This window comes from Ctenocephalides felis, unplaced genomic scaffold, assembly GCF_003426905.1.
Source record: "Ctenocephalides felis isolate EL2017-DRISC unplaced genomic scaffold, ASM342690v1 CF-g0.4_SCAFFOLD_01886, whole genome shotgun sequence".
NCBI lineage: Eukaryota > Metazoa > Arthropoda > Insecta > Siphonaptera > Pulicidae > Ctenocephalides > Ctenocephalides felis.
In genome coordinates this window covers 143,904,807-144,039,272 of record NW_020538040.1, presented here as the reverse complement: position 1 = coordinate 144,039,272, position 134,466 = coordinate 143,904,807, and the positions used below count along the sequence as shown (strand labels likewise).

Below are 134,466 nucleotides of genomic sequence, written 5' to 3'. Positions count from 1 at the left end.
TTTGTTTTTTATATATTCATTAAACATTAAACTTTAATATGATTATATATACCTAATATAATAAATTATAATTTATGTATTTATTATATGAAAAAAAGTAGACAATCAGCAACTCCTCATAAAGTTATCCAAAAACAGAATTAGTACAAATTACATTTAAAATTGTAGTTTACAAAATTTTTGTTATACTTAATTAGAAAACAGTATGATTTTCAAAGTCTAAATACATAAAAGTATTTTTCACGTGTATATATAATAATATAATATATGCTGCAAATGTCGTCGATATATAAAATTCTTTTTTCAGAATTGTTGAAAATATATGAAAGCGCACTGAGGAAAAGTTTTAAATCTAATAATACATACATTCTATAAAATTTCTCTTGTACATCGTAAATATATGGAAAACTTCCAGAACGATATTGAATTGTGTAATATGATTAAGGGCAAAATCCATTCTTCAATATGCAAAGAGAAAATTAATTTATCGTTGATTTTAAGTAAAAGTTCGCTTGGAATAATCATAACACAAAAAATTCCATGCAGATGAAATTCGTGAAGGAAAAAAATATTTAAGAAGGGATACCGATGTTGATAATCAATAAAATAAATCTTATTATTCTAATCCAATTTAATAATTATATTAATTTATTAGATTTGCGTTTTTAAAAAGTTTGTCTATGCGAACTCCTATTTCTTCTTTAAACAATGAATTGAGTAAAATATAGTTGGTTAGACTTTAATTATAATTTAATTTTTAAGTTAAAAATAAAAATACCAATTTACTATTTTTTCAATTGATGGGAACAAGAGAGTATCTATTATTAAGTCTATGTTTTTAATCAAATATGAATTTAAAACCGTCTACTTTAGAACATTCAACAAATACTTAGTTAATTTACAGGTTAATAGCCATTTCATTAATATGACATGTTAAAAAAGCAACTTAATAATTATAATTTAGCGAATATAAAATAAAACTGAAGTGCCCCAGAAAAAATAATCTTGGCCAGATGGGGGGCGAATTGTGGCGCAATATTTGAATCTTGGGCTTTTATTACCAATATTGCGCTTATATTGACTGGAGCTCATTTTTAGATGGATCGGGCAATATTTATTTTCAAAATAATGAAAAATGTTGGAAATTAATGAAAAAAGTAAAATTTAGTTTTAAATGGTTTGTTACAAACATCTTGGTGCGTGATCCTGCACCAGTGGGCCTCCGCGCTCCTTTCACTTGTATTTTGAAATAAAAAGATCTATACTATAATAATAATACGTGTTAAATAGAGTATCCGGCGTTAGTTGCCGTCCGGCGTTACGGGACTTCTCCCTACTTTTCTAACATTATTTACACGAATTATGTATGACTTTAATGTGGGCGTCATTGTGGTATTTGTTAGACCGATCACCATTCATTTTTCAAAAATCATTAAACTTGGAAAATAAGTGGTATTTGCGAGGGCAAAATAAAATCAACTTTTTTTAAAAGTCATATACTCGATCGGAATTAATAGTTCGATATAAATTTCATTTAAATTTAATATAATTTGTTGATGTGGGCATTTGTTTGACCGACCAACTTTGTTAAAAAATATTGTTAATTATTTATTATATTAATAATAAAATAAATTTGTTGCAAATCTAGTTCACATTAGAATCAATGTTAACTTATGTCCAGTGGTAATTTTTTTTCAAGTGGCGATCAAGCTTGTGCTTCACGTAATATTATTTATTTTATCTTAGTTATGAAATATTGAGAAAAACATTGCAATTTAAAACCCATTATATACAAGGAAAACATCAAGGCTAAATAGCAAATTCTAAGAAATATTGAATAAGGTATTATTTCTTTCTTTACAGTTCTTCACACAAGCACCATCTTCAATATTCTCAGAATAAAGTAAAATTATATAACCGGCAAAAATGTAATATTTAAAAAATGTGTTCATTCACTGGAAAGCACGTTTCAAATCGAACAACTATCGTTATAAAACATTGCATTTATATCACTTTGAATATATATGCTGGAATATTAATCGAAAAAACAACAAAGGAATCGAGAAATAACGATCGCATCACGTGTATAATAAATAATAGAGCAACCACTTTTATTCGCTCGTTGCAAAGGAGCTGCTGATGTGTTCAGAGATTCTTTTTGATATACGGAAAATTGGATTGATAATCTGAATGGAAAATGTGAATGCAATGTTTTTAAAATACTGAGAATATTTTATCTGTTATTTATGTATACATACATATTTTAGTACGTTTGCCTATACACGCTCTCTCTTTCTCTCCCTCACGCATACACTATATATATGTATATATAAAATTTTTTTAAAGTATACGTTTTGGCACGGATTGTGTGTCATCATTCAGCAATTTTGTTAACAGTATTTAAAAAAAAATTACAAAGTTTTTTTTAAAAAAATAAACTTAATTTTATATTTAAAATAATTAAAAAAATATACATAACGATATATACAATATAGAAACTAACAATATTAATTAAAACATGTTTTTCTTTTGATTTTTAAAACTGAACTTTATGTAATGTAGTTTTGTACGCAACGACTGCAACGCCAACAAGAACCACGTGATGCACTATATATATATATATATATATATATATATATATATATATATATATAATATAAGGGGAGCTAAGGGTTAGTTGTAACACTTTTTTTTATTGTTATATCTTGGGATCCACTGATCATTTTTCTAAGAAATAAAGATGAATGGTTTGTGTAACTATTACTCTACCGAATCAAATAAAACTAATTCCACAACTGATGTTTATTATTTTACAATTAATAATTATTTAGGAAATTACCGTAATACAACTTACCCTTGTTTGGGGTTGGTAATACATTCTACTGAGGCAAGTAGTAACAACAAAAAACGACCTCTGATATTTTTTTTTTACTTATTTTTAAGACAAATGACTTAATTTTAATTCACGTAATTTTATGAATCAACGCAAACTATAATTAATACAATTAAAATATTTAATGTTTTCTATAATAATTTTTTTTATTGTAAATTAACGTAAAATACAATTATAGAGTGCCGACACCTTAGAAATTATACATTTCTCCAATTTCTTTCACTTGAATCTGTATATAATTTTTATATGTTACAAGTAGCAAGGTTTTGTTTGAAATAACCCCAGATATGATTATTTTGAATTAAGGAAGATAGGTAACTATTTGAACAATGTAGCAGTTACAAAAAAATATTACACGTGATCAAACTGAAATTTTATAATAGTGCAATTTTATATTACACATCTGTTTACTGCATTAGCCTATGTATATATATATATATATATATATATATATATATATATATAATATTATTTGTGTAATATTGTGTGCATATCTATCTATATTCTGCATAGATGTACAATCCTGTGATGTCATTAGTAACATAAAGCAATTTATAAAGCGTGAAACAATTACATTGTCGAGAACCGAGTTTTAATTTGTAGCAAATTTTTCATGGTGAGTGGATAACGATGTACAAAGATGGATTAAAATGTACTCCATAGTATTACATTTCACAAATATTTTTATACAAACATTCCTCGTCTCATTTATCCTATTATAATAATTTATATTGAATTATTGATGAAACGTACGCAGTAGTATGAATTAATGGGGATAACAATTAGTATAATATAATAATCGGGATTTAGTAATTAACGTGCTTGTGGAATTTAAAACAGAAAATTCCAAACGATCACTAAATACTCTTTTTTCACAATTCATTAATATGTACATTCGTATTAATTCAAAATTATTATATAGTTACAAAAAACATTATAAGTTAACATAATAAGTAGAATACTGTTAGTAGTAAATCAAGTATTAATTATGTCTATAATTTTTGTTTTTTTCTTATATAAATGTCTTGAAAAAAAAAATAAAAAAAAATATCTCACGTTGTTTGAAAATTATGAGCTTTTAGGTACAACCTAGTGCTTTGGTGTAGTTGTGACCCTTTTTCGATGCACTTTGGAACCGTAACCGTGAATAACATTTTTAATACTACAATGAAAAATCGTAATACAAGTACCTAAAGTTTTCAAGAGTTAAGACTTTTAAGAGTTTTGCTAAACTATGAACTTAAAATTTAAAAATCGGTCGACTTTCAGAGGACTTCTCCTTTAAAAAAATTTACTAAAGTGTGTTGGCAAATTTCTTCAGAAGTTGGCGCGTTTAATCAGAATTATAAAATGGTGAAGTACTTGATAATTTTATAATAAAAAAACGAGTAAAAAATAAAAACGGAAGAAAGTCCCATAATTGCTAACACACTCATTTTTTGTGGTACGGCTTCACGTTGAGTTTTTGGACACCCAGTATGTATGTATGTATATATAAATAACTGAATCTATAATGTGTTGTAAAATTTATTTCCAATAATACTATTTAAAATCAATAATGCACAGTAATCGGCTTAATGATATTGAGTAATGTACCACAGAGAACTTTTATATAAATTTATTCCAAAAGAGGTAAATATTCAGCATCATGATTTAAAAATAACAATCAAATTCCCAGACAGATAAAAAGACGGACGATCGGATAGATCGAGAAAATAATTTTCAAATGTTAATATATTCATCAAAGTTTATTTCCACTCTGCGTGGTGTAGGAAAATAATGAAAATATCCCTTCGTGTTAGTTTCAAAGTTTCATATTTCATTTATCCTCTCAATGTATTTAAAATGCGGTGCTTCATATGAGTAAAATAAACATTATTCTGTTTTATCATGCATAAAGCATGCGTTGTTCGATGTATTTATTTAAGCGAGCACAAAAAACAAACTAATTATTTTTACTGTTAATATTATTATTGAATTTAAATTGTGATAAAAACAGTTTTGTGTACTTGAATTACTCATTGACAGTTTATTCGAGTAGAGAAACTACAATTTACGTTGTCTTTTCCTTGCTTTGTAAATAATAACTTTTTAATATTTGAAGTGAACGTTGCGAACAACTGTTTGCATGTTTCTTTAGACTTGCTTTGATTTAATTAGGAACAGTATTTTGTGAAAATTTTATTTTTTACTTTGTCATTGTTTTTTTTTTAATAAAACGAATTAAGATAACGTTCATTGCAAACAATGCGAAACACAAAATAACATACAGTCAACTCTCCAATAACGCGGTGCATGCGTACCGTGTAATATGGAAACCGCGTTATAGAAACTAGAATTTAAAGTATAAAAACATATGCGTTTAACATACAAATGAGGCTAATTCGTAGCGCGTTTTATAGAAGTGGAACCTGAAAATGTTTAGGCTTACGGCTTCTCGAGAAAAATAGTTCTAATATAATAATCTACTGATGTTAGTCATATATGTGTGACATGAAAAATTGAGTTTTTCCAGGAGTTTTGTCAAAAAAAAATTGTCTTCGATACATTAAATTTTCAAGATATATTTTTAACTGAATTATCTAATGAAGTTACCATGGTCCATGTGAAAAATGTTCTCATTATCGTGGCAATCAACGTGTTTATTACGCACTGTATAGCTTTTATTCATTTTCTAGGGTACGTAGGTAAAAAGACATAATTTTTTACACTTGTATATAGTAGATGATTATTTATTTAAATTGAAAAAAAACATTCAAACGTATTACATTTTCAGTCTATTTATTTTCGTGGTAGTTTGCAGATTAGTATCCGAAACAGTACTTTTCATCGAAGTTTCAGACCGATAGAAAGAACTAAGGTATTACTTTGTCAATAGTTGGACAGGTTGATGTTACGGCGTAAATCCTTGCAAACAAATCCAGATTCTGTACTGTCAATTTACTCTCACATTACTTAAGAAAGAATTCGTATTGACTGCAGAAAAATAAATGTGATTGTATAATACGTTGTTCCTTGCAAACGAACGTTGATAGTAATATAGTTCAGCGGTTTCCAACCTGTGGGGCGCGCCCCCTCAGTGGGGCGCCAGGCTGTCCTAAGGGGGGCGCGTACAACCAGAATCCAGAATACTATTATCGAAAATAACCCAACATTTATGGAACGTTATTAAAAAATAAACAAAAAATATTTAGTTTTTATGAATATTTTTACATAATATAAAAGGGGGGGGAGTAGCAATTTTTTTTGTATTTGCAGGGGGGCGCGATGCAAAAAAGGTTGGAAACCGCTGATATAGTTTATGATAGGTTTTGACAATAATTGTTTTCTTTTTAATACTAATTATAATAGCACATATGTTTAGTGACTACCTCCATAATTTCAAAAAAAAAAAAAAACAATACTTAAATTTTTCAACGATATTATTTTGAAGTAGGGTCAGAAAAAAGACCATATTTTTGAGCTCCTTTAATTAGTTTATGATACTTAAAAATAATTTTTAGGAATGCATTATTTAATTGTTGTATAAGATGTATTCATATTTTTAAGTTAGATTCAACTGTTTTTTATATATAACTCCTATAAAAACTTACATGCGGTTGGGGCATGGGGTTGAGAACTGAACATTTACTTTGGAAAGGGTGTAAACAATAAGAACATAGTAAATTGAGTTAAATATTACAAAAGATAAATTAAATTAATACTTATTCCATATTTTTTACGAAATACCAGATAAAGGTTATATATTGTGTGATCTTTGTGAAAAATTCGGCTCATGAAATTTGTATTTGGCATTGATTGACTAATGAATCTATTATGTCGTAAAATTCTTTTGAAATTGAAAATAAAACATTAGATCTTTTTGACCCCTTGCGGTGCATTTTTACCCCACTCATGGTAAAAAGAGACCGATGACTAATTTTAGAATGAAAGAAAAAAAAAATCTGTAATTAGGAATTAACATAAAATGTTGCAGTTGTATATATATTTATAAATTAATCAGATCCGGCAACTCTAATTGCAAAATTGAATGTTCAAAAATTACAAGCCTAATAAATCTAGACATTTCGGTCTACATCGAATCCATCATTTAGTGGAAAAAATACACTTGTATAATTAAAATCGTAGTGCTATGGTTATATCTAAGGAATTAGTACTTCGAATATTAAAACAAAATTAAACATATACATATACACAAATTCCCACAATAGTTTTTCACACAAATGCAACTGTGAAAATAATATAAATAAATTTTCAAGAAATTTTATCTTGTATCTAACACAAATTATAATTTTAATCTAATACTTTGCGATTTTCATTCTACTATGGAGTCACAGATGGCAAACTAAATAGAAGGATCATTTTATTGGGTACATTTCATAATTAATTAGCACTAATTATAACTGCAAACAGTGATTATAACAATCAGAGCTATTCATGTTCTATGAGATGTGATGTATTTATTTCTTTATCCTATTTGTCAATAGATATTTCTAATAGTGATATAATGCATGTATTTCAAGAATGGCCGAAAAAGCTCTTTTCATTATAAATCATACTGTTTAGATATATATTTAAAACAAAAACTTATAGCACTATCACTTATACTAGGTTGTCCGAGGTCAATATTGGACCACCAACAATGCAATTGCATTTGTCTCATTATAGTCTTTGTTTTCACAAATCCTAAGTTAGTACAAAACAATACAAAATTGGAGAGGCAATAGGCATTCAAGTGATTTATTTAAAATAAAGGTAGACCATTGAATTTCATCTTAAAAAGTGCGTTGTGTAGGACAGGTTTATTACAACTGTCAAGTTCTGATTCTGACAAAAAATACCAAGTTGATATATTTATTGAGTGCACGTACCCACGTTCATATTTCTCATACCTCAGATGTCGCGTCACTATAAATCCAATATCTGTGTCCGAAAGTCATCTCGTGTTCCAAAATAAGAATTTCCGAAATCTGATATCCGGTCGTAAAATGACCGGTTGGAATCCGGTCAAATGGTGAGATGTCACAGTCGCATGACAATATCTGCCATATGGACAACAACAACAAAAAATCGTCGCCCGAGTTGAATGGATTGATGTCGATAAGCTATTGAATGAGCGAATTCTAGCCGGAACCTGTGCTAGATCGGGGACGACCAATTTAAACTGTATGCAATCAAGCAATATTTATACTAGTGATGGGGTATTTAGGTTGTTAAATCATTTACTAACTGAAGTCCATCAAAATTTTATCTAAACGGGTCTTTCGTTTTTTTTTTGCTCTTCTAATAGCTTTTATGTTTTTTTTAGAATTTCAAGCAGAACTCATTCAGTAATCAAAAATTTAACTTACAATAAGGTATTCAATTGTCGAGTGTCGCCTCTGGACAACATCCACATAACGTGCTGCGTGTACGGATGTAGACCCTGGACGACATATTGTGTTTGCCTTCAAAATTTATCACTATGAGCTGAAGTATTGAAAATTTTAGTCTTATTGTAATTTCTAATTCAATAGAAGCGTAATTATAACTTATCAACACATTTTATTGATAATAATATATTGTTGTGTGTTGTTCCTATACAGCAGTGACACTATTGCGAAAAGAACTCCCAATGTGATTTCATATTAAATTAATGTGTCTACTGCAACTGTTTATCAGTTAGGTAATTCTGATCACAAATATTACGTATTATACTAGAGTACTAGAGTGCCCTAAACCCTCACCAAATCAGAAATATTTAAACTTGTGCTAGGTTAACTTATATACTCTAACATAAGTTCAGGTCTTTATACTCTGGCACAAGTTCAAATAGTCCTGATCAGGTTCAGGGTGCAAATAATATATAAAGGTTAACAAAAATCAGTAAATATCCCAAAATGGGCCAAAATTCGATAGATTGTAGTTGGTTAATAAACAATTGTTTGTTTCATTTATTTACCGAATGCAATTGATTTAGTTATATTTCTAATATGAGCTACTGAATTTTAATTAATTTTGTCTAATAATTTTTATATTACTAGAATTGTACTCTCTTCTATCTTCCTATCAATCTTTGATAGATCAAGAACTTATGCTAGGGTATTTAGGTCATTTGCTAAATTAATTTACCAACTAAAGTTTTCAATGTAGATGAAGTAGAACAGTGGATGAAACTATGGAGAATAAAAATGAATAACTCTAAATTAGTTTACGTTACTTTTACCTTACGGCAAGGTTCATGCCCCCCAGTTAGATTGAATGGTGATTTGTTTCTATATCCAATGTAGTTAAATATTTGGGAATACATTTAGATAGAAGACTAATCTGACATGAACATATTCTAAAGAAGCGCCAGCAGCTTGAATTAACACGTAGGCAACTTAATTGGTTAATGGGCTGGAAATCACAAGTCACAATAGAAAATAAACTTCTAATATACAAGACAATTATTAAACCAATATGGTCCTACGGCCTACAGCTATGGCGTGCGGCCAGTAAATCGTACATAACTATTCTACAAAGGTTCCAAAATAAAATTTTGAAAGAAATCGTAAACGCTCCAAAATACGTTCCCAATTGCTTGATACATCAAGATCTCAGAATTTGAACTATAGAAGAAGAAATTAGTCTTTACTGCTCCAGATATAAAGCTCGTCTAAGTCGTCATCCAAACGAATTAGCGTTGGATCTGCTCAAGCCTTTACCACCAAAGCATCTCAAAAACAGAATCTGCAATGATTTACTACAAAATATCACATAACATCTAAGAAGGTGCTATCGCTGGATAGCGATCCTTCTCACGCAGTCAAATAATATATAACTCTAATATAATATAGCTGAATGTACTTTGTATAGTTAGCTACGATAAATAAATAAAAAAAAAAAAGTTGATTGAATTTTGTATTTACTTGAACTATTGTTTTTCCTAATTATTTATCTTTTATATGTTAGGATAATCGTACTCACAATATTCAATACTTATTCAATTAATTAATATAATTCAATTATTTGCATATTGCATATAAAATTTCCTCATGTTTGATATATAGCATGTAAGCCATTTGTTAAACTAATTTACCATCAGCGATAGATAAAATTTTGACTCAATCTGTAATTTAACCCAATCTGGTTTACCATTTTTTTATCGTTTTAATCACTAATATATAGTATTAGTAAATTTGTGCATTGAACCTTTGTTTAGTCAGAGATAAATAACTTACATATTGAATTCATAATAGTTAAATTTTTAATGCATTATTTATTAAAAATTACTCAAAAATGTACACAGATTTAATGTTTCAAGTCTTTTTAAATAGCCTCCCAATATAGTAAAAACAATCCTATGATGCTCAAAACTATTTTATTTTGATGTGATACGTAATGGGTCACATCAAATCTTGAGAAAAAAGAAATAATTTTTAATCGATCAAGTCCAAGAGTTTAACAATAAGAAACGATGGCATTTTTTATGAATGACAAAAATTTCTACTATCGGTTTCTAAAAATGCATTAACTAAATCTATATTATCCCATAAAAATCTGTAGGAAATTCGTTCACGAAATAAACAAGCGAAACCGTTCGACAAAAAACGTTCAGTTTTCCAGGGCGCTCAACTTGCGCTCTTCTTCCTCCTGAATCATCATTTATCAAAGTCATGTTTCTTTATATAACACATTATATACCATTATACAGCAAAACATCACGCTTGGGGTATTAATGTAAAGTAGTTCCGCAATTTATTTGATCATACTGTAAAAATTCTATTACTCACAAGTATAGATCGGTATTCTCTAGTGAAACTTTAAGCTGCGCTCTTGCTGGAATGCCATCGTTTATTTTTAGAACACTTGTTTTCAATTGATTGATATTGAAACAGAGATGGTAGACAAGATTATGTTTGAGTTTGCACTATTATATTATAGACACGTTTTCAAAGATGGATGATAGTAAGCTTTATTTTTGCCATATGTTAATTTTTTGCTATATAAATGGTAAAAGTACTGTCCAAGGCAGAAAACTATTGACCGATATAGATATCAAGTCATGCTGGATACTGCAAATGGAAATTTTTCATAGTCCGATTTTGATAAATTTTATTTTATCTTTAGCGTTGAATGCGCGAATTATACAAGAAATTATACTGTTGAGCAGAGCTATATAAAATACACAGCTATTTATAATTTTGAAGAGTCATCATGAATTTCACGTTATTCAAGTTAATTAATCATAATATCTTAATTGCTATATTTTACTTCTACAAAGTCGAAGTTTATTATATTAACTCTGATCAGTCTTATCTACCTATACTTGACAATTGGCGAACAGCAAATTTTATAGTTAGAACGTTAGAATTTTTATAAGTAAAGTTTCAACATATTTCTCAAATTTTTATTCATACTAGAGAATAAATTTGATGAGTATTATTGAATGATAAATATTCAAGATTTTTTACTTTTCGATTCTTCTTACAAACTGGCACATGCTACCCACCTTCTCAAACTGAAATAACTAAATATTACTAGATGTTGCTAGATTTCCAAAAATTTACAAATACTTTCGTAGATTTTAGGAACATAATGTGTTTGTTCTTTCTAATAAACAGAGAGCAAATTACTTTGAGGTTAATTTTGTTTTTAATAATGGTTTTATTATTACACTTTTCTTATTATATATTTACAGCAGATTTTATCCATGAAAAATAAGTGAAGCAATGCAGCACAAAGAGTTCTGTTTAGTTAACGTATTATATAATTACTATAAATAATTACACATAACTTTACCATCAGTTTTATTTCGCAGCAAATGTTGTTAAAGTTTGTGAAGTACTCAAACAAAGTAAAAGGAGAATAATGAAAATAACGAAGGCATATTCTAACAAGTGCACTCATTCGTTATGCTCAAAAAATAATTGGTTCTTATTAAAAGTTGTCCGTGCAAGATTATTACGATAGAGCCGATCTTCAAGTAGTGAGCAAGTAGTGAATATATTTTTGAAACTAATTGGGAATGAAATATGTAATTTTTAATTTTATGAGTATGTAGGCAAAATTGTTTTAGTGTTTTATATAAAACATACGACTTATTTTCTACATCGTTGAATATTCAGCGTAAGATGCAATTTAGTCATTCACGTGTGTTTAGTGTTCTGTAAAAACACTAACTTAATCATTAAAAAAAATATTATAATAATTTATACTGTATTATATAATTAACATATTTTGTAAAATATTAACAATGGTAACATTGCATTAAAATACAATTTTTACAAATCAAATAAATAACTTCTTTTTGAAATAATTTCACTTCACATATTTTATGGGCACCTTTTTTTGTTAAAGATCGCACTGGATACAATAATATAGAACTTTGTCGGAAGAATTCATCATTAAAGTTCAAATTACTATTGATTTATCTTCTGTAAAATAGCTATTTCAACTTATTAACAATGAAAATTTTTATATAGCTTTACGTTTCAGGGGTTTCCGAATATTTTGGCATACCTTAGAAAAAATATATGTATGTGTGTGTATGTGTGTGTGCGCGTGTACGTATGTGTGTGCGGATACAAATTTTCGTTGACGATTTCGGAAAAACGGATGAAGCAATTTGAATAATTCAAAAAACATTCGATTCGTATTGATAAGGAGACGTGCTGACTAGTTTTTGGCGGAGGCAGGTCTAGCCGTTTCGAAGATATGGGGCAAAAAGTGCCAAAAACGGTACCTTAGTTTTTAAGAGAACGGAGCGTCCGATTTTAATAATTCAAAAAAATTTCACTTGTATGACAAGATGAAGAGTTGATCAATGTTTCATAAGGGTAGGTCTAGCGGTTTCGGAAATTTACGAAAGAAGTAAAAAAAATGCCATTTGGCGGTCAAAAATGATCATTAGACATATGCACATCAACATTTTTTTACCAATAAGTATTTTTGTTTACATTCCTATGGGTTCCGTACCACTGTTTATCCGTTAGACAGCGACGCGGCACTTACGCGCTTTATATTTTGTCTCTATGCAGTAAAAGCAGTACGATTGCTTTGAAAAGAAGTTAAGATCTTCCAAAATATGTCAAAATAAAGAAAACATTTTTTTTTTTTCAAAAAAAAGTAATTTTTTGTCCAGTTTATAGTTTCTCAAAAATCTTATTTTTTTATATATATTATTATTATAAATAATAATTTTTCGCACGGGAAGTTCCAGCAATTTGCCTTGAGGCACGATGCCTTAATTGCCTTGAGACAGAATTCCACTTACAACTAGTTTATATTATTATTTACTAGTTGTTTATTGTTTACACCTTGCCAGTATGAAGGTTGAGTTGTTTTGTTTTACCCCAATTACGTGTAAGTTCTATAAAAAACTGTTGCATATAAAAATACTAATTCAAATTAGATTTTCAATGTATTCTCTATTTGAAATAATGCATATTATAAAGTAAATAATTTAGATTATCATTAGTTAGTAACATTTTTGACTTATTGAAATATGTGAGCAAATCAATCAAACACGAAATATATTTATCCAAATATTTTACAATTATTATTTCTTAGAATAATATGCCTGAAATTGTTTTTTTGTAACTGAAGCAATTCAAATAATATTTTTGTTTGTTGTTCTGTTAAAATCTTCACATTTATCTGTCCAAATATTTTTATGTCTCCATTGTCAGAAAACACATTATATCCTCGCACATAAATATGGCTAAAGTTTGTAAATCAAAACAATACTTTCACCAATATTTTTATCTTTCCATTCTCCAGTATATTTGTAATAATTTTCTGTTCAAGTTCATAAATCAAAACAATATTTTCACCAATTTTCTTCTCTTTCCATTTTCCAGGCGGCGAGCAGCATGAGTGCGATCAACCCGTCGACAAGAACGCAGCCAACGCAGCGAAGCAGTCGTCGCAGCAGGCGCACCGCACGCAGCAACAACATCATCAGCAGCAGCAGCAGCCGAAGACCCAGAAGCAACAGAAAGAGGAGCAGAAACAACACCGCAAGCGAGCAGCGGCCGCTTTTGACCCACAATACTCGCTGACGCTCGGTGCATGGCAGCAGGTAATTTATAATAGATTAATATTTTTATGTAATTTTTAATATTAATTTAATATAATTTTCTTTTCTGAAATTTGCATATTTTGGTATAACTTTTTATCTCCAGCAAAGTTGAATTTTGAAAAATAAATTGAATTGGATTAGATATTCATTATCAATCAATTTTTAATTTTTAATATACAATATATAAATTAAGATAAAAAATACAAATAATAAATAAATATATAGGGTGTTACAGAACTCAGTCATAAAAAAATTGTTTTTTTTTATTCTATGTAGTTTGAAAATTGTGAGCTTTTAACTGCAACCTAGAGCTTTGATGAAACTGCGACCATTTTTCTGTTATTGTGGTTAATCTTTATTAATTTTGTTGATTTAAACTTTGGATTCGTAACCGTTAATAACATTTTCTGGACCAAAGTCAAAAATAATGACATAATTGCCCTAAGTTTTTAATAATCAAGACATTTTGTTAAACTATGCATTTATAGTTTTCAAAATTGGTCTACTTTAAAGTAAAAAATGTGAAATACTTGAAAGTCTTATAATAAAAAAAATTAGAATAAAAAATAAAACCTAAACCTAGCTTAAATGAACAAAATTATAAACTAGTTTTGCGTGGCATCGTGCCTTAAGGCAAATTGCTGGAACTTCCCGTACCGTACGAAATATTCGAGAAATATTAAATGTTTTCATATAGATTATTATAAATACTGTAACATTGTCTATTTATATTTATAAGAGTTATTTAAACTGAATTACAAAGTTAAAATTATTTATTTGAAGTATATAAGTGAGCTTTAGAACTTTAGCCAGAATTAAAATTAAAATCTGAATTATTTTCGATATTTTGAAATATTTTTTTTCCAAAAGCAATTATTTTGTCAAAACCAGCAGAAAGTTTTTTAAATCAATAAAATCGAATGCTTAGTTCTCTCAAAAACTGCCATTTTTTGCACATTCAGCTCGGTATCTCGAAAACCTGCCTTTGCCAAAATCTAATCACCACTTCTCCCCATCATTACGAATTGAATGTTTTTTAGTTCATTCAAATCGGAAGCTCCTTTCTCTCAAAAACTCGATTTCTATTTTTTGCACTCTTTGCTCCTTATCTCTGAAACTATCAAAAGGAATCGAATGTTTTTTTAACCATTCAAATCGGTTGATCCGTGCGCCCGAAAACGTGGACGAAAAATTGTATACATACATACATACACACACACAAATGCACATCCATTTTTTCTGAGGCATGCCAAAATGTTCAGAAACCTTCAAAACGTGATGAAATGTAAAAATTTTCAATTTTGATTTTTGGACGATTACAATAACTTACCCTACGCAAGTTAAAAATTAACCGCATTAACTGAAGAATGGTCACAATTTGACCAAAGCTCTAGATTGCACTAAGCTCATTTCAAACTATACATAATAATTTAAAAAAAAAATCGCTATGAGTTTTTTTCCAACGGCAAAAATATTCTTTGTGGGCAGGAACATATGGTAATCGCTTGGTGGCAAGTAAAAACTTCCCATTCAGAAGCTCCCGGAACTTCTGCAGAATCCCTATCTATGTGTGTAGCCTGGCGTTGTCCTGATAGTACATAATTTCTCTCCTATTGGCCAATGCTAGCCACTTCTGGGCGATTGATTCTCTCAGACCATTCAATTATTGACCGATCAGCTCACAGTAGATAATTCCCCGTCAATCCCAGTCATTAGTATCCAGCGTTATTTAAATGGTGCCAAATGATTTTTTGTGAAATCTATAACTTTTGGGCAACCGAAATCGACTGACATGACGGTTGGACTCCCTGATTTTGTCGACATTTTCGATAATTGGTCATACAGTGCGCGTGCGACTTCGACATCAGAATTACTCGAATGAATCGACGAAATCAAAATTGCGCATAATTAGCTGTTACAGTATCAGGACCAAAAACATTATTCACCCGCACATTTTTACAAAAAAAAATTTCTTACGATTCGCTATCTTTATACTACATCCAATACCTCACATGTCTTTTATCTTTTCAGGCGACTGCGATTAGCGTGATGAGCAGCACGGCCGCTCCCGTTGCGACGACGGAGGGCGGTGGCGGTGCGGCGACCGGTGCCAAGTCGACGGGCGCGGGTGTCGCCGCATCGGCTGCCGGCGGCAACGCGAATGCCGCGAACAACGCGGCGGCCAACGCGGCGGCGGCGAAACGGCCCGTGCGCAGGACCGGAAAACCGCCGCCCGATAGACCGCTGAGGGCGCTCTTCTGCCTGCCGCTCAAGAACCCGCTGCGAAAGATGTGCATCGATATTGTAGAATGGAAGTATCCTTTTTAGATAATTTTCTTTAAAAAAGTTATTAGCGGCGCCAGTGGTAAGTCATAGATTTTAATATTTGAAATTTAAGTTTTATTTAGACGAATTTTTTTAGAGTGAAAATTATATTTTTTCGTATAAAGCAATTGAAATAGTATTTGAAGAATGTGGTGAGTGGAATGTAAAAATATGAAACAAAGACCTTAAAATTCTAATATTTAAGCTAATAAAACAATATATATTTATTTTTTAAACTTTCTTTAATAATACAAATCAAAATCGGCATAGTAGAAAAATTAATTAATAAATAAAATAAAAAATTTCTACGAGATGAATTGATAAAATCTAATCTTATTCATAATTAATTATTATTAATAACATATATTAAAAATAATAAATTTTAAATAAAAAGTTTTAAAATTTAATGATTAAAATTTGGTGGCATTTTAAATTTGTTAAATTATCGTTAACAAAACACATTAGAAGTTTTTTTTTAAAACTTATTTAGGGAAACTTGGGGACTCTTGTAACAGGGGCAAATGGTAACATACGATATTAAATTTTTTTTTGTCTACAGTGGACATGTAAACCGTTCTGCAAATATTATTATAACTACAGTCCCGCGGGCGACGCAGTATACAGAACTGTGCAGGTCCGTCATTTATTACATGTAATATAAAATTTGTATTTAATACTCCGTTTCAAGTTTATCAACAATTTAATGTGTGACAATTTTAGTAATTTCTAAATTATGTGAATGGTCTTGATTTGATATTGACTTGATATCTTGATTAATATAAAAAATCACATCTGGCATTAGTTGAAATAAAACATTGGGGCTAGTTGTAACATACAAGAATTATATACTGGCTCAATTGAATAGGATTGGATGGAATGTATAGTTTGTAAGATATAGGCACATACAAATTCACTTTTCACTATAACTATATATTTTATTTGTATTATGAAAATAATTGCAGTTTTCCTTGATTTATGATAAAATTGTTTATTACTTTAATTATAACGGGTGGTCCAGGATGGTGCATCTAGCGGTCCTAGTGATCTAGTGATCTTACGGTTTAGATATTTCTGTAAAGAAAACATATAAAGTATTATACACTGTTAGCAAGGTCTCAAAATTCTTAGTTTTTTTCCACAGACCGCAACTCCAAATTCTGCACGGTGTGGCCTACAGGCAAGTTGCTATCGATAAATTCCAATTTTTAAATGGGCCACCCTAGACCACCCTGGGCCACCCTATAGATTGCGTCGATTTATAAAAAGAATTACGTACAAATTATTTATTTTTCAAAAAAATAAGTAAAGAATGAATTATCAGAGTTACTGTCATTTTTTTGTCGTTAGTCCTTAGATCCGGTAGATGTTTAAACTAACCCCAAACACGTAAGTTGTAATACAGCACCTTTTTCGAGAATGATTAATTAATTTATTTAATTATTTTTATTTGATTTGGCAGGGAAATAGTTAAAGCATATATCTAGCTGTATTTTGTGGAAATATAATCAGTAAAATCAGTATAATATAATTATCTCAAGATATATTAATTTATAAAAAAACTATTTCAACAAATACCTACCAGTTCTATTTGTAATATTTAAAATGATTCAGCATAATATATATTAAATTTTTTGTTTATTTAGGTTTTTTCAAGTATATAGAGTTTTATTTGTTACTAAGTTTTGTTATAACTCATAAAACGATAGAGCGAAGAAAGTGGTGGAAGAGTTTCTTGTGTACATCTCCCTCAATTTATTGTTATTTTTTAAATTGCCAATTAGGTCAATTTTAGTTATTTTTGTATCCTTTAAATTATTATTTAAATATTTAATTTCAGATATTAAATATATAAATTAAATGTATAAATATTTAGATATTTTTTGTATTATCTATTACAATAAAAATCAATTAAGAAACACAGTCCAGCTACAAAATATATATTTATTGAAATTCATACGTGTATGAACACGTATTTCAAAAGAGTATTTAAGTAATCCATTTAATCGTACTACATTTAATCGTACTACATTTAATTATCATTTCCGTTTAGTAAACAAGTTTTCATTCAGCATTTTAGTCAACCTTGAAAATACCAGTAATTTAGTCTTTTTATTCTTATTGGCTTGCAAAGATGCATAAAATCAGATATATTTGCGGCATTACATTCTATTTCTACGTGAAAGCTTTATATTATACTTTATTTTTACAATGTTGCAATTTATAACATACGGTTCGATCCGATTGCTCGTGATCTGGCATCGCGTGTTGCATATCGAAAATTCTCAAAGAATGAATTTAACAAAGAAACACCTTTTCTGTAATAACATAACAGGCACGTGTCGATGCGTACAGCAAGTGTATCGTATAGGTTTCCCGTTTTGTCTGCAATTTCTTTTTTATCGGAAACTCAGTAGTCACAGACTTGGTGATACAAATCTTTTTCATAACAAAACACATAGAGATGGGCAATTTAACGGAAAAGGATCTGAAATATGATCTCCTTATTGTTAGATTTATTTCAGCGAGCGTATTGAACGTTCCTTAGAACTAAATTGATTTATTTTTTCAGATATTATTAAATTCTTAACTCAATTGAACGCTAATTAAGAAGAGGCCTTATGTAATAATTATTTTTGTTTTACAATCTGTTATTAACATCCTGTAGGCTAAGTTATAGTAATCGCAAATAAATCGAAAATGAAAATTTTTGTATATCTTTACGTTTCAAAGGTTTCTGAATATTTTGGCATACCTGAGAAAAAAGGGATGTATGTGTGTGTATGTTTTTGTGTGTGGATACAAATTTTTGTCGTCGATTTCGGGAACACCGATCACCCGATTTGATTTCAAAAAACATTCGATTCGTATCAATATGGAGACGTGCGGAGTTTTTGGCGAAGGCAGGTCTAGCCGTTCCGAAGATACGGGGCAGAAAGTGCCAAAAACGGTAACTCAGTTTTTAAGAGAACGGTGAGCCCGATATCAATAATTCAAAAAACATTTTACTTGTATTAACAAGATGAAGAACTGATTAAATTTTTGGGAAGTCAGGTCAAGCGGTTATGGACTCGCAATAAAAATAAGTTAAAAAAATGCAATTTGTCGGTCAAAAATGTATATTGAACATATGTACATCGAATTATCAAAAATTTTATAGAGATTTTAATAATGTGTACACATTTTGTGTAATTTTTTTTGGGTTTTGTACCAAGATATTTAATTTTAAAATGGTTCAAACAAAACAACGTATATGGTCCTCGACATTTTCAACAGTATTGAATAACCGATTTGAATAATTTAAAATATAATAAGAAGACGTGCTGATTAGTTTTTAGCGAAGGTAGGCTAGCCGTTCCGAAGATACGTGGCAAACAGGGCCAAAAATGGTAATTCAGTTTTTGAGAGAACGAAGCGTCTGATTTCTGTAATTCAAAACACATTTTATTTGTATTGACTAAATGAAAAGCTGTTTAAATTTTTTGAAAGGCAGGTCCAGCGGTTGTGGACTCTCAATAAAAATAAGTTGAAAAAAGCCATTTGACGGTCAAAAATGTTCAATGGACATATGTACATCAAATTATTAGATATTTTATAGAGACAGCTGTTCTTTACTATATTTTATTTCGTTTTATAGCTATCGCAAAACTTGTACATATTTTTTTTATTTATAACCCTTATGCAATATTATGTCAAGATGCTTTATATGATACATTTTTAACTTTTCGCAGGGTAAGTTACAGTAATCGCAAAAGAATCGAAAATGAAAATTTGTAAATATCTTTACATTTCAAAGTTCATCAACATTTTGGCATACCTTAGAATAAAATCGATGTATGTGTGTGTGTGTGTGTTGGATACAAATTTTCGGCAACGATTTCGGGAACACGGATCTACCGATTTAAATGATTCAAAGAGCATAGTTACTGAGTGCCAAAAATGGTAATGCATTTTATAAGAGAACGGTGCGTCCGATTTGAATGACTCAATAAAATTTTTTATGTATTGACAAAATGAAGTTTTGATGAAATTTTTGGGAGATCAGTCTAGCGGTTTTGGCGATCCAATTAAAAAAAATGCCATTTGGCAGACAAAAATAATGAAATTAGACGTATGTACATCAAATTATCAGATATTTTATAAATTTTGTTTTCATTTCTATGGATTCCAATACCATTGTTTAGCCTTTAGACTGCTTTTTAGCTTTAGACTCACGCGTCTACGCAGCTAACGCAAGCTGAAAAAATTCAATTTCTTTAAAATGGTCTATTACTTTAATCTTTTTTTAAAAAAATATTTTTTGGTACGGGAATTTTCAGCAATTTGCCTTATGGCACGATTCCATGCACCTCTAGTATTATTATTTTATTGGGTGCTTTTTTGAAGGATACATGTTGTATCATTCCAGCCTCGTGTCTATGTATCCTTTGTTCTTGCGTGCGATCATCTGCAGAAACTCGGTCGTAACATGATACCGTTTGAAAAGCATCTTCTTTTCTTTAACATCAACACACTCGCATTACGGTATAAAATATAAGTTTACTTCTAGAAAATGCTTTTATTTTACGATCTGTGTCAATGATGTGTAAAAATCTTATAACGAGAAGGAATAAAATGTATCTCCCCTAAAGCAAACGAAATCACGCACGTAACATTTGTGTGGATTTAACGATAGATTACAAATTGGAAGAACTGAGATATAAATGCGGACTACTCACTGAACAGTAACTGAAGGTTTTTGTTTTCGTATATGTGTAGATTTAAGTATTATGAAAATGTTTTATTGCATATGAATTCAATTTCTATATATTACGGCTAATAAATATCTATATCTTACACATATAAAGCTTTTTATGGCAGTGTACATTATACGTAACAGGGCGGTTACTATAAAAATTGAATCGAGATACGTCGAAAATGAATAATATTTTCATTTTGCAATAAATGAGTAAAACATGTTCTGACACCCTTTCATTTTTTTTAAATTATACTTATCACAATTTAACTTATCACAATATTTGTCGACCAAAAATATCCTTTATTCCTGTATTTGATTTATTTTGATATTCTCATAAATATTTGCTTATGTGAAGTTTGAATTGCAAAGCAAATCGCACATTTTTGTTCTTAATTGTAAATTCAATATTTTTCTTTTTTCCACAAGTATACGCAATACAAGCTTTTACATATTCAATAACATAGTAAGACTCAGATATTGTAAAGTAAAATTATAGAGTATTAATTTTTTTTAAATTATACTTATCACAATTTAACTTATACATATTTCTCGACGGAAAATCCATCATGTATTCATGATTTGATTTATTTTGATATTCTCATAAATAGTTGCCCCTTTAAAATTTGAATTACAAAGTAAACCGCCTTTGATTTATATTGCAAATTCAATATTTTAATCTAGATATATGTATTATAGAACCGCATTATATTCATCATCATTTTCTAAAATATAAGAGATTCACTATTATATGAATGGCAAAAATGAGAAACCAATTGACTCATAATGTAAAACTTTTAATATTACAAAAAGAAACAAAAATTGTTATTCATATAGATGCTCGAGTTAAGTAAATCATGATGCACTTTAATTTGACCTTATGATGCACTTTTTAATTTATCTTATTTTTTCTCATAATTTCTTGTTGATGTAATGTGTGAATTTTAAAGTAAACTACTTTAAACGGAAAACGAAAAAAATAACGAACTAGTTGACTAATTTTTTATTATGCGTTTTATCTATCATAATAAAAACATTATTTAATTGTTTAAAAAGAGAAGTTGTTATTATTCTGAAAACTTCATTTAAGTAAATTGTGATGCACTCACCTCTAACTTTTTTGAAACTTAATATATTTAACTAATTATTTCAATCAAATCAAATTTCAAAGTTTTTATGTACAATCGAGATATTTTCCAGTCCTCATATAACATTAAATTGCTACGGTTTGAATCACTTCAGAATATTCACCATCATTTTCTTTAACATTTGGATTATTGATTGTATTGACTTAATTTGTGCTATATATCACAAAATAAAATTTATTATATAATAAAAAACTGATAACTAGTTGTGCATGACTTTATGCCTTACGGCAAATTCCTGGAACTGCTCGAATCGCTCTTAAATATTTTCTCAAAAACTGAATTGCAATATTTTGCACTTTTTGTCCTATATCTTTGAAACGGCTAGACTTGTCTACGCCTAAAATCACCTCTTCCGATCAAAAAGAATCAAATGTTTTTTGAATCACTCAAATGGGTTAATCCGTGTTCCGCAAATGTTTGCTTCCGCACATACATACATACTAGACACATACATACACACACATATACATCCATTTATTCTAAGGTATGCCAAAATGTTCAGAAAGTTTTGAATCGTAAAGATATGCATAAATTTTCATTTTCTATTTTTTTGCGATTAATATAACTTACTCTACGGGAAGTTAAATAGGACTGGCTGTTTGTATATTTGAGTTAATAAATCCATGAGCTACTTTCATTCGAAATACTTTTACACAATTTACACTACTCATATTTTTGGATTTTCTATTGATCGTGATATTTTTAATTTCCTATCCAACATGAAATTTCTATGAATTCGAATAACTTCCAGCTTCACCTGTAGTTTCATGTCACAACTGAATGTAACACATATGTGTAATCTTCCCATTGGCATATCTGGCGGCTCTGGTGCATGAAATTGATATATTCAATCGATTACATAAACTATATTAATTCTAGTATTCAAATTCATTATTAATTTATGCCAAGTAAATGCACGGTTTGACGGCTTATTGACGGCAATATGCTCTACAATAAATGCCAATCCCAGAATTCTGTACATATTTAGTTCCAATAACATTTATTACTATAAACATTAAAGCCTTTTATCTATAGTAATATGAATTAATATTCCAATTAATAATGTTTGAATATGAATGTATATAGACTACAAATTATATTGAGAATCATCATGTAAACCATCATGTAAAGGTAATTAGTAGAATTTGATCTACATTCATGATAACGCTATAATTGGTAGAAAAAATTCTTGTATATGCTATTCATTATTTATTCTTAGAAGTTATATAAATATGCTAAATAAAAAATAGTTCAGTCACTATATGTAATCAATTAATTAGTAATAAGTAATTTTTGTCAATATATGTAATCATTAATACACTATTTATTAATACACACATACATATCGGTTTTCCCGAAATCGTCCACGAAAATTTGTATTGACACACACACTCACAAGCAAATTGCCTTTTTTACTGATAATATGAGCTTACAAAGAGTATATTAACGAGGGAATAAATGTTCTCTTTTTTTAATATACATAATATACACTTTCACTTATACAGTTCTAAAGGTCACATAGTAAGGCATAGATATTGTAAAGTAAAATATAGTAGAGTAGATGTCAATTTATAAAGATTTATATCGAAAGAAAATTATTTACATTTTTGATAGTTCCTGGAGCTTTAAGCTTATTCTCAAAGCCCTTACGCTTTGCTTATAGTAACATCAAACATTTATATGGATTTGATATTAAGTCAAATATAATCAAATTTAATCAATTATTAAATAATTTGCTTGTTACGAATTTTAAGCTATATGTCTCATAGTTTGTTAAAATTTGCGCTTATACAGAACACATTAAAAATAGCAGAGGCTATTAGGAGCTACTTGTAACCGTTTTATTTGAATGGATATATCTTCAGATCTACTGACTATACGACTATATGTATTTGTACGAAATAAAGAACTTTGCGAATGTTTGAAAAAAATAGATTTTTGAGAAATTTTTGAAAAAATTTGACTTTAAAAATTAGATTTTTTTATGTTTCGATCTATTTTGTATTTTGATTTTTTTTTGAAAATTATGAACATTTTTTTAAGCAATCGCGCTGCATTGCTGATTTGAAGTCGAAATATCGAAGCGCGTAAGCACAGCGTAGTTGTCTAACACGTAAACATTGGTACAGAACCTATAAAAATGCATACAAAATTTGTACTTATTATTATAATTTTTATAGAATATGTGATATAACGATTTACATATGTCTAATTTTCAGTTTTGATGGCTAGACTGCTGCCTTTGCCAAAAACTAATTAGCACGTCTCCTTACCAGAAGATATCGAATGTTTTTTGAATTATTGAAATTAGTTGATCCGTATTTGCAAAATCGTCGACAGAAATATGTATCCGCACACACATACATCCAATTGCCAAAATGTTCAGAAACCTTTGAAACGTAAATTTGTAGAAAAATTTTCATTTTTGATTTTTTTACTATTACTTTAACCTATCCTACAGGAAGTAAATAATTTCACAACTATTGTTCATTATTTTACTATGTATTATTTTCTAGAAAATGTGCTACAACTAACTTCGTGTTAGAGGCTAGTTGTAACGTCTACCAAATAAAGTATAAACGATAAAAAAATGACAAAAATACTAGTAAACCGATAATTTATGCTTTACTTATTGTTAAAAAAATCTGACTTGTTTATAAGTTTTTTTTTTTCATAAATCAAAGCAAACTAAATGCAAAATGCAAATAAAATATGTGATGTCTCTTATAATATAAATTACGGGCCTGGTGCTTCTTGGCAAAACAATGATTCAGCACAGAGTAAAGCTCAAATATGTGCAGTTAATGAATATCAAAAGTTCAATATAAATTTTTAATATAAATCAACGTAAAATGCAATAAAATAAACAAAAGATATATGGACCTATTCTACAGTAAAATAGACCAATGTTATGGCAAGGCTATGTTACGTAGCGTTTCTCATATAAAGTGATGCTAAAAACTGATGAAATGCTATGTGGTTGCTGTGCAGTTAGGCGTTTCAGATTGAAGACCTAACCTAGTAACGCATAAACGTCAAAAAAGAATTTTATCATGAGTGCATCTTTGTGATATGACATAATAACATACGAGTGAACTTACATATTACTTTTAAAACGCCTGATTGCATCTCATAGTTAGTTAAAATTTGCGCTTATACAGAACACTTAAAAATAGCAGAGGCTATTAGGGAGCTACTTGTAACAGTTTTATTTGAATGGATATATCTTCAGATCTACTGACTATACGACTATATGTATTTGTACGAAATAAAGAACTTTGCGAATGTTTGAAAAAAAATAGATTTTTGAGAAATTTTGAAAAAAATTTGACTTGAAAAATTAGATTTTTTTATGTTTCGATCTATTTTGTATTTTGATTTTTTTTGAAAATTATGAACATTTTTTTAAGCAATCGCGCTGCATTGCTGATTTGAAGTCGAAATATCGAAGCGCGTAAGCACAGCGTAGTTGTCTAACACGTAAACATTGGTACAGAACCTATAAAAATGCATACAAAATTTGTACTTATTATTATAATTTTTATAGAATATGTGATATAACGATTTACATATGTCTAATTTTCAGTTTTGATGGCTAGACTGCTGCCTTTGCCAAAAACTAATTAGCACGTCTCCTTACCAGAAGATATCGAATGTTTTTTGAATTATTGAAATTAGTTGATCCGTATTTGCAAAATCGTCGACAGAAATATGTATCCGCACACACACACACATACATCCAATTGCCAAAATGTTCAGAAACCTTTGAAACGTAAATTTGTATAAAAATTTTCATTTTTGATTTTTTTACTATTACTTTAATCTATCCTACAGGAAGTAAACAATTTCACAACTATCATTCATTATTTTACTATGTATTATTTTCTAGAAAATGTGCTACAACTAACTTCGTGTTAGAGGCTAGTTGTAACGTCTACCAAATAAAGTATTAACGATAAAAAAATGACAAAAATACTAGTAAACCGATAATTTATGCTTTACTCATTGTTAAAAAAATCTGACTTGTTTATAAGTTTTTTTTTCATAAATCAAAGCAAACTAAATGCAAAATGCAAATAAAATATGTGATGTCTCTTATAATATAAATTTTTATGGGCCTGGTGCTTCTTGGCAAAACAATGATTCAGCACAGAGTAAAGCTCAAATATGTGCAGTTAATGAATATCAAAAGTTCAATATAAATTTTCAATATAAATCAACGTAAAATGCAATAAAATAAACAAAAGATATATGGACCTATTCTACAGTAAAATAGACCAATGTTATGGCAAGGCTATGTTACGTAGCGTTTCTCATATAAAGTGATGCTAAAAACTGATGAAATGCTCTGTGGTTGCTGTGCAGTTAGGCGTTTCAGATTGAAGACCTAACCTAGTAAACGCATAAACGTCAAAAAAGAATTTTATCATAAGTGCATCTTTGTGATATGACATAATAATATACGAGTGAACTTACATATTACTTTTAAAACGCCTGATTGCACGGCAAATACATAGCATTTTGACAGGTTTCAGTGTCATTTTAAGCAAGATGCTACGTAACAAAGCCTTACCATAACATTGGTCTATTTTACAGCTGAATCGGCTTTATAGTGTCTTTTGTAACACTATATACATGTGCCTACATTATACAAACTATAAATTCTACCCGATCCCTTTCACTTGAATCTGTATATAATTCTTGTATGTTCCAACTAGCCCCAACTTTTAAGCTCAACTAACCCCAGGTGTGTTTTACATTAATTTACATTGATCAAGATAACTATTTAAAGCAATCACAAAAAAAAAATTGTACACATTATCAAATATTGATAAATTCGAAAAGAAATAAGATATAGAAAATTTGAAATTAATCGATTCGAATAACGCAAACCGAAATTTTATTATAGATCAATTTTATATTACCGTTCAAAAAATGACGCACCTGCACAGTTCTGTTTACTGCATCGACGTGCGGGACAGTAGCTCTGATTATGCAGAACGGTTTACATGTCCAATCGAGACAAAAAAATATTTTGACATCGTTTAAGATCCCATTGAAAAGTGACTGCAGATTATATTTTGTGTATAAATTATTTGTTATTAATAACTTATAAACATACAATATAAAACAGCATAGTATGCCAACTCTAATTAAAATAACTAGCATCTTCTTATTAAAATAAATAGCACATTTAAACCTGTTACTTCCTGAATCAACTTTAAATCATTATAAAATGTTTTTGTTTAAATTCATTAGTTTTTATAAGTTATAACTAAAGAAATATAAGCTAATATATTAAACTAATTCAAATAACTGACATCACCAAATTAAAATAAATTGCTAATCTCTATATATTACTTCATGGGCCAACTTTAAACAGTTTTATAATATTAGTAGCCGACACTGCAGTAAAAGATGCAAAACTTTGCAACCGTTAGAATTTATTTCTCTATTTTGTAGTTCAATATTAAGTTTAGCAAATATTAATAAATTACCCCGGCGCCGCTACCATACTATGAGCTGCGCTCCATCTAGCAGCTACAGCCCGTGGCTACGTAGCACTAGCAGCGTTTGTCGTGTGTTCGCTGCAATTTCACCCTTGGCTCGATGGAAGTGCATTTACTTGTTGTTAGTTCCCACTAATTAAGCTTGATTGTTATTGAACACTAATTACATTACCGGTGCCAATATTTCTTTTCAGTCCGGTAGATTGAATTTTGCTGTATGGGCACGCTTGTTCGCTCTCAAAGATATTCATACATGCATACACACGGGTATAGATTTATGTATATATACAGAGTGTTTCAGAAATCAACCTCAAGCAAAACAGGGTGTTTTAATTGACTGTAATTGCCCTGAAAAAAAAACTAAACAAGTGATGTATCGTGCATCGTGCCTTAAGGCAATTTGCTGAAACTTTCTGTATCATAATGAAATAATTCCGTACCATAATATTCGAGGAATATTACATGTTTTCAAATAAATGATCATAAATACTGTAAATTTCGTTATTCATTGTTCATAGTAAAAATATAAGAGCTTATGAAGTAAACAACAAAGTTTATAAATGTTTACAAAATGTAAATATACAAAACTTAATCAATCGGATTTAAAATGGAAGACATTGTCTAATATTTATAAGAATTATATAAACTGAATTGCAAAATTATAATTATTTATTAGAAGTATACAAGTGAGCTTTAGGACTTTAGCTAGAATTAAAATTAAAATCCGAATGATTTTCGATATTCCAAAAAAAATTGAAATTGAATTTTCGTTTCGTCAACAGAAATTTTTTTGAATCAATTAAATCGAATCTCTCAAGTTCTCTCTCAGTTTTCTCAAAAACTGTTGTTTCTTGCACCTTCATCTTTATATCTCCGAAACGGCTGGACCTATCTTTTGCCAAAAACTAACCAGCACATCTCCCTATCAATAAGAATAGAATATTTTTTGAACACACACGCATACATGTTCATTTTTATAAGGTATGCCAAAATGTTCAGTAACTTTCAAAACGTGAAGATATGCAAAACTTTTCAATTTCGATTTTTAGACTATTACAATAACTTACCCGACGGGAAGTTAAAACAATATCTCGCGTTGTTTGGTAATTATGAGCTTTTGAGTGCAACCCAGAGCTTTTGGTAAAATTGTAATCATTTTTTGGTTATAATGGTTAAATTTTATTGAATTTGTTTATTTAAATTATCGATCCGTAAATCTGAATGATATTTCTAGGATCACTATCAAAAATAATGACACAGTTGCTCTAAGTTTTCAAGAATTAAGACGTTTTGTTGAACTATGAATTTAAAATTTTTAAAATCGCTTGACTTTGAGAGGCTTCTCTTTAAAAAAAAGTACTCAAGCGTGATTGCAAGTTTCATCAAAGATGTAATCAAGATTGTAAAATGGTAAAATACTTTTTATTTTCATAATAAAAGGAAAATCGATTAAATAAATATTAAAAAGCAACGTTTCAAAAGCTTTTATTTTCTTCGTTCAGCAGTTTTTGAAATTAACACAAAACAAACCTATTTATATTATATTTACATATATAAATGTTTAGTTTTTCATAATAATTTTGATGTTGTGTCCCAAATTCTTCTGGCTAGTACATCTAATAAAAATAGTAGATATTGTACAGTATCTTTATTTTTTGTCGAACATTTAGCAAATTTCTTGTGTCATCTTCAATGGTAAAAATATGATTTTGTAACATTCCAGCAAGATTCATTAAACAATAATTTTGGATTGGAGTGCGGACAATCTCAAAGTTAATATTAAGAGCTAAAACTTTCAGAAAAATACTTTTTATCATTTGAGAAGCATTTCAGCCCCTGAGAGCAAAAAAATTTGAAGACATTATTATCATTGTTATTATATCCATATTATACGTAATCATACTAAAATCGAACAGAGATTATGTACTGATAAAATGTCACCAAATTCATAATAAATATACACTCCTGGATTATTTATGATTTTTTATAATGTTTTCAAACTATATGTTTGATTGATTTTCAATGAATATTATATGCAATTATCTAAATATGACTGCACAACATAAACTTTTAAAACTACGTCAAATAGTATGTGCGGTGAAGATAACTTAGCTTATTGTTAAAGAAAAGTAACGATTTAAATAAAATTAACTTTTTAATCATTTTAAATTTATTTTGTATTTGTATAGAGCAATATAAAACACTGATTTATAATCACATGTTACAGACAATTAAAAACAATGTGAATATGAATTAAAATAAGCTTTAGCTTTAATAAATGAACCTTAGATATTAAGAATATGTAATCCATTTAATTTGCATAAAATTTATATATATATATATATATATATATATATATATATATATTACTTTCAACAATATTTTCCTTAACAGTTTTATTACAGACCATTTGAATATTTAATTTTATTAACAATTTTTGCGAACTGCGTGGCTTTGGCTGTCTACACTCCTTATCCTAATAGCGATTCGAATATTACGAATACATATTTGGTAAGTACTAATATAGTAAATTATAATTATTTTAATTGTATATATGAGTAAATCATTAAAATCATTATGTCATAGTTTTGAAAAATAATATCATAATTACGGCCTTTGAATGAATTATCGGTGCAACTAATGAGTTCGCAAATATTATGACTTCACAAACGTCATGAAAGCGATCAAATCACAAACGATTTTCCGTGACAGTGGAATAATAACGAAGCTGATTAAATTCTCTATTTAATTAAAGTTCATTCACATTCGCTGTTTGGAAAGCTATATAACTAATTGACATCCAATCATAGTTGCCATTAAAATCTATAGAAATCATCTTGAATAGAATTTGTATATACATTATGTTATATCATTGCGTGTATATATATATATATATATATATATATATATATATATATATGCCTATATGCACATGTTTTTCTGGATAAATATTATTTGGTTTTACTTTTCTCAATTACAAACCTCCTTTCAACTAAAAAAATATTCATTTCCTTTTTCATTTATGAATGAATCTATAAACTTATATATTCATGATATTTGTATAATTTAAATTTGTATTTATTTGTATTTGTATTTTATTTTGATTATCAATTAAATTAAAATTAAATTCATAACAAAAGTATTTTCTTTCGTCGTTAGTTTTTTTGGTTGTGAACACTGTGATTTACGAGAACTTCGTATAATTTTCAAGTATACGTTATATAACCTCATTAAAAACTCGTTTTTGGGGTAAAAAGGACGAACTATTCCTTTGCCCTAGCAAATAAAAAATAATAAAGTGAATTAAGTTGAAAAAAGCAGTATTACAAGAGATGAATTAAATCAATAATTATTCCAAATCTGCTTATAAACATTTCTGACAAAATACCAAATCAAAATTATATACTGTGTTATCTCTGTAAAAATGTACACTTATAACATTTGCATTGATTAAAAAATGTAACTAATATTTCGTAAAATCCTTTTAGAATTGAAAATGAGATATTGGACCTATTTGGCCCCCAGCCATCGCATTTTACCTCGTCTATAGAGAAAAAGTATATTTTAATTTGTAGTGAGTATTAATTAAAATTTGTTAAAATTCAACACTTTAAAATTCCTGATGAGAGAGATATCACATATGCCCAAAACGTAGAAATCATTTATGAGTTAAGAATGAAATAAATATTTTTTTGTTAAAAATGGAAGCAGTTCAAAAAAAAGAAATCAGAGATAATTTTACTACACAGACTTTATTTGTAGGAAAGAGTAGTACTTACTTTATATCTCTAAAACATTTAGAACATATAAATAAATTTCGGTATAAATATATTTATACTTTCACACATATATACACAGATATATATATATATATACACATATATATATATATGTATATGTATATGTATATATATATATATATATATATATATATATATACATATATATAAATACAATGCATACAAATAATACAATACAAATATTCATAATATAATATACTTTCCTAACTTATAAAACAAAATTGTACGAATTAAAAAAACTCCTTGAAAATTATTTACTTTCATAGTTATTTATGAATAATTGTTGATATGAAACTCATTTTTCCTTTCAAAAGTTTCTCGTAAAGCTCACTTACTAAGCAAGAAATACTCACTAATTAGTCAAAAATAATTTCTATATTAAGTGAAAAAAAAAATATTTTAACTAACACTCTTTTAGGTGCAATATCTTTTCTCTTCTATAAAATTTGTGATTATCTCTGTGGCTTGCTTAATGTCTGATAAAGGTTGTTTTTTTTTTTGTTGTCTTTATTTATACATTGACAAATGACATGAGACTTAAGTTTTGTGATATATAAAAGTTTTGAATAAGTTGTGCTCATATTAAAAATGTGTATTAGATATGCCAACTATCTTTTTTATATATTTCTATACTTTAACAAGATTATATTTTTAAAAAGTTATATAATTCACTTATTTCAATAACATTCTTATTTGATGATAAATTTGTGAAACGTTACTTTTACATTCAATGAATATATTATAACATATGTATTGTATAATATATATTGTAATGTATGTATTCTCTGCATCGTATAAAATGTTCATTGTTTTGGGAAAACGTATTAAACCAGACTAAGTAAGAAATTTCCGTAGTGCTGCAAACTCATTGTGTGTGAAAATTGTTTGATATATGAATATTTAGTTAGTTTCAACTGCAAATGTATAGTGCAACTTAATAACAAACATGCAAGTATGCCGGTTAAACTTTTGATTTAATTTATTAATAATAATGTGGATTACTATACACACGTTTTCAATGAATGCAGTAAAATTAATTCAGAACTTGATTGTGAATTACTTTTTAGTTCAACTTGATATCAACGATTTTTTTATACAAGGATTTCTTTCGAAGTGATTACCATTATTAATTTAGTAGTCTACTTAACTTGTAAAAAATTGAATATGATAATTCTTAATTAATCAATGTAATATACATTGCATATATGATAAAAATACTTTATTTATATATATATATATATATATATATTAACAAAGTTTAATAATCGGGCATAACATCAATAAAAAACATAAATTTCTTTCAAAAATTTATTTTACATTCATGCGTTGCTATAATCCTAGTTACAACAATACAAAAATAATTTTAAAACTCCCAGACAATTTAAAACTATGCTTGCGGACCACATTAATGCTTCAAAACACAATACAGACTTTTTTAATCCGACTGTACTACAATTCGAACAAAATTTATTTAAACAAAGAATTATAGGAGGATCATTTTTGACTATTCATAACGATAGAACAATAAATAAACTCAATGAACTCAACACGCTGTGCGACTTAAATCTCTTTTATTTAGACAGTATTACGAAATTTCTCGCAAAACAATAAAAATGTTGCGCAAAGGATTCGCAATTAGTTTCACACATGTGTAGAATCTTGGTAAAAACATTAAAAATAAAATATTTCTCCATGCCTTATGTCTTACGGATAACACATATATTACACACTATCTAATTGTTATGTTTTAAGTTAGTATTTTGTGAAATATTATTTAATTACAATTTTATTGTTTATATAACATAGTGTAGTGACTGTGGTGCAATACCATATCCTGATACCTTGGTTTATTGAATTTTGTATATTAAAACTAAGATTAACTATATGTGAGTACTTTTTACTGTTTATATTTTTATTTTCAAATCAATTGTGTTTGTTTTAAATTTTATTTTTAGTGAGCACTGAGAGAAAGCAAGGATTATAGCCAAAACGTATGAATTTAAAATAATTGTATTGAAATAAATTTTGGTTTTTTATGTATGTTAAGCCCGATTTTTAGACTTTATTAATCATATGTCAACATCAAATTCAGAATCATACAATATATAAATTTGTCATATTTCTTTGCAGGAAATCATAGAATACGTGTTTCTAGTTATTTTCACTGCCGAATGCGTGATGAAGGTTATAGCATACGGTTTTATACTCCATCCAGGGGCGTATCTGCGGAACGGCTGGAACTTGTTAGATTTTACAATTGTAGTCATAGGGTAAGTATTATTAATTTATCATGTATTATATAGTATATTTCTCATATATTACACAGTAAATACCTCATATACATATAATTCAAATATTATTTTTAAAACATTATTTATCTTACGAAATTCATATTGAAGCTCGGTTGAGCTTTCCCTGTTCTCATACTCGCTGAAAGTAAGATACGAGTGCAATACAAAAAACCTATGAATAGCTAATAGTAACATTTTATAATTTAATAATAATTTATGTTTAAATAGCCTATTCACTAACATATGGTGCAAAAATATATAGAAAACTTGTAGCACAAAGGATTAACATATATAAAAGCTCATCAAATTATTTATCCATAAAATGCATTATTACCATTAGCTATGAAGTAGTGAGTGTAATGTGTTCATATTTATATAATTAAAAATCGTTCCACTCATATAACTAATGCTACTGATATATATAATCAATTTTTAAGTTAAAATTTTAGTAAAAAACCATCATCTCATAGCAATTTTGTAGATTCTTGACTCTCTAAATTCATTGACTCTAGACTCATTTACTATTTAACTTATAATAGCAGGTTTGGACCTCCAAAGACTATATTTTTTTGAATAAATATCTAAATACAGAGCGTCGCTAATCAATTTAAATAAAGAAAAATATTCATATGTTTGGTATAATTATGAACATATTTACATATTTACTATCTATTGAATTTCACGTTTTTAAAAATGTACTGATGACACCTGAAATAAACACTATCAAATTTTCATTATATAAAAATAATTGTTGTATACCATTTATTTTTGAAGCGTGATATGTACAGCAGCTCGCTAATTCATTTCATAAATAACTAATAATTAATGGGTTTTAGTGATATTTGCTTTTGCAATAAATGCGGTGATAATGAATATTTTTATTTTGAAATTCACTATAAATGTATTCAACTTGTGATAAAACTTTTGGTGTCTGGTAAAATAAAAAAACAATATGCATTTTTGCTTTGTCGCATTTTTCTTAATAATTAGATAATATTTTTTATAAAAACAAATTTATCGAAACTAATTGGATAACGAACTAATCGGTCGATATGTTTTATTAAAAATATGGTGATTTGTTTTTCTAAAATCTTCTATGCTTGTAGTACGTACTGACATTTATTGTTTCTGGAACTAAAAAATGAGAGTCAATATGAATAATCGACTTTTATAGCTTATTTTATTTAATATAAATAATTTGCGAAAAGTCCAACTATATTTTTTTTCAATTACGTAAATTTTCAAACCCATTACCTGCTTCTTACAATTAGCTAAAATGAAAATATTTTGATTCTAAAAATAACACTTTTAAAATAATGTATAATAAAAAATAAAATCTTGTCCGTATTCCATTACCTACAACTCATAGTATAAAAGCATTTAAGTAATATGAAAACATAATTAATTCAGTGTAAAATAAAACTGCGCTAGAAATAATACACCTAGGAAAACTTTGAAAATGGAAGTGCAATATCATAACACATCCCGAGTTGTAGAAAAGTATAAAACACATCGTTCCCTAGCGTTATTCTCATTTAGGTTGAAAATAAATGTATGATGAGTATATACTTTGCTTTCTAGGATGATAAGTACAGTGCTCTCGTCTCTCATGAAAGAAGGCTTTGACGTGAAAGCACTTAGGGCCTTCAGAGTACTACGACCTCTGAGGCTGGTCTCCGGTGTTCCAAGTAAGTATGACGATAATTTACTGTAGTAAAAATTATCATTAAATGTGTTCTATTTCATCACATTATACAGTAGGGGAGACTGGGTATTGTTGTGCCACTTTTTTTAGCCAGAATTTATTTAATTTACCAGTTAGCTGGGAGAAAAATAAATTAAATGGTTATTTGAACATTTGTCTACGTAGTAATACTGAAATACTGTTTCTAAATACGATGAATTAGTCATAAAATGAAATTACAACTTTTGCACCTCCAGTATGGTTATGACAGGCATAAACAACAGGAACAACAAAATGGTTTATAACGACTTTTATAGTCAGAAATATGTAACACAACACAACACAACACAACATAGTCATTTAAACAAAGCTTATGAATATAATATAACAATATATAACAAAACATTTTTTTTAAGTTAATAAAATATCTTTGTGAAATTATTTTTTTCTTGTATTGAATTTTTCTTTCCCTTTCTCTTTCGTGTTTTGTCTCAGTTAAGTCAGATATTTTTTTATGTTTAATTTTCACAAATCCGTACCCACAAAAGTTGTCACAACCGTACCCAACGCACACTTTTTCCCAAAGCAAATCATTGTTACAAACTGAGCTAAATTATCTACACAAAAACTAATTGCTGGTTATAAACCATTAATGTTCAACTTACAGCAAAATTACAAACAAAGTAATCTAACTGTATTCAAATTCAACAGTTATTATTAAAAAAAATCAAACAAAACAACTAACTTTGAACTCTTTAAAAGCAATCCGGTCTACAGATCCTATTATTATAAGCCTGTGAGTCATTGCAATAATGTAAACTTGTTCGAACAAACATACTTCATCTTTCTTCTTTTGGAGTATATCTCAAAATCAGTATAGTTCAAATGTCATGATGACTCTCACTACGGCCTGGCACAACCGTACCCAGTCTCGCCTATAAAAATTTTGCAAATTCACAATCATTCCAAGCTTGATCAAATTATTATATGCAATTACCATTTGCTCATTACTTTTATGATGATCAAATCAAATCTACAAAGTATTTTAAAAGTATATAATGGTGTGTATTGATTTTTCATTTCAGGTTTCACACAATAGTTAATATTTTTTTCAAAATCTAATTAAATTCACAGGCTTTTTTAAATTCACGTTTCAATTTACAGGACATTAAATATTAAGAATTAAAAATTAAAAAAAATCAATTATTAATGTTTTTTAATGATGCTACTTAATTTCAAATTAAAAAAATCTATTATTGACACATTTTGTTATAATTTACGTTTTTATCAAATTTAATTTTGAAATAAGTAAATCTTAAAGAATATTAGACTTTTATTAGCTAAAGTTAATTTGCTTCAGTAGTTTAAATAAAAAATATTAAAATACGGATGTATTTTTATAATATTCAAACCTTAGTATATAAAAAATTTATCAACGTTGTATTTCATATATTTCTCCCCAAATTCTCAAAGAAAATAGCATGCATGTATTCTTAAGTTTTTGGAAAAGTAAAATATTCAAATTTTTCAACAAAGTCACATAAGAATTGTTTATATATTATACATACAAAATATGATATCTTAAAGAATATATAAGCAGAAAGAAAAGCTTTTGAAATTTGAATACCTAGCCGAATAAATATTATGATATATATATATATATATACTCGTATATATATATATTTATATATTTATATATATATATATATATACTAGCATGCCCGGCCACGCGTTGTCGCGGCTGTTATCAAAATCCACCTAATTAAAATTTGAATCCAAAATTAAATCCGGATTGAAATCTGAAGTTCTTTTAAACTTTATTAATGTGAAAAAAAGTTTTGAATAAAAAAGCACATTACAAATTTATAATAAATAACCACGTGATTTTTATATTTGTGTTATATACTATTTGGTGTTTAAATAAGATATAAGACAATAATCTGAAAATATGGAGTTAATTTTTATACAACCGATAAAAGACGTTACTAGATATATTATCACTAGTTAAACAATGAAGACCCTTTTCTGATTTTTATGAGTAAGTATGAGATGTACTTGAAATTGAAAATACATTTGGAACAAATTAACTACTCCCATCAAGAATAAAAATTATTGAATACATTGTCACATAATCGATAAAAGACGTTACGACATAAATTATACCTAGATAAATATTGAAAGTCCTTATCTGATTTTTATAAATGTGAACATATTTTTGGCACATGTGTACTAATCCTATAACCAGAAATCAATAATCTAAAAATATGCAATACATTTTTATATAATCGATAACAAACTTAATGAGATAATATATCAGAAGTTAAATATTGAAATCCTTTCCTGATTTTTATAAAATACAAGTATGCTATGTAATTAGATTTGAGGGGCCAATTTATATAAAATGGTTGTAAAACCTGTCAAAATGCTACGTTTTTTCTATACAGTCAGCCTTTTTTTATATAAAACTTAACCTAAACTTTTCGTAACAAAAATTAAACTTATTAAAACAGATTTAATATTTTTAGAACTTTGAAAAAAATAGATTTTTAAAATTTTTTTGTTGAAAAATTTGATTTTTTGTACTTTGAAATATTTCCTGCTGTACAGAAAATTAAAATTTTTAACAAAGCTTTAATTTTTTTAAAAACTTTAAAAAATTTTGAATTTTCTGTAAAAAGTTTACTTTTTTTATTTTTTTTATATATTTTGAAATTTTGATAAAGGATATACATTGGTACGGAACCCACAAAAATGTAAACAAAGTTTGTTCTTGTTAATAAAATATCCCATATCTTTGGAATGGCTAAACCTGCTTTTGCCAAAAACTAATCAGTGCTTCATTATCAATAGGAATCGAATGTTTTTTTTAAATCATACAAATTGGTTGATCCATTCTCGAAATCGTCGACCAAAAATTGTATTCGCACACGCACACATACACACACACACACATACACATATACATACATTCATTTTTCCTAAGGTATGGCAAACGGTAAATTAACTAGAAAGCGCACAAACATGAAAAAAATGTTATCATAACTGCATCTTTTTGATATGTCATTGTAACACATACATAAAGTTAGGTTTTTTGTGTAAAACTTCTAGCTTCACAGCAAATACATAGCATTTTGATAGTTTTTGCTACCAATTTATATGAAAAAAAAACATCGTAACACAGGGTTGCCATGACAACGTGTTAGATTACAGTCTATTTTATCGGAGAATTAGTCTCTGAACATATTTTTGGGAATTTCACCAATGGATAATATCCTAATCTAGCAAATTGTTTAATGGAACAATTATTATCAAAATATGTTAGATAATTTAATGGTTTTTTTGTAGTATTATTATATTATTTTATTATTTACTATTATTATATATTATTATTATTATTAGTTACTATTCTTATGTTATTATCTTTATTTATTCTTATTTAGTTTATTCTTTTTAGTTTATATACATAAGCAAAGCAGCTCATAGAATGTAATTACTGTTCTGATTGCTGTATAATAATGATTTAATAAAAAAAAATTGGGAATTGTTTACTAACAAAAGAGAAAAAAGTCAATAGTCAAAAATATGAAACACATGAATATGTTTATAAAGTCGATGAAAGATTGAAAAAATCTTCATATTTTTTAACGTTCCTAGAGTTTATTTTTAAAAAAAGTTAAGTTTATATAAATTATTATAGGGTCTTCTATACATGAATATTTCTATTTTTTCATGTCCAAATGTTACAAATGTTTTCAATTTTGGAATTTCAATATGTTGTTTTTATTATCAGGTCTTCAAGTGGTGCTAAATTCCATCCTGCGTGCCATGGTGCCTTTATTACACATTGCCCTTTTGGTGCTGTTCGTAATAATCATCTACGCGATTATAGGACTCGAGCTTTTTTCGGGAAAGCTTCACAAAACATGTTTCAACAACATTACGGGTATGTATAGAGAAAACTTTTTATCGTAGTATTTTAGAGAACATCGAGAAATCCATATTTTGTAAAATTAAAATAACCGAAAAAATATTAGATTATTAATTGATATTGATCTCTTCATGAGCTACATTAAATTATATTATTTTCATGTAATGTGTAATTAATACTAATAGAAAAATTTAAATAGCATTAAATCAATTAGTTTTACAAATAATGATTTTAAAATTAACGAACTAGAATTTATTTGAAAATAGATATAACCGGTAAAGAATTTGATTTATTATAAATATCAATCTTCTCATTAGACTAGACTATTGTTAGTGATAGTCTGAAATATTATAGCAAAAATTAACGAGTTAATCAGCAATAAATTTCTCTATTAATTGGTATACATAGTGAAATGTTGATTTCATTATTCATGAATATAAATCACTTTAGCAACACTAAATTGTATTTTACACAACGTTATGAAATGCAATATTTCGTAAATTATTAATATTGAATCGATCATGGTGCTAAAGGTGTGATTATAGTAAAATTGAAATATTATGAAATCAATTTTTTTATTGTAATAAAAATTAAGGAAATGGAATTCAATCAATAACAAATTTTACTATTTTTTCCTATTCTGTATAGGGTAATGTTCATATTTTATCATTTTAGAGAATATTTGTAAAATAGAAATAACCGAAAAGAATTAGATTAATTATAAACATCGATGTCTTCATGGGACTATTGGTACTAATGAATAAAATTTAATATTATGGATTTAATTATTTCAGAATTTTTAGGATTGTAATTTCATTAACTAAAAATTTTACTACTTATTACTTGTTTGTACAGAGTAAAGTTAATATATTAGTATTTTGGAAAACATTTATGGAATATCGATATCTTAGTGGGGCTACTAGTATGAATTAATAATTTCAAACATTATGGATTCAATTTTTTTTATTTTAATGAAACTAAACAAATTGGAATAAAATCGACATCAAATTTTGCTATTGTTGATAGATATGAAAAGTGAAAAATTGCTATTTTAGTATTTTAGAGGTGCAATTCATGGTGCAATTAAAACTAATAAAAATGTTTAAATGTCACGGAATTTAATTTTTTAATGTGATTTGAAAATAAACTAACTAGAATTTTATCAAAAACTAATCTTGCTATTTTTCACTTATCTGTATACACAAAAGTTGACTATTTGTACTAATAAAAAAATTGAAACATTATACAAAAAAACTAAATGATTTAAAATTTAATCAATAATATTTTTTTTATATTTTCCCCTAGCATGTGAGAAATATTTATTTTTTATTATTTTAGGAAGCATTGTAAAATCCAATATCAATATATTGTGATGAAGAAATAATCAGAAAAAGAATTTGTTTAAAAATGTATATTAAGCACTTTTTTGAGTCTATTGATACTAACAGTGAAACATTATTAAAGAATTCAATTATTTTCTAAAACAAATATGTTTACAACAATGAACAAATTAGAATTTAATCAACAATAAGTTGGTTTTTAAGTTGTTTTTGTGTAATATGTAAACTATCTTTGTATAATTATTTATAAATTACTTAATTTTTATTAATATTATTTGTCATTGAAATAAAAAATTCTAAATATCATCCAATGATATTTTGTTAAAATATTAATAATCACAATTAATCTAGTTGAGAAATATATTTAATTACTTCCATGATATCGCACAAATGTACGAGAACCAGAAATACTTTTTCATTTTTACACGTGTCTTTATATCCAACATCAACGGTATCGGAAACTCATCTCTTAAAGGATCTACGTGCAATATATAAAACTTCTAACTTTTATTATTTTTATGTTTTATGGCGTGATAACATTTGCACACAGGAACTAATATTATTGTTAAAGAAAGCACATTGGAAATTGCGATATAAAATAGCCAAAGAAATACATTTATCTAACTCTATAAATCGCTCGCTAGACCACATATAAAGTCAACTGGCCATGAATTAGATTTAACCAAGTAACGGAGTTTGGTATAAAATCCCAAAGTTACATTTTTAACATAGAATGTGATGTGAATAACAATTCATGTTTACACGTGAAAGTCTCAATTTAAAATATTTTAGATTCAAAAATATATTGATAATTCACAAAACTATTTATTTATTTTTAGAGGAAATGATGGATGATCCTCACCCGTGCGGAGATGATCCTTTGGCATTCAAATGTGAAGATGGTATGGTCTGTAAGTATTATTGGGCTGGACCTAATTTCGGGATAACGAATTTCGACAATTTCGGTTTGGCTATGTTGACGGTATTTCAATGTATCACTCTGGAAGGCTGGACGGACGTCTTGTATGATGTAAGTTTGAAACATCGTAATAACAATCTTTATTCATCGAATCAAGAATAATTATTTTATTTATCTGATTTATTTCTATGTCACAGATTGAAGATGCGATGGGAAACTCGTGGCAATGGAGTTACTTTATTTCTATGGTTATCTTGGGAGCATTTTTCGTTATGAATCTAATTCTTGGTGTCTTGAGCGGGTATGATTCACTATAATTCTGGTTGTAGGATTAATTGTAGTAAAAAATACCTTTTTTTTATACCATAGTCTTATAGATCATATTAGAATATGACGATCTCACGACAAGTTGTTTAATTTTAAAAAATTGTCAAAGTTTGCAAAAATTAGTGTCGTTTTTTTGGCGTTTATCAAAATTATAACTTTTATCGTCGTTTGCTCAAAAACGCCTGAACCGATTTCAAAAATTTAAAAGCCAATCGATGTATTTTGGTATGGATTATTTGTGCAGCGATCGGCCGAGCCATTTGGAAAAAAGTGTTAAACTTTTCGTCCACATTCAAGCTCATACTACCGAATCGATTTTCAAAAATGAAAAACTGTTCGAAAGATATCATTTGGGAATGATACTTATTAGTTATTGTTGAAAATCTATCGAGCCGTTTAATTAACTGTTGAAAAAAAAAATTAAGCCGATTTTTATGGAACTTTTTTTTGGCGATATATATCCTGGTCTTATAGAACTTACTGAAATATTACGGCCTTACGACAAGTTGTTTAATTTTAAAATTTCATCAAAGTTTGAGAAAATGAGTAGTTTTTTTGACGTTTGTTAAAATTAAAATTAGACGATTTACTTGGTATAACGATAGAGTGCTTGGTCTTAATGAACATACTAAACTTTCCGTAGGACTTTCATGTCCTACGGAAACTGATTCAATTATAAAAAATATTGATTTGTGAACATTTTCTTTTAGAAAATACTCCGAGTTAACGTGTTCGTTCGTTTTTAATTATGTGTAATGAATCCACTGGGAATACTTTTAATCACTCATAAATTAATTTATTTTTATTGATTAAATCGATTATTTACACATATGGAGAAGTTCATGTAACTTGCCTCAAGGCAAAATACCAATACCAACTAGTTTGAATTTAAATTTAGTTTGTGATTGATTTAATTTTGTCTTGGTATATAGACCATATTTATATTTAAAATACTTAAGTTTGTGTAGTGTTTCAGAAGAAGTTTTCTAGTTAGTACCTGCGATAGAAATGATTTTTGTGTTTTTAATTACATATTAATGTTACTATAATTATCACCTAGCTTAGTAATATTTAAACAAAAATATTCACACGTACAATTTATCACTTCCAGAGAATTTTCTAAAGAAAGAGAAAAAGCCAAAGCCCGCGGAGATTTCCACAAACTGCGTGAAAAGCAGCAGATTGAGGAAGATCTTCGGGGGTACCTCGACTGGATAACGCAGGCTGAAGACATAGAGCCCGAAGGTGAGGACCAAGTTATGCAGGACGGCAAAGGTAAAATGGTTAACGAGATGGATTCTTCGGACCAACTTGGCGAGGAAGGTGAAATACAGCAGGAGTCCTGGTATAAGCAAAAGAAAAAGAGCATGGATCGGATAAATAGGCGAATGCGCAGAGGTTGCCGGAAAGCCGTCAAGTCGCAGGCGTTCTATTGGCTGATTATTGTTCTAGTTTTTCTGAATACTTGCGTTTTGGCGACCGAATATTATAGACAACCTTTGTGGCTGGATGATTTTCAAGGTAAAGTTCAAAAACAAACGTGGTAATTGATAAAAATAATTATGTATTTAACTACATACTTCCGTTCATTTACTTCCAAAAACCTGGTTTTGAATATTTAATTCTACAAATAAAGTTCACCACCAATATTTCAAAATCAAGTAATGTTAGGATTTTTTTGGAAAGGATATTTGAAAGTACAGGGTAAAAAATGTATAACCAGCCGCCACCTTAAAGGGGTATTCTAGTGTAGAGCGATGAATTTTAGGTCATTTTTAAAGTGTCGTAAAAGAAAGTATTGAATGTTTTTACTATCCATTTTTTGACCACTTATTTATTAATATTATTAAAATACAAAACAAAAATTAAAAAATAAAGAAGTTGAAAATTGTAAAAACTGGCAGCTGATGAAGTGGATGGTCTCAAAAAATTGGCACCATAGTCTTCACAAGATTTCAGCGCTTCTAGCCATCGGAAATGCAAAACATAAAAAGATTATCAATCTACAATGATGTCGCAATCGCCCGAGCTAGCTATGAGTAAAAATATTTTTTTTACAAATTGGCGTCTGTTTGCAAAAAAAGTGTTTTTTACTGTTTTTTTGAGTTTCTCGAATTTTTTAAAAATAGTAAAGATTGGAATTTGGGGATAATCCTAGTTCGGGCTATAGATAGGTCTATAAACAAGACTCTCTGAACATTTCTGTCTGTTCTGAGAAAAACGCATTTAAAGTTTTGCGTGAAGCCAAACCAGCATGGAGACCGAGTCAGTAAAATGCCTATATCTCCGAAAATAATTCAGATTTTCAAAAACCTTCTCGAACCCATATTCTTAGATAGTTAAACTTTGAAAATATGAAATAAAAAAAATACGATTTTTTGAATTTCTACACTAGAATACCCCCAAGTCTGACTTAAAATCTTTATTGTGATTGCTGTTGTTTAGTTCACGAGTTATTTATTTATTGAATTATTTATTGAGTATTTTATTGAATTGTTTTATAAGATGTGTTGTTAATTTTAAGTTAAATTCATTCGTTTTTATAAAATCTCTTTATTATTTCACATGTGGATGGGGAATTTATGCTTGTTGATCTATAAAATGGGGTAAAAAGAACCAACTGAAATTTTACCCTGGCAAAGGTGTAAACAATAGGTGTAAGTTTTTAAAAATGTGGACAGGAAATACTTATTTCTCATTTGTTAAATAATTTAGCTATTATTTTGTAAAATTTTATGAAAATTAAAAATAAGACATTTTATCTGTTTGCCCGATGTCTGTCTCTTTTAACCCGGCCTAAGAGGTAAAAAGGGACAGATGACGAAATGAGTGTTATTTGCTGTGATGTATTATAGTTCATTTGGTTCAGACAGTATATTTACCGAAAGTCAAATAGGGACTTTGTGCCCTGCTCTACCCTATTGTTAATCTATCCTGTTATCAAAAAACTTATCAATATCTATTCACTGCAACTTGGTAATTTTTACAATCAAAATTGCACAGTAAGCATTTATTGAAAAATAGTTTACATTAAATTTTGAGCGATCGTTTTGAACATTTTATTTAGACCTAACAATTATTTATTGTGTCAATTTAATGATTGTATTTTGATTACTAATGTTTTTTTTCTATTTATTTTCCAGAGGTAACAAACGTATTCTTCGTAGCTTTATTTACACTAGAGATGATGTTAAAGATGTACAGTTTAGGATTCCAGGTATGTACCTTTCTGCAAATAAGAATGTAAAATAAAATAATTAATTATTAACTAATAAATATATTTCTAGGGATATTTTGTATCATTATTTAACCGGTTTGACTGTTTTGTGGTGATTGGTAGTATAGGAGAAATGATTTTGACCAATACTAAAGTGATGCCTCCGCTGGGTGTTTCTGTGTTACGTTGTGTTCGACTTCTACGTGTATTCAAAGTGACCAAGTGAGTAAATCAAATTTATTCAAATTATATTTTTATTCAACACAAATATATACTCTGTGAAATAACAGAGAGAGAAAAATTTATTTGTTTATATTGAGGATCATATTCAGTGGATTATTTATTTTCACTGCAGTGGTTTATTTATTTTCTGTAAAATATATTGTTTATATTACCCTGTGTTCAACTCAAGTTCTACGGAAAATATACGTATTTTTTATAACGGTTTGGCTTTGACATAAGTAAAAACAGAATATAATATCAAATAATATAATTTTATAGTGGATTTTTAGCTAGTAAAGTTGTATTGCAGTTTTAACTACTATAGTTTTCTACATTCTACAAATATATATTTTTTCTATATTTTTTAATTCAAATTTAATTGGGGCTCGCTAGTATGTAAGTGGCTAGAACGACTGGACCTGAATCAGAGGTCCCAGGTTCGATCTCGCTTCGAGCAGCATGTTATCAAACAGTAGTGACAACAGTTTTTACTTGAAAATATAAATAGAAATAACTTTCAAAGTCAAAATAGCTCTCAACCTATTACATAAATTGTAAAAATAACTCATTAAATAGAAACATGAGAACTGTTTTGGTTGCCATCTGTAGAAACGACTAGTATTTTTTTATTTATTTTATTTTCTTTTATTATTATTAACTTCCCGTAGGGCAAGTTATAGTAATCGCAAAAAAATCGCAAATGAAAGTGTTTATATATCTTTACGTTTCAAAAACTTCTGAACATTTTGGCATACCTTAGAAAACATGTATGTGTGTGTGTATGTGTGTGTGTGTGCGTGTGTGTGTGCGTGTATGTGTGTGTGTTCGGATACAAATTGTCGTCGACGATTTCGGGAACACGGATGAAGCGATTTGAATAATTCAAAAAAACATTCGATTTGTATTGATAAGGAGACGTGCTGATCAGTTTTTGGCAAAGGCAGGTCTAGCCGTTCTGAAGATACGGGGCAAGAAGTGCCGAAAATGGTAACTCAGTTTCAAGAGAACGGAGCGTCCGATTTTAATAATTCAAACAACATTTTACTTGTATTGACAAGATGAATTGATCAAATTTTCATGAAGGCAGGTTAAACAGTTTCGGAGATCCAGTAAAAAAAGTAAAAAAAAATGCCATCTGGCGGTCAAAAATGATCATTAGACATATGCACATCAAATTATCAGACATTTTATAGAGAGTTTAACAATAAGTATAAATTTTGTTACCCTCCTATGGGTTCCGTTCCAATGCTTATCCGTTAGACGGCGGCGCGGCGCTTACGCGCTTCGATATTTTATCTCTATGCAGTTAAAGCAGTACGATTACTTTGAAAAAAATTTCAGAATTTCCAAAATATGTCAGAATACACTTTTCTTCGCAAAGTATTTTTTTCAAAAAAAAGTAAATTTTTGTCAAAAACTTATAGTTTCTCAAAAATCTAATTTTTTGGAGTAAATTTTTTTCAAAAATGTTAATCTTTAAAAAAAAAATTGTTACGGGAAATTCCAGCAATTTGTCTTAAGGCACGATGCCATGCGCCCCACTAGTTATTTTTGAAATTGGATTAAGCAAATATATTAGTTCTCTGAATGAGGGCAAGGACTACAGCCGAAACGTATTGATTTCAAAATATGTCACAAAAAATTCCAGTTTTTTATGTGACCCAATTATTACACTACGTCAACGTCGAAATGATATTTAAAATTATATACAAAAATATTTTTAAAATATATTTAGTAATTTTCTGAATTGTATGCGCATAAACTAATGATATATTTTATTTTTCAGATACTGGCGATCTCTATCTAATCTGGTTGCCTCATTGTTAAATTCAATACAATCAATTGCTTCTTTGTTGCTACTGCTCTTTTTGTTCATTGTTATATTCGCTCTTCTCGGTATGCAAGTTTTTGGAGGAAAATTTAATTTTGATCCGACAAAAGACAAACCTCGGGGAAATTTTGACAGTTTTTGGCAGAGTCTTTTAACTGTGTTTCAGGTAAAAACAAAATATTTTCATAAAAGAATACAAATTTTTGGTAATACTTTTTTATTCGAATTGCAGATATTAACTGGTGAAGATTGGAATGTTGTTATGTACGATGGTATACAAGCGTATGGTGGTGTGGCTTCGATAGGGATATTAGCCTGCATATATTTTATAATTTTGTTCATATGTGGTAATTGTATCCTTTTCAATTTTCAACTTCAAATTAATAGGAATATAACTATAGTAGTCTCAATTGAATCAAATATTATTTTAAATAATATACTGAAAACTGATACTGAAATCAACAAAAACACTAATCTCATTATAATTAACGTTCCAACAAACAGAAGTACCGCAAATTATAACAGTTAACTATTAATTATAAATTGAATAATGCTCATCTTAATTTTATGAGTGAACTAGCAAACCGGGCGAACTTCGTTTCACCTCCAGATGGTTCCATTTTATGTAACATTTCGTTTGGTGATTAAAAGATGAAGAAAAAAATTGCGTGCTGTTAAAATTGAATAAAAATTTGCACAATACACGTGATTGATTTGATGGTTTCCAATTGAAATGTTAGGAAACGAATAACTTTTTTTTACTTTTTTGCACAATTTTACAGTGAACACAATGCCGGTATGTCAAATGAAATTAACTGAGCAGAGAACAATGAGTAGCTGTCAAACAAAAAATATTAGTTTGTAGTGCATGTTAAGTATCAGAGATGACGCCGTATATGAAAAAAAAGAGTGTTTTCCGCTTTTCTGTTGAAATCTTTCTTCAATTTTCTTTGCTATAAACCTCACGGAGTCCGAGACCTTTCCAACGAATGCAAAAAAGGTGAAAACCCGACTTATTTTTATATAATAGAATATAATTTTATAAGTGAATATAAAAGAATATGAATCAAAATGTATGTCTGTAAATCAAATCCCTTTTAAAACATTTCTTAATTAACATTGCTTAATATCTAATCAAAACCTCTAACTTGATATATACATCAATATCGATTATATGTTACTCATTGTGATATGATTTATATATACTATGTTTTTAGAATTTCGGAATATTACAAATTTGTATTTTGTTAAGAAGTCTAAACTAAATATTGTTTTATTGCAATCACTATTTAACCAATATAGTTTATGAAAAGCAACATCACAACAAAAATGTTTAGAATTACAATTGCTCTTAAAGTATGAATATAGTTTACGTTTGAATTATGCGCACGTTCCTTGAATAAATCAATTTTTTGCTAGGATATTTATCATAGATATTATATTTAATATATTATCCTTGACTACAAACTCTCAGATATTCTGTTAAACGTTTTCTTGGCTATCGCTGTGGATAATTTGGCAGACGCAGAATCTCTAACGGCAATAGAGAAGGAACAAGAGGAAGAAGGAGAAGTAATTAATTGTCTCATATAAATAAATAAATATTTTCAATTTCTTCTCATTAAATTTCAAATTACATGTCAAATATAACATTAAGCTAATACTGTGTATTGATTTCAGGCTGAGAAACAGAAATCGCATAGCCCTACGCCTGTTCTGGACCAAGATGAGGAATGTTTGGACGAGGATATGGATGGTGATGGTGAAAGAAATATGTATGATGGAGAAATGTAAGTTCAATGGTGAAAAATTACCTAATATTTTAATTTGCAATGAAGAAACACAATAGACAGTATCATTCCATCGATATTGTTGAAATAGATGATGCCTTCTTGATAAACTTCAGAGTTGATTTGCGTTTAAAACATGGTTTTACATACTGTTTTCAACTTTTGAATAAATAAAATAAATAGAATTTTTGAATTTATATATAATGTTTTATTTTAGCTGTATATGACTCTTTGCTTTTAGGTCAGAACATGGTGATGAAACGGCTTCGGAGGCAAAAGTGCGCTTGGAGGAAGAGGAGTATGAACAGCAGATGGAAGAACAAGGTATAATTTTAATAACTATTTTTTACTCTTTAATAATTAATTGAATTTCCAGGTGGTCTTCGATGTGTAGTTTAACTTACCAATAATACTTACTCATCTTCTGGTGTTCAGTTGTTTTTAGTTTTAGACAAAATTTTGAACTTCATAAATTTAATTTGAATAATTTTTACATTACTTTTTTTAATTGAAGTGAATGCTATTTTAAAATATATTAATAATTTTTTTCGATTTTTTACTTTTTTGTTGTTCCACTTTCAAAATCGAATTTCCCAAATTATTGACTTCAATTCGTGACAAAATCGACTTTCGAGTGTTTATTTCCGCGATTAATTTTGAACTTTGTATTCACGATTGTAAAATTCCAGAGGACGAAGAAGAAGGTGAGATTATAGTGGAATCGGCTCGTCCGAGGCGTATGTCTGATATTAGCATCAAGCAAAAGAAGAAACCCATACCGCCCGGAAGCGCATTTTTCATTTTATCACAAACCAACAGGTATGCAAAGAGCGCGGCGGCATCCAGTCCTGGCATCGTACGATGATTTGAATATCAGAAGAATACCCATTTTTCCTGTTATTCTAAAAATCATTTTCCTTAACTATCTGTTCAATTTTGTATCTATCATCTCCAACTATTAAGAATCGTGCAACGCAATATATGATATTTACTTGTGTGCGGATACAAATTTTTGTCGACGATTTTGGGAACACGGTTCAACCGATCTGAACGATTTGACAAAAACATTCGATTTTTGTTGATAAGGAGACGTCATGATTAGTTTTTGGCCATGGCAGGTCCAGTCGTTTCAAATATACGAGGTTTTGAGAGAACGGAGCGTCCGATTTCAATAATTCAAAAAACAATTTACTTGCTTTAACAAAATGATAAAAGGTGAAATTTTTGGGAAGGCAGATCTAGAGGTTTCAGAGATCGAGTGAAAAAAGTATAAACTGAAATATTAGATATATCCACATCAAACAATCAGATATTTCATAGAGATTTTAAAAATAAGTATATTTTTTTTACATTTCTATGGGTTCTGTACCAATGTTTATCAGTTAGACTGTGACGCAGCGCTTTTAAATTTCTTTTCCAAATCAGCCCGATTGCTTTGCAAATAAGTTTAAAAGTTTCAAAATAATTGAAAAAAGTTTAATTTTTGGTACGGTAAGTTCCAGCAATTTGCCTTAAGGCACGATGCTATACAGATACTAGTTAGTAATAATAATTGATTCACCGAAATGCGGTTTATAAACTGGTACTCTGTGATAACAAATCCAGGAGTGATCTTACATGGTAATATTAGAACGCTATTTGTGGATTGTACCAAATACAAATTTGTTACATTTAATCAATGCAATTTAAGTCGTCAGTATATACAATACTTATGAATAAAATATGACTATTACAAATAAAGCACGCACAGCATAAAATTAACTTTATTTTCTGTTTTTTATTAACCTGCATTAACCTAACCAAATGATTGAGACACCACACTTCTAGAGAATACATTTTTTAATTTTGTTTTATGGGCAAACTTCTTACAAAAAGATGGAAAATTGTGGTTTATAGTTGAAAACAAAATCCATTTTCATTAATACCATTTTTCTTTTTAAGAGAAGTAGTTTGCGGACTATGTTCTTGTCTCGAGGTTTCTCATTAAGAATTTATTAGGTCCATATTGGAGTTTGATATTATTCAAAACGTTATTTCCTAATCTTATATTACCTAATCTCCTACCCTGCCCTTCTTCGATATTCGCTGGATGCTCCGCGCCCGTTTTTGACCTCTTTGATAACCTCGCGCCGTGTTGCGCGTTTTACGTTTCAGAGCACGAGGAAGCTGAAGAGTGCACTACTGCCCGACCTAGGAGAATGTCCGATTTCAACATGGCCTCTAAGACCCAACCAATTCCTCAGGCGTCTTCGTTCTACATTTTTTCACCAACAAACAGGTGACGGGCGCGCACTCGGATGTGCCAAAATAGTGCCCGAGTTTTTAGTGGATGTTCAATGTAGAAATTTGCACCGCCGCTAGCAACAAAACACTCCACACAAAATCAGAATCTCCACGCAGACATCACTGCAAAGAAGCTTTTTGCACATAGAGGATGTTGTTGTAGTTTTAGTAGATATTTTATTTTGGATCAGAAAGAGCTATTGCTGTTTTCGTTCAATTTTAAATCGAATGATAGATTTGTTGAACTTATGCTGAATAAAATTTTTGCCTTATTCTTTTATACTTTTGCCCCACACAAATTAATAAAGCATTATAATAATTAAACGAACAGCTTAATCTATTTAGTTGCTTTTAGCATTAAATTTAAATTCATTAAATTTTGATCGAATAGCTTTTTTATTAGACTGCATAACATTCCCACGCCGTGATTCAAACTAAGTCGATTCATATATTTTTTCTAGGTTTGAAAAATGTATTAACATTTTTCATAATCACCGTTCTAAATAACTTATTACCAGTATGAATTGACTTTTTTATTTGATATCATAATTATTCTGCTAAACAGGAGCACAACTGTAGTTGGTTGAGTAGTTTAGAAATAGTGCACTAGATTTGACTTTCGATCACAGCTATAGTTGTTGCATGATTCATATGAATGGGTTTTCCAGTAGAGCTGATCACAAGATGCCGGCAGAGATATATAATTTGCGTTACTCTATAATTTTGCTAATTCCATTTTTATATAGAAGTGCTTTGACGAAATAATTCTATTTCTTGACAAATTTTATGTATGATTTTACAGATTTCGTGTTTTTTGCCACTGGTTATGCAACCACAGCTATTTCGGTAACATCATTTTGGTTTGCATCATGTTTTCGTCAGCTATGTTGGCTGCTGAAGATCCACTCAACGCAGCTTCAGAACGCAACCAGGTAACTGAGAACAATAATTAACTGTAAGAGGACTTGTTCAATTTAATATTCATTGCAGATTCTAAATTACTTTGACTACTTCTTTACTGGTGCCTTCACTGTGGAGTTACTGTTAAAATTGGTTTCATATGGTTTCGTCTTGCATAAAGGTGCATTCTGTCGGTCAGCGTTTAATCTTCTCGACTTGTTAGTTGTATGTGTGTCTCTTATATCAATTTACTTCAGGTGAGTCTAATAAATCATTAAAGCTATTTTGTTTTATTATACATACTTTAATAGAATTTAGTAACATTATTTAACATTTTAATCGTATGAGAAATTACTTATTCTGCCGCATAACAGACCAATGTTATGGCAAGGTCATGTTATGCTCCAACCTCCATACATTTGCTACTGAACCATACTAAATAGTGTCAAAGTATCATGTATTTGCTGTGCAATCAGGCGTTTTACTCATAAACTGCAATGTCACTCGTATGTTATAAAGCTTGGTCACAAAGACCCTGTTATATAAAATCGTATTTTTTTTTGACATTTGTGCGATTTCTAGGTTTTCTACCTGACAACCTGAGAAAAACGTCTGATTTTACAGCAACCACATGGCTTTTGTCAATATTTAGAACGAATTAGTATAGAAAGTTCTTCATGGCGTGGCATTGCCATAATGTTTGTCTGTTATGCGGCAGCATCGGTCCATTAATTATTATAATTATACTTAATACAGTTTATACTTGTTAATCTATGTTGAAATTGATCGTTTATTTAAATCTGATATACTTACAGTTCTGGGGCCATATCCGTTGTAAAAATTCTGAGAGTATTGCGTGTGCTGAGACCTCTTCGTGCAATCAATCGAGCGAAAGGTCTTAAGGTATAAAAGAATCTTATTGCTAATATATCGTTCATTTTTTAGTTTTAATAATTATAATGCTTACCTTCCAGAAATATTACCGCTCGGTGTAAAGCTTTAGCATCAACCCCTAAAGATATTTTTCAAATTGAAATAAAAAGCAAAATAACGTTATCATTTAATTTTAATTACCGTAATATTTGATTTCTGGTTATAATTAAAAAATATATATTTTTTACTTATAAATTATTCTTATTAGCTTTCTATAGCGTATAACTTTTCTATTCCTATAACGTATTTAAATTGAAAATATTTCTTTCACTATTTTTGCATCTTAAGACTGTACATGGTTTTGTCTGCTCCAAAATAATTCTTCAATCACATCTTACTACTGCTTTAAGATTCAACAGTGGTATTATTCTAATTCAATATTGAATTAAATAAAAATTAAAATTATATAATTGAAGATGTCGTAAATTCGAAATTAATATGAAAGAGAGTGATTTGCAACTTTTTAGAAAAGATACGTATTATTTTAATATTAACTCAAATCTTTTTGTTTTGCCTGTTGTTTCTACAAAATTAAGTTTTTTATATATACAGTACATCGTACATCAAATATTAGCCCTTTTTCTGCGAGAGTCGACAACTGTCTGAGTGTTCAAGCTATTTCGAACTTCAAGATATTTCACTAAATGCATTTTTATTGATGATAATTTAAAAAACCTTGAAATATTTTGCGAAACAAAACCTTCGGCGTCTTGGCTCGTACACAGTGGCGGATCCAATTTGGCGCTAGGGTCACATAACTAAATTATGTATAGAACATATATTCGTAATAATGACTTAAATTATAGGAGCCTTTGACTCTGCCGTTCGTCTATAATAAGTTACATATTGAATTTATAGAATGTGTTTGGTAACAAAATACATAAATAAAATCATTATGAAGTAATACTATTGCTGAATTAGTGTTCTATCTATGTCTTAAAACAAGCTCAGGAGGGGTGATGACCCCCGTGACCCACCCCCTGGATCCGCCACTGCTCGTACAGCAGTGTCACTCAGTGAAAATATCGCCGTATTGAAAGGGTTAATGTTACATATATTTATGAGTGATGGGTTGATCATGCTATTGCTTTACGCCGCTGTTTTTACTGAATATTACTAAATACATTTTTATATTTAACTATAATCCTATTTATTTAAAAGGATAAAACAATGCATTATCATAATATAAACCAGGCAGTTGGGGTCGGCTCGTTTGATTCGTGGACGATGTTGACGAGTCGGAGCAGCTATGCGTAACAACACAAGAGTTTCTTCTCACGTTTGAGTTTTTCACTCGTTTTGTTCATTTTCATTTTTCTGTTTGCTGTTCTGTTTATCAGTTCTGTTCTTCTGTTCTCATATAATTCTATCCCGTAGCATGTAGTCCAGTGCGTGATCGTGGCCGTTAAGACTATTGGCAACATTGTTCTAGTGACCTGTCTCCTACAGTTCATGTTCGCGGTAATCGGCGTGCAATTGTTTAAGGTAGGCACTGCCAATATCGCTGCTGGTTATGTCTAATCCGCAAATGCACCTTTGGGTATTTGATTAATCTCCAGCACGCCAAATTCAGGACAAGATTGGGTTCAAAGCTCTCCATGTTTATTATTATTTTTCTTTTGTTTGTCACCTTCCTTCCGGAGTGGTTATAGCGCCTGAATGAGTGAGCGACTGGTAAAAAATACAGAACCATATAGGAAGACTACCACTGTGCATGATTCAGGACTAAAAATATTCTTAAAATAATATTATAACTAATGGATATCAATGACATAATTAAATATCAGTTTAGAGTTTGCTTGCATGTAATTTCGATATTTACAAAAAATATCACTTATTAACCTCGGAATTCATCAATATAATAATGTAATCGTTATACGGATTTTACAAGGAATAGCATTTATAAAAATTATTTTAGTAGTATTTTTTAAGTTCATTTCTAAGTCTTTATACAATTTTGTTGCCGTACTGTTGCATTTAGAGTTTAGGATCTATCAAGTACAGTTATTGCAGTAAAAATTGAAGAATTGAATATATTTGAACTTCGAGCTTTTTTCTAAGCTTCGAGCTCATTTCGAAGTCTTTCTACAATTTTGTTGCCGTACGAGTTGCCGTTCGAGCTCATTTCTAAGTCTTTCTACAATTTTGTTGCCGTACGAGATGCCGTTCGAGCTTTTTTCTAAGCTTCGAGCTCATTTCTAAGTCTTTATACAATTTTGTTGCCGTACTGTTGCATTTAGAGTTTAGGATCTATCAAGTACTGTTATTGCAGTAAAAATTAATGAATTGAATATATTTGAACTTCGAGCTTTTTAAAACTATGTACGTGCAATAGACTGTACATAAATTAAAAGAATTTAGTTTCGAATTAAGTCTATAAAATATTGCAATGCCTGAATTCAAATATACTCTATATTATAATTATTAATAGCAATGTTGTAAATAATGGTAGGATCATAGATAAGTAAACATAGAATATCGCAACATAGTGCTTATTAACGGCATTTTTTTGTATTCATATAAATCATAGCTTTGTTACCTGATTATACATTAGAACAGGTAGAAAAGATAAATTCTGAAATCATATGGCAAAATCTGAAAAAAAATCACATCTAACGGAATTGCTTCCAGACACAGTCTGTAAGGTGTGATTTTCATCAGATTTTTGGTAAAACTTGTGGAGATGTGAAAAAAATTACTATATGATATTTAATCAATTCATTTCTTATTCATATATATATATATATATATATATATATATATATGTGTGTGTTTGTGTTTGTGTTTGTGTACATAAATGTATATTGATATCCATTTATAATAATATGAATTTAATATAATTAGAGAAAATCCTATGAGCATTACAGTGGAAGTCTTTCCATCCTTTAAAGAAGTAAAATGTGCGAATCAGTTCTACATTTTTTAATATGTGTTAACAACCGTTCATAAAGCTTTTCTTACATATGCCTTACCTGATTATATTTCAAAAGATATATTTAATAGGTATCAGCAAAATAAATTGCTAGATGTTTCAATATTTTACTTACGCAATGAATAAATTAATAACGTTGTTTCGAAAATTGTCAGAAATTTTATAAATTATCACAAATTTGTTGCTTTTTATGCACTTTATGAATATATATAAGTATATGTGTATGTTTGTCTGATTATTTGAATGAAACATAATGTATGTATGAAATCAGAGCGCATAATGTAACGAAGGAGCAAATATGTAATTTGAATAGAGCGAACGAATATTTTTAAGCATTGTATGAAAGCAATGTCTAAGTCACATTTTCAATTATTTTACAATAACTTGTAGGCTTTTGCTCATGGGTAAAATGTATAATATCACAGAGTGCTTTTAGTTTCATGCTTTTGGAAGTTTTGCTATTGAGCGAGTAATTCAATCGGTATATCATATAATACCACGCCATTACTCAAATTTTAAGACACACAATATATTATAGATTACGTAGTTATGATATTTTCTGGCGTTTATTTTTGCGTTTTATTTGAAACTAGAGAGTTGTGACATTTTTGCGTTTTGCGATTTAGTTTAAAATCGAAATCCACAAACTGATTCCATTAACCTTATAAACAATTATACCGACCTTTGGACAAAACCGGTAGCATTTGTTTGCATTTGTAAATACCTGCGAGTGTCTGATTTTCACCCCAACATCACATGCATACACGTCCATGGAAAGACATGAGAAATAATTTGTGCATTATTCGTTATGTTCGATTTAACCATACAGTTATCATTTTTGGGAACATAATGGGATTCTGAACAAAAAACACAAAAAATAACTAGCTCACTAACAGCATGTGATTGTCGCGTGATATGTGTTCAACTGCAATTCAAACTTTCGCTGTTTGTCATCAGCATTTGATAATGATACAAATATTATGATATCTATGATTTTTTATTGATTCATACAAAAATATAGATAATGTACAACAAAATATATTCACATACAGATTGTGCTGACAGGTTAGTATAAATATAATTTTTATTTATTTTTAAGCTTATATTTCTAAAATGGTCTAAACAGAAATTTATTCTAGTCGTTAATTTTTTCCATAATCTGTTATCTTGTTTCTGTTACTAAACCAAGAATTACAAGAAAGTTTTGAAATTTTCGTTTTTACTTCCATGAGTTGGCCATAAATATAGGAATGGAATAAAAGAAACTTGAATCCTTTCATTTGATTGACATTAAACGAAGAATGTAATATAATATATGTTAAATATCATAAATTCGTACTTTTATTTTAATCGAGAAGAGTTTATACCTTCAGGTTGTAGCTGACTTAATTTTATTACACTATGAAATGATGTTATTCACGTAAATCAAGAATGTTAGGTACAAAGTATATACAATAAAATCATAATATATAATAATTATTTTATTAAATTTTTATCTAGTACCACAAGGTGCATTCATTCGATATGCTGCCGGACGTTGATAACACCATATTTAAATTTTCAAGTAACTCCTGATAATTTTAATTATCAGCGATTTAACTCTAATGTAAATATTTAAAATTAACAATACCATTCAAAATTAATATGATTATTACAATTTTAAATTTCTAGTTCTTGTCAAGAGCTAGGCAGAACGAACGATGTGGCGCTTATTATACAATATTTGTGGAATAGGCAAATTAGTTGTAGTTATTTTTATCGCAAAGAAGATGTATATCTTCTGTATATTTTTATTATCATAGATATCATTCAAATTTGTAAAATCATCAAATCAATGACAAAATTCCACATATGTCGATGTACCTAATAAGCCAATATAAGTCACACAACCACATGCCTTTTAAACACTGCCTTTATGGTACACAATGCATACTGTTACATTTTCCAGAATAGATCGAAAGCCATTTAGACTTGTAGTCATACGAACACGATAGATTGATGCTTCCGATCATGTTAGCAATTGTTTTTTCATTGTACAAACGGAGGACATAGAAATTCATTTATAGATATATCAAACACTTTTAACCCCTTAACTTACGATTTAGATTCGAAAATGTAGGCCCAAAGTTGTTCAAGCTCGCGCGGCATTTGTGACTATTTTCCCTCATAGTATACGGTTTATCACAAAAATAAAAATAATTTTGTGTTTTATAGTTTCGTATAAATAAATGTTTTGTAATACTAGCGTTCACCATGCCCGTTATGCGTAATATTTGCTTCTGGCCCGAATATCGTACGCGGGCTATGCCCGTAATATTTACTTTTGGCCTAGCAATAGCACGCGGGCTCTGTTCGTCATTTTAAGTTAAGGGGTTAATGCAGGCTTTCTTTCTGAATATCTATGACTATATGATCTTACGTGTCAATGAAAAGCAATGCTATTGTATTCGGAAGTTAGGAGTCGTACTTTCCAACAAACAAAACTTAACGATTATTAAAAATAACTGGCACTGGGATGATAAGTAATTGATGGTAAGATGGATGAAAACTGTTACTTTGCCTCAAAAGCTTTACCCTAAGGTGCATTTGATCGCCTGGGGAGACGTTCAGTCGTATTTGATTTCCGTCACTCACTATTATCCGTTATACGCACATTCGTTTTTGTTTTTGTTTTTGGATTTTGTGTTGAAGTATTATACTCATTTATATTTATCAACCGGCACCATTTGTGTTCTTGAATTTTATGCACAGACTATGTCCGAGAACCAGCCCGCCCTTCTGCCAATGTTAGCCGTTTTGCTGTAATACCACATAATAAGACAGTTTAAATAATTTACCAGCCGCATTCAACTAGGTTGTACCTATTCTTGTATTTGACTCTTGAATTAGCAAAATATTTTGTTTCTTTGTCTGTTCCATCCTTCTACCTGCTCCTCAACGCTAGTATGTAGTGAAATGCGTGATAGTCGCCATTAAGACGATCGGCAATATCATGCTGGTAACATATCTGCTACAATTCATGTTCGCCGTTATCGGAGTGCAGCTGTTCAAGGTAAACAAAACAAAAATAATGTATACTGCTAAATTAGTCAACATTGTACACAAATTGTATTATTATACGCTCTCTATATCGCTCTGGCTAAATTCTTTACAATCGCTGCACTATCAAAGAAAGGCATTATCACTTCGCTTCGCATTTCAGACGTGAGGAAACGCGTGGACGCATGACAGATATCGATGCAGTCGAATACCATCTTGTATTGCATGTTACCTATATCACAACTCTGAACCATCCAATACCTCTTCCCTTAATCCTATTCTCTTAGATCCTAAAATCAATCCTATAGTTGAACAGCAACCTATGTAAAACTTGTGTTATAGCTGTGTTTATATTGAAAATCAAGTAGAAATCGATTGAACGTAACTAAATATCCCACATTATATTTATAAGATCACTGTTATGTATTCGTGTTGTAATCCATCCAGTTTTGCTATTAGAAATTTGTCAAAGTTGTATTAGGGGCGATGTTTAGTAAAGCATTAAATGTAGCTGTTATGTAAAAAATAACAAATATTCATTAAGCGTTTGGGCACACATAAAAATCTTAAATATTTCAAACAGGACACTCACATATATTATTATTAGTACCATACCCTTAATTCTCCAAGGCAGATTCCAGAGCGTACCACATTTTTTATACAATAAAAAAGTATCATGTTTTACACTTTCAAAACCTAAAATTTTACTACTTATTTATTAAAATACTCAAATTATAATGATAAATTTTCTTCCCATAAAAATAAGATTTTTTTAAAATTCATACCGTTGTAATAATATTATAATGTTGTATTGAAAATAACATCAAAACGTATCAACTAATTGCATTGTGACTAAAAACACGTGTATAGTTTAATTAATTAAGGGGCACAACTAGTGTATAAAAGGTGATTTTTGGGAATTTATATTAAAAAAAATACTTTATCAATCATTTAAAAATTCTAAGAATATATTTATACATGTTATAAAAATACATAGTAAATTTTTGAAGAAAATAATTAAATACTTTTTAAGTTATCGTCGATCTCCAACGGCGCGAAAAAATGCCCTTCACTGCTGCAGTGATTCCGGCCTTCTACGTGGATAAAATTTAAAAAAAAATCTCGTTAAACTAAATAATATTGTCTGTAAAATGACCTACAATAAAAAAAATCAAAAATTGACAAAATGGCGGCGTTTTTTAAAAAAAAGTCAAATTTTACCCAAAATTTTGGTCGTTTTTGGACTGGCAAAATTCGAAATTTGATCCGATCAAAAAATAGATAGTTTATTTCACGGAAAACTATATATAGAACATGTAAAAAAAATTGATGGTGATCGGATCATTTGTTTTTGAGTAATCGCTGCAGCAAATTCGGAAAATGCTGTTTCGAGAAAAACGCGTTTAAAGATAAAATGATCGTTATACTAATATTATATATATATATATACTCTTTAAATGGCTGTAACTCAAAAACTATTTAAGATAGAATAGAAATATGGAAAAATTGAAAATTTCACTCTAGGTGTGCCTCTTAAGCATTTACGATTTTAACTTTCTAGTTTAATACTGACTTCAATTCAAAGCCTTATGTATATAATATTAGCATTTTTATACCTCTAAATATACCAGATTTGTGGATTACAACACATACCTACTTATAGATAAGTTAAATTGTATTGCAACTAGAAGGCAAATATGCAATATGTAAAAGTATAAACACAGTTAAAATACAAATTATACCATAAATTTTTGCTTTATTAAGATGATTTCAGACCTGAGAATAAAGGAAGTGTTTGCGTAATTGTAGGTGGTGAAATAATAGACAGAAAAAGTTTTTACTGTATGAAAAATTCTTGCTCTTCAATATATGAGTAATTAACTGGTTTTACTTTTTTTTACTTTTTTAATGAAATTGCACCTCTTTCTTACATTTCACCACTTATGATTATTCGGATCTTCCAATTATTCTCAGGGCTTGAATAATCCACTTATCAAAGCAATATCCTTCAGACGTTGTTCCTCCCGATACGTGTTTTGTTCTACATCGCTATGACGCCCAAACAGTAGTTAATACAATAGTCAGCCTTATATCTTCGTAAATTAAGTAGACATAGTTATTTCCCTTATATGTACGTAGATTGAGAGCCACTTAATGTAATTTGTTGAATTCTTTATATGCGGATATGAATCTTCGTATGAGGCATTCAGGTACTGTCGAGTTCATCTATTGCTGGTTATGACTACAAGTTATGTAAATAGTTTGTTGCACATGCGTGTATTCTATTTTATAGTTATTGTGTGGCAATAAATAACAAAACCATTGTATATACTATCAATATTGCTTGCATGCTACTACTAATTTTAATATTTCAACAACATGTGATTTAATGAATAATGAGTATTTTTATCAATGAAGCTTTCTGATATGTTGTACAGGGAAAGTTTTTCTACTGCTCCGATGGATCCAAAATGATTGAATCTGAATGCCAGTAAGTTTTTATTATATTTATATAAAAATAAAATATATAGGAAAGTCAATCTTAATATGGAATAGCGTTAAGCAACAAAAATATTTAAAAACTTGGATGGTAACTACAAAGATTTACATAGATAATTTCGCCATAAGCTCTTGTCATAAACATCTATGAGAACGTCTATACAAATATAAAACTAGTGGTGTTTGGTGTATCGCATCGCGTTTTGAAGCAAATTGCTAGAACTTTCCGTACCAAATTAAAATGTTGAAAATCTGAATTATTTTCGATATTCAAAAATTTTTGGAAATTAAAAACAAAAAATTTGATTTTTTTTTCTTTTCTCGACAATCTTTTCGCCACACAAGCAGAAAGTTTTTTGAATCATTCAAATCGGATGCTTATTTCTCTCAAAAACTGCCTTTTTTGCACATTTAGCTCCGTATCTCCAAAACGACTTCCCCCTATCATTACAAATTAAATGTTTTTTGAATCATTCTCTCAAAAACTTTATTTTTATTTACTGCACTCTTTGCTCCGTAAGTTTAAAACGGCTAAACCGACTTTTGCCAAAAACTAATCAGCACATCTCCCTATCAATAGAAGTCGAATTTTTGTACCATTCAAACCGGTTGATCCGTGCGCCTGAAAACGTGGACAAAAAATTGTATCCATACATACTTACACACACATACACAAAATGTTCAGAAACCTTCAAAACGTGAAGATATGCAAAAATTTTCAATTTCGATTTTTGGACGATTACAATAACTTACCCTATAGAAAGGAAATAAAGCTAAACTTATCAACATTAAGGGTGTCAAGATACATGTAATTAATATTAAATGATATAATGACACTTTGTTTCCTTAGTGTGCGCTCAATTACTGATCGACTCAATAAAACGCGATTTTCAAGGAAGATTGATAATATTGCATTACCATCTGGTGTCGACATTTATTTATATTACTTTAGTTAATAGATCATTAATATAACGTGAGTCCAAGTTTTTAAAAAAGTATGTTGATGTTGTAATTAACAAAACGTGTCTAATTCAAGTTTAACTTACAAGTATTAGCAATGCAATATACGTATAACCGCTACTCCAAATTGACTATTTCACGTACAATTATTTTCTTCTAGTAAAATGTTAAAATTTATTAATCATTTATTTAAATATTTATTCCTAAGGGGTACATATGTAGTATTTGAAGATGGTGACATAAATAAGCCCGAAATGCGTGAACGGATCTGGATCAGGAACAAATTTCATTTTGATGATGTTGCTAAAGCTATGCTGACTTTGTTTACCGTTTCAACATTTGAAGGCTGGCCAAAGTAAGATGGATAAGAAAAATGAAATACTCTATTTATTTTTGATCGTTTTTAATTCACGATTTATTTAAATTTCAGCCTACTCTACGTTTCGATCGATTCTAATAACGAAAACGTCGGGCCCATTCACAACTACCGTCCAATTGTAGCAGCATATTATATAATCTACATTATTATAATAGCGTTTTTCATGGTTAATATATTCGTCGGTTTCGTTATCGTCACATTCCAGAATGAGGGTGAGCAGGAATATAAAAATTGCGAGCTGGATAAAAATCAGAGGAATTGCATAGAGTTTGCGCTAAAAGCAAAACCTGTACGACGCTACATTCCGAAGCATAGAATACAATATAAAGTCTGGTGGTTCGTCACGTCGCAACCATTCGAATACACGATATTTATATTGATTATGATAAATACAATAACACTAGCGATGAAGTTCCATAGGCAACCGGACATGTACACCCATGCGTTGGATGTTCTAAATATGATATTTACAGCGGTTTTTGCACTCGAATTTGTCTTCAAACTAGCAGCATTTCGATTTAAGGTAAGCTTTACTATTTTAAAAAATATTGAAAACTTAAACATTAAAATTGATTACCAAAGATTCAATAAGCCAGTACAGCCAAAGCTGTTAAATTTTATGACATTTCACTAAATACCGACTTCACGATCGTATTGTAGTTTTGATCAAACAAGTCAGATCAAAGCATTTCAAATTGGTTTTTGCTCTGGCGTACTGCAATCATGCTCATTCCGTATAACAATTTGAATTATGTCTGAAAAGAACAGAATTTCAACTTTAGGTCTGTGGTCAACGCAAAACGAACAATTCATTTTTTTCGGGAAAAATGAAATTACTTTTTGAACGTGATGATACTTTCTTTACAAGTTAAAGCTTCAACTAGAACCATAAGTTTTGCCTATTATTAATATACCCATTGATTTTTTTTTTCAGAATTACTTTGGTGATGCTTGGAACGTATTCGATTTTATTATAGTGTTAGGAAGTTTCATAGATATCGTTTACTCCGAAGTCAATGTAAGAAACGGCGTCAAGGTTGGTTTTTGCAGAACGTGTATGAGGTCTTGGCGTGTTGACTAATAATGTTTACTAATAAGTTAATATGTCCAAATTAATACGATAAAATAATATTTTAACACAATTGTTGTTTTACTAACGTTTCAACCTCACTAACGTTCCTTGAGAACCGACATAACAAATGAAGTTACAATTATTTTTGTTTTTGAATATTATGAAGTAATGCTTATGTTCATTCTTTAGCCCGGGTCTGGTTTTATATCAATCAATTTCTTCCGATTATTTCGTGTAATGCGTTTGGTAAAACTGCTGAGTAGAGGCGAAGGTATACGGACGTTACTGTGGACTTTCATAAAATCTTTTCAAGCTCTTCCATATGTAGCGTTGTTAATTGTAATGCTGTTTTTTATTTATGCTGTTATTGGAATGCAGGTATGTTATGCAAAATTTTACGACTCTCAAATTCAATAAGTATGTGTGTTATTACATTGATTTTATTTCAGGTTTTTGGTAAAATAGCAATGGATGACGATACTGCCATCACGAGAAACAATCACTTCCAGAGTTTTCCTCAAGCAGTGCTTGTATTATTTAGATCTGCAACAGGTGAAGCGTGGCAAGAGATTATGATGTCATGTTCATCACGCCCTGGAGAAGTGAAATGCGATCCAAGATCAGATGATAAAGATTCCAAAGAAGGATGCGGTTCAAATATTGCCTTCCCATATTTTATCTCCTTTTACGTGTTGTGTTCCTTTTTAGTGAGTATCTTATTCATAATAATAACTATTTGAAAGTATGCCTTTTTTACTTAAAAATACAATTTCTAGATTATCAATCTTTTTGTGGCTGTTATTATGGACAATTTTGATTACCTGACTCGTGATTGGTCTATTTTGGGACCACATCATCTCGACGAGTTTATCAGGTTATGGAGTGAATATGATCCAGATGCAAAAGGCCGAATCAAACACTTGGACGTTGTCACGCTCTTGAGAAAAATATCTCCGCCACTCGGCTTCGGTAAATTGTGTCCGCATCGTGTTGCTTGCAAAAGACTTGTGTCTATGAACATGCCTTTAAACAGCGATGGAACTGTGCTTTTTAATGCAACTCTATTTGCGGTTGTTCGAACTTCCCTCAAAATTAAAACGGAAGGCAATATCGACGACGCAAACGGTGAACTGAGAGCAGTTATTAAAAAGATCTGGAAGCGAACGAGTCCTAAGCTTCTTGATCAAGTAGTGCCGCCACCAGGAGTGGATGATGAGGTTACTGTAGGTAAATTCTATGCAACTTTCCTCATACAGGATTACTTCAGAAGATTCAAGAAGAGGAAAGAGCAAGAATTAAAGGATGGTGACAAAGAATCACATAATACTGTAACGCTGCAGGCTGGCCTGCGGACGTTGCACGAAGCCGGACCGGAGTTGAAGAGAGCTATTTCTGGAAATCTAGAAGAACTGATAGACGACAATCCTGAACCAATGCATAGGGTAATTTCAATACGCACTTATATTAGCATTACTGAAAAATACTTGGAAAATATTTTAAATTATTTATTTAGTAATTGAATTATAATAAACTTTGTGCCTTAGTCTATCATCCATAATCTTTGTCGTAAAAAACTATATAAATTTCAGTCTGAGAAAAACTTCTCTTTAGGTATTAGTTACCAAGTCAAACATAATTATTAAAGTAACAGATAATGTAAAAAAATAATGCATGAAAGTAAGAATTGTATTTATAAAATTAAGTCTCTGCCTGCTAAGAATGGAGATGGAACAGTTCATGAAAACACCACTTAGTGCTTTCTAATTTGAGCAAAAACTTAGGAGAATTGAATTTATTCATTACTCATCATTCATAATTCATTCGTATTCATCAACAAAAACCATAAAACGCTCTTTATTAAGCCGGTACGAGTAAGGAATTTTGCACAGATACGATTTAGACTGCATGGTCTTCGAAGTTTGAAATTGAAATTAATGACATAATATAAACAAATTTTGCCACATAAAATGCCTAAAAGATTGTAATAAAATTAGAAATATATTTAAATTTTATATAAACTAGTTGGGTGTATGGCATCGTGCCTTAAGGCAAATTGCTGGAACTTTCCGTACCGTAACGAAGTGTTCGAAGAATACTGAATGTTTTGAAATAGATTATTATTAATATTGTAACATTGTCTAATATTTATAATAATTATATAAACTGAATTGCAAATTGAAATGATTTGTTCAAAGTATATTAGAACTTTAGTCAGAATTAAAAATAAAATATTATTTTATATTATTTTCGATATACAAAAAAAATTTTTTTGAAAAAAAAAAGTTTAAACAAAAAAATTTTTTTTTCAAAATCAACTATTTTGTTAAGACAAGCAGAAAGTGCATCATTTAAATCGGACGCTTAGTTCTCTCAAAAACTCCCATTTTTTGCACATTTAGCTCCGTATCTTTGAAATCGCTGGGTCTGCCTTTTCCAAAATCTGATAAACACTTTTCCCAATCATTACTAATTGAATTTTTTTAGAACATTCAAATCGGATGCTCCGTTCTCTCAAAAACTCGATTTTTATTTTCTGCACTCTTTGTTCTTTATATCCGTAACCGCTGGACCTGCCTTTGCCAAAAACTGATCAGCTCATCTCTTTATCAATAGGAATCGAATGTCTTTTGAACCATTCAAATCGGTTGATCCGTGCGCCCTAAAACGTGACTAGATATTTGTATCAATACATACATACACACACACGCGTACATCCATTTTTTCTGAGGTATGCCAAAATGTTCAGAAACCTTCAAAACGTCGAGAAATGTAAAAATTTTCAATTTCGATTTTCGGCCCATTACAATAACTTACCCTACGTGAAGTTAATAATAATATAGTAAAAAAAAGTTAAAAGCCATTAGTATATTAAACTTTGCAAATCCAACTATTTAAAACAACTACGCAGCGCGACTGCTTTAAAATAAGTTCACAATTATCAAACAAATTCAAAATAAAAAAAGATATTTCAAAAACTTCAAGAATTTCAAAATTCCCAAAAATCTAGTTTTAAAAAGATTGTAATCTTTTTTAAAATCTTCGGTACGGGAGTTCCAGCAATTTGCCGTGCACCGCTAGTTTTCAAAATAAAATCATACAAAAACAAATTAGCTCAAAAACAGGTTTTACAAAATATATGTAAACGACGAGACATACTGAAAACTGTGTTGAGGTCATAAAGCTTTCAGACCCTCGTATATATACAAAATATCTAAATATTAACTCAATATAATTCACTAAGATTATACTTACCTTACCATTTTCAGAGAAACCATACGCTTTTCGGAAGCGTGTGGTCGTCGATGCGCCGCGGTCACGGTCGATCGCTAAAGGTGAATTCGACGCACATCAAAGTTTCGCCCGCGTCTTCCATCGATTATCTTCCGTACGGGACGCTCCAGCGGGCGGTCACCGAAGGCATGAATCACGTCGCGAAGAGCGTCGCCAGCGCCAATTCGGAAATCATTCCGATGAGGCCGCTTGTCTTCAACGGAGCCGATAGGCCGGCTACGGAGTGAGTCAAAAGTTATTATAATTTAACAATATAGTCAAATATTTTTTACCGACTTGTGCGCTTTTGAATATTTCAAGGCACAAAAGTTTGTTTGCACTAGTTTTTATTAGATAAAATATTTAAATTTTCATTTGCAACTCAAGTATTTAATAAGTTAGTTAATTTTTTCAATAATTTAGAGCTTTGCGATCAGCAAACAGTCAGTTTATCGAATTAAATATTTTTAATTTAACTTTATTGTAAAACCCATAGATAAAAGAAGTATAAATAGATCGCAAGCACGACCACTTTGTGATTACTTCAATTTTAATTGTTCTCGCACTCCATAGGGGCGCCACTAACTGTAGCACGTAAATTCACCCCTGGGTTTAATTCTAGATAAAATTTATAAAAATATATAATATAGAAAAGATTAACCTGACTAATTTGAATAAATGAAATGAAAACAAAATAAACGCGTAGAAAATTGATTCTCAACTAGATCACAAATACGTTTCCATAAAAATATATATTGAAAAATTATTAGACGTTCAAAGTACGTGTATTATAGTAAAAAATAAGTTCTTTAAAAAGAGTGACAAATATGGGTACAGTAGTAGTAGACCCCCTTTTGAGTGTGGATAACACTAAAACAGGGTAAAGCACATTTGTTCTCTATTTACCCTCTATGATAAAACCAAAAATTTAGCTTAAAGATATTTTTTAACTTGAAAAATATTTTTTTCGATAAACTGATTCTGTTCTGAACAAAAACAGCAATATTAAACAATCATCAGAATTTTTAAGCACTAGTTTTTGCAAAGGGTTTTCAACACATTTCTGATGGAAAATGAATCATGAATAAGTAAAGAACAAAATTATTGTAACATTCATGAAAATATTATACGGATAATTTGATACATACATAAATTTAAAAATATGCCGTTTATATTAACATATTATTATTTATAGTTATATAAACTAATTTCTATGCAAATAGGTACAAATTTATTGTTATATATATATATATATATATATATATATATATATATATATATATATATCTAGTACGTATATTAACGAAAATACATGTGTATATATTCTATACCATCAATATGTTATGCGCTTATATTATTAAAAATTAATGCCAATAAAGTTTTTTCACACATTTAAAAACTTGCAAATCAAATAAGTATAATTTGAGTACTTACATGTGCTGCTCTGCACTAATGGAAAGCTGCTCTAACAAATATATTCATAAGTTCATTTATTGTTTTTTATATTTAGTTTGCATGGCATATTGTTGGGTGTCAATATACAACATTTGGTGCTTTACTGTATTTATCTTTTAAAACATTTCAATTCATTACATTTCTATATCAAATTAACAAACGATAATAAACCGCGGCCCATCCCTATGGATCCATCACATGAACAAGCACACACGATAAATGCGCACGGCGTATACTAAATTGTGACCCGATTCTGTTTTCATTTTTACCAATAACATTTCAATTACATATAATATTTTAACATCATGTCTTAAATATGAAATTAAAAAAATACATAGATATATGCATTGTTAGCCATGGCATATAATAACTGATGATCTAGATATTTATAAGGAAATATTAAATAGTTTTATTGTCAGCAATATATGGCATGCGTTAAACGATTAACATATCAAGTGTGTTAAAATAATGAAGAAGCAGTATCGGGTCATTAATATTGGATATCTCGTTTACGTTTCAGCAAATCGGTTAAGGGAGGTTTACTTCATCCAAATTATAACGGTAAGCAAAGCGCGCTACGCTAACAACTCTATGGAGAAGCGCAATTTTCTCAATATTTTTATTACAGTTTATTTCTTTTTGAATCGCCTAATATTTGAAAGTGTTTTTATAAGTTTAAGTATATTATTCAGTTTGGTTTTCTGATTTATTTTACTTATTTGAGTGTAACAGAGTTTGGGCGACCCGAAAATGTGTTGTGCGATAGTCCTCACATGCAAACAAACCTGTATAACAATCCACAACTTGTCTTGTAACATCCACTTAATCGCGACACTGCACCCCATATGTAAACCTGAATTACCCTCCTCGCTATTAAATTTGGGGGTTGCCACATACAATTATTTTTATATGAGTAATATGTTTAAATATTTAAACATCAGTTTAAAATTAATAAAGTGTTGGTATAGCAAAATGTATATATTTGAGAATCAATTATTAAAGTTTTTCAAGTTGGCAATTATGATTTTATGTATTGAAAACGGTTTATTTCATTATTTTGATGAGATACAATTAAAACACATGATATAGGTGTGGAATATGCAAGTAAATAATCATTTGCAAGTCGTGCTAATTGGTGACTTGAAATTTAATTGAATGAAAACAAAATCTTAGAGATTATCTATGTTCTTCGCGTGAAGTGCCATAAAATGATACAGTAGTTTTATAACTCACGTGGCAACCTCTGTGACCGTGTAAATCGTTGGCACTTCAGATCGTCGAGCAAGTTGTCGGATAGTGGCGGTCGATCGTCGCGTCGCGGCGTAGCCGGCGGCTTGCGTCTCGCCCAAGCGCAGGCGATGGCTGCCGCCGGCTTCCTTCCAGAAAACGCGACGCCACCGAACGGAGAAGACCCCAAGGAGAGACTGCGACTGCATCTGAACCACAGGGCCTCATTTCACGGCAGAGGTCAGACAGTCAGACTGGCAGCTCCGATCTCTCTAGCTATCTTAAATGTCTTACTAACTATCTATCTCTCTTAATCTAACTGTCTCTTTAAAGCACCGTGACGTAATGGCTGTCAGATGTCCGCTATTAATGTCAGTTGTCTAATCGTAAACATACCCTAATCCAATCCAACTTACGCCAAACAGCTGTGATTTTCAAACAATATAATAAGAGTTATTGGTAATTTTAATATCACTAGCCGATTGTATCATGCCATTCATATTAGGAAATTTTCGAAAATTTCTATGGGCTGTAATGTGACAAAAAGTTTCATGTCACCAGCAAATATCTTATTAAAATCTGATTCACTCTAAACGTGCATGACGCAATTGGCGTTAAAATATTGTACGAAAAACGCATGCTGCTTGAGCAAAATAAATATTCTGAGATCATATTGAGTGTATAGAATTTAGAGCTTTATGTGGAACTTTGGAATCGATGGCGTATCAGCATAAAATACTCCAATTAGCATCGAAATTAGTTTACTCTTGGAACAATATAATGAGTTTAATTTAAATATATTTCTTGTGATTGTCACTAAACATGGTAACAAATAACTGATGACGGGCAATATTTTATTTGTATTATTTAATGTCAAAACGCGTGCATGGCTTTGTCGACCGGGTCGCCCCGCTCGCCGCTATTCTTGTGTCAATTCTTCTAAACGTCGTAACCGCTCGATCTGTTTGTAATTTGACTACTAATGAATAAAATTCTCTTCTTTGGAGATACCTGATAATAAAATGTGTTGTGCACATATTTGAACCGGGACAAAATCACGAATGAAATTTACTAGACCATTAGCAATTATGACTATAAATTTAAGTACTGCACAAATTAAAGAAAAAAGAAACTATTCATTGCTACTAAAGTATGAAATTTTATTATTTTCAAAATTTTAAAACATATTTCTTCAAATGTATTCTCTCATAAAATGTAATAATAAAATCGCTCATCACACTTCCATGCAACTCATTTTTATCGTTAGGTATCTCATATGAATAAACCACACATATATGACTTTGCGTTTAAATTACTACTACATTTGTATTTTAGATCTTCAAATGCTAATCAAGTATTGTTACATATGTGTATATTATATGATACAACATTATGTCGTAATACATTTATACTATTTTATTATTGTTTTTTTTGTAAACAATAGTCTTTAAACGAAACTACTACCGAACAAGCATGTTAGCGAGTAATGTTTGATGCATTTGAATGTTACAGAAAATGTTTGGCATGATGCATGTTAAAATTAAGCAAGAATATACCAAATACTAAATCATTGAGGTGTATTTAAAATTAATTACGTGTTATTTGCATACTCTCAGCATTTATACAATACATTGCATATTTGAACTAAATGATCTGAACAAATCAACATGATAAATCAAATTTCTTAAAATGAGATGTTTACATATTTTAAAACTTTTTAAGATTTATGAGTATGGCTACTTTTGCAAATATAACTAACTTTTGCAACTAACTCCGGTAAATATTAGGTTCTTGAAATAAATTTTTAAATGAAAATCTTGATGCCAAAAAAAAACAAAATTAGTATGAATACATAAATACTATAATCAACTAAATTGTTGATATTTTCATTCAAATTGTTTTCAGTTTTTGTACTAAAAATAAATTACTATCTTTGGTTAGTTTGACGAGAAAATCTGTAGGTACTGTAAAAGTTTTAGAGTAAAATTTCTCGGTATTGTATAGCTTGATTTGTGAGGACCTAGTGTATGTGTTTTGGTGATAAATTTGAATTGCATATGTTATTTGTGATATCCATGGGGTTACGTGACATATTTCAGTGTCGCCGGTAGGAGAGCCCAATGGCAGCGCAGGGAGTGAGCGACTGGCGCGCTCGATGCCCGGCAGTCCCGCGGACCGCAGGCCCGACTCGTTCGAGGTGATCGGATCCGCGGAGAGTCTTGTCGGCAGGGTAAGAAATTTAGGGAAATTATATTTTTAGAAATATACGTTTTTTGGGTATAGCATTTAAGCTGTACCAGAAACAATAATTTTGATATGGTCTGGCAAATTATGGTTCTATAGCGTATTAATACAAACAAAATATTTGAAAACTTTATACTGGAAAGCATCTATTTTATTCAGTTTAAGGGAGTCTTCTGCTGTAGTGGCATGAATTTCGCCCGGTTTTTGAAGCGCTGTATAAAGGCAACAAATAATATTTTTACTATAGATTTTTTTATCATTTGTTTATTGATATTTTATTATTACACAAAAAATTATTAGAGAAAAAAAATTAAAATTCACAAAGTTATAAGCAGTCAAAGTGGGGGCTCAAAAGAAGAGAGTGTCCTGGCGTGCATGATTCCAACCCTCCTGGTGATTTGAAACATAAAAAATAGATGAATTCTTAATTATTATAGATGCCGCTATCGTATGACCCTTGGATAAGTTAAAAAAAAATTTTGTTTGTATGGCGGCAGTTTGAAAATTTTTTTATTTTTTTTCATGTTTTTTTTAACAATTCCGAATTTTTTAAAAATACTAAATGAAAAGTTATAGTTTTGGGCAAGGTCCACGCGCTAGAGCTATGTATAGAGAAGATCCTCTCCAAATTTGAAGTAAATCGGTTCATTAGAACTCGAGATATCCTTACCGCCAGCTCGAAAAAAGTAGTTCCGAGAAAAACGCGTTCAAAGTTTTGAGACAAGTCGGACCCGAACCGAGGCCACGTCACTAAAACGGCTATAACTCAGGAAATAATAGTAATTTTGAAAAATTCTTTAAATGACATATTTAATATTCATTTTTGAAAATATGAAAAAAAATTCGATTTTTTTCAAAATTCTACAGTAGAATACCCCCTTAAATTGCAAAAATAGTTTTATTGTAAATATTCTTATGAGAAATAAAGCATGCATAACTTGATAAAATACTACAGTAAAATACTACATATTAGGCTGGCAACAAAGTAAGTGCGGTTTTCACTCCTAGATGGTTTCAATTATTTTTTTAGGTTTGCTAATGTAGTCGAAATTTAACACCTTTTAACATCTTTTATTATTGGATAGTACACAATTTAGCTAGCAATCTGTGAAAATTGTTTTTTGACTGATTGTTTAATTTTTGTTTGGCGTCGTTGAAAAATGGAAAATCAAATCGAAAATTTTTGTCAAACTTTGCTTTTTAATTGATGCAAAGATAAAAAAGAATGTTAAGCTCACAAAAATTTATGCGTTGTTTATGGTGACTAAGACTTAAAAAAAGGAGCAGCGTCAAAATTGGTTTGCCAAATTTCGTCCTGGTGTATTTTTTACTCAAAGATGAAAACCGGTGATCGTCCAGTTGAAGTTGATTAAAAATGAATTGTCTACTTTGGTAAAAATGCATGTTAACATCGCAAAAAGTTATACTGATTTAGCGCGACTAAGCTTTAAAAAAGGACAGTGTCAAAATTGGTTTGCCAAAATCCGTTCTGGTGTTTTTTCACTCAAAAATTAAAAACGGTGGTCGTACAGTTGAAGTTGATTAAAAAATGAATTGTCTACTTCGGTAAAAATGCATGTTAAGCTCGCAAAAAGTTATGAGTTGTTTATGGTGACTAAGCCTTAAAAAAGGGGCAGTGTCAAAATTGGTTTGACTAATTTTGTCCTGGTGTTTTTTTCACTAAAAGATGTAAAACGTTGGTCGTACACTTTGAAGATGATTAAAAATGAATTGTCTACTTTGGTAAAAATGCATGTTAAGTTTGCAAGAGGTAATGCGAAGTTTATGGTTACTAAGCCTTAAAAAGAGGGCAGTATCGAAATTGGTTTGCCAAATTTCGTTCTGGTGTTTTTTACTCAAAAATTAAAAATGGTGGTCGTACAGTTGAAGTTGATTAAAAATTGTCTCCTTTGAAGTGTAATCACCAATCGAACAATCAATTTTGACATTAAACAACTGACCAAATTAAACAAAGCAGTTGAAAAAAACGAATTGAATTATTCAATTATTGACAAAACACATTTTTGGCCACCTGGCAAAAATTATTGGAACTTGGTTGGGATGTTTTTCCACATTCACTATATAGTTCTGACCTTACACCATCTTATTACTTTTATTTTCGATCTTCACAAAACTCCTTTAAAAAACTTCAATAATAATGATGGTGTCAAATTGTTTCTAATTCAGGTTTTGCTAATGAAAACCAAAAGTGGGATAAATATCACAAAAAGTCTGTGAACAAAACAATGCATTTCATAATGAAGTTATTTAGTTCTATAAAAAATATCACTGATTTTCTAACAAAAAGCCGCACTTACTTAATTGCCAACCTGATATTTGCGTGCATTATAATTATATGATATAAAATTTGTTTAGGCAGAATAATTATTTTTCAAAGATACTCATCCGAAACATACAAATTTATATACACGAGTAATGCTTCAATTAGATTCGTAACCACTTGAGTTCATAGAAATACGACAAAAATATATCAATTTGGGACAGCTGCTATTCTATGTGTGATTTTTTTTCTAACAATTGTATTTGTTTCACAAAGGTCTAATAATATAGATAATGGACATGACAATATTGCTCAGTTGATAGATGCAAGTACCTGAATGTATTCGACAAAAATGTATATACAGTTATTACAAAAAATTATATAAAATTAATAATATTGTTCATACGATGCGTTTTGGGTTCTAATTATTTTTGCAATAAATAACATGACTTGCGTGCAGGTGTTGGCTGAGCAGGGCCTGGGGAAGTACTGCGACCCCGACTTCGTGCGATACACGTCGCGCGAGATGCAAGAGGCCTTGGACATGACGCGCGAGGAAATGGACTTGGCGGCGCATCAGCTGCTGCAGCAGGAGCGCAGACGGCGCATGCAGCGGGCGCATGACGCAGCCGCCGAAGAAACAAGATCTCGCGCTGAACCACGGTTATAGCAGCACCGCAAAGGCAGCCACGCCATCCGAATGCCATCGCCACCGTTATTACTATTAAAACTCTACCAAGTGCCTCATTATTTACTTCTTTTGGTCCAAAGAAGACTTTTTTTAACCAATTCGACGACGTGCAGTAGTTTTTTAATGACAAATAACAAACTCTCTCTACCTTTCCGTCTTTCTCCGGCTTTTCATTTTTAAGGATTGTTGTTTCTCCGATTACAAAGATGTAATTAATTCAAGATGTTAGATATTACCACTTTTCTTAAATACAGGGTGTGAGAATAAATAAATAAAAAACACAAAAAAATATTTAAAAATTTATGGAATTTTGTATCATTACGAAAATGATTGCTATCACGACGATGATGATGAATGTGTCAAAAATATTTATTAAAAAACTGTTTAAATGCTACAATGTCTAGTTAGTTATTCATGAATAAAGTATATTTCTATGTTTCACACATCGAAATTCCCGCCTTTTTGATTGGAACAATATCTCACTTTTTCATGATGATTCTGATGTATTTACGTGGCATAACTTCTTGTAATCGTCAATCTCATTTAAGACTCATTATATAATACGAAAAGTTTTTAAACGTTGTTAAAATTTTGCTCTATCGGATAAGTTGTTTATATTTAATATTGATTTTATACCTACAAACACATATTCCATTTCAAAAGATGATATATTTCAGTAAAAAAAGTGAAGACCGATTATAAATGGAATGACGGAATCATGTATATGTATTTTGATATAGTTATCCTTTACAAAAAACAATAATAGATATTGATATAGTTGCATGTATTTTAGTGTTTCACGTAATATGATTTAAAATATGGTATTACTGATTAATGAGTACAATATTTATATCTTATCTATTATCTATAATAATTACAGTGGTGGATTTTCGACAGTTTGCAGAAAAATATAAGCACATTTACAAAGTCAGTATGTATTCAATGTTTTACTTCGAATGGTAATCTGAAATGTTAATAATATTTACTAATAAACATAAAGAAAATGGTACCCTTATAATTAGCAAATTTACTTCATGTGGTACGCAAACCGTGTTGGGTGTTTCGAAATATACATTCATCACTGTGTAATCGATGTAAATATGTGTAATTTTAGTAAAAATTCAAATATGACGCTTAAAATTTATAATTATTTTATAATGTTTATAAATTTAAATATAGTTCTAAAAGTCATATTTATCTTCACTGTGTAATATCCATTTACCTTTCTATATACTTTTTTGTAAAGGATATAAATATTATCTCTGTCACGCACACTCATGTGTAAATATAATGATATACATAATTGTTTAATTAATAATTTATAATCAGGGAGCTACAATTATACCCTTAAATTATTTAATAAATGAAATAATTTATTTTGTAAACATGTTATATTTATTTTGCAGGAGTATTTCTATAGTCAAATGTTTAACAAAATCTTAATAAAGTTTAATTGTTTATGTAGGCAAAAGATCGTCGCTGATATCTTGATTTTTAAATGTGTCTTCGATGCCAAATTTCATCACTGTTCTCGGTCTACTAGGAGGTGATCCTAGAGGATCTTCATAAACTAATTTATTGGGCGTTTTATCTTTATTTTCAAATAATGTATTTTTCGGTTTTTCAATAGTATGAATATTGTATTGCATTTTACTACTCCGACTTGACATATCGCCAGAATATCGAGAACTTTCTATTGATAAACTATGTCCAGAATTTATTAGTGCTTGACGTCTAGATCCTGTAAATTTAACGAAATTATGTAGTTAAAATAAATAAAATAATATTAACAGTATTTTATAAAGAGAGGGAACTTTGTGAGTAACGTATACAAGAAGGTAAATAAATTTGGAATGGGATTTGTGAAAAAAAAATTACATCAATCATCGTCTTTACCAGGTGATTGTGATTTAGATCTGTATTCGTTTATATTCTTCATCTTACGTAAATTTTGAGAATTTATAAAATAACCCTCAAATTTTACAACAGTATTTTATAAAGAGAGGGAACTTTGTGAGTAACGTATACAAGAAGGTAAATAAATTTGGAATGGGATTTGTGAAAAAAAAAATTACATCAATCATCGTCTTTACCAGGTGATTGTGATTTAGATCTGTATTCGTTTATATTCTTCATCTTACGTAAATTTTGAGAATTTATAAAGTAACCCTCAAATTATTAATAATGTAAGGAGTAACAAGGGGAAAAATGAAAACAGGATGTGGGTATTTTTGGAAAAATACACACCCGGTCTTGCACTACCTATACGCTCTCTAGCTTCCTTTGATTTTTCGACACGTTTCAATTCTGCGCTATAAAATTCGGCTTCCTTCAATCCTTGGCTAGCGCACATTTCTATTAAATGTTTTAAACCTAAATTTAACCAAATAAAAATTAATATTTTATGCACAACTTTACAGAGATATTAAGAATTATTTACATTCAATATTTTCAGGAAATTTTTGATGTAATTCTGTATACAAAGTGAGTGCCTGTTGAAAGTTTCCTGTTTTCTTATAACAGCTTGCTGATAAAAGATACCATTTGGGAACATTTGGTGATGACATCGCAGCTCTCTCGAAGTAAAAATGGGCCCTTTCTGCTTGTTGCTCTTCTATGTGGTAAGTACCTAACCAATTTACTACGTCTAAATTACCGGCATAAAACCTATAAGACTAGATTTGATATAAGTTATTCGCATTATGTGTTAGTAGGCAATTCGATATATTAGTGAAATTTACTTACATCGGACATGTAGTTATAAGCCTGTTGTTTATCATTATCACGTGCAAACATTTCGCCCATGTGTTTTAATACACTAGGATCTGTTGCATCCAATCCGATTACCTGATAAATGAAATATATACATATATACAGATCTATATATATATACATAGCAGAGAAACTCAACAGGTCTAAAAGTTTTAAAGGAAGTGAGGAGTTTTGAGTTACTTTTAGGAAGTGAGGAATTTTGAGTATGTCCACGATTTATAAAAATTTAATCAGAAGTTTTTTTTAACGAGGAGGATACCACAAAGTATAAAAAAATATTCTATAAAATAATGTTAAGACAATTATTATTTATATCGTTGTTTATTAAATTAATATTTTGCGAACGCCAATTTTAAGATATTAAGCCTAATAATAAATCTCTCTGGATTTAGAATTAATACTAGTATAGGTTGATAATAAGCTGAATTTCAGAAAGTCAATTTACGATAGTTTCAATTTTCACTTTGAGTATATTCTACCGTATATATATATAACTTCATAACTGGTATTAGAACTTTTTATTTATTTAAATAAATTAGAAATAGGGATACATAAACATACCTGCATGAAACATTCGTTTGCTGCGTCCGGATCATTTTTTAACTCGTACAAGTGCCCCAATTGGAACAGAAGCTAATATGAGTTTAATATATTTTTCTTAATTAACTTAATATTTACTTACTTACCGGTGCCACTGCGTCAGACCCGTACAGAATTTCTAATCTTCGAAAACAATCTAATGCTGCATCGTACTGTTTTTCATGTTTTAGTAACAAACCTAAAAATAATAAGTAAAATTTTAAGGAGTCATTACTTCAAAATCACAAAAATATTACCTAAATTATAAATTGCTTCGATGCAACCAGCATCATTTGATAAAGCAGCTTGAAATTCATCTTTAGCTTCGGATAAATTTCCTTGAGCAAACTGCAAAGCCCCGTGGTTCACGTAGGCGGCGGCGCTGTATGAATCTAACTTTTTTGCTTGAGTAGTATATTTGATCGCTAAATCGTGGTTTCCTTGCTGAAATTAGAATCCAAAACTTGATATTTTTAATTTTCCATAGGGTTAGTTATAGTAATCGCAAAAAAATCGAAAATGAACATTTTTATATATTTTTACGTTTCAAAGATTTCTGAACATTTTGGCATACCTAAGAAAAATGGAAGTATGTGTGTGTGAGCGTGTGTGTGCAGATACAAATTTTTGTTGACGATTTGAATAATTCAAAAAACATTCGATTCCTAACGGTAAAGAGACGTGCTGATTAGTTTTTGGCAGAGGCAGATCTAGCCGTTTTGGAGATACGGGGCAAAAAGTGCAAAAAATGGTATTTCAGTTTTTGAGATAACGGAGCGTCCAATTTAAATAATTCGAAAAAGATTTTACTTGTATTAACGAAATAAACAACTGGTAAAATTTTTGTAAAGGCAGGTCCAACGTCTCCGGAGATCCAATAAAAAAAGTAAAAAACAATCCCATTTGGCGATTAAAACTGAACATTAGACATATGTACATCGTATTATCAGATATTTTATAAAGATTATAATAAGTACAAATGTGTACATTTATATGGGTTTCGTACCAATGTTTGCACGTTTGACGACTACGCGGCGCTTATGCGCTTTGATATTTCGTCTCCAAATCAGCTATGCAGCGCGATTGCTTACAAAAAATGTCAAAAAAAAAATTAAATTCAAAGAAAAAATCAAAATACAAAAATAATAATAATAATATGAAAAAAAATCAAATTTTTCAAAAAAGTCATGCAATTTTTTCGAAGTTTTGCAAAGTTTGTTTTTAAATTTAATTTTCGGCACTGGATGTAATAGTCCAGTAATTTGCCTTAAGCAAATACATTCTGAGTAAATTTTAAGCCATGCATCATTAGTAAATTTTCTACTTGTGTCTTTATATAAAATCGTTGGTTCAAATAAATGCTTACCAAGAAGTAAATAAATGATAAATTCACAGAAGCTATGTAAGCTATTTTATCTTCTTTCTTCTCAAACAACTTCAAAGTTTCTATAGCGTGAGGAATATCATTCCGTTTTAAAAATGTTATAGCATTATTCATTTCCAATTCATTTGCTAAAATTCCGTAGTACGATTCTTTGAGACTATCCACGCACCAGTTGTATCCTGCGACCAAACTTTTATTTAATTCATATTATTGTCAATTTTTATATAAATTAATATTTATGTATACCATCTATATAAGATTCTTCAATTACTGGTGCTATAACTTTTGCAGCTAATAATATACACTGCTCTGCTTCGTTTTTCAGTTTTTGCTCCATTTGACTCATTTCATCGGACAAAATAACGTCTTTGAGTATTGTTAAATCAGGATCAACCTAAAATTTGAACACAAATATTTTTTATTAGTTTATTCCACAAATTATTTTGTCATTGTAGTAGCATGGTTTCAAGTTTATACGCGTTTTTATATTTAATGCTAATCAAATTATAAATAAAAATGTGAAGCGATTCCAATGTATTTTAAAGTTAAAAGCAAGATATGTATGGTAAACACTTACATCAATAAATATATACAGTTTTATGTAATTTTCGCATCAGAATCGTATCGATGATTTCTGTCGCAACAATTATCGTAACTAATAAATAGAACAAATTGTCGTAACTAATAAATAGAACAATAGTATATAAACTTACTATTGGATCAATATAACTATCTGTATCCAGAAGATCCAAATCTACATTGAGTAATTTTTTAAATGCTATTTTCATTTTAGGCACATCATCCAAAGCGTAATAGCAAAGAACTAAACGTAGACCAGACTTAATATCACCTTTATCTGCCATGATATATTCAAAATTAGTAGCAGCGTCTTGATACTGCCCAATAGTTACAAAAGTAGCAGCTAAATTATGCATTATCTTCAATCTAAAAAGCATTAAGTGCAATTACCATTTTTCATAAAAATTATAAATGATTATTTTACTATTAACTTACCTTAACTCCTTCTGAGCATTAGGCACTTGATCAAGTGCCATGTGGTATAATTTAATAGCTTTTTTGTATTGACCCAATTTGTAATAAATATTTCCAATATTTAATTTTAATCTATTTGCATTAGCAAAAAGTTTATTTTTGGTCATAAGAGTGTACGCGTTTAAGGCTTCTTCATACATTTCATTGTAGGTATATTGCATAGCCATATTATAAAGAACCTGCGCAAAATATTAATTGTTTCTCTAATATAATATTATTATTTCAATTGAATGTGATAGATTTTTTTTCTAAAAGAGTGCGCTTGATTTTAAATTTGTGAAGTATAAATATCGTAGATATTGAACATCATACAGTATTAAAAGTCCTTCATCATTAACAATTTTGAATATTTGTTTGCTGGTTTAAATAGCTATTTTGAATTAGGCTCGTTATATGTGCTTACAATTACAGATATTTTAATTTTCTATACCATTAGTTCTAGAATACGTGATTATTGTTATTATGAAGATATGTATGGAATTCTGCTAAATATGGGAGTGCTAAGCTTAAGATGTAGCTTACTGCTCAATACTAATGTGTTACTAATCTAAATTTTTAATAGCTATTTTATATATTTGTACTGTAATAGACAGTTACCTAAATGAGTAGGTTTGTATTAATTCTATTTTTATTTGAATATTTTTATTTAAAAACTTCAGCCTCTAGTGGACTTGACTTAACCAACTACGTGAGTTTTATAGGTGGCAACTCAAACAGTTGCTTCAATTTCATGTGACATTATTATATATCAGTGATGTTTTTTTTTATTCAGAAATCCAGTAAAGTTTGTTTGCACTTGGAAACATATTTCTAACTATATTTCTAACTGAAAACCCATGTCACTACTACTTAACATCAGGCCATTCAAGGTGGGTATCAAACCTGAAAACTCTATTTCAGATTCCATAGCTCTTATCCACGGGCGAGCTCATGTATGGATTTATACTAACTTGTAAGATTCAATATGTAATGATAATAAATTTTTTATCACGTACCGAATATGTTAAATCAAAATTGTGTTCTTTATGTCCAACCTCTTCTTGCATTCTTATAAGTGCTCTTTCTAAGGTAGATGCTTCTTTAGCTTTTGCAAGAGTTACAGAGTAGTCAGGAATATCTGGTGAAGATTTTCCTCTAGTTCTAGTGGACCCTTTGGATTTAGCACAGGTAACATAACATTCTTCTAATAATTTTACTATTTTGCGTTCCATGTTTTTAAACTTCATCATTGGCCTAAAAATGTATAATGAAAAGTTACATTCAAAGTTATATTGTTCGACAATTATATTTGGTAAATTAATATAATATTATAAGTATTTATTTGTTAAAATTTTAATTTTACGTTTCTTCTTTTGGAGTCTCTGATAATATTCCCAATGCTTTAGGATTTCTGTTGTATGCATCGTGTATATCGGTATTGGACGAATATCCTGCTCCTTTAATTGCTGTGGCTGGACGTATTGCCGAATTAACATTCAAACGGCCTGTTTTTGGCCTCGAATCGAATCCAGTACCGAGCCGAGACATCTGTGTGATAAGATTATTATGGTAAGGCGTTTTAATCCTTTCCACTCGCAAATTCCGAGATTTATATAAATTTTGTCGCCAGACCGGCGGCATCCGAGTGGAAAAGGTTAATGCTTAAAAGCATGCAATAATTTGTAACAAAATGCGAATAAAATTTCTTCAACTATTTTACATTTCATAATCGCATTTTTTAAATTATAATGAAAAAAAGCTATTTACATGTAGCTTATATGAATAAATCAGTAAAAAAACAATTGTGATAAGTATCCACTATATTTGTACTAAATAATATTTAAATATTTTTTTGATTTATTAATTTTCCCAAGAAGTTATTGCTTTCGCCAGAAAATATGATTTGCTAATTATATATTTTCTCGGCGTTTCATATCATTGACACTGAAATTGAAATATGTATGTGTATAAAAGAAGAATACTGCTTGTTTTATACATATTAGGATTGTAATTAAATCTATATAATTCAAATTAGATTTTTTTAGCTGGACATACGGAGGTTCCGATTCTCCAAGATGCTGTTCCTGGTGGTTTTGGTGTGGCCGACCTTTTGCCCCATGTTACAGATTTTAAGGCTTCTTGAAATTCTTCATCTTCAATTAAATCATTAACATTATATTCAGGTGGCATAGAATCGTATCCAGAATAAAGATCGTCATCATCTACATTGTTATTATTGAAGGTTGATTTCATTGTTCTAGGTTTTAATAAACTGTCTACTTTTGTAATTGACATGATTTGGCATAGCTTAAAATAACTTCTGGTTTTATTTAATTACAAAAATATATACTAATGATAGTTTAATAAGTTATATTATATAAAAAAAAGGTAAAATACGACTTGTTTTATACATTTTAGAATTGTGTACATCTACTTCGTATCCATGGTTACATTATTAGTCAGCATATGATAGGCATTAAGTGTTAATGTTGGTATAAAATAAATAACAGTAAAAGATAAAATAAAATCAAAAAATAAAATTCAACTATATTAAATATAACTATCAATTATATTTAATATTTAATTTTAGCAATAATTTTTGGATGAGATATTATTTACAAAATGAGGTCGTTGAATTATATGTTAAATAATATTTAGTCACACACATTATAAATTCAAAATCGTTGTTTAATTGTTTTTACAAATAAATCATAATTGTATTATAATAAAATTCTTCGTGCCATACAAAATAAACATTAACTCTGTTGAAATTCGAACATCGCGCTTTTGTTTCGTACTGACACGAACTTAGCCAAAGGTGAACTGTCAAACAGTGCGACCAACATCACGCTACTAGGTATATTCACATATTTAAAATCTTATTTAATTTAATGTGAATATATATTAAAATTTAAAACTTTATAAACATGAAATAATAGTTTTACGCGTATGAAAAAAAAGGATTTGTAAGAATATTGTGAAAAAATCTAATTAAATAATCAACTGTCCCATCAGTGAGTCCCATGCTGACTGTCGTCTGATCTTTCTTCTAGCAAGTTCGGTTCATTAGTGACATTTCTTTCAATGTGTGATTAGTTTGTAGTTAATAATTATTAAAATGAACGACTACTTATCTTCTCCTTTAGGATCAGATTCTAGTAATTTAGATGTGCCAGGTGAGAATGGATATAATTAATTTCTTTTTTCTACTCTTATGCGTAATAGACGAAACTAACCTATACACCGTAGATAACTCTTATGTGTCCAATACATACTTGTCTTAAACTTTAATTTTATCTTACAGCTCCTATTAAAACTGGAAAGACTGCATATCAACTTTCTCCGTATCTAAATTATAATCCTGTTTACCTGCCTGCAAGCCAACCCGAATTTATTTTCCCTGAAGGGGCTAGTAGACAAAGGGGTCGTTTTGAATTAGCCTTTTCGCAAATTGGATCATCATGTATGATAGGAGCTGCTTTGGGAGGCATGGCTGGTACATACAATGGTCTGAAGGCTACAACATTGTTGGGTCAAACTGGAAAGCTGCGAAGAACACAGTAAGTTTTGTTTTTGTTTGCGATTATGTAATTTGTTTAGTTACGAGAGTTGCTGAATTATGATTGTATATGATAATTTAAATTTGTCTATGGTCAATATACTGAATCATATTTGAAGCTCTATGTGTTTTATGTGCTTTTAATAGAATTGTTTTCAATTATATGTTTAAGAAATATTGTTTATGAAAATCGTTTTTAACATTTGAAACTTTCGGGTATTCTATGTATAATACTTACTCTATGTATAATAAAGTATAATGCTTCATAAATCTTTGAACACTAGTGAATTAAAGCATCTTCACTTATTTGCATACTCAATGTATTTGTTTTTAACCATTCTTGTTTGTGTTATTATTTATTCAATTACTTATGCTTCATGCACATTTTATTTATACTTTTTTTTACTGTTTCACCTTAAAATATTGATATTCTCACATTATCTCAGATTACCATGATGAATATCTAATTATATTCTTGATTTATAGAATGTTAAATCACATTATGAAACAAGGTTCAGCTACGGCAAATACACTAGGAACGATAGCAGTTATGTATTCTGGACTTGGTGTGCTACTGTCATGGCTTCGAGGAGAAGATGACGAAATAAATACTTTAGGTGCTGCGACAGCCACAGGAGCACTTTATAAATCAACAGGTTAGAAATTAAACTTAACCTATTCTTAAACCTAATACTTTTTTTTAAAAACCTAATACCTAATACTTTTTTTAATTTTATGCAGAAATTATTATACTTTATTTTTGTTTAATAACAAATAGAGCAAAGTATAGTTTTGATATTAACCAATGAAATTACACCATCAAACATTTGTTTGGAAATATTTACAATATAACAACATTTATAATACTGTTTCATATGATACGTTTTTTTTTTTAATTCACATTGGGTTATTTTAATCAATGCTATTTAGGATAATTTTAACAATCCTATTGTTGACCATTTTTAAACTGTTGTTTTAATACTAATTCTTTTAGTTTACTTTTCTCCTATATATTTAAATTTAGTCATATTTTTGGCATATTATTTCAATATCAATAATATATGTTAACAAACAAATCTTTTTTCTCATACTTGTGAAGTGTTTGTCATAATCCTTGAAGTTATAAGGAACTTTAATGCATATTATCTTCACAATAAGTGCTATATTTGCATTTATTTATTGCATATATAAAAAGTTTAAGTGTTGTGTGATTCTATGTCACTAATTCAGAAACACATAGTCGCTATTTCTTTAAAATTGTCAAAAAGCTGGTAAATAGTATTACTGAAATGAACGTAAATTTATAAATGGATTATTAGTGAAAGTGTTTATTATGCACGCTACAATTGAGAAATGCATATCATTTATTAATTCAAATTGAACATAATGAGCTGGCGATACTGAGCCTTACTATTCAGTTCTGAAAGATACATTATTTTGTTTAAACGCGAAAGAGTGTTTATTATTGTGGTTACTGCTTCTGTGCATGGTGTGACAATATTGAGCACTCGGACAAAATTAATCATTTCTATAGTGAAGACGTTCGTTGAACATGACCTTAAACAACAAAACATTATTTCAGCTGGACTTAGGAAATGTGCAATTGGTGGAGGAGTAGGATTTTCTATAGCTGCTTTATATTGTATATGGACATCTAGGCATGCAATACAAGATATAAGAAGACAGTATAATCCGCTGTGAAAAAATTTGTTTATTATAATTTAGAGTTAGTTTAGATGAAATATTATGTTAACAACCCGATTTTACAAGCTTTAACTTGCATAGTTGCTATTACATATGGACATCTAAATTTTATGTAATATTGTTAGCACCATTCTTCATAAATCTCATTGTCTACCAAATATTACTGTTTTTAATATATAGCCATGAAATGTATATCAATTATGTGCAGCTATAGCATATTCTATAAATAAAAATCCACAAATTCCGAATTAAACACATTTTTTTTCTTATTAGATATATTTCCATATAAAAATATAAAATTACGTTCACTTACAAATAATTAATATACAGGATGTGTAAAAATATAATTATCTTTAACAAAAACATTTAAGATCAATAAGTTCCAAAAGATTTCTAACTAGTAAAGCCATTAGAACAATCTTATGGATATTATCAATCCAAATTGTTTCACTTTTCAATGTATAGAAAAACTATATGGTACATAAAATAAAAATTTTGGGGCAATTCTTCAAAAATCGAATGATTATTATGTTTCATATATATTGAACACTGCTCTATGAAGATAATGTATATACAAATGGCAAAGATTATATGTGAAATTCACATATGATTTTGATTTATTTCCCCATCTTTACTTACTATCTTAATTCATTCTTATAATATATAATATGCAACATATTTCACATGACGCACTTGGATTACAATTGCATTGAGAATAAATACGTTGTCTTTTTCAATTCAGTTTTGATTTTAGTAATTCACTTAGGAAAAATCTGCTAAGAACTGCTAAAACATTTCAAATATTTTGGTATTTCAATTATTAATTATTGTTAAATACCCAAGTTGCAATATTTTATGAATCAATGCAATTTTAATCTATGTGTTCGATGTGCTATATCTACTGAAGAAATGTTAAAATAAATACTATGTATAGATATATACAATTTTTGATCATGAGCATTTGTGTTAGATTAATTGACAAAGATTTTCGGTACTTGTGCTTATTGCTATACATACATATATACAGGATGGCATACAACACGTTGAATATGACGATGGTCAAAAATTGTATAAATGGTAGGTAGATTAGTTCTTTCTGCTTTTGGAATTTGTTAAAAAAAAAAAAAATGTGATAAGGTACTGATTTTGACTAACAAGAAAATAATCAGTTTTCACAAACTATCCAAGTAATATACTATATTCTTATTTAAAATAATTTGTCAGCAAAAGATTTTCGTTGTTACCTTATAAAAATGTTGAGTGGTAATGTTCAGAAATAGCTAATTTTATTCTGATATGAGGTATAGTTGGATTATAAAAGAATATCACCTCTAACAGGAGTTCTATTACCTTTTCTTATGTGATTCTTGACACTTAACTTTTCTACGCATCATTTAAATTTACTGCTACTAGCAGTTGGAATTCACTAATTTGTGATCTTTTATTTGAAGTTCACTAATGTTTCGGGTAGATCATTGAAGACTTGCTGTTGGTGAAAAAAAATTGTGAGATGTTTCTAAAAACTAAATTTTATTTGTATATCAAAAATGAAATGTTGACCAGCGTTATTTTAAATTTATGGTAAATTTTGATGTTGATATAAAAATTGCCTCATTTGAAAACTTTGGGTTTGAGCTGACCCAATGCATATTTTTGTATGTGAGCATGAAATCTCAATCATTTTCTACTTTATTTGCTCAATACTTTTATATTTTTGATAAAAGGTTACTTTAGATAAGTTATATATCGAAAACATAAATTCATTCAGGCTATATAAAAATACTTACATATTTATGATGTGTTGGTCCTTGGTGACTATAATCGGCCCATTTGGATAGATCTATTGATGGCAATATTCCACTTCTACATGGCACTCTCGGATTTCTGGATTAAAAAAAAAAAATTAATGAAATATATTGCATTTATATTCTAGTTTAATAACTTCAATATTACATTTCATGGTCAGGTAGAACCATTGGATAAACTTGAATTGTATCAATCAAGTCAGTATTGTCGCAGATCACGCGAGCCATTTTGCTCTTTCTTATTTCTTGTAATTGTTCTGGAGTGAAGGAAGATGGTTGATTTGGAAGTTCGTACCTAGAATATATAAATAATTTTGTTATTTTAGATACCTCTAAATTTTAAATATATGTCAATCCTTCATGAGCAGTATCTAATAAATATTAAATACCAAGAAACATCTAATTGAGCTAATATTTGTGATATTTCTGATATTTTCTTGAATTCAACTATTTAGATGAATTGGTTTTGGATTTTATTTACTAAATTTATTTACTATTGGAATTAGTTACTTTATGTACATAATTAATTACCAAAATCTGTCTCCTCTCCTAGAGTATGAAAACTGTGTTGCAATGATACAAGCGAAAGTAGGTCCTAACATACTTCCTGGAAGTGGTCTTTCTGATACACCACCAGACCAGAGATCAACATCACTTGGGTGCCTGAATACATGAATTTAAACATTATTATATAATGTAATTATGTATAATATGATGTGCTTGATTTCATTTCAGAAAAATAGTTACTTACTCGAAGATGGAGGTGTATCTTTTGATGGTTTCGTTGGGCATAGAACCGAACAACTCTTCAAAAGAATTAGCTCCTGGCAGACCACAGAATTTTCTGAATTCCATGTATCCAGGTAATCCGAACTCACGACCTGTGCATAAAAATTAATAATTATCACTTAGAACAGAAACTGTTTACTTCTTTATATACAGTTGTGTGTGTATGTATCTAGATAATTATGAGAATACGTGTTGAGTGAAATATTTCATAAATGTTTATTATATTAATGGGTAATTTATTTTTACATTTTGCAATATGCAATATGTGTACATATGATAAGCGGGTTATGGAAAGTCAATCTTGTAAGTACCTCTTTGCATGTTAAATGATACTAAATCCATTCCAAATCGGGCTCCGACTTTCTTGAATAAATGGTTAGTTACTTCTTGTGTTATAGAATCGTCCATAGCTTGCGCAACTTGATTCATAAGTCCCATGAAGTATTCGTCGATGACACCAGCGCGATAGAGATCATAAGGTCTTCTGATCAAATCTGACAATCGTTTGGATGCTAAAAACAGATGAAACAATTAGAATTTTTAATAGATATCTATCATAAACTTTCATATTCGCATCGACTACTAACCAATAAATTTGTGGGCTTTAGACCATCTTTCAACTGCTGTAGGCAACAAAGAGTGACCAAATCTGTAAGCTGCTGCCGCAAAAGCATCAATTACTCCGGGGTTAACATTTGGATCATAACCGTCCCAGTAACCCTGATAAATGAAACAGTTTTAGTAAGTTGTGTTTTTGCTGATAAAATGGAAATTTAGTAAATATTTCCACTTACGTCTTTCTTGAGCAATAGGCCGAATTTTTCCATAACTTCTTTGCCAAGAAGGATTGGCAAGAATTCATTATATGTGATGTGTTGTATTTCGGCGATATTGATTCTTCTCGCTTCTTGGAAGAGAGTTTCATCGTCCCAATGGGGATTAACTTGAGCTAATCCAGTTGCCAATCTATTATGTTCTCGGGCCATTAAAGTGTGCATGCATGTCAGCACCAATTGTTCGTTGACACGGATCTCTCCTGGATAGATAGAATATTATATTAGTTGAGATTTGCATTGTTTTCATAGGTTGTTTTCATATGTAGTAGTAGTAGTAGTATACACCAAAATCATCGAAATCAATCGTTTTTGAAGTGGGTCTTAAATTAAAAAAAAAAAAAAAACTAAAGAATAAATTTACCGGCTTCAAAACAGTACATAGATCTGTTTGGCCTTGTGCAACCCTCATCAGGAACATCAAGTTTGAGTGGCAACAGATCTTTTAATCCGTATTCACTGAAAACTGGGTTCATTCTCAGGAGACCGCCATATCCAGTACGAAGCTTGCGGGCGAATTTTTCATTTACTCCATAAACTGTATTACCGTCCAATGTTCCGGTTAAAGTATTGAACTGAATTCTTGATCCTAAGTTTGGAATTTAATATTAATAACATAACAAAGCTCGTTGTTTTTAATCTGATCATTTGCAATATTTACCAAGTTTACATCCTGCTCTCGGGGATGGGAATCCACGCACGAAATCGATACATTTTACGTTGAACAATCGATAGAAGTAATCGTCGTCTGGAATTTGAATTTCGTTACAATATGGGTGTTTCAAATGAGGTGGTCTTTTACAGCATTCTTCGGGGTCATTACGATTTAATGGATCTGAAATGAATAACATTGGCATTTTTGAAAAAATGTTTTACCATTTAAAAAATTGGAAGTTTTAAATATACGAGTATATACAATATACATAAAATTTCTTAACAACAGGAAAAACGATTGCAATTGAGTATTTTTTTAAAACGTACAAGAATAGTCTAAAGAATAAATTATACTAAAGAATGAATTAGATCAAAGTATAAATTAGTATTTGCTTTGTATTAATATCAAGATATCAATAAATTTATATGGAATGCCTCGCACTATTTGCCGATAGACTGTCGCATATATAGCCACGCGATTGTATTTGAAACTATTGCTAATTTGCATTGTCTGATGTAATCTTTATGATATAATTCATAAGAAAGGATTATGAAACACAGAAATAAGGATCGTAATCTATTCTATGCCTATATAAATATTTAGATTTCTGATTTCTGTAATATCGTCATAATATATAGCGATGGAGCAAACATAGATTTTGGATTACGACAGAACTTGACTTCAAATTTTAAAACTCGCAATTAATGTCACTTGATTATTTCTAATTTGTACTTAAGTTTATTATCGCACAGTTTTTTTGCATCGTAAATTGTTTTACGTTTTTAATGAAATACTCTGAAATATTTAGTCAAAATGAGCAGAAAAATTATCAGTACGAAGTTCTACGTCTTCGTGTTTTGAATTTTCTGGAAATGAAAAATTTGCTATCGGTATCAACTATATATTCAAGCTGATTTGTAGCTTACTTAATTAGTGAATTTTTAGTTGGTAGTTCATATTTAAACGGTGCATATATTTTTATACTAGTCGTTTGAAAATTTCGCTTTAATGTTATGTTCTGTGATCATGTGACCTCGGGATATCATCATTTAGAAACTCTGGTAAATATTTTCGCATTCAGAGTTTCTTAAGAATGGTTTCGGGCGCATCGCGCACTGCTTCGCGTCCGAACGAACTGCATGCAATTGCAGGACTATTAGCGTTACGCGCGGGTGTACTGGCTCCTGTTTTATCAATTTTCCAATGTGTTCCTCAAAATTGATTTGAACAATATTTTCAGTACTAAAAGAAAAAGCAATAGGCTTTCGAATAACGCTAATTAGAAGGTGGTCCAACTAAACGCACTACCGGAAAACATCAATTGAAAAATTATTTTATCTTTTTCAGCTAATAATAATTGATTATTTGGCATCGACTGTTCTACATAATGTGGCATAAGCCAATATGAACAGAACCACGTAAATTTTTTTCGATATTTTTTATGGTTACGCCAAAACGTGAGTTTGAAAAAAGGGGCCACTTTCATATATTTACAATGATATCTCGGCCATAAGGTGAGATACAAAGTTGAAAATTGGTATAGCGTTTTTTTTTCAAAAAGACCTTTAAAATGGCGTATTTATTATTTTAATACCAGGGTGGGGCCCATTCTCTGTGGCAGTGCGCCCATACTCTTTCTGTACTTATTAAGTATATGCTAAATAATCTCTATGCTATTGAACTTAGTGTTGTCATAATAATCCATTCAATACGTGAATGGTAGCAATATATAAGGTTGTCAAATATCTCCCTTCCGCCTTTTTGTATTATAAACCAAGAGCAAAAAAGCGGAAGGGAGATATTTGACAACCTAATATTCCTGCAACATACAGCAGAAAGAATATATTATAAAGATATTTAAGATAAATATATTTATCTTAAATCGCCACTTTTGTTTTTGAAAACGGAGTTTTATAATATATTCATTCTGCGGAATATATGATTTAAATCACTGTTAGATGTTTTCTGACTTCAGGCAGTAATTGTTCTGTAGTGATTAGTATAATCCAATCAATATATACAAATTGTATATTAAACTAAGTTGACAAAGTATTTGTTTACCAAGAGGTGTGGCAGTGAGAGTATAATCGTGGTCCATGAACTGTCCCCAGGCTATGACCATGACGGTTCCTGCGTGGTCGTGGAATCCTTCGTCCGGGTGCATAGTGCGCGAGACCACACGGGACGGTGGCAGTTCCCGACCAGTCACCGATATCCGAGGCGCGTTTATTCCATCAGCATACAGGGGACCAATCAACCTAAGGAATATTATTATCAGGTTAAATTTAACTATCCTATAGGTATTATCTATGCATGATAACAAGATACATTTTAGAAGCTTCTGGTAAAATTGCAATACAATTATTAACTAGTGGGGCACATAGCATCGTGCTTTAAGGCAAATTGCTGGAACTTCCCGTACCAAATTTTTTTTTTAAAAGATTAACATTTTTGACAAAAATTTACTCTGAAAAATTAGATTTTTGAGAAACTATAAATTTTTGACAAAAATTTACTTTTTTTGAAAAAGACTTTTTGAAGAAAAGTGTTTTTTGAAATATTTTGGAAATTTTGAACTTTTTTTCAAAGCAATCGTACTCCTTTAACTGCATAAAGACGAAATATCGAAGCGCGTAAGCGCCGCGCCGCCGTCTAATGGATATGCATTGGTACGGAACCCATAGGAATGTAAACAAAATTTATACTTATTGTTAAAATCTCTATAAAATATCTGATAATTTGATGTGCATATGTCTATTGATCATTTTTGACCGCCAAATGGCATTTTTTTACTTTTTTTATTAGATCTCCGAAACCGCTAGACCTGCCTTTATGAAAATTGATCAATTCTTCATCTTGTCAATACAAGTAAAATGTTTTTTGAATTATTAAAATCGGACGCTCCGTTCTCTTAAAAACAGAGTTACCGTTTTTTTTGGCACTTTTTGCCCCGTATCCTCGGAACGGCTAGACCTGCCTTCGCCAAAAACTAATCAGCACTAATGTTTTTTGAATTATTTAAATCGGTTGATCGGTGTTCCCGAAATCGTCGACGAAAATTTGTATCCGAACACATACACGCACACACAAACACACACACACATACGTCCATTTTTTCTAAGGTTTGCCAAAGTGTTCAGAAACCTTTGAAACCTAAAGATATATAAAAATTTTCTTTTTCGATTTTTTTGCGATTACTATAACTTGCCCTACGGGAAGTTAATAACACAGATACACAAATTGAAAAATGTTGCCTATGTTAGGTGTGTGACATATATTTTCCAAAGTATATTTTACCGTTAAGCAAGAACCTAAAGTCAAGATTTGGAGCAAACTGCAAAAAATGGAGAAATTAGAAAAACGTCAATCTCCGATCTAGAAATTTTACTGCATTATATCTAAAGTTTCATAATTTTTGTCGTTTCTTGGCCTTTTTCTCCTAAATGACCCATGCAACGGATTTCTGCAACGTTTTTTTTATCTCTGTTGAGTATCCTTTGCAGCTTCCAGCAGTAATTTGCACACATATTTTGAGTTAACTACAAATATGTTTGCAGATTATCTAGGGACAATGAGGAGTAATTATGTCAGCAAAATACTGCTGGAAGTTTGCACGTAGATACTCAACAGAGATGAGAAAAGCGTTGCAGAAATCCGTTGCACTGGTCATTTATGGAGAAGAGGAATTTATTGAAGAAATTGTAATATTTTAATTACCATGCAGTAAAATTTCTAGATCGGTGATGTTTTTGTTTTTATTTTTCTTTGCTTTTGGAGTTTCGAAAAAAAAAATTTGATAACATATGTCGCATACCTAATATACACAACTTTTATTACTTCGTAGACCTGTGTAAAATTTTGCGTACGTTTTACATTTATTAGGAGTTCGGCATGCTATTGCCTGAAAAATTTTACATTTATCATGAGCATACTATTGCTGTCAAATCAAGCAAAAAATATTATTGATTTCAAAAACTTGCATTGGAATTACAATGTGTATTGAAGAAAATTTTAACACGCTTTTGTATATTAGAAATAGGATTTATCCGACTACGGTGGTTTATCATATGTGTTATAAGAATGAAACCACATCATATTGTTTAGTACTATATAATTGTATCTTTGTGTTCGATGCAATTTAATTGTCATCTTTGTTAAATCGTGTCCATCGTACCTCTGGAATGGCGTCATGGTAGCGCCCCAGGTTGGATGTTCGATGTTTGTGCAAAGGCCGTCGAGTCGTCTGTATTTGCCAGGTCTGCATTCCACGTTCGAAAGGAAAGGCGGGCAGACCTCGCGAATTAGCGTCTTCGACGTGTCGATCAGCGGCAGACCTTTCTCGATCTCCTCGTAGCTGAGACCGTAACTGAAATTATATTGATAGATGAACGACTTTTGTATATTAAATGAGTTATTGAATTATAATTAAGAGTATTTTAACTACTAAATTTTTAAATTTATTTAGTATTGCAGTTTCTCTATTCAAGTGTACACAAGTCACACACAACATACACATACATACACATGCATCTTTCATTGTTAAATATATTTTTTAAATTATTTAAATTAAATTATGTTTTCTGCACATTTATCATAAAGTAATGGTATGTAATATGAAGTTGTATGCGTTTTTTTAACAAAAAGATTTTTCTTCGTTCAGGAATAATTTAGTAGGTATTTCTGATATGTAATAACGCGAATGATTTCGTCATCGCCTTTGTTAGCACTCTTAAGTTAAGCACTACGTCGTCCGTTCAGAGACTGTTTGAATTATTATTCACTTTGTGATGAAATATGTTTGATGGGTTTCTGGTGTACGTGATATGGATATTTGATTTTTAACCCTTTCGCTACGAGCGTCGTCTATAGATGACACTCCCTTGACAACCTTTGAGTACGAATGTCGCCTATTAATGACATCCAGTATAAAAAAATTTGCTTCAATATTTATCACACTGATCGTGAGTTAAATTATTGAGAATTTGTATTTGTTATTGTATTTTTTAGAACTGTATTTTTTTGTTTTTAAATACATTTTCATTGATAATGATTGGAAAACCTTAAAATATTTTGTGCAACATATACTTGGGCGTTTTACTGGTTCGTCACTCCTGCGGAAAACACTTTCGTAGTGAAAAGCTTCATATATAATATGTATCATTCTTCCAAGGAAAAAAAACATGTCGTAGGCTTCTCAATATCTACTAGTTCCAACATTTTGTTTTATTCTAATTTAACTCTATTTTATATTCGGTTTTAGTAGGTCATTTCGAAATACTCGCATAATCCTTGTTGGTTTACAATCTTCTCGTACGAATCTTTCTACTGCATATGAAATCCAATAAATAATTGAACTTATTTACTACCGAATGGAAATATCAATAACGCATAAAAAGAGATTGTATCACAAGATGATATCTTTTTATACATATCTAAAGTATCAATTCTAAATGTTTATAATATGACAGTGTGTATTGTGACTTGCAATGCTATTGTGATTGCAGATAATATCAAAAATATGTATGCTAGAGAGATTCGTGTTGTGGTTGTAAATTAATTAAATTAACTATCAATAAATAATACCGATTATTATTGTATGATCGATTGGTAGAATTGTATAGAAGTTTTATATTGAAAGGTATCAGGGACATATTTTTTTAGTATGCATTAGCATCTGAATAGCGGTAGCTAAAAATAAATTCTCTTCAAGAAAGTGTAAGATTTAAATTATTGCGGAAATTCTGTTTTGATCTATGCCATTAGCATTAAGCGCGATATTTTTGGAAATAATTTGTTTTCTCTTTCTTCTATTTTATTCGATCCTATGCGATTATTTTTTGAGGTAATTAGAAAATTTACCTATTTAATTTTATTTGTGTAGCATATATATTTCCAAAAACATAATTTATGAATATTTTTATCTAACAGAAATAAATTCGTGTATAATCGTCATAGTGTATAAATTCAAAACAGAAACGCAAAAATTAAGATAATATAAGAGATGAAAAGTACCAATTTATAAATCACTCCGTTGACATTCTAGACAATAAGACTAGGAAATAAAAAGTTACGAGTTACTTTAAAATAACAATTGCTTTCGTCGACTTATTTAAACTCATTTCACATAATTTATATTTTATATGGAATAAACAGATTTTGCAGAATATTTTTTACCGTGTGAATAAATTCATTTCAAAAGTAGTTTTTATAAGTCTCTGAGCCCAATGAAGATCTTTACTTGAAGAGAAATTGCAAGAATAATTTCATGTATAAGCTTTCATATGATGATTTTTTGGTCATCAAGATTTATTATTTTTATTATCGACATGCCAAATTGATTCGCGCGTTTGAGTAGTTTGATTAGTATTCTCAAATCATTTGCAATTGCAAAATGATCGAAATTAATTGTTACGCATCCAGTTCGTATCATTGGGCATCGGTTTTATGGCGAATAAATGATTGCCATTATTCTGCACAATGTGATCTGAAGATTGTCCATAAAGTGCATTTCATCGGAATAAAACCGTGAAAGTTTACGATATAAATCGTGAACGGTATGAAATTACAAAGTTAATATCTTGAATGCTGCTCGTCCGAAGAAGATGAGATTTGTTGTATTTTCTTTTTAGATCTGTGCTTGGCAAGGAGATTTTTCAGCCTTGAGTGGCGAAATAAAACGTATATGTGTTCAAGAGCAATAATGTAAGATTATCTCTTATGGAAAATGAAAAATCATGCTCTCCAATTATCTCTGCAAAACTAAGTGTTATAAGGGTCTAACACGGTTTAATATCGACACATGCTTGTATTATAATGACAGTATAATTTAATATTTTGTATTATACTTTGATATTTTACTATATGATTTATAAAAAAGTTTATAAATGTACAATGGATATCTGAAAGGTATAATGAATATTATTCAGAACTATAATTTAATTAATTTCTATAAGGTGAACGATACTAAAGTTAATTAGTTTGCTTTTCTAATATGACATATTAGTAATTATTTGACTAACGATTTTTTTGTGATTTTAATTATGTTCTGATAATATTGAGAAAAATCGCTATAGATTATAAATATATAATCTTTAGATTCAGAGTTAATTAATTTATTATTTCTTGAATTCGATATAAGTATTATAAAATTAAATCCTTGAAAATTAAAAATTGTTAGATATTGTTTAGTTCTTTCATATGCTCGTACACGATTTTTTGCCGTTTTTGTTTTGTTTATGCATAAATTATTACGTCCAGATAATTATTAAGTACGTCATTTATCAAAGAGATGTCTATCTGATGGTTTTCAATATGCAATTGACGGCCAGTCTTTCGTAATCACGATATGTGTTTGTCAACCGAATTTATCGACCGTAAAAACTTTCTTTTCATTAAATGTCCCTTTGTTCGGTTTTGTTTAAAGAGAGAAAAAAAAACAATTTATTTATCAGTTCTACATATGCACACGAGTACGTCAGTCGATAATTCGCAAAAGAAAGTTTGTTTTATGCTCACGGAGTCGTTACCGGAGCCGGTCCCGGCAAGTCGGGAATATTTTGGCGGTTCTTGGCATTAATGTCTCAATAATAATGATATATACTCACGTTCTCGCTAAATTTATAGACATGTCGAGCAGAAGTTCGCCGACGCTCGCGATCTCTTCAGTTTTCCATTCTCCTTCGGGTTGGGCCACATCTAAAATCAAACAAAATGAAGTAGTAAAATAAAATATATTTATGATTTTTATTTCAATTTCAAATTTTCAAGAAATTAACATTTTAATTACTTTAAAAACTAAAAGAATATTATTTTAAAAATCAATACATACAAAAACATAGCATAGAAGATTTTATTTTCCTGGTGTGGGAGACAAACCCATTCCTCTTAATAGGACAACATTTTGAATTCAGCAAATGTAAATTACGAAACGGGAATTTTGTAGTTCATAATATTATACTTGGCACACACACATATGATATTACTTTTCTGAACTAAAAGCCTCTTTTTTTCTCAAAAACAAAATTACTTTTCATTTATAATTAGTCCTACTCTTCAAGAATGTTAGAGGTTTCCTTCTTCAGGAACTGTAAAAAGTACGAGGTACGAAGTTGTTATACATTTGATTTTTTTTAATCTCTTAAAAATTAAAAGAACTTACTTTTAACCTTTATAGGATTGAAATGAAAAATCTAAATAAACATATAAACTTAAAACTACAACAATCTTAAATAAGTACACACTGTGTTTTAATATCCATTCTTTAAAAGTAAAAAGTTTTTTTTTTTTTTTAATTTTTCAATAATTAAAAAAATGTATAAATCATTTTTTTTTATTTTTAACAGTTCTTAAAGAAGACATTCCATATCAGAAACCTAGTAATAGTTATATAATAGAAACATAAAAATTTTTTTTTTGAGCAAAAAATTGGTTTTTAGTTTATGTAATTTAATCATAAATAACATTAGCTCTATATATGTACTATATATAGATTCAAATTAATTCAAATATTTCATGCTAACCAAATAAAAAAAAATTAAGAATAAAGAAATCAAACTATTATTGATTCATAAGTTTCGGTCTACGTTGAGGCCATCATTTAGTGAAATGAAAATAAGATATATAAACGTGACAGTATTGAAATTGAAAATATTCAAATTCATAGACACCAAGAGTTTTTTTATTCGCAAATTAATCGCAGTTGGAATATTTTAGCTGAAATAGAAATATTAGACTTTTCTAATATGTTCTGGGCTGTTAATTTTATTCCTATTATATTTCGTCATTCGATATAGGTTTTAATAATAAGTAATTCTAGGCTTGAGAACAATCGCAATGTGCAGATTTTATAAAGTATGTAAATTGACCCAAGTCCTTTGGCGCTGGGTGCAGTTCGAAAGGAACGCATAATTAAAATCGTTGCTAACTAATTTATTCTTTAGATCGAATATTCATTATTTATTTGCTAGGTGTATATAGTTATTTAATACAATAAATATGCAAGTATATTCATAAGCTATAGATTCTTCAAAAGAATTAAACATTTCACACAAATTAGACAATACTAGACACGAAAATTCGATGGCAATATATCATCAGTTATAAACTATAGTTGCAAATCATTGTTGAACTTAATTTCAAGCGTTTAATATTTATTTTAAGTTTTGTTATTTATTTCAATATTTGTAATATATCTTTACGAAGGCCTAATTTGTATTTACAATTACATTCCATAACTTCAATATCTAATTATAATTTTACGCTTAATCTATTTAATTTGATGTTTGATTTGAGTATCTGAATAGGAAATCAAAAATATTTAGTATTCAAGTACATATGTAGCTGCTATTAAAATTATTCCTCTTCCGCGAAAACGAACATGCATTCATTATTAATTCTTCTTGTAGTACAACTTTCCTATTTTGTTTAAAGCTAAAGTTATACATTACGAATCGTTTTGCACTATTATGAATTTTAACAGATGTTACTGATGGGTTTTTACTGAGTTGTGCGTCTTTACTTTTTTCTTGAAATTTTGAATATTTACATTTATTAAAATTGTACTTGAACTGATCCAGATATTCTATAGGAGGAGGTTCTATTATTGTATTAACATAATTTTGTTCAGTCATAATTGGCTAATGGTGTGATTTTGTAGGAATCTTATTAGAATCGAGTAGGAGCGAGGCTACTACGTACCTAATAAGCATTTAATCAGAATTTGAAACAATTCTGGTAAAAATCTAAATTACAAGGGACCATGTCGGAATCTTATAAGAATCTAATCAGGGCATAGTTGGGATGTGGTCAGTTTAAGGTTAGAATGTGGTTAGGATCTAGTTAGCATCTATTTAAAATCTATACATGATTTAATATTGAATTTGAATCTAGGAGTTTTGGAAACGTGACAGATAAATATTGTTTATAAATCATATTCATTTTAATTGTATGCATTTTTTATTTTTTTGAAGGTTTTGTTCTTCGTGAGAGCCAACAAAAAAATTTTGATACGTGCTCCGTCAATGAACACTACACCCCTAATAATAGAAATTTGAAGCTGATTTAAATTATCAAACTAAATTTTAAAGCAGTCTTTTCCATCATAAGAATTTCATTATTTTAAGAAATATTTACTTGTTTATGGCTATTTTCTGAACTTTATCCTTAAAAATAGAGGTCAATTTAGCACAAAACTAATATATTATTTATATCAAAAATATATATTAAATTATCAAAAATAAACAATTTTTTATAAATATACTCACTTATCCTTTTTCTGGACTCCAAGTAGGCCGCGTTGATGGCATCGTAAGTTATGCAATTTTGATCTCCCGTGTAGCCGCTGAAATTACATAGGTTCGTTAGTAATCATTAAACGAATTAGTGTTTATGTGTTTGCGTAATTGTGAGATCGTATCACAATCATGGTATTTTTCTTTAGACGTTTGTATGAGTTAATTAGAAATTTAGTTATACATCTCATTCTTGACGATGAAGATTCATAACTGGTTAATACTAATACGCTGAAAATGATTGTGAATCATACATATCACATCATTTAGATTATTTACCGAAAATATAATATAGGATGCTTAACAAAAATAGTACTATCATTGGAAAGCATGAATTAATATGGGTATTAAGTAGTACTGACAAGTTAAATATCACTGTACCAGTCAGGGTAAGGTTACTCAAGATGCTGTAACAATAAGAAAATAATGCTATAATATTTAGTTCAGTAACATTCAAAAAAATCTTTAGCGTTTATTGAATATTTGTTTAGTTGACTCTTGATTAACACTTACTAGATATTTTTTATTAAAATAAGTATTTTTACAATTGCTTTCGGTACTATTGATTTTGATCATGATACTGTTATTTGTTGCACCCACATGGCGTTTCCAATTTGAGCAAGTACGAGGTCTGTTCAAAAAGTTTTCGTAATTTTCGTTTTTTCAAAAAAATATTTATTTATTCGTCTACATTAATGTGGTCCCCTTCAAAGTAGTCCCCCCCAGATATAATACACTTATGCCAGCGTTTTTTCCAATTTTCGAAGCACCCTTGATATTCACTTTTTGATATGTCCTTGAGCACTCTCGGCGATTTTCTTCAATCGAGGAAAACCGCCGTCCTTTCATGGGTCTCTTCAACTTTGGGAATAGGAAAAAGTCACACGGAGCCATATCTGGTGAATTTTTGCACTTTGCAACACTTTATTTCATTTTTTACGCAAAATTTAATACAAATTCTTTGACTTTTTCAATTCTTCCATTGTAAAAATCGCCGAGCTCAGAAAAACACGTCGAACCTTAGCGGCTACCACAGACAAAGTAAACAGTGAATATAGCTGAAAATTTCATCATACTTTAGGGGCATGTATACCAACACAATAAAAAAAAAATTTTGACAATCAGACACTCCAGACCCGCGAAATTTAATTATTAGTAATTCCGGGTACTTTTTGAACAGACCATGTATACTTCATATTCATAGTCAATCAAATACTTGTACATAACACCATGTTGAATATGGAAGTACTAACGACCATGTGTATGAAGCTTCAAGTTATTCGTATATTTGCAAGAACACTAGATCTCTTACTATTGAGTTGTATGAGCACATTAATTAGAAATTCAGATGCGTATCTCGGTGAATTATTATTATGTGTGCTCGAAGGCATCTGCATGGCCCGATCGAATCAATTAGGTCGTACGGAGGACAATGAATGAATCAATGGACGATTAAAATAATTGAATAATAATTAATTGTTACCTGGAAATTCATTTAAATTTATTAACTAACACGCGAAAGCAAAAAAATATGGCTGAAGTTACTTTTTGAATGACACCCATCGCAATTTTCATTCAACATACCCGAAGAAAAAATTCCTTTTTCAAAAAAAATACGACTTGCTAATTTTATGGTTTCTTGGCGTTTCAAGTCATTTTGAATCGTTTGATACTAAAATTGAAAATGTATGTGTGTTTATGTATATTTGACCACAAAATTATGGATATAAGGAAGGATAAGCTGTATTTTAACCGCCTGACCATATTATTAGTACTTTTTTACCAATAAGGTGAGCATAACATTCTATGTTGTTTATATTACCAGCATCCTACTCAGCACAAGGGCATTAATAACTTTTTCTAATTAGCTTTGTCAGAGTTTAATTTTGATTTATGCCATTTTAATTTTGCATTTACTCATATGCGATTCATAAAACCATTGACCCTTGTATTATAGTAACACTTATAACATGCTATTAAAATATCGCAATAATTTCATTAATTTACAATACGCAAAATTATCATTCTGTTAATTTAATTTTAATATTCCATATCCGAGGACTTAATGATATGATAAACTTATCACTATAATTACGATGATTGTCTTTCCGTTTGTCCATGGATTCTCTTTATTTAAACTAACCGGAATTACGTGTGGAATATAAATCAATAACACCGGAACTAATAATCATTTTGATTTCTTTTTAAATAAGGATCAATATTTTTCTTATACTCTAATTGTATAAATGTGTATTTGAAATGTGCATTCGTTACCAGTAAAACAGCGAATAAACGTTCTGCTTAAATAAATATAATTGATAAATTTGCGCGTGAATTAAAAACTGTGGTAATGCTTTTTTACTTTACTACACTTATTCATTGTAAAAATGTTTAAAAATATCTTTAAACAGGTATTATTACGATATCATATTTCGCGGCGATAACTTAAAGTAAGATAATCGAGGAGTGTCATGGCCAATCTCACTTTCTCGTGTTATTGTCTTATTGTATGCGATATCTGATGTCTTCGAGAATTTTGGCGTCATTTATGAAAACGACTTTTAATTTATATCAATTTATTCGTATCATGAGTAACAGTCAAAATCTAGATTATTTTCAACGCTCTTATTATCAAAAAATCTCAGAAACACTGCGCAATTTTGGTTCTATACATTATTTCAAGAATCTTTGTCAAAGAACCATAGCTCGAAAGTGAATTATTAGCAAGTGAAATATTCAAATTAGTTTTTATCCACATATTTACTTACAATAAAATCAGTCTTACTTGTTCAAGAAATTGATGAAACTTTGCATGGTCATGAATTTGCAAGTAACAACTAACTACGTAAAATATTATAGATTTATAAGAACTAGAACCTGATGCTCTTATAAGTTAACATTGAAATAAAATATATTGTAAATTTCGCTGACTCGAACTTCATTTTTGAGCTATGATTTCTTTGGCAACGTTTTTTGAAATGATCTATAGAAACATAATCGTAATGGCTTCCGAAATGACTTCCAAAATATGATTTATTTTTGACAATTTGAATCGCTCTGTAAAAACATGGTATCTCCAAGTATTATGAATCTAAAAAACTAGCATAAATTATGTCTTATGAAAATGAATATCAATATCGATTTATATAGAATTATCATTAGTTCTAGTTATCACTTATATAATATTTTAGTAGAAAAAATAACGACACTAATTCAGTTATAACCAACGGGCACGATTAGTCGAAAATCATGGGTTGTAATTATGAATGATCACAAAATTTGAATACAGGTGATTCTGGAACTAATTGATATTATATTTAACTAGCAATTTGTTTTCAAATAATTTTTAATAACTAGGTATACTTACAAGTTTCCTCGTAATAAATTAAGACTATAATCGAAGGCATCGCTCCTTCCTATGCCTTTAAGGTGAAGGGCGCATTCGCCGGTTCCGGGAACTAGACCAACAAATTGGGCCCAAGCAGGCGTCCACGTTCGCAACGTTAGTAACACTAACACTCTGTAAAAAATAAAAGAAGTAATTAATAATCTGTATTTAATATTGCATTAAAAAAATTCTGCAAAATATTTGCATCGAAAATTTTGTGCATGGAACGGCAATATCATGCAAGATTCCAGCATGAATGGAGTTTAAATATAAATTTTCTAAAATATATATATATATATATATATATATATATATATAATTTGATTAAGATTTATAAGCTCGCTACTATTTGAATTTGATTATTTTATAAATGCAACAGCTGGCGTTACAGAATGTTCGCCTTTACCTAAATCCAAGCAAGCTTGACCGTACAAAGTAGTAGTTTGCTCTAATAATTCTAGTTATGAAATCATGAATTAAAAAAAATCTAATAGCTATGAAATATGTGCAGTATTTAATCAATCTTTATGAAATGATTTAGTTGAAATATGACTCTATTGAATGGAGTGATTTTCATGATAAAATTTGACTTATGGAATGATTTGAATCTCTTTTCTTTTAAATTGATAAAATCTCTTTTCTGCAATATTTAATCTAGTACACTTTTGATCCCGATTTATATCCTGATACGGTTGATTTATTAATAATATTTAATTTTAGTAATAATTTCCTAAAATATTTCATTATTTTTAATTTTTTTAATTGGTATTTATTATGTTTGTTTTCACTTAACAAGTAAATTAATTTTGCATTATTTTTTCTGGATTGAATGTGAATATTTAGTCTTGATACGTACCGAATAAATATCGTTAATAATATTAATTTTTTAAATGCGTTTTTTAATACTCATTCTCGGCCATTTATTATCATAAATCAACCATATGTTGTCGAAATAAAATTATTCAGTAGTTTCAATACAATTTCTTGAATCTTGCACGGTCTAATAACATATATGCGTGGTTTCGCATATAATTGACGTCATGATGCATACAGTTTTGTAACAATATTGTTAAACATAATTCGCATCAGATTACGTGTTAAATCGTACGTGGGTTAATGCACCATATACAAATGATATATAATTTTATTAATTATTCAAATTAACAAGAAGATGGTAGTCTAAAGCTGATAGTAATTAGCTAGAAATGGGTCCACCAAATGAGTTAGAAAACACCCCATATGCACAGTGAACGTTCTTGAATTGACACGAACTTTTATTTGGCAAATTAAATGTTTTTGGAACAAATCTGGAACTTCTTTCAAACGAAGATTTAGTGCATTTTCATTTTACTGATAACACAAGTATATATTCATAATGGCCACGAATAAGGATTTAAGTTTGGCTTCCACTACTAGTTCATTCTTCATCTTAGCCAGTTTGATATTAAGCAGTAGTGATATCAGATTTTCACGTTTTATTACGATTATAAATTTCAAATATGATATTAAGTAATAATAGTATTTCGTGGCATTACTCTAATATCTATTTACGACGCTTTTTGAAATATATGTAATATTACCTTATCAGAGAAAATGGTCAACCTAAAAATACAAGGTTAAGGAATATACATCACAAAAGCATATAAAATATATAGTTCTGATTACTGTTCAAATATATATAAAAAATGTTAGGCTACAATTAATTCCAAGTTGCATAAACATTTGGAATTACAAATACCATTGTAACTATAGAACGTATAGTTAAATCAATAATGATATATTTTCTCAAATACTGTATAAATAGCGTATGTATTACGATTCTATAGAAACTAACGAGAACAAGTAACTTAAGTTTTAATCAGATGCTTCATTTGTAACTCCGTTAATCTAAATAAGTGAATAAGCAGCAAAACAAGTAACCTTTATATAAATAAATGATTGATTGGTTCGATATTATATAGATCCATTAATTTCCTTTTCATACTGATTCTGAATTATGACCTACGTATTATTCCGATCCCTAGTGTTGTCTGGCATATATTAAATACAACAATATAAATATTAAAAGAAAAATTTGATATATATATATATATATATATATATATATATATCAAATTTTATTACTCATTGAATTAGAATAGATAAATTATTATTATTTATTGAGAGTTAATTTATGACAAAAAGATGGTTGTTCCGGTGGGTGGTATGGCCGACGCGATATCAAATTACATGAAGATTTTCTACGTCACATTAAATACAAAATATGTCTTAAAATTTTCAACCTTATCAACCTTAATAAATATTTCTCATATCTCAATTTTGATGTCGATACGTATGAAGGACTTTTCTAAACTTGTAAATCCATAAACGGTATTTAATAATTTACGCAGTCAGGAAACAAGTAACCAAAATGCAAATTACGATTGGCAAATTTTTACATGGCCAATTGTAAATATGCGTTGCACAAATAAATGTAAATGTGCAGTGTCTATCGCCATGGTTTTCAACTTCTCTCCACGCCTAGTCGAATCGATTAGTTGACAATCCTCAAATATCTATTTGGATTCATTTTATCTTTATGGTGCTATTGCAAAAATTATATAATGACGTATATAAAATTGTAAAAAGTTCATGGAGGATTTCACCTTATGTGAGGGGGAATAGTCAGGGAAGAGAGTGCTGAACAGAGGTAGAAGTGCATATTTGCCAAAAAACAACAAATTGATTATAAATTTAATTTGCTGGATGAAGTTGTATCAACTTGAATTATCTTTCTAAATATTTAGAAATTATGTAGCTCAATTTTCTTTATTTTCTTGTATTTTTATTCTAACGTGTATTAAAAAATATAATTAAAATACTAGTCGTACACCAGGTTTAATATTTGCACTAAAAGACGATCAGGAATTCATCTTGATAAATAAATTTGAATCGATATGATAATAAAAGGATTCAATAACATTCACGAATTGTGTAGATCAGTTTTGCTTATTTTCGTGCTTTTGCTTCTATTCATTAGTATGTTCGGAATTTGAATTAGAATACTAAATGTGGATCAAGTTAGATATTCACACAGATGAAGGAATAGTGTTGCTTAGTTTTGGTTATTTTTGTTCTAGTATTTTTATTCGTAGTATATTCAGAAATTAAATTAAAATACTAAATATTCGCCAAATTTAATATTTGCACAAAAAAAATTGATTATGAATTTATTTCAACGGGTGAAGCGAATCCTTATGGGGTGTAAGAAGATGCTGTAATTGTGTAGATCAGTATTACCTTATTGTTTTTTGTATTTTTAATCCTTAGTATTTAATTTTTTTTGTTAATGATTGAAAGATACTTCTATAGTTATTTTACTGAATAATGTTTTATTATCCTGGAAGCATCATTATTGTGTTGGTTATTAGTATTCTGCACTTTCAAGTCAAGAATGACGGTGCTGCTTCTGGCGGAGTATAGTATTCCAACTTTTGAATGACAGGCGACGACATTGATAGGCATACTATTAAATCCATTTGGAAATAAATACATGTGATAGGTGCAGTAAATATTTCTGACAGTGTAGTATATTATAATTTTGATTTAGATCAAACATGTTTAATTTGTTATGTCTGATTTTATCTAACATGTTTTGTGGACCAAGGCTATTTTGGGACATAAAATTTTGTGATCAATTATAAATAAGTTTGTTCCTTAAGCATTCTAAACATTTTTATGCAGTTTTATAATTGAAATAACTAAAATAATAATAAACTCCTGTATTGAAAAAATATTGATAAAAATTAAACATTGACGATTGTTATATCATATCTTGATACTATAGATTATTTCCAATTCTATTTTTTTAAAACTAAAACTCTAAAACTTTTCTACTGATGACAAAAGCTGAAACGTATAGAATTTAAAATCTTTTTTTTTAAATTTCATGTTTTTTATTTATCAACGCCCAATTATTAGACCTTATTCATAAAAATTCTAGCATCAAATTCAAAATAATTTTTATATAATAATATTTGTATGTATACATTTATAATTTGTAAAAATATTCAAAACAACTCATAATTTTACATTACACGCAGAACAATTGCATTGCATTCCTATTAAAAAAAATGCGTTATATTATTCAAATGGGCTCGCCCGTAGGTAAGCGGTTAAGAGCGACGGGACTTGTTTCAGAGGTCCCGGGTTCGATACCCACTTCGAGCAGCCTGTTGTTAGGCAGCAATGACAACGATTTTTACTTGGAAATATAGATAGCAATATGTTTCCAAATAAAAATAGCCCTTGCCTGGCATTGCTGCACCAATAAAAAAGTCAGCCCTATTAGATTAATTCTAATACAAAAATCATCAAATATGGATGGATTAACCATTGGGTTACCATCTAAAAATACGAAGTAAGAAGAAGTTTCAGCCCAACAGCTCATAGGACGTAAGGTTCTGATTGCTGTTAAAAAATAATAATAATAAAAAAAAATATTATTCAAATATCACAATTTAACTCATTGCCACGAATGTGAAGTATTTGTATTTTTATTTAGATAATTATGTTATTATTTATCTTGAAGTCATTTCACATTTAAAATTTAAATTAAAATTTAAAATTAAATGTAATTTATTTATAATTTGTAATTCAAAATCTTAATGTATATGTCATTGTAAATCAATTCTCACTTTTAAAATGAATTGCTGCGACTGACAAAAAATCCATTATTTTAAAAGAAAGATTTTAGGATGTTTTTAAAACTGTTTGATCATAGATCTATTTGAAATATGTTCATTAATAATTATATCAATGCATCTACTACATTACCTGTGAAAAATATTATTTGTTGACATTTATTTGATTATTTGTCTTAAGAAATAGGTTGGATGGGCGTAAATCAGTCGATTATCCACATATAGCAATATTTCTTCACCCGTAGTATTCAGTAAATTCAAAAGTAAAAACCGTTTGGTCTAACTGTGTACCATGTGAAGTTAGGCAATAAAAAATTGCAGAACATCGATGTCAAGTTAAATCCGAGATGATCCATGATCAAGTTTGCGATATGGCAACATGCAATTGAGTGAAGTAACTGACTAAGTTAACTACTGACAGTGCGGTAGGTAGTACTTGTATAATATATGAAATTCGTCGTGCTAATTCGGTCGGGTTGTGACACAGATTCATAAGATATGATAGATTGATGGCGTTTTGATCGCTTGTGTAACAAAAGTTTCAAAACATGTGCTCAGTGAGTAAAATAATTCTACGGGTTAGTTGCGTTCGTAAATAAATAGTGCTGTGAGTGAATGACTGACAAAGATTTATTGTGCTGTGCAGTAATCGAATGATGCCGTCCGTGATCCGTGATCAGAGGGATCGGGAACAATTTCTGATCAAAACTTTCATGGTCGTCCCGTACGAGACTGACGCGGTAAGTGAATCAAGTGGCGCTAGAAAGGCTCTACCTCTATTACATTTTGTTACGTATACATTGTTACAATTATTTTTATAGGTCTAATGAGTTTTTTTGTACTTGTATTTCGAGGTTAATTCCTCGTTGCAGTAATTAATCTTCAATTCCATATCTCGGTGTTGATTCTTTTTATTAGACCTATATATTTAGCTTATTCTTGAGAGGACTACTACGAAAAAATAATTATAAGGCATTTTTTAAATAGTTTCGGCTTTAGTTTCGAGTTTTGCATCTTTTCCATGGCTCACATTTTCTTCTCGCGAAAAAAAAATGTATGCATTACTTGTGTTTTTGAGTGACAGGGTTGACAAGAAACATCAATTAGTTCCTAAAGTTGATAATGAATTTGTAATCCTTCTTCAAAATATGCAAACACCTAATCAATTAGCAGTAGTTATAGAAAAAAACAAATATTATGTTTTACTGAAACTTAGTTAAAAGAAAAGTCAGATCTTGAATTAATTGAGCCTTTTCACTCCGAGCGTCTTTTTTGCTCATGAGTGCGGCTACTTCGCGCCATTTTTGCGTTCAGGCGTCATATAGTGAAATTTTGTTTTCGTAACAATAAACAAACATTTGTAGACATGATATTATTACTGCATATAATACCAATACAATTTGATTTTTATTATATTTAAGTTACGGGTGCAGTAGTAGCGCCTTTAGAGTTAATGTAATAAATTTGACAGTGCAAAAAGTTAAAATTGGAGGCAAAAAATATCTATCGAAACTTGATTCAGAGGTCCCGGGTTTGATACCCACTTTGAGCAGCCTGTTCTCAGACAGCAGTGACAACGATTTTCACTTGAAAATATAGATAGCAATATGTTTTCGAGTGAAAATAGCCCTCACCCACCATTGCTGCACCAATAATATTCGCCATATTACAGAAATTGTAATAATAATGTTTGCCATCTGTCAAAAAGACTAGTATTAGTCAAATTAGCACAACTGCTTATAGGACTATTAGGTTCTGATTGCTTTTCAAAAATAACAAAAAAAAAAAACAACAATATGGTCGAATCATGGAGTATGCATTTTTATAGATATAAATAATCGTTCTAAACTTGTTGATACTGACATTCTTAAACTAGAAAAAGTTTTTCAATATTGTGCTAATATTGAAACTAATTTCTCAAATGGAATCGAATATCTTACATGCGTTTATCGATCACCAAACCACAATTGTTGACATGTAGTCTCTAATGTACGTATTAATTAATAAACTTTTTGGGAAACATTCCAAAATTATAACTTTCAACGATGTTGATATACACTAGCATAAACAAATTATCTAAACATTGTTTTGTGATATACTTTATTTCAGCAATCAGAAATATGCATTATCTAAACAAAATCTTGACAAAATATAAACAAATTATCATAAATGAAATCATCCAATCAAACTGAATATGCAATCTTTTAATGTAATTCAAACAATACACGAACCTACTCGAATTTCTTAATAATCTTCTTAGATTGACATTTTTTACAAATTTAAAAATATCAGTCATTTAAGCTTCAATTAGATAAGAATGTCGGAATTCGAAATACCCATCTGTAAGTCTGTAAATACTTGTATATTGAACCCTAATAGTTGTCCAAAAACTACATATGGTAAGTTAGTGCCACCATATGTAGGTTTTGAGACAACTTTTATGGTTCAATATACAAGTATTTATAGACTTACAGCTGGGTATCTCGAATTCCGAGGTGAACTTACTATAATGACTGGACTAATGGTCCAATATGGCATAATGATAAAGTTCTATATTTTTGCAAATTTTCAGATGAACCTAATCTTACACAAACGTGATTACGACGATTAAATACTTTTGAAGAGAACAAACATAATTTATGGGCGAATTTTGACGTAACATTGTCCAATGTTATAAAATAGTACTAAAAACTGTCAAAATACTATGTATTTGCTGTACGATCAGACGTTTTGCACATAAAATATAACTTCTCGCCTGTGTTATAAAGACACATCACAAAGATGCACTTAGAAGATTCTTTTCTAACGTATGTGCATTTGTGCAGGTTAAGTTTTATATCTAAAACACGTGACTGAACAGGAACCACATAGCATTTTGACAGTTTTTAGTACCATTTTATATGAAAAAAGCTGCGTAACATAGCCTTGCCATAACATTGGTGTATTTTCGGTGGAATTGGCCCATTAGTTACAGTTCTTAATATATTTAAGAAAAAAAACTCCGCCAACTCAGCGATAGTTTCGCAGGTGCTGAAAAATTTAATAATCAGGTAATTGTTTTTTTTTGTAGTTGTGTTATCCATGACATGATGTTCGTCACATTTTTGTGTCAATCAAATTATTCTTTGATATATTTGTGTTAAATCGTTTTCCCGAATTATTTATGCTGATCACAGTTGTGGGTCGCACGTCGGTCGTCGATTAAGCGCGTCCGAATCGAGCACGTCCGAGGTGCATTATTCGATCGGCTGGGTCAAAACTGCCGAAAATAATTAAATGTCAAGAGCTCGATTACATCGGATATATACTACTACTAACTAGTCTGATGCATCCGTCAGTGGCATACGAAATAAGTAACTGTAAAATACAACCTCGATATGTAACATACCGCAGTTTATCATGGTTAATTATAAAGGTGGTCCGAGACACCAGGACACGAAATTAAATTTAATTTTAAGAATCTGTAAATATTGTGCTTTTACGTTATTGCTTAAGGCAAATATAAATATATAATTCCATTTTCATTAATATTAACTAACATGTTAAATCATGTTACCGCAAATTATATTTTATCAAATATCTCAACAAAATATGCTTTTACAACAAAGGATTTTCATTCAGTTATACTTTTTGTTATAAAGTTAAATATTGATTTTGAATATTAATTAATTAACTTAAAATACAGATTTTAACATTTGAATACGTTTTATACATTAAAAACGTTTCTACTAGAAAATTTATTCACGAACATTATTAAATTGTCAAAAATAACTATAATAGTAGTATTATACGAAATTTGAGTTAGTCTGCTGACCGTGTTAAGAACGTGGTGAATGATTTTGAGTTTAATGCTTGGTTCAAGCAGTAGTGATATCAGATCTTTATTTGAGATCATACAAATATGTTAAGTAATCACATGCTTTGAGGCGTTGCTGAAATATATATTTACATTGTTATAAAAAATATAATCTCATCAGATGAAATACACAAGAAAGTTCAAATACAAATTAATCTTCTATACCTATCCGTATGAAAGTAGAAAATCCTATTAAAATTAGGTAAGTAAAGTAAAATACCAATAAATCATAATATTTACTCCTGCACGTTCACTAATAAGTAGATCTTCCAATGAATAATAATTATTTCTTGTAATTTTCTGAATTCAAAAATTTGAATTTATACGATTTTTATAAAAATATCGTTAAAGTTTAATACAGCTGTTTATTAAATTTATTAACTTCCCGTAGGGTAAGTTATAGTAATCGCAAAAAAATCGAAAATGAAAATGTTTATATATCTTTACGTTTCAGAGGTTTCTGAATATTTTGGCATACCTTAGAAAAAATGGATGTATGTGTGTTTGTATGTGTGTGTGTGTGTGCGCGTGTGTGTTTGTGTGTTCGGATACAAATTTTCGAATACTTCAAAAAACATTCGATTCGTATTGATAAGGAGACATGCTGATTAGTTTTTGGCGAAGGCAGGTCTAGCCGTTCCGAAGATATAGGGCAAAAAGTGCCAAAAACGGTAACTCCGTTTTGAAGAGAACTGAGCGTCCGATTTGAATAATTCAAAAAACATTTTACTTGTATTAACAATGAAAAACTGATCAAATTTTCATGAAGGCAGGTCTAGCGGTTTCGGAGATTTAGTAAAAAAAAGTAAAAAAATGCCATCTGGCGGTCAAAAATGATCATTAGACATATGCACATCAAATTATCTGATGTTTTATAGACATTTTAACAATAAGTATAAATTTTGTTTACATTCCTGTGAGTTCCGTACCACCAATGCTTATCCGTTATATATATATATATATATATATATATATATATGTGTCAACAAGTACTTAAATAATGAGTATAGTCAATTATTCACAACTAGATTGCACAGCGAACCCGGTACTAGTAAATTTTACTTGTTAATGTTTAGACTCTGATGTTAATTTTGTTTATAGTAATTTTACTCTCTTAAACTATTTGCATATTATAATAAAAAATATGGAATTATGATGATCTCACATTATCTTGATCTAGGATTTCGTGTTGTATAATCTCGGACTATTTATTAATCATCGGCAGGTCAGCAATAAATAATCCGGCAACGCGTGAATATTGAATTAAAACGCTTTAGAGATGGCATTGAGCGAGAGTTGTTCGAATTGTTTTTTTCTCCTCCTAATCATGTCCGCTTATGAAATCTGTCAAGATTAATAGCTTAATTTGAAAGTATTTTTTTTTTTGCTTCGTAAATGAGAGTCGACTATTAACAAATCGAATTAATTGCGCGATTAAATTACAGATTCAAATTCGATTTAAAAGTGCAATTGAATAATAGGTGTTTATAATCTCTGGCGCTTTTATATAAACAATATTTCTATAACATATAATTATTTCGAGTAGATTAATTATAGCCTCATTCTTCTATTTGTTGCGAGATGATGGTTTGATTTATACTTACTTCATCGTGCAATGTTGCGGTAATTTTAAACTTGACTTCCATACCATTGTCGGTGTTTCATTAAATTATAATCTTTTATAATTGCAATATTGAGCAATTTAAAAGAACTATTAATATTTTAATACTTATATTTTCTAGTCTATGCGCAATTTTGTTTATAAATCGACTCAAAGCAGCAATTATGTGTTATAAATGACAAGAAACATGTTGTATTGCAAAAACTTGTTCATCGTATACCTGGCTATTAAAAATAGCAATGGCCAAAGGAGGTATGCCGTGTCAACAGCATATTAATGTTGTTGATATATCTTATAGAATGTATCAGTCGTTTGATTATCTATTCGATAAATGATTTTGCTAAAAATTAATCCTACAATTAGTGTCTGATACAGATACAAGAAGCTTCAAAGTTTAATGTGTTAATTTTTTAGTGTGTCCACTATAATGTCAATGCCTCAGTCTGAGAAATCAAATCATAAATTAAGCACTACTTCTTCTAATAAATATTTGTAAACATTTTTTTATTTCAATATCAATAGCAATATTTGTAAACTAAGTTTTTGTTGTCGTTAATTTAATTATTAACACATATACAAAATAGTTTTTGTCTATAACATTTTTATTTATTCATATTAACTAACTTCTCATAATTTAATCTTTTTTCTGCAATACAGAAAAATAATATTGTAACCTGGTTTGATTGTTCAATATATACTGAGGTACATTTTTTTCTTCCATATGACTGGAAAGGTATTTAATGATTTTGGGAGCGTTTTACAATAAACTCTTACTTTAAAAAATTTTAACCGCAATCAGATCTAGATATTTCTATCAGTGATATTTTATATACCCCAAATTTTATGTACTCCAAAAGATTAACTTCAAATCATATTTAGATCTAATTTTTGAGTGAAATTTGATATCACTACTGTTTGATATCTAGTTTTAGAATGGAAACTAGAACTTGCAAGGCTTAGCTTTTACCTATTAAGCTTGAAGTTAATATTGACACGAAAAATCAGCACGGTCAAAAATTTATTCCCTAGATTATTTTTGCACGTTATACCACAAAAACTTATGTTTTTGGGGTACCTTCAATTCACGAATATATCTCGCATTTTTATTGCACATTTCAAAGCCAAGAATTTTATTATTTTTCAATGTTGATTGTTACTATATCTATTCATGAAGTACTTATCCATTAATGAAGTTTGATTGGCACTTCGTCGTGATGATAGATAATTCGATTGTATTATCATTATATAACGAATGAATATTATTTTTTGAACGTGGCTTTGTTCTTATGATTATTCAATTAATTTATTACGAAATGCGATTGCTGACACAATTTATAGAACTAGCAAGTCTATAAAATGATGTTTGCGAAACTTTCGCCTTTATCGTCAGTTGCAAGATTAGTAAGGCAAAAGCGATATTTATTTGATTTGAATCGGGAGTTGAACTTTATTTTAATGCTAAATGATTGCAATTTTATGATGCTATCATAGAAGTTACTTGAGATTAATATTTTACTGTTATATAGATCTTTTGGAACTTAAATTTTTTTTGTAATCGAAAAAATATACGTGGATAATACACCTATAAAAAATCTCATTTTTGAACAGCAATCAGAACTTAACCGTTTTATGAGCAGTTGTGATGAAACTTGTCCTTAAAAGCAATCCAATGGTTGACATCTATATTTCATATATTTTTGTTATTAGAATTTCTCTAATTACTGGTAAAACATTTTTAAATTTATGCAAAAATTCCGGGAAGGATATTTGCAATGGGACCTATATTTAGAACTATATTTTCAAATGATGTATCACTACAGCTTGATTTTAGGTTGGTTGCATGGGCAATGCTTTTACTGCTAATCCACGTCAAGCCCAATAAATAAATACTTCAAAACCATTTTTAGAAACATTTTAGTGACCTTTAGAGTAAACTCTGGATGTAACATAAATATACTTATGATTTGATATCGAGTAAGTAGGATCTACTAACTCTTACTAATCTTTTTTTATAATTAAAAAAACATAGAATGATGCATGTTTTAATTACATGAAAACTAGACATGAACAATAACTTCACATAAAAGAAATTTTATATAAAAATCTAAAGCATACTTTTGAATTGTCTAGGAGAGTTACTGATAATCAAGTTTATGACAAAAAAAAAATAAAAATTAAAATACTATACTAAACTATATAGATTATGAACCACTAGTGTTGAATTCGAACCCCACCTTAGCCAGTTTGATACCAAACAGTAGTGATATCAGTTTTTTACTTGATCATAGATTCCATGTACGATATCAAGTGAAAATAGCCTGTCGGGACATCACTGAAATATATATCACTATTAGGAATATATCCAATATAATCCCATTAGAAAAAGGAAGGTTCACTATTGGGTTCCCTAGGGGTAAACATTTGGTTAAAGAATGTTTTTTGACCAAACAAATTCATTTATTTCCGACTTTATTAATTAATATTTATATAATTACTTGTTTATTTGTTAGCTTATTTGCATAATATATGCATACATAAGTTTGCGCAAGAATTTTAACAATCTAATTTTGATATTTTTTATATAAAAATCAATCATATCATATGCAAAGTCATAACTAAATATGTATGTGAAGGACCATGTAGAAAAAAATATTTTTATCTGATTGTGTACTCATGCTACTTTCCGGTTAAAAAAGACGTCCGCATTGACATTTTTTAATACTGACGTTCGTCAGATCAATGTCGAACATTTACCATAAAAATATATATATATATATATATATATATATATATATATTTACCATTATATTATTGAGTAATTCATCGAATAAATATACAAGTTCCAGTATTATGTCAAAGCTCGCATAAATTAAGAAATGTTTATGTATTTTTGGAAAGTACTTCCGTCAACAGTTTAGAGAATCGCAGACGAGCAATTTAATGTGTATAAAATATAAAACGTAAGATCTGGTTTTATTATATAAATGTTTTGCTGGTTTAATCTAATTTTTTATCGATAAAAAGCAGATGGGAATGATTATAATCTACATTGCCTCTCTCTAAACTCGTGTGAATCGTTTTAAAATATTTTGCTTAACAAGTGCGAAATGAAGATTTGGCTGCACACAAGCCAAATCTAATGAGAGTTGAATTATAGCGTTTTGTAAAGATTTTTTTTTTCATTTTGTATATAATATATACTTTTATTTATATGAAGTAGTTATTACATTCATCGAAGTATAACAGGCTTTCATTAATTATTTATTATTTTGTAATTGTACAGCAATCAGAATTTACGAGTCCTTTGAGTTGCGATGATTTTGCTTAAGTACGTAGTTTTTTTTTAGAAGGCAACTCAATGGTATTGTATATATTTTTGATATTTCTATTATTATAATTTTTCTTGCATTAATTGTTTTAATTTTATGCAACAATACCGAGCTATGATGGGCTTTTTTCTCTTGGAAACATATTTCCATTTGTATTTTCAAGTGAAAGCCGATATCACGATTGCATGATGTCAGTGTGGCATAGGTTGGTATGGATATCACTCGGATTTTTTTTTATTACCACAGGTAGAGCATTTAGATACATACATCATTATTATTTTTATATTCTACATAGCAATATTGCCTTAGTGATATTTTCACCTGGAAATATTTTTGATATCTCATTATTCTATTTCATCTATTTCACAACTGAATTGATAATTGATATCACTACTGTATGATGTCAGGACGCATCACAGTTTTTGAACCACTAAAAACTTCTATTTATTATTTATACTACATTCAGTACAAATATCGAAGCAAACACAATATGAATTTTTAATTTTTTATCGAGTTGGTATTTTTTGTTTTTTTTCATAATATTCATATGTAAAAAGAATATTGCACATGCATTTGTTTACAATTTAATAAAGGAATTGTATATTATGTTTTAACATTGCTCATTGCAAATTACTAGATAAATTATTTAATCAAAACAAATCGATATTATAAATTTTAAGATAAATGATTGATGATAATTTACTAAGGTATAGCCGGGGCTGTCCCGGATTTTTACCTTGTGTCCCGAGTTTTTCTGAAAGCAATATTTTTCCCGGATTTAGATGTTCTATCCCGGTTTGTCCCATGTTTCCAAAAAGTATAGGTATAAATTCAATATTTGCAATTACTTGATCAAACATTTGATAATGATATATACAGCGAGTATGTTAATGTGAAACAATGCGTTATGAATGAGAAAATTGCCGAATGTAAAATTCCAAAAGCCGATTAATATAGCCTCTCACATTAATAATTTCGTACTTTTATTTTCACTTTTACGAAAACTACCTAAAGTTATGAAACGAACTTTTTGAACGCCTTGCACAAGTGCTATTTATATTTATATTGCTAATTATACTAAATATAGCATATAAGAGAATAATAAAGTCCTACTAAAAGACAGTTATCTTGATTAAAAAACATTAATTTAATAAAAAACTGATTTAAATCACATTTAAGATATTCAGCACAATTAAATACCGATTTAATTAGTTAATTATTGGATTAGATTATTTTCTCAATCAATACCCAAAAAAATGATCCAAAAATTGCAAAACTAAATATAGCAGCTTGTTTTTAGAACTCGAAAATAATGAATACTTCGAAATATTTGCATTGATATAGTCGATTAAAACAAAAGCACAATATTTTAAAATACCATGGACCACAATGGAAAATGTAAGGTCACAACTTATTACTAGTAACGCCTATATGATAGCCCATTGTACCAAGCACGGTAGCCTCAGAGCGTTAAAGCAATTTATCATTTCGATACAAATTCACTCTTAACCATTGATCGAAGTGAAACAAATGATTAGGTTTGAATTACTGTGCTATTTTATTTCCTTTATGTAATATGTATCTGACGGCGAAAGAACATTATAGGTGCTATTAATAACACTTCAAAGAGTTGACATTCAAAAACAACAATTGATACCAGATCGTTACATATAATTTGCGCAGTTTTATTGCCTTTGCCTTGACTCGATGCACCTTTGAAATAAAAGTTGTGCCAATTATAAAAATTTAGCAATTAGGTTATTGCATGTTATTTAAAACAGTAAGATATGTTTCATGCCATTATTGAAATGAAAGCAATGAAGCGGTGGTGTTAGTCATGCATTAAGATTTTTATTCATATTAATTCAACTAGTAATTTTATGAGCTATAGTGATGGTACTCGCCTTCTTGTTATGGCTTTTTAGAGGGCAATTAATTGTTCCTATATATATCATATATTTGTATTAGAAAGCAATCCAGTTTTTTTTTCTAAAAGTTATGATTTATTTTAAATTCTTGCAGAAGTATGCTATTTTGACGTAAAACAAATTTGGTCTACATTTTTAAGGGAAAATGGTTATTATACTATTGCTTGATACGAGGTTTTTCGAACACCCCAATACATATAATTCTTGATGAATACAATGTTATTTTGATTTCAACCTTAAGTTTATTTTGAATCGAAGCACGAATCAAGATGGACATTGCTACTGCTTGATATCAGGTTCAATGCAATGAAAGATTTCAACTAGAAGCCTTGTGATTGCAAGACTGAGGTTTCTATACTATTAGGGCATATCTTCTCATTTTTTATGTTCGACATTAATGAGGTTTTTTTTAATCAAAATGCAAATTTACATGCTTGTTTATATAGGCATTTATATAAATTAATCAATATTTAGTAAATTAAGGTATTGTTTAGGGTTTCTTACAATTTAGAAAGCTTTTAATTCTAATAAAATTATGTTGGCGTTTTTTGCACCATTATACCAATCTCGGAAATATCCCTCAAGTGAACCATCTATTTCCTTATCTATGATAATATTATTGGTAATATTTGATTATCAAATTTCCAGCCAAATACGAATATTGGCGCTTGTTTGAATTTTTTTTTACAATAAGGTAAATAAGACATTGAATGAAAAAATATTAATTATAGAAGATACGTATACTCGTATAATTTAAAGCGCTAATTGACAATTAATTATGACCTACGTAATGGGTTATCGACTATTGTTCGTCCACGTGCCAAAAGAGTGGCATAATTTTTACATAAATTGAAATATTTATTGATTAAATTAATAAATTTCAAAAAAATGTGGAATAATGAATATAACAATGTCTCAAAATTGTGATATCGTAAAATCATTTGCACTTAGTAACTTGTTTATGACAAGTTGTTTCTATGACGTCAGACGATTGAATTATCGGAACTTCGCGGAATTGACTTTTATTTTGCAATAACGGAATTCGCGCAGGGTTATAAATATTTAAAAGAATGTTATTGTCTTATTTACGTAAAATGATGAATGTTTATTCAATTTTGTTAAAATTCTATATGAGAGTCAAGTTGTATCAGCTGTTTGGAACTAGAAAAAAATATGGACAACACTTAGAATGATGAGCAACTTACTTTAAATCACATATGGTTTTTATGGCTAATTTTTTCATTATTACATACTTTAACATGGTGCAACAATTCTGAGGATATAATAATTTGATATTTTACATATTAGTGCTATATAACTTTTACCAAACACGCCAGCAATTGGAAAATCTATTTTTTAATAAAGTCAGGATGTAATTACTGTTCCCGTGACTTTGAATTTTTTTTCGTCATAATTATTATAACAAGTAAGTGCTATCCAACATGAACCTTTTTTGCAAGATATCCTCATCCTCTGAGCAGTTTTCTGTACTAACTACAGATCCGTGCATTATTTTTTGTAAAGCTATTGTACGGCGATTTCACTAACTTCAGTTTAAATAAGGTTTCATTTTGATAGGTTTTGCTATAAATCTCATTTTATTAGGGTGTTTTACTTAATTCTCAAACCGTGTTAGAACGAACCCGTGCTTTAAAAGTACCGTGTTATAGTGGGATGGTCTGAATTCTTAAGCCGTGTGAGAGCAAATCCGTGTATAGTATAGAAGTACCGTGTTATGTAGGAGGTGACGTGTATATATAATATATTACATTTCTCAGATAACAAAATTTATTAAAAAAAATTGAAAGGTTTTTTGGCAAGTTATACTAAAACGAATCTTGAGCTTGTTATTATTGTATTATATTTTACATTTTAATTAGATTTTTATTTTTTCGCAAATATCTGCTATCTATTTCAATATTTGGTTTACTTGATGTTATAATGAAAATAGTGTTAATTTTTAAATTGGGCTCGCCGGTAGGTAAGCGGTTAAGAGCGACGTGACCTGAATCAGAGGTCCCGGGTTCGATACCCACTTCGGGCAGTCTGTTGTCAGGCAGCAGTGACAACGATTTTCACTTGGAAATATAGATAGTAATATGTTTCCAAGTGAAAATAGCCCTTGCCCGGCATTGCTGCACCAATAAAAAAGTCAGCCCTATTAGATTAATTCTAATAACAAAATCATCAAATATGGATGGATTAACTTAATTTATTAATTAATTAATTAGCTGGATTAATTAATTAATTAATTAGATGGTAACATTGGGTTACGAGGTAAGAAGTTTCGGCACAACAGCTCATAGGACGTAAGGTTCTCATTGCTGTTAAAAAAATATATATAAAAAAAATTAAATTGGTTTTTAGGATTTTTAAAAAAGACTAATTTATTGAAAAGTTGTGATTTTATCTATTATTCAGTAAAACTTGTGACATTAGTGGTAATGACCTCGGCCTTGAAATCAAACAGTAGTGATAATCATTTTCCAAAAATTAGTCAAAAATACCAATTTAAGAAAAATAAAGCACAAATTTTTGTTAACTCTATGTTAAATAAGACGTAGAGATAAATGAGACTAAATGGTTTGTAATCATAGATTGTAACAATAATTTTTCTTGTCCAAATATACTCCATATAAGCGAAAATATATACTGAATTGCGCACTATCTGAAAGTTAATTTTAACAGCTGAAACTTTCAGAGAATTGTTTATTATCAATTTGGAACCATTTGAGCCCTTGGGAGTAAAGAAATTCGAAAATGTCCATATTAAGGACCACCGTGATATATATATATATATATATATATATATATTATATATATATATGTATATATATGTATATATAGTATATATATATATATGTATAATATATATATATGTATATATATATATATATATATATATATATACATTTTAGTTATCCGAACCAATTATGCATTGAAATTCATTGAAAACTACCATTTGTAACCTCTCACATAAGATATTATAATTGATAAAGTTTTTTTTTATATTTAATTTTTCTTACTACAATACCAAAATTAGATTTTGCAAAACGTGCAAAGTTCGTGGGATACTGATCCCCTGGGGTTAAAACAATCAGGTTGCAAAATTATGATGTACATACTATATTATATCAGATAGACGATCTTATTATTGCGAAACTAGCAAGACCTCACAGTTCGACATATTTATCTAATCCGGGATCGGTTCGTAGTTTTAACATTGTTTAAACGCTCTCATCTGCACTTTTAATATTCATATCTCAATTTCATAACAAATCGATCGTATCCAGCGCCCCCGGGTAACTGGTCCATGACGAATGACGAATGACCCCGCCAAATCTATTGAGACGGAAACCATAGTCTATATAACTTTCTATATTCAAATATGATCGACTTGAGATAAAGACTATCAAAAAAATTGTGGTCAATTGGTACCCGCCAACCGACCGACAGTGGCGTAATTTTGCCGATCGACGCTAAGCAAAGAACAGGTGTGCTAATATTTGTGTCATAGCTGAATAAATTGAATAGTTTTTTATTTATTTATGAAACAATAATGAACTTAATAATATTCAATTGTAACAGTATGTCCTTGATTCGTTGCAATAGAATTATGATGTATGAGTTTGGTAACTGGATGACTGCTTCGATAGTTAGGAAGTGCTTACGCATGCAAAATTATTCTTTGCCCGCAGGGTGGATTTCGATATACAAATTAATGAGGTCCAAATGATTAACATATTTCATCAGAAATGGGGTACTCAAGTGTAAAAACAGGGTGCTTGAATACTTAATTAATTCATATAAAAAAAAAATCTTATTAATCTATTTGAGTTTTTTTAGTTAGTTTTGTAAATTTTATTTTATTTAGAATTTGTTATACATGAGTTCTTTCCACAACTATCTTGAAGGCATAATTAAATAAACTTATACTAAATTTCTTCTGAATGACACATAAATGAATAAACTGATTAAATAAATAAATGAAGACATAATTAAGTAAACTTATACTGAATTCATCCCTGAATCAAGTTCTAGTTTAACTTACCTCACGGATCTGCCCCTCTATCATACTGAATTTCTAACTCGTAAAGATTAAGCAAATGAGTTTTTAACCATGGTAAAAATAATCGCTAAAAACCATACAACTACTGAGTTGTTTTTTCCAACAAGTCAAAGTAGTATACAATGTACCTTTTCGGCGGACTATTGTAAATCCATTAAATTTACTGAATGTCCTATACTGGACAGTTGTAAATAAGAGTTAATAAAAAAAAAAAAAAAAAAAAAAAAAAAAAAAACATACCTACGATATTTTTGGCAGCTAAATAATTGAATACAAAAATAATCAAGAGCCTAACTACATATATCTAAAATACTATAAATGAATATTTCAATCAATTCATGAGGATCGTTATTTGTACTTATTGTACCAATCAATTTTAAGCCTACTACTTATGAGTAAAAATACATTTTAACCTTTCCACTTTATACTATCACTATGAAGATATGTATGCAAATCACTAGGTGTAGTTTTTAATTATTTTTTTTTATTTTTTTTTTATTTAACTCTTTCCACTCGAATTCCACTCACAAGATCGGAATTAGCGAGTAGAAATTGATAATCAAAAAAATAAAGATTAACATAAGTCTTCTTTTAAAAAACAACATTAATTACATTTTACATTTTCTGCTTTCTTTTTTAATTAGTTATTAATACAGATTAAGTTAGAAAATTCAATTTAAAACTGCTTCTACAACTTGGTTTTAATTTCAAAGCTGTCGTCAAAAAAAACGTAAAATATTATCAATCAGAATAGATTATTTATTTTTTGTAATATGTTGTAATAAAATTCAATTCAAAATAGAGTCAAATTTTTATGACTGTTTCTGTTAGTCTACTATGCAAAGTGGCATTGACGGGTGGAAGTAACGCTTAATTTTTTTTTTTGAAAATTGGTTATTATAAAACGTCACTTTTATTGCATAATTTTAACATAAATTTTCTTTATTTTTGTTGCTTTCGTAAGAGTGAATATTATTAAAATCATCAGTTTTATTGACTGTGAACAGTTTTGTGCTATTTTATCATTTAAATTAGAGTTTGAAAAAAAGGAAAATAGAACTTGTGCATTGTACTAATATGATTAAAATAAAATTAATTAATTTATATTAGAATTTTAAAAACATATCTATGATAATGTTATTTGTCTTAAATTTAAAATTCACTTTTCAAGATCGCTTTTCATATTTGTAAAATAGGTTAACAATATTTTGTCTTTTTGCCATTTAACTTCATGCGCTGGTAGATACGCGGAATTTCTGGCATCATTCCTAACATTGTGAAAATATCGTTGTAATAATTCCGTATTAATCCCATATGGGTAGATATACATTCAATTTTTGTAAGGTTAAGTTTTATTTAATAATAATAATTTTATGATTATATAATAGTCGGAGCTAATATCCTGTTAATGATTATAGTCAAAATGTGCCCCAGATAATTACTTAAATTTTATAAACATTTTTTGGGAATCGCTGCTATAATTTAGAATATAAATTTTCTATAAACTCATTTCAATTGAGTTTTTGTATTTTTACTCTATTTTCGTTATTTTCCATTTTTTTTTGTTTTGAATTTCTTATTTTTTTTCCAAAAGTTACAGAGAGACACAAATAAACTAATAAGGTAGTAATAAGGTAGTTTATAAACTAATAAAGTGTTCTGAAGTTCCATTGACATGGTTATCAAAAATGTTTTTAACTATTAATGTAAGTTAATTTATGTGAAATGACTTAATAGACAGTATTCCATAACAATATTATGACAAATATCAAATTTTGAATATTATCATAATCCATTTTATTTTCTAAGTTTTTCAACACAGTTATAATTTGTTGGCGACCTAGTAAAACCTAATTATAACCAATACGTTGAATATTTCATGTCAAAATAATATTTTTCATAAGCTGCAAGACTTATATATAATAGCATTACCAGTTTTTATTTATTACCTCTAGTAACGCATATCTGTCAATTACTTTCACAATAACTCGACTAGGTCAATTTCAATATCTGCGGAACTTTTTTTTTTGTTTTTTGTTTACTTCAAACGGCCTTGGCATAATATGTGCTCTAGGTTTTTTTTTAATAAGACGACAGTAGTTACAAAATTATGGAACAGTGAAATATTAACGAATTATGATTGTTATTTTGTTTCGTTATAAACAACTTGAATAATAATTCTCTTACTTAATTACTTCACGTGCGGTGATTGAATGACATAAAATCGATTAAATTTTTTGTGTTCACTTTTTTATTTGTTTATCATAAAGGATTAAATCAATTGTACGTAGAGTACGATATAAAATTTTAAAAACTACGCCAAATGATGCAGCTCTCTACATTGATTATATTTTATAGCTTAATGTACATTTTCTACTTTTCTTAATTTTTATATGAAGTTGATCTAATAACTTTCCTGCCAGGCTTTCAGGATGTTCAATCAGTTTGTTTTTACCTAACTAAATGCTTAAGTACCTCATTTCTTTTATATGTTATTTATTTTTGACACAGTTTTGTATCAAGTTTACAAAAAAAAAACGAGGAGTACGAGAAGCAGTAAATTTCGTTTGTCAGGCAATTGTCACAAAGTTTTTATGCATCAGAGCTTTTCGTGATTCGTATTTCTTTGCTTTTGATGACTGTTATTACTTTTTTGTTTATACACTTCTTTTACATTATTTTTCAATTAGTTTCAACATTTGTATTGACGAATTTCCCAAACTGTTAAGTTTTCCTAATTACTTCTATTCACCTTTACGATAACACTAGAGGACCATAATGATCTCTTTGAGAAACTCTGGTAGATACGGTTATGATTAATAAGTATAAATTACACGTTATCACTTGAATCCTATAAAATAATATATACTTGACAAAATGCATTCTATTTTTTTTCAACTTTTCAATGAAGTTTGTTTTCGCCAAGAAATACGATTTTGATAATTTTGTTTGCTCAACGTTTCAAGTTGTTTTAAATCGTGTGACACCATAATTAGAAAAATATTATGTATGTATATATGTGTACATCCTAATAATAAAGACCTTTGAAAATTTACTCCAGTCAATGAAGCGTTTTGGGTCTGAATTTTTTACTGTGCTCCGATTTGCATGAAATTTTGGAATTAGGTTCATTTTACCCTCAAGATTAAAAGTGAAAACAATTTGAACCTTGCTACCACCCTCCAAAGGAATGACACGCCTTCTCAGTTGTGTTACATAATTTTTTTTTTCAAAATAATGTCGGATATTGATAGAAAAACTAATTATAAGAAGAAGTATTTTATAGTTGTTTATCAAAAAAAAAAACTAATACTTTTTAAATTGCTGTCAACTAAAAATTTATGTATTTATGACGTTTTTCTTTGCAAATATCTCCAAACACATACATTTTAACGAAAATCATTTAATGAGCAAAAAAAGCAAAAGTCAATAAAAAAACTTAATAAATCGGTGTTTTATTGGGTGTTCTAGGAATAATATTAAGCTGTATTTGAAAGAGCAAAGTCGTTTTTTAATTCGTTCAAGATTTAATTGTTGTATTTTATTGCATATCCTTTAATATTAAAAACGTTTTCTGCGATAAAATGGCTCAATGTCCATTTATTCATTAAGGGGTCGCACCCCCCCCCCCCCGGAGAGGTGACGGCGGGGTTCAAATTATTTTCACGTTTGAACTTAAGGGTAAGAGGAACCTAATTCCAAAATTTCTTGCAAATCGGAGCACAGTAAAAAAAAATTCAGAGGTTACACCATTTTTCCTCTCTATTTACTGTAATTGGTTTCATAACAAAATTCATTGAAGTTTTGAATAATAAGTCGCCCTTTGTTACACCATGTGCAATACGTTATAAGATCACGAAGTATATGAATGAATTCTTAATTATGATATATATATATATATATATATAAATTAATTATGATTATATAATTGCAGTTACTATAACAAATCTTTGTTGTTTGGCAGATATTAGTAAGAAATCGCATTAGTTTTTAGTGAAACACTGAAACGTGACAAGTTTATTTTCGAATTAATTATTTTATAAGATGAAATCGATTATTTACACATCGGGAAATTCTTATCTTTAATTAGAGCAAAATGCCACCAGTTCCAAATTATATTATTCAAGGTTTATATTTCAATTGAAGTTGTAGTGTCTCGGTGTCAATACATTTTTCATAAAGAATGTCTCACCATCTTTACGTCCTAGAACATTTTGAGTTCACAACCGCAGGTTATTATAACACAAGTCACTTAAATGAAGTCATTTTGCAAATAATTGTTCTCTGTAAAGCTTTTGTTATGAATATCGATCGCATGTTTTATTACTGACAGATTACACAACATTTTAACAACAGGTTCGAGAGTAAGACTCAAAGTCGGTAACTGTACAAAAACCAAAACCGAATTATCACTTTTGCATAATTGCGAAATATACTTTCTCGTAACGCAACTGGCATTATATAGAGCAAGATTAATGTAATAATGCTAACCCTTGTATGTTTTTCGAGTCGCAAATATTATTTATGAACCAAATTATGTAATGGATTTATATGAGAAAATTTAATATTTATCTTATATTTCAAACGAACCGCATTTTATACGATCGACGTCGGGTTCAATTAATAAGAGCAATTTTGTTTGACCTGGATACATTTTAGATATTAATAATGGGACCTTAACATTTTGATATCTTACTTTCTGGACCGGTAATGCAACTCCTCAGGATTTGCCATTTTCAAATTTATTCGTTTTTATTTATTTATTATAAATTGATAATAATGGGCCATGTAAAACATCATTTAGACATTATGTAATTGCTTTACAACAATTTATATTTTTCTTAATGTACTCATATTTTAAAATGATTACAATATAATTCCAAATGACACTTTTTTTTATTAGTTATCTATATAATTGCAATATGCAGTTTTATAGATGCTACCTTTATTATTTGTATCGCTTAAATAAAAACATAAAAAATATAATTTAATTTGACCGACTAAAATTAGATATCATCGTTTTATTTTTATATCAAGTTATTTAAAATTTAAAATATTGTTTATAATAATTATAATCATTATAAATACGGACGTAAAGTGGCGTATTATCCGAAAAATCGTATTACGCACGATTGTCTTAGTAAGGTTTTACTATCATGTAAATATCTTATCTCTATTGCTTATGTATAGAAGCAATTAATTGGTCGTAGAATTGCAAAAAATCCTTAATAAATTTCTATTGTTTAAATGTAGATTTTAGATTTTCATATTAGTTTTCATATCCTTGATGTCACTATTGTTTATAACGCTTTGTTGTTCGTTTTTAGATTTATTTATATCCGTACTTATTTAGAAAAATTTATATCTAATCATTAGATCTAAACAATTATTCTATACGTGATAATATTGCGAATAGAACTTTGTCAGATTTCTATTGTGTAAACTCATTAGTGACAAAAAGTAGTCAAATACTGTTTATAATTGGAACTCGATAAAAAATTAGTCATTGTTTTCAAGAAAGTTAATATTTGATTATTTAACTATGTACCATGGAAAAAAATTAATAGAGACGTTTGACTGCTTAACTATATATTTATTCAATATAAAATATTTTTAAAACACAATAATAAATATATCAACAAACATTTTAAAAGCTCCTATAATATTTAATCTGAAATAATTACTTCATCACAGAAATCGCTTGAGAATTTTTTTTTACATTTGTTGTAATATAATTATTTATTGTATTATTACTATTTTTCAAGTAAATTATATTTATTATTATTATTATATTTTATAATGCTAATATCCTTTGATGAAGACGTACCTATAATGTCCAAACGTATTGATAAATGGAGAATCCCTGAAATATTTCTTTTTAATTGACGTATGCCTTACAAGATTAATTAATTAATTAATTTTAGAACAAAAAAGTGACACAAATGAACATAACAAGCTATGGCTTTTCAATTTACAAAACAAAAAATCACCAGTTTAATAAAATTTAAAAGTATACCAATTTACAAAAATTTTTATTACAAATTTTATTAAGTGTTTTTTATCATCTTTTATTCAAAATTTTTAAACAAAAATTTTAGACTGGTGTTTTTTATAGAATGGTTTTTTAAATATAAGGTAAGTTACTTTTAGTTTCTCAACATTTGATATTTTTTTGATATTTTAGGTATATTTATATATAATATATTTTTCAGTCTTTGGAAAAGCTTGAATTTTACTTTAAAAAATATTATTTTTATCAGGCGTTTTTCAACACGAACGCTTCGTAAATTTTGGGTCAATTTTCTTTATTCTAATATTTGAAATTTTAATTTTGAATTTGAAAAAAACATACAGTTCTAAATTTTTATACTACTACCACTCTCCTATTTCATAAGTGGTTTTATTAGCTCAACCATTTTTAATATAGCTTGATAACTGATCAATTACGTTTTTTTTTTTTTGTAAACGTCGATAATGTTTATATTGATTCCAAATACAATCACTAATTAATACACAATTACTAACAGTTTGCGTTACGTGCTAGTACTATTTAAGTAAATTATATTTATTTTTCTTATTGTATTTTATAATGCTTGTATCCACTGATGAAGACGTATATTTATATGTGGAAAACGTGTGGAAAAATGAAAATTTTCTAAAATGTTCATTTCTAATTGACGTATTTCCGAACAAAAAGTTGACCCAAAAAACATAGCAAGCCATGGTTTTTCAATTAACAAAACAAAAAATCATCAATTGTCGAAGTATAGTAAAATACAGATTTTTATTACAAATTTTAAGTGTTTTTATTATATTTTATTCAAAATTTTTGAACATAAATTTTATACCGGCGTTTTTTATTTGATGATTTTTTAAATTAAATGTGACATTTTGTTTCTCAATTTTTGAAAATTATTTCTACAATTTTAGGCATATAATCCATTTTTCAGTTTTTGACAAATCTTGAATTTTACTTTAAGAGGCAATTTATTTTTATCAAGCATTGCCCAACCCTAACACTTTTTTTGAAATTTTGAGTCAATTTTTTTTTCTAATGTTTGAAAATTTTAATTTTGAATTTGAAAAATACATACAATTCTGAATTTTTACTCTACAACCACACTCCTATTTCATAATAGTTATTTTAGTAGCCGAACCATTTTTTATATAGCTCGATAACTGACCAATTTTAGTTTTCGTTTGCGAACGTTTTTTATTGAATTTCGACCAAGATTTTTTTGAGCTTATAGAAAAGTTTTAAAAGGCAATTTATTTTTATCAAGCGTTGTCCAACCCTAACACTTTTTTGAAATTCTGGCTCAATTTTTTTTTCTAATGTTCGAAAATTTTACTTTTGAATTTGAGAAATACATACAATTCTGAATTTTTTTACTCTACTACCACTCTCATATTTCATAATAGTCATTTTAGTAGCGGAACCATTTTTAATATAGCTCGATAACTGATGAATTTTAGATTTTGTTTGTTAACGTTTTTCATTGAATTTTGACCAAGATTTTATTTGAGCTTAAGAAAATCTTTAAAAGGCAATTTATTTTTATCAAGCATTGCCCAACCCTGACACTTTTTTAAAATTTTGGGTCAATTTTCTTTTTTCTAATGTTTGAAAATTTTAATTTTGAATTTGAAACATATTCTGAATTTTTTACTCTACCACCACTCGCCTATTTCATAAGTTATTTTAGTATCCGAACCATTTTTTATATAGCTCGATAATTGATTAATTTTAGTTTTTGTTTGCGAACGTTTTTCATTGAATTTTGACCAAGATTTTTTTGAGCTTATAGAAAAGCTTTAGAAGGCAATTTATTTTTATCAAGCGTTGCTCAACTCTCACATTTTTTTAAATTTTAGATCAATTTTCTTTGTTCTAATGTTTGAAAATTCAAATTTTGAATTTGAAAAATACATACAATTCTGAATTTTTACTTTACTACCACTCTCATATTTCATAACAGTCATTTTAGTACCATTTATACTAACCGGAACCATTTATAATATAGCTCGATAACTGATCAATTTTAGTTTTTGTTTGTGAACGTTTTTCATTGAATTTTAACCAAGATTTTTTTTTGAGGTTATACAAAAGCTTAAATATATCCGCTGCGACATTTTCAAAACAATTTTTAGATAAAACTACAAGCATTATATTATCCAGCTAATATATATACAATATACTTTTATATCTAAAAAGTATAATTCAATCATATCCCTTTCATGATGTCCCCATTGTTTTCAAGAAAGCGACTTTCGAAATATTCTGCTGGGCGGTCCAGATTCGTACGATTCGTTTATTTTTTATGGAAGTACATGACAGAAACGATGTCTTGTCTCCTCTGGATAACGGTCTCCGCCGGTGTCTTACTGACCTATGCGAGTGCGAGCCGAGATCGCCTCTATCAAAAGGCACACGACTAGCGCGTTTGTGCACCTTAACCGGCGAAGGTCGCTGCGCGCAGGCCAAGGACGCGACACGGCGAAAACTCGCGCTTTGTGCTTCAGTTTTACAACTCGAGCTGCAACATCGAGCTGTAAAATTTCTGTGAGATAGATAGATGAATACGTTGATAGATGAATGCTGGATGGCTGGCTGGCTAGATATTTCGCGCCAAACATACAAGTGAGCAACTACCTTTCGCATAATTTAACCTCTTTTAAGCTAGCAAGAGCAAATTAGCAAAATCGATCCGGGCCTGTTGTATCTTTTAGTACTTATTTTGTACTAATTTGTTTCAATTACAATTTGGGAATGATTGGAGACGTAAGGGCTGATATTTCTAATTTTAATACTGTATAGTATAGTGGCTGCTATGTATTAGTTTCATTAATTCTAATCGTTCAATTTATTAACTTCCCGTAGGGTAAATTATAGTAATCGCAAAAAAATCGAAAATGAAAATTTTTATGTATCTTCACGTTTCGGAGGTTTCTGAACATTTTGGCTTACCTTAGTGTGCGTGCGGATACAAATTTTTGTCGACAATTTTGGGAACACGGTTCAACCGATTTCAATTATTCAAAAAAACATTCGATTGCTGTTCATAAGGAGACGTGCTGATTAGTTTTTGGCACAGGCAGGTCTGCCCGTTTCGAAGATACGGGGTAAAAAGTGCCACAAACGGTAACTCAGATTTTAAGAGAACGGAGCGTCCGATTTTAATAATTCAAAAAGCATTTTACTTGTATCGACAAGATGAAGAATTGATCAAATTTTTATGAAGGCAGGTCTAGTGGTTTCGGAGATCTAGTGCAAAAAGTAAAAAAAAATGCCATTTGGCGGTCAAAAATGATCATTAGTAGACATATACACATCCAATTTTCAGATATTTTAGAGGTTTTAATAATGAGCACAAATTTTATTTAGATTTCTGTGGGTTTCGTACCAATGGTCATCCGTTAGACGACGACGCGGCGCTTAAGCGCTTCTGTATTTCGTCTTTATGCAGTTAAAGCAATACGATTGCTTTGAAAAAAAGTTCAGAATTTTCAAAATATTTCAAAATAAAGGAAACATTGTTTTCAGTCTTTTTTTTTCAAAAATTTTTGTCAAAAATTTATAGTTGCTCAAAAATCTAATTTTTTTAAAGTAACATTTTTTTTAAAAATGTTGATTTTTTTTTATAAAAAATGATTTTTGCTACGGGAAGTTCCAGCAATTTGCCTTAAGGCACAATGCCATGCACCCTACTAGTTTTTTTCCCTACTCAAAACTTGCACGTTTAAAATGACTTAACATAGACGTAAGTACTATTTGGTATGATTGGAGACATAAGGGCAGGGGTACAAAATCTGTAATTATGCAATTTAAACTAAATATTATAATGCTTATAATGTATTGATATAATTTGATTATTTTTGTTCAATTTAATTTTTCCCGTACTAAATGCCTTAATATTATTTTGGGGGTGATTTGGGGTAAAACGGTGCTAGTAATTTTTATAAAAATCTGTTTTTAAAAAAGAATTTTAAAGTATTTTTATCAAAGTTTTTTTTTTTTTTTACTTCATTACGGGCTTTTGCTCTGCACTATGTACCTATCATCACAATCTCATATTCGGGCGGTTGTACGAATTAGTACAAATTCGAATTAATCATTTTTCGTTTTATTTTGTGTACTTTCTTCTAAAACAAAAACTGGTCTTACTAGCTTAGTATTAAAGCTAGCAGTGTCACGTGATTTTTTTAAACGGCACGTGGTACATTTTTTTGTACAAATTAGTACAAAATAAGTACTAAAAAATACTACAGATCCTGATCTAAACATAATCCTGATCTAATTTATCTAAACGTGAAAATATATTACACTATTGTCAACGTAACGGTAATAGTTCTTCATTCGTTTTTCAAAATGAGTATGACTTCAGAAAGAATGCTCAATTTTAATTTAAAGCTGATAGTTAATTAAAATAATCATAAAAATTAAATACGTGAAACGGTTGATCTACTATTCAGATAAACAATAATTATATATGAAAGATTACATAGTATTATTATTTAATACATGAAGCTATCATAGAGATTGTGCCTATTACAAATATTAATACTAATCTTATACAATATAATTTACTCATTCACAAAGATATTTTTTTCACTATTTTTTTTTAATTATTTTGAACAGCCATCAGAACTAAAAAGTTCTATAAGCTATGGCGCTTAATTGACTTAGTACAGTTGTCTGTATGATTTCTGAATTCTAATCTCTAAATTATCATTACAATTTTTGTAATTGGGCTAATATTTCATTGGTGCAGCAGTACAATATAAGGAAAATATATTGCTATATATATTTCCAAGTGAAAATTGTTGTCTCTACTGCTTGACAACATGCTTGTCAATAGGATGCTTGAAGGGGGTATAAGGACATAAAATTGATATATTTATTCATAAGCTTTAGAGCTTATTTTAGTTACCTGTCCAATTTATTTAATAGAAAACACTAAGATATCGGTTATGAAACTTGGATTATTTATCAAATTCGTGCTAGCTTATATATACGAATAAGATT

General features: G+C 29.2%; 4 protein-coding genes across 4 annotated transcripts; 2 read left to right on the top strand and 2 right to left on the bottom strand.

Moving 5' to 3' along the window:
• The first annotated feature begins 13,573 nt into the window (after positions 1–13,573).
• LOC113376018 (muscle calcium channel subunit alpha-1) lies at positions 13,574–75,182 on the top strand. Its single transcript, XM_026615949.1, has 33 exons — positions 13,574–13,586; positions 13,717–13,937; positions 15,969–16,252; positions 30,058–30,163; positions 33,583–33,722; positions 35,325–35,431; positions 39,218–39,370; positions 41,535–41,725; positions 41,812–41,915; positions 43,053–43,462; positions 45,085–45,158; positions 45,229–45,380; positions 47,167–47,377; positions 47,444–47,564; positions 48,686–48,783; positions 48,892–49,001; positions 49,243–49,325; positions 51,156–51,279; positions 52,087–52,216; positions 52,275–52,441; positions 53,000–53,087; positions 54,495–54,602; positions 61,527–61,579; positions 62,756–62,902; positions 62,978–63,449; positions 63,861–63,944; positions 64,188–64,376; positions 64,448–64,705; positions 64,775–65,440; positions 67,265–67,512; positions 69,997–70,190; positions 72,050–72,180; positions 74,936–75,182. Exons 1-33 carry the CDS (start codon positions 13,574–13,576, stop codon positions 75,143–75,145), a joined length of 5,847 nt encoding a protein of 1,948 aa, XP_026471734.1. The 3' UTR covers positions 75,146–75,182.
• A 1,441-nt stretch (positions 75,183–76,623) lies between these two features.
• LOC113376017 (intraflagellar transport protein 88 homolog) lies at positions 76,624–83,228 on the bottom strand. Its single transcript, XM_026615948.1, has 14 exons — positions 82,989–83,228; positions 82,297–82,481; positions 81,950–82,187; positions 80,916–81,133; positions 80,615–80,846; positions 80,148–80,295; positions 79,884–80,080; positions 78,775–78,961; positions 78,625–78,716; positions 78,500–78,571; positions 77,912–78,013; positions 77,607–77,841; positions 77,414–77,539; positions 76,624–76,907 (listed from the first exon to the last, which is right to left on the bottom strand). Exons 1-14 carry the CDS (start codon positions 83,226–83,228, stop codon positions 76,624–76,626), a joined length of 2,556 nt encoding a protein of 851 aa, XP_026471733.1.
• A 630-nt stretch (positions 83,229–83,858) lies between these two features.
• Positions 83,859–86,421, top strand: LOC113377617 (mitochondrial import inner membrane translocase subunit Tim23-like). The gene is made up of 4 exons (XM_026617989.1): positions 83,859–84,109; positions 84,238–84,493; positions 84,979–85,148; positions 86,075–86,421. Exons 1-4 carry the CDS (start codon positions 84,052–84,054, stop codon positions 86,191–86,193), a joined length of 603 nt encoding a protein of 200 aa, XP_026473774.1. The 5' UTR covers positions 83,859–84,051; the 3' UTR covers positions 86,194–86,421.
• Positions 86,422–87,552: 1,131 nt separating this feature from the next.
• On the bottom strand, positions 87,553–106,656 carry LOC113376016 (peroxidase). The gene is made up of 16 exons (XM_026615947.1): positions 106,601–106,656; positions 103,935–104,087; positions 100,541–100,617; positions 97,883–97,973; positions 94,453–94,644; positions 92,340–92,536; positions 90,285–90,458; positions 89,988–90,212; positions 89,585–89,826; positions 89,378–89,510; positions 89,102–89,302; positions 88,753–88,882; positions 88,533–88,664; positions 88,150–88,296; positions 87,984–88,080; positions 87,553–87,682 (listed from the first exon to the last, which is right to left on the bottom strand). Exons 1-16 carry the CDS (start codon positions 106,654–106,656, stop codon positions 87,638–87,640), a joined length of 2,292 nt encoding a protein of 763 aa, XP_026471732.1. The 3' UTR covers positions 87,553–87,637.
• Positions 106,657–134,466: the final 27,810 nt, after the last annotated feature.

Coding starts and splice junctions, on each gene's coding strand:
- LOC113376018 (XM_026615949.1), top strand. Junction 47,565..48,685: donor TTTGTTCATATGTGGTAATT/GTATCCTTTTCA, acceptor ACAAACTCTCAG/ATATTCTGTTAAACGTTTTC. Junction 64,706..64,774: donor ACGTGTTGTGTTCCTTTTTA/GTGAGTATCTTA, acceptor TACAATTTCTAG/ATTATCAATCTTTTTGTGGC.
- LOC113376017 (XM_026615948.1), bottom strand. CDS start 83,228: ATGTCAATTACAAAAGTAGACAGTTTATTAAAACCTAGAACAATGAAA. Junction 78,572..78,624: donor GGTCTGACGCAGTGGCACCG/GTAAGTAAGTAA, acceptor AACTCATATTAG/CTTCTGTTCCAATTGGGGCA. Junction 77,842..77,911: donor CTTATAACTACATGTCCGAT/GTAAGTAAATTT, acceptor TATCAAATCTAG/TCTTATAGGTTTTATGCCGG.
- LOC113377617 (XM_026617989.1), top strand. CDS start 84,052: ATGAACGACTACTTATCTTCTCCTTTAGGATCAGATTCTAGTAATTTA. Junction 84,110..84,237: donor TAGTAATTTAGATGTGCCAG/GTGAGAATGGAT, acceptor TTTATCTTACAG/CTCCTATTAAAACTGGAAAG. Junction 84,494..84,978: donor GGAAAGCTGCGAAGAACACA/GTAAGTTTTGTT, acceptor CTTGATTTATAG/AATGTTAAATCACATTATGA.
- LOC113376016 (XM_026615947.1), bottom strand. CDS start 106,656: ATGCACTTCTACCTCTGTTCAGCACTCTCTTCCCTGACTATTCCCCCT. Junction 90,459..92,339: donor TCTCACTGCCACACCTCTTG/GTAAACAAATAC, acceptor TATTCATTTCAG/ATCCATTAAATCGTAATGAC. Junction 89,827..89,987: donor TATGTACTGTTTTGAAGCCG/GTAAATTTATTC, acceptor CTATCTATCCAG/GAGAGATCCGTGTCAACGAA.